The 144,179-nt window shown below is 40.1% G+C and overlaps 1 pseudogene; it reads left to right on the top strand.

The window, feature by feature from the left end:
• Positions 1-32,561: 32,561 nt before the first annotated feature.
• On the top strand, positions 32,562-129,049 carry LOC127489661 (platelet-activating factor acetylhydrolase IB subunit alpha2 pseudogene; annotated as a pseudogene).
• Positions 129,050-144,179: the final 15,130 nt, after the last annotated feature.

Raw genomic sequence — 144,179 nt, 5'->3', positions numbered from 1 at the left:
CTGCGTGGAAGCCGAGCTGCTGGAGCCGAGCCGCAGAAGCCAAGCTGCATAGTCTGCACCCGCGCTGGAAGGGGAGGTGAGACAAAAACCTCAGTAACCCGAGACATTGGTGGGAAAAGGCAGACAGAGCCTAGAGGGAACAAGGCCTGAAGCCCCACTGGGGAAAGTTCACCAGGATGACTGGAGGAGAGAAAAAAATGAATAAATAAGGGGAACCGGCACAGACATTAGCCTCTCTCTCCACTCACCTTACAAAGCCAAGCAAGACAAAGAGCAGGTGCCATTTTACGTATGTAAAGAGGCGCCCGCCATTAGGCAAGCAGAAAAACCTGACTCTGGTGGGGAGAAATAACAGGAGGTTAGGACCTACTGAAAGTGCGGAGCTAACGAACTGAGACCGTGAAAATCTGAGGTGGGACGAGAGAACTCACCGAGCACACAAACTCGGTAACCTTGGCAACGTGGTGAGAGACTGTGGAGAAATTTGAGACCACACTGAGGGCTGCATAAACTCTTTGTGTGGTCCCAGGGGTAGAGCAGAAGAATACCCACAGGGACCAGATTTCATACATCAACTACCCTCATTTCCACTCAGCTATGCAGAATTACTTCCCAACTGAGTCAAAAAAAAAAAAAAAAGAGAGAGAGAGAGCAAGAGAACAGTCTGGGTGAGTCACCTTTGGCACACCCTTAACCCGGAAGGGCCAAACAGAGCTCTCCGGCCACACCCATCACAGCCTCTAAGGATCCATCAAAAACAGACAGTCCACTTAATCTAGAGTTGTAGTATAACGAGAAAAAGCACCACAGTGAAGAAACCAAACAATATCTCCACTATGCCAAACAACAAACTCAAAAACCGAGGTAACAAGAACAAGGAAGATACTATGATGCCCCCAAATGAAAATGACACCCCAATTCAAGATTATGAAGATGATGAGATAGAAGAAATTCAAGAAGCGGATCTCAAACAATTGATAAGAACATTAAGTTCTCACAAACAAATTCTTGAACTACAGAAATCCTTAATGGACAGGATAGAAAATCTCTCTCGTGAAAATGAAATATTAAGGAGGAATCAAAATGAAACGAAACAACTAGTAGAACATGAAACTGTGACAGTGACGAGAAATCATAATGAAGTGAAGAATTCAATAGATCAAAAGACAAACACATTAGAGAGCCTTAAAAACAGAATGGGTGAAGCAGACGAGAGAATATCGGACTTAGAAGACAGAGAACAGTAAAGTATACAGTCAAACCAAAGAAAAGAAGAGGAAATTAGAAATCTAAAAAATATTGTGGGGAATCTACAGGATACTATTAAAAAACCCAACATTCGGGTTCTAGGAGTTCCTGAAGGCATGGAGAGGGAGAAAGGATTAGAAGGCCTTTTTAGTGAGATACTAGCAGAAAGTTTCCCAGGTTTGGAGAAGGACAGAGATATCCTAGTACAGGAAGCTCATAGAACCCCTAATAAACATGACCAAAAGAGATCCTCACCACGACACGTTGTAATTAAACTCACCACAGAGAAACATAAAGAAAAGATTCTAAAATGTGCAAGAGAAAAACGTCAGATTACTCTCAGAGGATCTCCAATTAGACTCACAGCTGACTTCTCATCAGAAACGCTACAAGCTAGGAGGGAATGGTGAGATATAGCCCAGGTACTAAGAGAGAAAAACTGCCAGCCCAGAATATTATATCCTGTAAAGCTCTAATTTGTGAATGAAGGTGAAATAAAGACCTTTCACATCAAACAGAAATTGAAAGAACTTGTCACCACTCGTCCAGCCCTGCAAAAGATGCTTACAGATGTGTTGCACACAGAAACACAGAAACACAGTCATCAATATGAAAGAAGGTAAAGGAAGGAAACTTCACAGCAAAAGATCACAGGAAGTTCGAAACATATATTAGAAAATATCTTTGGCAAATGGCAGGGCAAAGTTACTACTTATCAATAGTCACATTGAACGTTAATGGCCTGAACTGTCCAGTTAAAAGACACCGATTGGCTGTTTGGGTTAAGGAACAAAACCCTAGATCTATTTGCTGCTTACAAGAAACACATCTTTCCAACAAAGATATATACAGACTGAAAGTGAAAGGCTGTAAAAGATATACCATGCCAACAGAACTGAAAAAAGAGCGGGCAAAGCCATCTTAATATCAGACAATATAAACTTTAACACAAAAACTGTTGAGAGACAAAGAGGGGGACTATATAATGATTAAGGGATCAATTCAACAGGAAGATATAATGATTATCAATGTATATACACCTAATTGCAGGGCACTGGTTTATTTAAAAGATTTGTTAAGGGACTTAAAGGGAGACTTAGACCCCAATACAATAGTACTGGGGGACTTCAATACTCCACTCTCAGAAATAGACAGATCAAAAGGACAGAAGATCAACAAGGAGACAGTAGATTTAAATGACACTATAGCCCAAATGGATCTAACAGATATCTACAGAACTTTTCATCCTACACATAAAGCATTTATATTCTTCTCAGCAGTACATGAAACCTTCTCTAGGATTGACCACATAAAGGCCATAAAGCAAGTCTCAGCAAATTCAAGAGAATTAGAATCATACGATGCAGCTTGTCAGACCATAAAGGAATGAAGCTGGAAATTAGCAACTCAGGAATCCCTAGAGCATATTCAAACACATGGAGATTGAACAACATGCTCCTGAATGAACAATGGGTCATAGAAGAAATTAAAAGAGAAATCAAAAATTTTCTGGAAGTAAATGAGGATAACAGCACAACATACCAAAACTTATGGGACGCAGCAAAAGCAGTGTTAAGAGGAAAGTTTTTTTTTTTTTTTTTTTTTTTTTTTTTTTTTTTTTTTTTTTTTTTTTTTGACAGGCAGAGTGGACAGTGAGAGAGAGAGACAGAGAGAAAGATCTTCCTTTTGCCGTTGCTGTTGGTTCACCCTCCAATGGCTGCCGCGGACAGAGCGCTGCAGCCCACGCACCACGCTGATCCAATGGCAGGAGCCAGGTACTTATCCTGGTCTCCCATGCGGGTGCAGGGCCCAAGCACTTGGGCCATCCTCCACTGCACTCCCAGGCCACAGCAGAGAGCTGGCCTGGAAGAGGGGCAACTGGGACAGAATCCGGCGCCCCGACCGGGACTAGAACCCGGTGTGCTGGCACCGCAAGGCGGAGGATTAGCATAGTGAGCCGCGGCGCCGACCAAGAGGAAAGTTAATATCAATAGGTGCCTCCATCAAGAAATTGGAAAGGCACCAAATAGATGAGCTTTCAATTCATCTCAAGGATCTAGAAATTCTTCAGCAAACCAGGTCAAATCTAGTAGGAGAACAGAAATAATTAAAATCAGAGAAGAAATCAACAGGATTGAATCCAAAAAAACATTACAAAAAATCAGCCTAACGAGGAACTGGTTTTTTGAAAAAATAAACAAAATTGACACCCCATTGGCCCAACTAACTAAAAAAAGAAGAGAAAAGACCCAAATCAATAAAATCAAAGACGAAAAAGGAAACGTAACAACAGACACTACAGAAATAAAAAGAATCATCAGAAATTACTACAAGGACTTGTATGCCAGCAAACAGGGAAACCTATCAGAAATGGATAGATTCCTGGACACATGCAACCTACCTAAATTGAACCAGGAAGACATCAAAAACCTAAACAGACCCATAACTGAGACAGAAATTGAAACAGTAATAAAGGCCCTCCCAACAAAGAAAAGCCCAGGACCAGATGGATTCACTGCTGAATTCTACCAGACATTTAAAGAAGAACTAACTCCAATTCTTCTCAAACTATTCAGAACAATTGAAGAAGAGGGAATCCTCCCAAATTCTTTCTATAAAGCCAGCATCACCTTAATTCCTAAGCCGGAAAAAGATGCAGCATTGAAAGAGAATCACAGACCAATATCCCTGATGAACATAGATGCAAAAATCCTCAATAAAATTCTCGCCAATAGAATGCAACAACACATCAGAAAGATCATCCATCCAGATCAAGTGGGATTTATCCCTGGTATGCAGGGATGGTTCAATGTGCGCAAAACAATCAATGTGATACACCACATTAACAGACTGCAGAAAAAAAAACCATATGATTATCTCAATAGATGCAGAGAAAGCATTTGATAAACTACAACACCCTTTCATGATGAAAACTCTAAGCAAACTGAGTATGGAAGGAACATTCCTCAATACAATCAAAACAATTCATGAAAAACCCACAGCCAACATCCTATTGAATGGGGAAAAGTTGGAAGCATTTCCACTGATATCTGGCACCAGACAGGGATGCCCACTCTCACCACTGCTATTCAAATTAGTTCTCAAAGTTTTACACAGAGCTGTTAGGCAAGAAAAAGAAATCAAAGGGGATCCAAATTGGGAAGGAAGAACTCAAATTATCCCTCTTTGCAGATGATATGATTCTTTATTTAGGGGACCCAAAGAACTCTACTAAGTGACTATTGGAACTCATAGAAGAGTTTGGCAAAATAGCAGGATATAAAATCAATATACAAAAATCAACAGCCTTTGTATACACAGGCAATGCCATGGCTGAGGAAGAATTCTAAGATCAATCCCATTCACAATAGCTACAAAAACAATGGAATAAACTTAACCAAGGACGTTAAAGATCTCTCCAATGAAAATTACAAAACCTTAAAGAAAGAAATAGAAGAGGATACCAAAAAATGGAAAAATCTTCCATGCTCATGGATTGGAAGAATCAATGTCATCAAAATGCCCATTCTCCCTAAAGCAATTTAAACATTCAATGCAATACCAATCAAGATACCAAAGACCTTCTTCTCAGATCTGGAAAAAATGATGCTGAAATTCATATGGAGACACAGGAGACCTTGAATATCTAAAGCAACATTGTACAACAAAAACAAAGGTGGAGGCATCACAATACCAGATTTCAGGACATACTAAGGGCGATTGTTATCAAAACAGCATGGTACTGGTACAGAAACAGATGGATAGACCAATGGAACAGATAGAAACACCAGAAATCAATCCAAACATCTACAGCCAACTTATATTTGATCAAGGATCCAAAACCAATCCCTGGAGTAAGGACAGTATATTCAATAAATGGTGCTGGGAAAATTGGATTTCCACGTGCAGTATCATGAAGCAAGACCCCTACCTTTCACCTTACACAAAAATTCACTCAACATGGAATAAAGACTTAAATCTATGATCCAACACCATCAAATTATCAGAGAGCATTGGAAAAACCCTGCAAGACATAGGTACTGGCAATGACTTCTTGGAAAACACCCAGAAGCGCAGGCAGTCAAAGCCAAAATCAACTATTGGGATTGCATCAAATTGAGAAGTTTCTGTAAGACAAAAGAAACAGTCAGGAAAGTGAAGAGACAACCGACAGAATGGGAAAATATATTTGCAAACTATGCAACTGATAAAGGGTTGATAACCAGAATCTACAAAGAAATCAAGAAACTGCACAACAACAAAACAAACAACCCACTTAAGAGATGGGCCAAGGACATCAATAGACATTTTACAAAAGAGGAAATCCAAATGGCCAACAGACACATGAAAAAATGTTCAAGATCACTAGCAGTCAGGGAAATGCAAATCAAAAGCACAATGAGGTTTCACCTCACCCCAGTTAGAATGGCTTACATTCAGAAATCTACCAACAATAGATGCTGGAGAGGATGTGGGGAAAAAGGGACACTAACCCACTGTTGGTGGGAATGCAAATTGGTTAAGCCACTATGGAAGTCAGTCTGGAGATTCCTCAGAAACCTGAATATAACCCTACCATTCAACCCAGCCATGCCACTCCTTGGAATTTACCCAAAGGAAATTAAATTGGCAAACAAAAAAGCTGTCTGCACCTCAATGTTTATTGCAGCTCAATTCACAATAGCTAAGACCTGGAACCAACCCAAATGCTCATCAACAGAAGACTGAAAAAAGAAATTATGGGACATGTACTCTATAGAATACTATACAGCATTCAAAAACAATGAAACCCGGTCATTTGCAACAAGATGGAGCAATCTGGAAAACATTATGCTGAGTGAATTAAGCCAGTCCCAAAGGGACAAATATCATATGTTCTCCCTGATCCTTGACAACTAACTGAGCACCAAAGGGGAAACCTGTTGCAGTGAAATGGATACTATGAGAAACAATGTCTTGATCAGCCCTTGTCCTGACTGTTGATGTACAATGTAATACTTTATCCATTTTAGTATTTTTTTTTTGTTCTAGTACTGTTGGTTGAACTCTGTAATTAAGACTCAATTATTCTTAGGTGTTTAAATTTTAACTGAAAAGTGATCCCTTTTAAATATAAGAGTGAGAATAAGAAAGGGAGGAGATGTACAATTTGGGACATGCTCAAATGGACTTGCCCCAAATGGTGGAGTTAGAAACGTGCCAGGGGATTCCAATACAATCCCATCAAGGTGGCATGTACCAATGCCTTCTCACTAGTCCAAGTGATCAATTTCAGTTCACAATTGATCATTATGATAGGATTAAGTGTCAAAGGGATCACACAAACAAGACTAGTGTCTGCTAATACTAACTGAGAGAATCAAAAGGGAAAGAATGATCCAACATGGGAAGCACGATACACAGCAGACTCATAGAATGGCAGATGTCCTAAATAGCACTCTGGCCTCAGAATCAGCCCTTAAGGCATTCAGATATGGCTGAAGATCCCATGAGAGTATTTTAGGCATGGAAAGCCAAGACACTCTGGGGAAAAAAAAAAACTAAATGAAAGATCTCTGTGAGTGAGATCCCGGTGGAAAAAACAGGGCCATCAAAGAAGGAGGTACCTTTCTCTGAAGGGAGGAGAGAACTTCCACTTTGACTATGACCCTGTCTGAATAAGATCAAAGTCGGCGAACTCAAAAGGCTTCCAAAGCCTTGGAAACTCATGACTAGAGCATAGGGAGATTACTGATGCCATAAACAAGAGTGTCAAATTGTTAAGTCAACAACAGGAGTCACTGTGTACTTACTTCTCATGTGGGATCTGTCCTTAATGTGTTGTCCAATGTGAAGTAATGCTATAACTAGTACTGAAACAGTATTTTTACACTTTGTGTTTCTGTGTGGGTGCAAACTGATGAAATCTTTATTTAATATATACTGAATCGATCTTCCGTATATAAAGATAATTGAAAATGAATCTTGATGTGAATGGAATGGGAGAGGGAGCGGGAGATGTGAGGGGTGCAAGTGGGAGGGAGATTATGGGGGGGAGTCAATGTAATCCATAAACTGTACTTTGGAAATTTATATTTACTAATAAAAAAAGAAAAAAAAAAGAATGAATGAAAATAACAAAACTCAATAGGAAATAAACATTAGATTCAAAGATAGAAATAAAGTGAACCAAAAAAAGTTTTGTTTAATGATGTGTTTCTGGTTGCTAAGACTACTGTAACAAATTATTATAAACTAGACAGACAGCTTAAAATATTATGAACTTGGGCTGGCACTGTGGCATAGCGGGTAAGGCCATGGCCTGCAGTGCCAGCATCCCATTTGGGCTCAGGTTCGAGTCCCAGCTGCTCCACTTCCAAACCTGCTCTCTGCGATGGCCTGGGAAAGCAGTATAAGATGGACCAAGTCCTTGGGCCCTGTACCCATGTGGGAGACCCAGAAGAAGCCATCTGGAGAGTGAACCAATGAATGGAAGACACCTCTTTCTCTCTCTCTCTCTCTCTCTTTCCCTACCTTTCAAATAAATAAATAAATCTTAAAAAAACCAGTATGAATGTATTTTTTTTTACCATTCTGGAGGTCTGATGTCTAAAATCAGTTTCTCCGAGCCCAAATCCACGTGTCAGCTAGAATGCACTCTGGAGGAGGTACTGGAGGGGAAATCATTCTTCACACTGAAATCATTTGTCTGGTGACCACATCCTTCTATCCCTGCCTCTGTTGCCATATTGCCTCCTCCTCTTCTGTTTGTCAAATCCTTGCCCACCTCTCTCTGATAGGAACATTTGCGATTGGAATTAGGACCTACCAAAATAACCCAGGACCATCTCCTTATGTAGTATGAGAAAATTCAGGATCCCTGGTCTGCAGAATGAAAAATGTGCTGTTGGTGAGAATAACCCTCTTTGGATACTTAACAATAATTTAAATAAGTTCCATTGGGTTATAAAACTCTTTAGGATAATAATAATAATTAATAATATTATGATTATCAGAACTGCAAAATCTCCAACAATAATTAAAAATAATCATTTTCAAGGAAAACTGGGAAGACATGTTACTGTCAAATATTCAGTTTACAGGAAAGTCAGTTTACTCTCTTAATAATCATGTTGGATTTCTCTTTTTCTTGCATTACTTGAAATGTATATTTTGATTTGGGGCTATAAATTTAATTTTTGCCTCTTCTAGAAGAGATGTGAGTCTAGATTTTCAAATCAGACAAACACATTTTTGATGATGTCCATGTGTCAGGTAAGAAACCAAAACATAGTTATTAGCAATCGGTTGTAATCTCACATTAATTCATTCATACACACATACACAAAAAGAACCAGTTATTGAAAGTTTATTATATGGTAGGTTCTCTGCTTGGAATTGTTCAGGTAAATGTTGTAAGAGTCACATCATAGAACATCAAGGGACTCTTGGTCTAGTGGAATGTGGGAAAAGAATTAGTATGAAAGACACACAAGTCTCTAACTATAAATGAAAGTGAAACAGTTGGCTCCTGTCTGAGACCAGCATTTTCACTGAATTAACTCCATGGCAATTTACCCAAATGAAAAATGAGATTTTTGTAGTTTCCTTCCTCTCCACAATGGTTATTTCAAATGAAAATATTTTATTGCTCTGTTTTCTTTTGCCTTCACATCAGGAAAGCTCTTGATTGATCCTCAATGATGATTAATCAATGAATTCATGTAATTAGTATTTACCTGGAATTATGGGACAAAATATGTAGTTTCAGAAATGTCCACTCTCTTAAAATTAAGAAAAACAATAGACTTCATTAAAGACAGCAAATCTTGTGGCCGGTGCTGTAGTGCAGCAGGTTAATGCCGTGACTTGAAGTACCAGCATCCCATGTGGGTGCTGGTTCGAGATCAGGATGCTCCACTTCCCATTCAGCTCTCTGCTGTGGCCTGGGAAAGCAGTAGAAGATGGTCCAAGCCTTGGGCCCCTGCACCCGCGTGGGAGACTCGGAAGAAGCTCCTGGCTCCTGGCTTCAGATCAGTGCAGCTCTGGCCGTTGCGGCCAATTGGGGAGTGAACCAGCAGATGGAAGACCTCTCTCTCTCTCTCTCTCTCTCTCTGCTTCTGCTCTCTCTGTGTAACTCTTGACTTTCAAATAAATAAATCTTTAAAAAAAAGACAAATCTTTAAAAATATGTTCTAAATTTGGAAAAAAACTTTGTACTTATATTAACTAAATTTTAATGGATAAATGAAAACATATTTAATGTCAAGAAATTGTACATGCATCACTCATTTTATCAACTGCTGCTGGATAAACAGATAAATTATAAACATTAATTTTATACTGTAATAGCAAGCAACCCATGAAATGATCTCAAAAAAAAGATCAGAAAATAAGAATACAATAAATCTAATGATATGTCTTGGTATAATTTTCTAATTATTACATTATCATCCTCTCTAAAATTCATATTTTAAAATTATATTTAAAATTAAATCCTGTCTTATTGACACTGGCAAGCCAATTACCTAATATTTATGAAATGAATTAAATTGACATGAGGGATTCAAACTTGTATTTTGGAATATTTTTCAAAGAGAATTTTCATGTGAAATATTTGTTTATATTTTGAAATGATCAAAAACATGAAAGTGTAAGATCACTCTTTTGAGAATAGGAAAGTGTAGTAATGTGCCTTTTTAGTGGAAATGGAAATAGCATTGAAGATTTTATTGGGAGAAATTACACTGTGGATTTGCAGGAATGGGTTCTTCAAATAGAGTGAGTCATTCCTTCACACAGGCTTAGTCATCACCTTTGTTGTAAAGACCCCAGCATAATGCCACATCAGCGAGAATGGGCTCCACAACATGTACTACAAGGCTTCATTGTCATTTGGTTTTTCCCAAGTAAATTCCCACAAACAGAATTTAAGAAGAGATAAGAATAAACAGCATGTCTTACACCTAAACAAAGGCCTGTGTTTTTCTTCCTTTATGAGCAACAACAGTCATTTGCAACATCAGCTTTGCCTGCCTCTGGGTGAGGCCTGTCTTCCTTCATTGCATCATATTCATATCCTGTGTTTTGGAGGGAGGTGTTAAGTCCGCTGGATTGATAACTCTTCTTCATACAGTTAAAGGTGTTAAGCTACACAGCTAGCCAATGCCAGACAGGATTCAATTTCTGCAAAACCTGTGCGCTTTAAATGCTTTTTCCTTCCTAGTTTTTTTTTTTTTTTCTTTTCTTTGTTTCCCAGGTTTGCATTCATGTAGGTTGCAAGGTACAAAAAATCTCATCAAAAATAGGTATGCAATGTGCAACTGTGTGGGCACTTAATTGTACCGTAGGGCAGCTGGTGTCCACAGGGCACTGCCAGGATGAAACCAGTACTGAGCCCAGCTGTTAGGACAGTGTGTGGCATACAGAACGCGGTCTGTAAACATGACCACCGTTTTTGCTTCTACGTTCCCCCGGGGCAACAGGGGGGAGACTGAGGATCTTCCACCCGCTGACTCCCTTCTCTCCTGGGCCTGAACTCCATCTGGGCCCCTCATGCAGCTGTAAGGGCCCCAAGGACGGGAGCTTTCCCAGTTGCATTAACAGAGAACTGGAACAGAAACGGAGCAGCTGAGAATCCAGCCAGCACTCCAATACGGTATAACAGTTTCAAAAGCAGCAGCTTAACATTCTGAGCCACAACACCAATAACCTTTATTCTGATTCCATCTCTTAAGAGCTGTGTTACTTTCTCTTTTTTTAAGAGTATTTTATTTTATTTTATTTTATTTTAAAGGCAGAGTTACAGAGAGGCAGAGAGAGAGAAAGAGAGAGAGAGAGAGAGAGAGAGAGAGAGAGTCTTCTATCCGCTGGTTCACTGGTTCACTGTTGCAGCTCTGGCTGCATCAGCCAGAGCTGTGCAAACCCAAAGACAGGAGCTTCTTCCCCATCTCCCACGAGGGAGCAGGGACCCAAGGACTTGGCCATCTTCTACTGCTATTCCAGGCCATAGCAGAGAGCTGGATGGGAAGTGCAGCAGCCGGGTCTCGAACCAGCACCCAAATAGGATGCTGGCACTGAGGGCAGAGGCTTTACCTGCTATGCCGCAGCGACAGCCCCAAGAACTGTATGACTTTCAAAGGGAAATTAATCTCTCTCTGCCTTAGGACTGTAAAAAAGATTTAAATTAGCAGTATCTACTCTATAGACATAGTATTAAATGAGATAGTACCTACAAACTCGTTCACATGGTGTTTGGCATTTAGGAAGCATTGTAAAACCCCATCCCTAATTCTTTCAGCCTTAAAAAAGAAAAGAGGCCATTGAGGTCATTGGCTGTGAGTGCTTTTCTAAGCTAATAAATGCTCTTCCAAAAATTAGAATGATGTGGAGACAGGTGAAATGCCGTTTTTCCAACCAAGCAGAATTGGCTACCATTGCTGGCAGTATCACTCAGCATTCTGTTTCATACCATCCTTCTCCCTGCTTCCTGGACTAGACTAGCTGTGGGTTCAAGTAAAGTCACTGTGCATAGAATTTCACACTCTGTGCTGTCTCTACTCTTGCCTTTTGAGCATTTGATTCTCATTTATTTCAGAGAGAGAGAGAGAGAGAGAGAGAGAGAGATCCTCCATCTGTTGGTCCACCTCTCAAATTCCCATAAAAGCCAGGGCTGGAGCTCCATCTGGGTCTCCCACATGGGTGGCAGAGACCTAAACCCTGGAGCCGTCACGCGCTGCCTCCCAGGTTATGAATCTACAGGTATTTGTGTCAGAAGTAGAGTCAAGATGTGAACACTGGCACTTGTCAGTGTTTGACAAGCTCCTTAAAGGAGGACCAGTAGCCTAATGACTTAATTTACAGATTTGTGCACTAGACTAGCAGACAGCAGTGAGTTGGCTCTGTCCCTGTGCTAGATAAGGAATCAAAGGCATGCAACACCAGGAGTCTAAAACAGCAACATCCACAGAGAACAGATTAAGAAAATGTCTTGAAGAGTGAATATAGTAGGAGAGTAACTCACACATAACCTTAAGTTGAGGACAGATGATAGTGACTTTGTTAGATTTTTTTAAATTATTGAAAACAGGCCGGCGCCGCGGTTCACTAGGCTAATCCTCCGCCTAGCGGCGCCGGCACACCGGGTTCTAGTCCCGGTCGGGGCGCCGGATTCTGTCCCGGTTGCCCCTCTTCCAGGCCAGCCCTCTGCTGTGGCCAGGGAGTGCAGTGGAGGATGGCCCAGGTGCTTGGGCCCTGCACCCCATGGGAGACCAGGAAAAGCACCTGGCTCCTGGCTCCTGCCATCGGATCAGCGCGGTGCGCCGGCCGCAGCGCGCCGGCCGCGGCGGCCATTGGAGGGTGAACCAACGGCGAAGGAAGACCTTTCTCACCTGTCTCTCTCTCTCACTGTCCACTCTGCCTGTCAAAAAAAAAAAAAATAAATAAAAAAAAAATAAAAAAAAATTATTGAAAACAATTTAAAATTTTACTTTAATTGCTCTGTTAATTATTCTTGCAAGTAGAATTTAATCTGGGGCTGGCGCCGTGGCTCACTTTGTTAAACCTCCACCTGCGGCACCGGCATCCCATATGGGTGCTGGGTTCTAGTGCCGGTTGTTCCTCTTCCAGTCCAGCTCTCTGCTGTGGCCCAGGAAGGTAGTGGAGGATGGTCCAAGTGCTTGGGTCCTGCACCTGCATGGGAGACCGGGAGGAAGCGCCTGGCTCCTGGCTTCGGATGGGCATAGCTCCGGCTGTAGTGGCCATTTAGGGGGTGAACCAACGGAAGGAAGACCTTTCTCTCTGTCTCTCTCTGTCTCTGTCTCTCTCTCTCTCTCACTGTTTAACTCTATCTGTCAAATAAATTTTAAAAATCTTAAAAAAAAAGAATTTAATCTGTACTTTTTCCATATCACCATCTTTTCCATGATTCAGTGGAAGTAACTGGAGGCTATAGAAAACTTTTTGGATGTGTTCTCAATTAGAAAATCATTCTGAAAGGGTTTGCAAAACTATTCTTTGGTTTTTGTGTCTGTTAAATTACAGTTTTCATTGAATATTTCCTAATGGTAATCCCCTGCAGTCTACAACAATCCTTCATGAACTAATAACTCATTAAACCAGTGTCTTGATTCAGAATAGTACATAATTCAAAACAACTGCTATTCCCCAGACAAATAAAATTTCTAATATTATCAAACAAAATATTAGGAAATCGAAACTATCTAATTAACGCCCAATGTGTTTAGTTCCTTATATTTTTAGTTTAATGAGGTTTTACAGAGCTATTCTTTCATTTTTCTACCACAAAGATTCAAATGCTCACAGACAAATCTCTTTAATGTTTAGGACATATTTTAAAAATTTGTATATTGTATTTGCAAGCTGTCTTATATTTTCATAAAACACAACTATGTATGTACACACTCAGATATAACTATTGTTGTATAGCTAACAAGTTCTTTTGAGTTTACAAAATCTTATTAAATTTTAAGGAAATAATATGTTAATTCATTATCATCAGTGGTTTTTAATCAAGACAGTGGACACCACTATGCCATCTTTAATCAAGAATTCTATTTCACTTGCATAATGTTGACTTGCTGGCCAGAATTTTGCATACAATAGATTTAGAATAAATATTTGTTGAATATGCTAATGAATTATTTAATGACAATTTATGGTACTTTTACTATATGCAAAATGACAGATTCTCTTGAAAAGTCTGTAAGGTAGATGTCCTATGATGCATACGAATCTTAATCATAAAAAAATGTCATAAAAACAGAACACAAAGCAAATCATGGAAAATGCCAAAACAGAGTCTGCCAGAGGGTAAGGAGATTATAGGAAAGAGAAAATAATTGTGGCCCAGGGAATTGTGAAAGACCTTTCATAAAAATGGGAAATTTTAGCAAAGGCAGAAAGACAAGATATGAACGCAAGTATGGCATATATTAAACACAGATAGGAGAAAACAAGGAACATTAAAAATGAGAAAGTAATTTTCCTACTAACAAGCTGCTGCTGGGCATTTTCCGGAGTTTTACATTTTAAGTAACTCTACAAAAATGGACTTTTCATGCATGCTTTTATTCTGTCGCAATGTTTTTTTTCTACCTTAGTTTTTTTCTTCATGGTTATAGGTTGGCCTCTATCTCCATTACACAAGTTTCTTTCCTTCTCTCTAGCCTATCCTCAAACCACTCCAGGCAGCACAGGTGACAATCTTACAGCTCCTTTCCCTGATACTTCCAATTCCCTGTATAAGACAAGCATATCTGCAAATACGTGTACACATTATAGAAATTAAATCATTTTATAGTCTGTATTTTGCTTTTCACACTCAATAATTGATTCATGCTTAATTATTTATTTTACACTCAGAATGGTGTTTCATTCCATGCTACTGATCTATATTGATCTTGACATACTGTTATATATTGTTATTTCATAAACATGACCATCTACATCTTTCTGCAACTTTTTGACCTCAAAGAATTTTGTTGGCATAGTAACGAGACTCCCAAGACTGAATTTTGCTTTCCAAAGATGTTTTAACAATCTCTGCTTCTACCAGTAATGTTAATGTTTGTGCCCTAGACTCTGCCTTTTGTTAAATGCTTTTTTTTTTGTTTTTTTTGCCAGTCTTCTGTGTGGCAAAATGATGATTCATTTCTTTGAAGTTCCAGGACTGGCAGTATGTGTGTGCTATTTTGTGCATACATGCATGTTTTTGGTCCATTGTTCAATATTAATTATATTTAAGAACTGTTTATACTCTTTAAATGTTAACCCTTTATCTTTCCTGTTAGGTTTTTTGCTTTTTGTTTTTGTTTTGTTCTTATGGGGAAATACATGTTATTGGTTGCTTTGGGGTTTTCAATGTCAGTTAGAAAGCACTACCCATCTACTACATCCTTGATTATGCTTTTAGAATTTATCCCAAGCGTGATCACTTGGAACCGGCAATGTGGCGTAGTGGGTAATACCACTGCCTCCCACACCAGCATCCCATATGTGCAAGAGTTTGTGTCCCAGCTACTCCACTTCCAATCCAGCTCCCTGCTGATGGGCTGGGAAAGGCAGCAGAAGATGGCCCAGTGTTTGTGCCCCTGCTACTCACGTGGCAGCCCTGGATGAAGCTAGCTCCTGGCTTCTACCTGGCCCAGCGCTGCCTGTTGTGGCCATTTGGGGAGTGAACCAGTAGATGGAATAGTTCTCTCTCTCTCTCTCTGTCTTTCCCTATCTCTCTGTAACTCTAACTTTCAAATTAAATAAATACAGCTTTGTAAAAAAAAAAAAAAAAAAAAAAAGACTGTTCACTTTTCTTATGTATGAGCTTTCAATCTAAATTGTAATATGATGTAATTCATTAACACAATTATGTTTGCTTTCAGTTGGTGCTCAAACGTGCCGATCTCATTTATTACATAAGTCTGCTCTATACGTATTCCCTTCCCCTGCACTGTTACTATCCAAGCAGAAAGTTAGGTAGTCCAGGTCGTTATGATTACAGGCTTTGATGTCAGATAGATGGAGTGGCAACTCAGCACTTTTTTATTCTAGTTGTACAACATAGAATAAGGTGATTATCTTCTTTAACTTCAGATTCCCTCATATTGGAACAAATCCACAAATGTTTACTTCTCAGTGCTGTTATAAAATTAGATTAGGTAGCAAATTAAAAAGCTAACACATGTACTCCTACATACAAGGGCACTTGGAGAAGTTCGTGGAAAATGAAATTAAAGGGCAAATTTATTTTGATGCAAAAACATGAAGTCTTTGCATATCAGGGTTTTCAGATAGTTTATTAAAAATACATATTATTAATTAAGGATCAATTTAAAATTATTTTGCATGAAAATCAACTTACTTTATATTTCATTTTTTACAAATTTTTGAGAGTGCTCTTTTTTATATATAAAGATTTATTTATTTTACTTGGAAGTCAGAGTTATACAGAGAGAGGCAGAAAGAGAGAGAGAGAGAAAATTCTTCCATCCACTGTTTCATTCCCCAATTGGCCTCAATGCCCTGAGCTGCGCCAATCCAAAGCTAGGAGCCAGGAGCTTCTTCCAAGTCTCCCATGTGACTGCAGAGGCCCAAGGACTTGGGCTGTCTTCTACTGCTTTCCCAGGCCATAGCAGAGAGCTGGATGGGAAGCGGAGCAGCTGTGACTAGAACCACACCCTTATGGGATGCTGGCACTGCAGGCGGTGGCTTTACCCACTACACCACAGTGCCAGCCCCAAGAGTGTTCATAATAAGGGCTCACTTTGAGCCAGCTATAATCATTTTTCCTTTGTCACAATTAAACTCACTTAGTTATATATAGTAGTTTATACCAAACATTAAGATGCTGAACCCAATAAAGTAAATCTTTTATTTTAAATATCTAACTAGTGCTGACCTACCATGCAATGGGGGTTGTGTCTGTTAAATTTAGGGCAAATAATTGTGTTTTGCAAAATGCCCAGCTTTACCACAAAAAAAATATGAAACTAGATCACAACGGTTGAGTCTCCTGGCCACGTTGGTTTAAAAAGAGTTTAATTTCCTGGCATCAGAAGGTTGAGGCTGTTCCTATGCTCCCAAGATCATCCCTGTTTCTAAGACTACCTTCTTATTCCAAAAAAAATTTCCACTCTTCCTAAGGCTATCCAGATAGCCCCACTATTATGCCATTGTTCATAAACCCATCCTAATGCTGTAGTATGTGTGTATAATGTAAACCCATTATACACACACTTTGTCTTAGTAATGCATATAAAAACGTCTTTAAACACTCTCCAAGATACATTTAACTTATAAACATTGAATACTAACATTGACCAAAACATTTTTTAAGATGCTCCAAATGGGCTGGAGCCATGGCTCACTTGGCTAATCCTCTGCCTGCGGTGCCGGCACCCCGGGTTCTAGTCCCGGTTGGGGTGCCAGATTCTGTCTTGGTTGCTCCTCTTCCAGGCCAGCTCTCTGCTGTGGCCCTGGAAGGCAGTGGAGGATGGCCCAAATCCTTGGGCCCTGCACCCACATGGGAGACCAGGAGGAAGCACCTGGCTTCAGATTGGCGCAGCGCGCCAGCCGTAGCAGTCTTTTGGGGGGTGAACCAATGGAAGGAGGACCTTTCTCTCTGTCTCTCTCTCTCACTGTCTAACTCTGCCTGTAAAAAAAAAAAAATGTTCCAAATGGATGGTAATTGGCAGCTAATATTCCAATTAGCCTTCTGAAGATACTCTTTTAAAACTTAGATTATCCTTGCAATACAATAGTTAACAGTATGTGATTCTGCTTCCAGCAGCTCCTCGTTCAAGCATCTAGAACTACAGCAACTCCCCTTTCTTAGCACACTACTCAGATGCAATTTCATCAGAAAGAATCACACAACAGTCAGGTTGGGGCTTCCCCTTTGGGCTGTGAGCTCATTAACATCTTCCCTCAGCCAGCACCAGTGCACAGTTTATAGTTAAGAGGTTAAGTAAGACTTGAGGATTACAGATAGCCCAGCCAAATGACATCCCCAGGGTATGTGAACGAACTAAAATCCCAGGCTGTTGTTTCCACGGAGGCCAGAACTTGCCTTTGGACTGGACAACGATGGCCTGTCAACAGTGTCAGGAGTTTTGACATCTGTTTGCTATTCGCCCCGCAGAGTGACAGCTTTCCAGAATCTGTTTCAACCCCTAGAGCTTTGTTGTATGCTCTAAGTATGGACAAAATTTCTGGTAATTCTGAACTCTAATAGGATCCCCACTCTTGATCAAAAATGCAGATTTTCTTTTTTTTCTTTTTTGTTTATTTATTTATTTTTTGACAGGCAGAGTGGACAGTGAGAGAAAGAGACAGAGTGAAAGGTCTTCCTTTGCCGCTGGTTCACCCTCCAATGGCCGCCGCAGCCAGCGCCGGCGCACTGCGCTGATCCGATGGCAGGAGCCAGGTACTTCTCCTGGTCTCCCATGGGGTGCAGGGCCCAAGCACTTGGGCCATCCTCCACTGCACTCCCGGGCCACAGCAGAGAGCTGGCCTGGAAGAGGTGCAACCAGGACAGAATCCGGCGCCCCGACCGGGACTAGAACCCGGTGTGCCGGCGCCGCAAGGCGGAAGATTAGCCTAGTGAGCCGCGGCGCTGGCCAAAAATGCAGATTTTCTTAGGATACCTCCATGTGCAGATAGTTCTGTTTACATGCCTGAGTAACCATGGTAGAAGGTGTGAGCCCTTGTAAATGTGTCATTGGCAGAACAGCCAGGGACAGCAAAAGTAACCAGCTGATGAACTCAGAAGGCTGCTCAAGCTCTCCATGTGCTTAGTCGTGGTGAGAAAATTGTGGCTTAACCTTGGGACCCACCAAGGTTTCTTCACATCACTACCAAACAGTGTATGCTGAAATCTTAAGGTTTGGGGTACCAAATATAATTTCCTTCCGTGGAATATCGTTGAGGATTTAATAGTTTAAATCTAAGGACCTTGGTGGAATAAAAATGATTGCCCATTCATATTACTGAATCTTCATAGCTGTAATGATAGCCTGGGAGCTAATGAATATATTTTTATATTACTCCAAACTAGACAGTTACATTTCCGAAGTCACTAAATATATTTTTTGCCTTTCCTAATGTGTCCTCCAGGTGGCGCTTGAGATAAGCGCTTTCATGTGCATAATTTAAATGAGCCCAGAGAATCAGAATCCGGGACTGGGAAGAGTAAAACAAAGAAGAGGAGAAAGAAATACACTCCTCCCTTCATAGCCACGGGAGAATGGGTCCAGGACCTGCAAGGATACCAATCATGGATTCTCAAATTCGTTATATAAAATTGTATCTTTGCATCTAACTTCCTGTCCATCCTTCTGTCCACGAAAAATATTTTAAAAATATTTAGATTTTCAGTTGAACCCATGGATGCCTAACTGAAGATATAAAATGTCAACTATTTGATGACTTTAATAAATTAATCACTGTAGCAAACTGGGGCTCCACCTTACTAGAATCCTCTGAAAAACCTATAGTGAGCACCATGATGGTTGCCCAAAGGGACAGAGTGAGCAACATCTATCAGTTCAGGATTACTCCACATGGCATCAGTTCCCTGGGACCACCAGGCTTGAGCATTTTCCTGGGTCCACATCATCCATGAATTAGAGTAACAAGTGTGCGGCGCTACCTAGAAGAGGCACTGCTGGGCACACGCGGGAAGCTGGTCACAACAGCAAGAGCTGCAGTTACAGACTGGCAGAAAGCATGTGCAGTAGGGTGCAAGGTGTGTCAACCACATTGCCATGACTTTGTAAGGTTTCGTCCCAGTCTCTCTAAGGTAAGCTCTGAAAATACAGTTACCACATTGCTGCCACAACCTTGTCCTTGCATTATGCTGCATGAAATCCCTCTTTCAGGACAGCAAACTGGATAGTTAGTGACATGGGCTTAGCACTTATTTTTTGCAAATCTGGAAGTCATAGAAAACGTCAAACCTGTGTCTCAAATGTAAGCTAAATACAATGGAATATGTGAGCAGTTTTGTGACATTAGAATGAATATTCTCTCTGGACAAGAAAACCCTTGACATGAATGCTGCCTATAAGACACCCCAGAATTTAAAAAGAATAATCTTGCCCTTTCAAAATGTCTTCTGCCTGTGGTGTGTGGGGTTTATGAGTGACAGTGTGTTGGGTAGGAAATAAATATAGTTCCTCAAACTTTCATCTAATAATCAGTTTCTAGTAGCAACTTCCAATCCTCTATCATCTGACACTGGCCAGACATTCATACAATGAATAAAAAGAAAGTCAGATACACCCTGATGTTTCAGAAAAGCATAAATAATTGGCTACCCAAAATAAAAAAACAGTGAATTCTATTTCAAAAATAGATTAGGAATATTTTGGTCATGGTTCATGTCATCTACAGGAAATCAGTATTCATCATAGTCTAAATTTGTTATTTTAGAAAATTCCCAAGGTATTGGGAGCTGAAAAAAAAAAGTGGTCTCATCAAAGAAAATACCAAGAATTATTCTGGAAACAAGAATTATGCAAGTCTTCAAATGTCCACAATGTGGCCTTTACTACTTGATTTTGATTTTTCCTCTCCTTTAGTAGGCTCAAATCTATCCAACTAATTCCTGAAAAATTCAATTCTATTAAAAGGAATAATAAAAATGACAATGATAGCTTTAAATATATGCTGGGAATGGAAATTCTGGAAATCTTATTGTTTTAAGCATTATCTGCAAGATATTGTAGCATCAAAAGCTCTCAAAATGCAAAGAATTAAGATGCTTTTTGTGAATGTTTCTTAGAAAGAAGATATTTAAATCTCGTTTGGTGAAGCGGAAACCTAATATACAAGAGTTTGTATTAGATATTGTCCTATTTGACGCCCTTAAAGTAACATATTATGCTTTTGTTTATAAAGGATCAATAAATACTACACATTTTCACATGCCTTTATGGGCAATAACAATTATGGGTTTCTTAACATGATCATATTTAAATATAAGTAACTTACTGTGTGGGGACTCATGTGTATTATTAAGCCAAAACAAATGCTCTCGTTGGACTTAATGAAATCTACACTCTCAAGTGCCTGGGAAATCATTGCAAATAAGGTAACCTTAAGGAAAGCAAAGCACAATTATTGGTTTTAATTCTTAAAATAAAATTAGTCCATCTAGAAGTAATAAAGATGGTAATCCTGACATAACTTTTTTTATCAAACAACTTCTCCTGTAGACGTTAATGGAGGTGTTTTTTTTTTTACTTTTTTTTTTTTTGCAGCTTTTCTGTTGCCCTGCTATTATTTGAAACCTCATTAAATATGACCTTGATTTATGAACCTCCAGTGTTGCAATGTATGGATTCATCACTGTTCTATCTAGGATTCCTTTCAGTTAAAACTTGGAATATGATATGGAAAGATGAAAGAACAGATTTGGAAGGAGTGCATATTAGGACAAGTTCACAGGATCCTTGCAAAAGGTCATTCTTAAAAGTCTGTGAACAAATTCATGCAAATGAAACGCGCCCACTTCTGACACCTGCTGCATGAACTGCTTCCCCTCATTGCAGATGATCATTGACTAAGACATCAAACTCTCAGAGCAGAGTTGAATTTTTCTTTAAAGACATTTACATTTTCTTCCATGACTCATCCTGGTTTTAAAACTCTAGCAGATTTTTAGTTCAGGATGGCAAAATGCACTCACATCTGTATTTCCTTCATTCAAATATCCTACTGAAACACTAGACTATTTTAGATACATGCAAACATATGTATGCATATTTATATTCATGTATATGCATACATACACACAGATACATACACACTGGCACAAATACCTATGCTAAAATCTGCATTCTGCTACAAGCTTTACCATAAAACTACTCGAAGGATATATTCTATAAAAATGGAAAGCCAGGCCAATGTTCTGGTGCAGTGGGTTAAGCTGGCACCTGTGACACAGGCAACCCATTACGAGTGACATTTCAAATCCCACATGCCCCACTTCTGATCCAGCTCCTCGCTAATGCACCTAGGAAAGCAGAAGATGGCCCAAGTACTCAGCCCCTGACACATGGGAGACCCAAATGGACTTCCAGGATCTTAGCTTTAGCCTGACCCAGTCCTGAACATTGTGGTCAATTGGGTAGTGAATCTGCGGATGGAAACCCTGGCTAGCTCGCTCTCTCTCTCTCTCTCTCTCCTTCTTTCTGTAACACTGTCTTTAAAATAAATAAAATAAATCTTTAAAAAATGAGAAGACTTGAAATTTCTAAAAGGTAAAAATATATTCAAATTTGTCAAAAGCACAAAGCTGTGAGATCCATGGTCCAAAGCACTAACGAAAGGACCACTTCCTCCTCCCTCTCCCAGTGGATGCAATCTTCCCGGGGGAAGAAGGGATGCCACACCCACCACCAGCAACAAACAGGAGCCTTTAAGAAGACATTGACACAGTTATTGGGCTTCTTTTCTCCTCTCCTTGTCAGCTTTTTTTTTTTTTTTTTTTTTTTTTTTTTTTTTTTTTTTGACAGGCAGAGTTAGACAGTGCGAGAGAGAGACAGAGAGAAAGGTCTTCCTTTTGCCCTTGGTTCACCCTCCAATGGCCGCCGCGGCCGGCGCACCACACTGATCCGAAGGCAGGAGCCAGGTACTTATCCTGGTCTCCCATGGGGTGCAGGGCCCAAGCACTTGGTCCATCCTCCACTGCACTCCCTGGCCACAGCAGAGAGCTTGCCTGGAAGAGGGGCAACCGGGACAGAATCCTGTGCCCCGACCGGGACTAGAACCCCGTGTGCCGGCGCCGCAGGCGGAGGATTAGCTAGTGAGCTGCGGCGCCGGCCCAGCTATCATTTTTATACTTGATACAAAAGCCAGTGAATAAGAAAATAACAATTAAAAACATGTGAGAGTTAGTGTGAAGTCCACTGACAGGAAACACCTGAAGAATAAAAAATAAGAAAAAGAGTAACAGAAATGGAGGAAATTCAGGATTTCCCATTATGCACTTATGGAGTGCAGTGAAAAGAAAGGAGACAATTCAAAATTAAAGGTGGCTCTACATGGGAGTAAAATTTAGTAGAAAGTCCCGCCTTCTTCAAAGTGTACTCCTTAATTGGGTAAATCTGAGCCTACTACCAAGCTAGTTTGTGTCCTTTGTCCTGAGCCACTGTCTTAAACAGATTCCACATTTACTTTTGCATTCTTGGCATATGAGAAAAATATAACTATGCAACTACAAAGAAAATTCAACCAAGTAACTGAAACAAGCAAACCAATTCTCAGCAGATAAAGAAAAAAAATGGGAATAATGAAGAAAATATAAAGAACAGGAAGAGTCAAATAAACATTCTCAGAAAATCTTATTTTATAAAAAGTGCAGCTTTCCAGCCAGCATTGCAGTATGGCAGGCTAAGTTGTTGCCTGCAACGCTGGCATCACCTGTGGGTGCCAGCTGGAGTCCTGGCTGCCTCACTTTCAATCCAGCTTCTTGCAAATGAGCCTGGCAAAGCAGAAAACTATGGCCCAAATGCTTGGGATCCTGCAACCCAAGTGAGGGATTCAGATGGAGTTCCAGGCCCCTGGCCTCAGCCTGGCCCAGGCCCTGATGTGGTGGCCATTTGGGCAGTGACCCAACGGATGGAATATTCTCTCTCTCTCTTCCTCCCTCTCTCTCTCTCCTTGTAACTATGCCTTTCGAATAATTTTTTTTTTAAAAAAAGTGCAGCCTTTGAAAGGAAAATATCATAAAACAAGAATGTTTGGGTCATTAAAACTTGACTGCTGCGGGCTGGCACTGCGGTGTAGTGGGTAAAGCCACCACCTGCAGTGCGGACATCCCCTATGGGTGCCGGTTCGAGTCCCAGCTACTCCACTTCCCATGCAGCTCTCTGCTATGGCCTGGGAAAGCAGAAGATGGCCCAAGTCCTTGGACCCCTGCACCGATGTGGGAGACTCGGAAGAAAATCCTGGCTCCTGGCTTCATATTGGCACAGCTCTAGCCATTGCAGACATCTGGAGAGTGAACCAGTGGATGGAAGACCTCTTTCTCTCTCTCTCTGCCTCTGCCTCTCTGTAATTTTGACTTTCAAATAAATAAATATAAATAAATAAATAAACTTGACTACTGAAATCTTCTGTCAAGGATTGAATGTTTTGGCCCTCCAAAGTTTGTATTTTGAAATTCTAGCCCCAAATATGATGAAGGTAATAAGTGATTCCTTTGAGAGCTGACAAATTCATTAGGGTGCAGCCCCCCTCACAAAGGGAATTAATGCCCTTATAAAAGACTTAGTGAGCTCTCACTTTTTTTGTCAAGAAAGTATCTTTTTATAAAGCTGGCCCTTTCCAGACACTCCAACTATCAGTACTTTGAATTTGGACTTCTCTCTCTCTTAAAATATGACAAGTCAAGGTCTGTTATTTAAGTGATCTAGTCTATTATAATTTTTATACCAGCCCAAACAGACTAAGACAAAAATTAGGACTGAGAAGTAGAGGTGCTGCTTTAACAAATATCTAAAAAAAGTGGATGCTGCTTTGGTACTAGATAATGGGGAGAGGGACCATTGCTGTGGCGTAGCGGGTTAAAGCCCTGGGCTGAAGCACCGGCATCCATATGGGCGCTGGTTCTAATTCCTGCTGCTCCTCTTCTGATCCAGCTCTCTGCTATGGCCTGGGAAAGAAGTAGAACATGGCTCAAATCCTTGGACCCCTGGACCTGTATGGGAGACCCGGAAGAAGCTCCTGACTCTTGGTTCCTGGTTTCAGATCCACACAGCTCTGGTCATTGCAGCCATCTGGGGAGTGAACCAGCAGATGGAAGAGCTCTCTCTCTGTCTCTACCTCTCTCTGTAACTCTGACATTCAAATAAATAAAATTAATCTTAAAAAAAAAAGATAATGGGGAGAGGCTAGGAGAGGTTTGAGTTGTATCCAAAACAAGTACATTAAAGATGATTCAGATGAGGGTTCAAAAAGAAAACAAAAGAGCTGGAAGAAAAACTCAATATTTTTAAAGAATACCTAAGTAATCCTAAGAAAAATGCTGGTAAAAGTATGAATTGCAAAGGCCATTCTGATGAGGTTTGAAATGCAAATGAATATATTATTCAAAATTAAAGGAAAGGTGATTCTTGTTATAAAGTAGCAAAAGATTGAATTTTGACTGTATTCTAGTGTTTGTGGAAGGTGGAACTTTTGAGGAATAAAATTTGACCTTTAGCTAAAGAGTTTTCTAAGTGGAATGTTGAAGGTATGGCTTAGCTCCTCTTGATTGTTTATTGTAAAATCAAGAATGAATCTCATATACATAGAATTATTCAGCAAAAGGGAAGCATAACTTCATGGTCTGGAAAATTCTCAGCTTATTCATCTTGCAAATAACCAGTCAATTAAGGATAGGGCTAAGTTACTATTTGATAAGGAGATCAATAGTGATTACCCATCTTGACAGAATCTGAGTGCTGCTCTTTAAGACAATGGCAGAATGACCCCAAAAGTGATTCATAGATCAACAGAACTGCTCCTCCCATCATAGACTCAGAGTGCATGGGTTGGGGGCTTTGATCATTTAAGTTCACAGAACAGGGCTGCTTTGGCCTTGGGATTGCAATCCCATCCTAGGAGAGCCGTGGGTGCTGGGCCTCAGCCCAGCAGAGCTGACACACTCAGGCAGAGAACATTCAGGGTGGAATCCCATTAGAGCATTAGAAGGTCACTGTAGTGCCTTCATCCAGCCATGGCATGGGGCGGAGATGGTTTTGCCACCAAATGGGCCAAGAGGGCAGAATATTTGACCAAAGAGTATTATTCTTGAGCTATATATTGTACTGTTGTTTGTACTGTTGGATTTTGGACTAAATTGGCACCCACTCTGCTTTCATTGTTTAGTTTTGCAGGTATGAAGGTGGATAGTGATTTCCTCAAGATGAGTTATATCTTGAATCCTCTCATATATGATTTAGGTAATTTTTTAGGTGAAAATTTAGACTGAGCCTTTAGAGTTGATGTTGGAATGAATTAAGACTTTTGGGGAAGTTTGCATGGTGATGAAACAAGGACATAAGTCTCAGTCATTTTATGTTCTTGGTACCACTGCCTTCTTTCAAAAGACCCGTTCAATCTCACACCCTATTGTTCCCCACTCCACGCTCTGCATTCTTCCCCAGGTTTGGAAGCCAAGGGGCAAAAATTAAAGTACCTTTATGGAGAAGCTCACCTCTGCCTCCTGCTTCCTACTCCCATTGCTAACCCACCAAATAAATAAAAAAGTCCAGACTACTGGGGCCTGGGCCCTTTGCCATGTGTTCAGTCTGTGGGCTCACCGGCAGTTGGTCACCCACCTCTGCAGATATACTGTCTTTGAATAAATTCGATCTGGCTGCAAGTTTGTACCCTGTCTCCTCTCTGTTCTGTGCCCCTTTTTCTTACAGATGGAATGAATGTATTTTGCATGAGACAAGTGAATCAATTGTTGAGGACCATGGATGGTATCAAATGCATGCGTGTATATCCCCAAAATCATATGTTAAAATTATAATCCTTAATATGATTATATTAGAAGTGGATTCTCTTGGAGATGATTAATTCATGAGGATGAACTTTCACAAATGGGATTAGTATCTTTATTAACGAATCAAGAGAACTCTTCTTTTTCAAAGTAGCAGGGTACCAGAAGAAAATGATTATGAAAAAGTAAAAGGGTGCCCACCAGACACCAAATCTCCCAGGTTGTTGATCTTGCACTTCCTACCTCTAGAACTGTGAGAAATGCATGGTTTCTAATTAACCATCCCAGTATATTTTTGTTGTAGTAACCTAAATATACTAAGACATCTTCTTTACAGAAGAGTTCTCAATATTTACTTTGCTACTTTTCACTCTAGGGCAGTAGAGCTTATCTCTTGCACCCTTTCTCTGACTTAATGACTCTCTTCCAAGGGAAGAGAAAAGCAGTAACTTTATAGTAGAGAAAACTAGCACACATTACCTTACCAAGTTGATTATGAGATATAGGTGACATCATACAGAAATGCAATGTCAAGAAAGGCACATCACACATAATGCATTCTTTCTAAATTTCATAAGCACAGTCTAGTCCTAAGAAGAGCATTAGACAAACCCAGATTGTAGGACATCCTGTAACTAGCTAGGCAGTACTCTTCAACACTTTCTTATTGATAGTTGGGAAAACTGTCACAAACCAAAGGATATTGGGGAACCTAACACCAAATGCAATGCATTATACCCAAGTGACTTCTGAAGCTAGGTAGATATTAATTTTAAAATCAGGAAACTACAATTAAATTCTGGGATTTTCTTAATAGTTGCACACTATTTTTTTTTTTTTTAGGTTTGATAGATGCGCATGGTAATATAACCTGTTAACAATGAGGGAAAAGTGGGTGAGAGGTACACAAGAACATTATTTTCTTCAAATCATAACTTTTCTTCTAATCTCAAATTATTAAAATTTTTTTGTCAAATGCAACTTAATAAATTGACAAAATAATAGAAAAAAATTAAATGAGACACGAATATATTTGCAGATTTTGTGTATTTTTATAAAATCTAAAATGAAGAAAATAAATTATGATCATGAGAAAATAATCATAATTAAAAGAAAGGCACTAGGGGCTGTCACTGTGACACAGTAGGTTAATCCTCTGCCAGCAGCAACAGCATACAATATGGGCACCAGTTCCAGTCCTGGCTGCTTCTCTTCCAATCCAGCTCTCTGCCATGGCCTGGGAAAGCAGTGGAAGATGGTCCAGGTGCTTGGACCCCTGCACTCACTTGGAGAGACCTAGGGGAGGTTCCAGCCTCCTGGCTTTGGTTGGGCTCAGCTCCAGTTGTTGCTGCCATTTGGGGAGTGAACCAGCAGATGGAAGACCTTTCTGTTTCTCCCTCTCACTGTCTATAACTCTACCTCTTAGATAAATAAATAAAATCTTAAAAAAAAGAAAGGCACTGATATTCAGAATAAACGGGAAACATGAAAAGGAGGCAAACGTATAGATAGATAGTGATTGCTCGCATTTTTAAACTCAAGAATAGAGTGAAAATCATGCTAAATAAAAACAAAGACAACAACATCAATTATGAAAAGGATAGAAACCAAAAAACACTAAAGACCACATAGCATTGATTCAATCATTTTAACATTTGAATTCTATACCCAGCCAAACTCTCAATGAAGTGTCAAATTAATATAGATGAATCATGAATCTGTAGATATTCAAGTGTACATCAAGTTGAAAAATCACAGGACGTTTGTGAAAAGTTTACTTAAAAACAGCCGGAAAGTGAAGAGGCAACAAACAAAATGGGAAAGAATATTTGCAAATTATGCAACAGATAAAGGATTAATAACCAGAATCTACAAAGACATCAAGAAACTCTACAACAACAAAACAAACAACCCACTTAAGAGATGGGCCAAGGACCTAAATAGACATTTTTCAAAAGAGGAAATCCAAATGGCCAAAAGACACATGAAAATATCTTCAGGATCACTAGCCATCAGGGAAATGCAAATCAAAACCACAATGAGGTTTCACATCACCCCAGTTAGAATAGCTTACATAGATAAATCAACTAACAACAGATGCTGCTGAGGATGCGGGAAAAAAGATACACCAATCTATGGTTGGTGGGAATGCAAACTGGTAAAGCCACTATGGAAGACAGTTTGGAGATTCCTCAGAAACCTGAAGATAGCCCTACCATACAATCCAGCCATCTCACTCCTTGGAATTTACCCAAAGGAAATTAAATTGGCAAATAAAAGAGCTATCTGCACCTCCATGTTTATTGCAGCTCAATTCACAATAGCTAAGACATGGAATCAACCTAAATGCCCATCAACAGAGGACTGGATAAGGAAATTATGGGATATGTACTCTATAGAATACGATACAGCAGTAAAAAAAAATGAAATCCGGTCATTTGCAGCAAAATGGAGGAATCTGGAAAACATCATGCTGAGGGAAACGAACCAGTCCCAAAGGGACAAATATCATATGTTCTCCCTGATCAATGACAACTAACTGAGCACCTAAAAGGAAACCTGTTGAAGTGAAATGGACACTATGAGGAACAATGTCTTGATCAGCCCTTGTCCTGACTGGTGAGGAAGAACTTACTATTTTATTCCTTATAGTATTTTTGTTCTATTTAATACCATTGGTTGAACTCTTTAATTAACACACACCTATTCTTAGGCATTTAAATTTAACTGAAAAGTGATCCCTGTTAAATATAAGAGTGGGAATAAGAGAGGGAGGAGATGTACAGTTCAGCACATGCTCACTCTGACTTACCCTTAATGGTAGAGCTAGAAATGTGCCATCAGATTCCAATTCAATTCCATCAAGGTGGCATGTACCAATGTCATCTTACTTGTTAAAGTGATCAGCTTAAGTTCATAATTGATCGAAAAGATAGGATTAAGTGTCAAAGCAATTACATAAATAAGACCAATGTCTGCAAATAATAATTGATAGAATTAAAAAGGAGAGAATGATCCTACATGGGAAGCAGGATACATAGCAGACTCATAGAATGGCAAATGCCCTAACCAGCACTCTGGCCTCAGAATCAGCCCTTAAGGCATTATTTGGATCTGGCTAAAAAACCCATGAGAATTTCGCTGGCACGGAAAGCCAAGACACTGTGGCAAAAAAAAATAAATAAATAAATAAAATAAATAAATAAATAAAATTACCTAAATGAAAGATCTCTGTGAGTGAGATCCCAGAGGAAAAAAAGAGGCCATCAAAGAAGGCATTAACTTTCTCTGAAGGGAGGAGAGAACTTCCACTTTGACTATGGCATTGTATAAATAAGATAAGAGTTGGTGAACTCAAGAGGCTTCCATAGCCTTGGTAGCTCATGACAAGAGCCTCGGGTGATTACTGACATCATAAATAAGAGTGTCAATTGTTAAATCAACAACAGGAGTCACTGTGCACCTGCTCCCCATGTAGGATCTCTGTCCTTCATGTGTTGTACTATGTGAATTAGCGGTAAAACTACTACTCAAACAGTACTCTATACTTTGTGTGTCTTTGTGGGTGCAGTCAGTTGAAATCTTTACTTAGTACATACTAAGTTGATCTTCTGCATATAAAGATAAGTGAATATAAATCATGATGAAGAATGGGATGTTAGAGGGAGTGGGAGATGGGATGGTTGCAGGTGGGAGGGAGGCTATGGGGGGAAAAGCTGCTATAATCCAAAAGTTGTTCTTTGGAAATTTATATTTATTAAATAAAAGTTGAAAGAAAGACAAATGTGATACCTTGAATAAATAAATAAATAAATAAGGAACAGGAATTAAAAAAAAGAAAAGGAAAGTTTACTTAAGTGGATTCCTTTAAAAGTGAAAACAAAAGCCCAAAAAGAACAATGTTTGGCCAAGGAAACATTTCCAAAGAAAAAAGAATTACCCACACGAAGAAGAGTGAATCCATTTAATATTTTGGGAAATTCTTATGTAGGCAATGCATAGTTGGTGGCAAAGTTTCTCTTTAATTCTCTGTTACATAAGTAATCAATGACTTCTTACTGGATAAATGATGTTTTCTCAATTAAATAATGAAAAAAATTGCTTATTGATTTCAAAAATACTCTTGAATTAATTTATAGTACTCAAGACTTAATTGTACTTTCAGAACAGAATGGAAGGGTTATGAATCTTAAAAAGTGTAACATAAGAATGTAGCATGAATTACGGACTTTAAGTATTTTTCAGACTAGTTGAGTTAGCATCCTGACTAGCTTATGTGAACTGAATCTAGTTATTTAGCCTTCCCAAATTGTACTTGTTTATATATGTAGATTGAGGATTTCCTGTTTTAGGAAACACAGTGATGGAACAAAGCCTCAACCATTCTTGCTCATTGCCCAAAAGATAGATAAGCATTGGAAGGTGTTTCTTGCCCTTGAATCTCAATTCGGTCTCACACCCTATTGCCTTCATACCCACCCTGCATTGTTTTCCAGGTTCTCAAGGCCCTGTCCAGTTCCAAGAATTCACCTCTGCCTGCTGCCCCCTACTCCACCCCCACCCCTAGACTTTTTAAAATATAAAAAGGCCCGGCCTCTGGGGGTTGAGGCCTCGAGTTCCATCAGTGTGCATGTGGGCAGTTGGTCACCCACCTCTATGAATTTATTTTCTCTGAATAAATGTGGTCTGGCTGTAAATTCCTATACTGTGTCCTCTCTATTCTGCACCACTTTTCCTAACATTTATGGTGCCCCACATGAGGAGGCACCAATCTGCAACTCTTTTCCTCACATACAGAATGCATTCAGTACTTTGTTATCCAACTATCTTCATTAACTATGGACAATAAGCAGATGATGGAGAAGGGAGTAGAGAAGGAAAGAGGGGTACTGTGTTAGCTTCTTATTTTCATAGTAGAGAAAGAAAAGACATTTTAAAATCAATAAAATATTAAAAAGAAAATAATATATTATGTTTAAGCACAGGCTGGTGGGCACAGTGTAACAAATGAAAACTATTAGCTGAAGGAAAAGCTAAAATGAAAATTGATATAAATGAAACTCTTTATATTCCCCAAAAAAGACATAAATAGAATCAGTTTAAATTAAATCAAAAGGAGCTTGATGTTCAAAATTATTTTTTAAAGATTTTATTTGTTTATTTATTTGAGAGGCAGAGTTACAGACAGGGAGGGAGAAACAGAGACAAGGGTCTTCCATCTGCTGGTTCACTCCCTAAATGGCTACAATGGGCAGAGCTGAGCTGATCCTTAGTCAGGAGCCAGGCAGAGGCCTAAGCACTTGGGCCATCTTCCACTACTTTCCCAGGCCATAAGCTGAGAGTTAGATCAGAAGAGGAGCAGCCCAGGACATCAACTGGGGTCCATATTCGATGCTGGCACCATAGGCAGAGGCTTAGCTTACTAGGACACAGTATCAACATCAACCCCAATGTTCAAAATTATTTAATGGAACCTCCAGAAAGGTTGTAAAATGGTCTTGAGAGCTTTTTTGGAGGTTCTAGCAGGGAATTGCATCTAGTAGAATACTTGTGGTGAAAGAATGGTTCCCCTCTGTGGCGGAGAGCCAGACTCTGTCCAAGTCCCCAACTTCCAGAGGAGTGCATATGGAGTGGTATGGGAGCAAATGGACACTCACTCAGTGAGTCAGGTCCCTGAGTCAGTCCTAGAAATCAAGGGACTGGAAGATAATAGAGAGCCTAGAAATATATCCATGTATTTACAGTGAAATGATCTTCAACAAAGGTTCCAAGAACACACAACAAGGAAAGGACAGTTTCTTCATTAAATAGTGCAGGAAAACTGGATATTCACATGCAAAAGAATGAAATTGTACTCTTATCTCATACTATACACAAACATCTAATCAATATAGATTAAATTTTTAAATTTTGCACGATTAACCATATAGTAACTAGAAGGAAATGGGGAAAGCTTCATAACATTGGCGTTGGCAAAGATTCTTTGGCTATGACTCCAAAAGCACAAGCACCTAAAGCAAAACTAAACAAATAAAATTTCATCAATCTAAATGTTTATGCACAACAAGGAAAACATTCAACAGAGCGAAAAGGCAACCTATGTAATGAGAAAATATTTGTGAACTGTATATTTGACAAAGGGTTAGCATCCAAAATATATAAGGTGTGCAAGCAACTCAATAGGCAGGAAAAAAAGCTGAATTAAAAAATGGGCAAAGGACTTAAAAAGATGTTTATCAAAAGATACACAAATGGCCAATATGCACATAAAAATGCTTGCAAAAATGTGTTGCAAATCATAAGGGGAATGCAAATTTAATCCACCATGCGTATTCACCTCACACCTGTTTACATGACTATTATCAAAAGTTCAAGAGATAGTGTCGGTGAGGTTGTTGAGAAAAGGGAATCCTTGTACACAATTAGTGAGAATGTAAATTAGTATGGCTGTTACAGAGAATAATATGGAGGCTCCTCAAAAAATTAAAAACAGAATTCCCATGGTATCTACCAATTCTGCTTCTGGGATTATACCCAAAGGGCAAAAAATCAGCATATCAAGAAGATACCTATACTCCTGTGTTCACTGCAGCATCATTTATCAAATGCAAAATATGTAATCAACCTGTGACCATCCACAGATGAATAGATAAAGAAAACATGAGGTTAACCTGCAAGGGATTCCTATTCAACCTTTAAAATAAAGAAATCCTGTTATTCACAACAACATGCATGAACGCGGGCGACATCATGCTAAAGGAAGCATGCAAAAAACACAGAGAAACACTGCATTATTTTACTTATATGAGGGTACATGAAAAAGTTTGTGGAAAAGTGGAATTAAAAGTGTGAATTTATGTTGCTGCAAACAACATTGTTCAAATACATCCATAGAGTTTCTTTTTATACATTCAGATTTTTTTTTTTATTTTGAGAGGCAGAGAGGGACAGACGGACAGACAGAAACACCACAAGGTAGAACAAAATGTCATCTGCTGTTTCATCTTCTATATACCCACAATGCCCAAGGCTAGGCCTGGGACTGAAGCCAAGAGCCAGGAAGTTGATCCTGCTCTCCTGGTAGAAAGAACCCAATTATTTGAGTTATTACTGCTTCTTCTAGGGTCTGGATTAGCAGAAAGTGTGAGTCAGGACCCAGAGTTGGGGTTCTAATCCAAGTATTTCAATATGGGGTGGGATTATCATAATCACTAGAACCAATTTCTCCCTCACGTGCACAATTTTTGCACTTTCTATGTAGTACAAAATGATTTTTTGCACCAAAATAAGCCCATCTTTTAATTTAACTATTCAAGAGGCAGACAGACACAGAGGGAAACAGTTACAGACACAGAGAGTTTTCCTGTCTGCAGATTCACTTCCCAAATGTCCACAATGGCCAGGGCTACACCAAGCCAAAGGTGAGACTGGAAATGCTATCTAGGTCTCTCGTTTGGATGACAGGGATCCAACTCTGTGAGCTATCACAACTGCTTCTCGGAGTCTGTAGTAACAGGAAGCTAGAATCGTTAGAATCCAGATCCAGGTATGGAACCCGGGTGCTCCAACATGAAACATGTGCATCTTAGCAAGCATCTTAACTACTAGGCTACATGCCTACTGTGGGGAGCAACTCGGACTAGACTAAGTTACTGGAATTAAGACTTATTCTATGCATCTGCTCTCCCACAATATGGCGCTGGGAGAGGAGAAAACAGCTTCTACCCAGCTGCCTCCAGTTCAACCAATAAACAGCAGGACCTACTCCTGATTGGAGGAGAGCAGTGTACTCGGCGTGTGGGCAGCCGAGTTAGGATTGGCGGAGGAGGACTATAAAGGAGGAGAGAGACGGCATGCACCAGGAACATCTAAGGGGAACACCAGTGCAGCCCTCAAGAGAGCCAGCCAGCGGTGTGCCACTCCCCTGCGGAAGTGGGGAAAGTGGCCAGGGGGAACCGCCCTTCCACGGAGGTGGAAGGGACAGTAGCCAACCTGGGAAGAACCAGCAGCAAACCCGGGGAGGGCCGAGCAGACAAAAGAACAACGCAGGGTCCTGTGTCGTTCCTCCACGAAGACGGGGAGCGACATAATGGTGCCGTGACTTGGATATGAAGCCTAGGCAGGGCTTAGTGTCGTTCCTCCACGAAGAGGGGGAGCGACATAATGGTGCCGTGACTCAGATAGGAAACTTAGGCGGGAAGAAGTGGAAAAATATCGGACAGAGAGACTAGCAAACAGCCTAGGGGAAAGCCGGATGAAAAAGTTGCCGGAAGAAGCTATTGAAAGCCTAGGCATAGACTCGGATACGGACTACGGGGGGAAGCTGGGAGAAATCTCTGAGATCGAAAGCGAAAGTGAAAGCTAGAACAAACAGATTTGGATACGGACTGTGGGGAGAAGCCAGGAGAAATGAGGGAGGAATATTGTTGGAAGAAAACTTAGGGAAACATACCGGGTAGAGAAAAATGTTAGGGAAATTGAAGCCGCGGGGGGCAGGCCGAGGCGGAGACGAAAGCTACTTTGGGATTCGTCGAGTTAGCCCAGGAATAAGGGGCGAAAAGTTAAAACCAGAAGCGGAAACGTAAGCCAGGTTGGAATCCGTCAGATTAGCCTGGGGAGCAAAGGACGGGAAGCCAAATCGTGGGGCGGAAACGTGAGCTGGGTTGAATTCGCCAGATTAGCCCGGGGAACTTAGATTGAATACTAGTGGCGGAGACGTGAGCTGGGGCTGTGTGACTCGCGGAGGCTGCCGCGCGCAGAGAGAGCGTGCGGGGCACAAGTAGATAGGGAACGCTGGGCTAGTGCGAGACCGCGGAGTGTGCGCGCGAAGCCCAGCCGCGCAGAGCCGGGAAGCCGCGCAAATGAGAGAGGCGCAGGCTGAAGCGGCTCAGAGCCGGGAAGCCGCCGCGGGGCGGGTGCCGAGAAGCAGCCTCGGGGCGGGCGCCGGGAAGCCGCAGGGATAAGAGAAACAGAAGTTTTGAAGTAAAATGAGAGAAATAGGAATGCTGGTAGATAGAAGTAAAATAGGAGAGATAGGAATGCCCGGAGATAGAAAAATAGAGAAAGGCCTCCCCACAACACAGCAATGAGAGAGCTTGGATTCGGTCTGCCTGATTAGTAAGGCGGTAAGCACCAACAGGCGGCTCGACCAGAGTATGAGCTGCAGGTCACCGAAGATAGGCACGAATCAACACCAATAAGCCTCCCCACAATATGGCAATGAGAAGGCTTGGATTCGGTTTGCCTGATAGGGCTTGTAAGCACCTGCAGGCAGAGCAGAGCATGCGCTGCAGGGCACCGAACACAGGCACGCATCAGCGCCTAAAAACCTCCTCACAACATGGCAAAGAGAGGACCCAGATTCGGTTTGCCTGATTGATAGGACTTGTAAGAACCTGTGGGCAACTCTAGCAAGCAGAGCAGAGTGTGTGCCGCGGGGCACCGAAGACAGGCGCGTATCAACGCCAAAAATAAAAAGAAAGGGGGATCTGTGGGGAGCAACTTGGACTAGACTAAGTTACTGGAATTAAGACTTATTCTATGCATCTGCTCTCCCACAATATGGCGCTGGGAGAGGAGAAAACAGCTTCTACCCAGCTGCCTCCAGTTCAACCAATAAACAGCAGGACCTACTCCTGATTGGAGGAGAGCAGTGTACTCGGCGTGTGGGCAGCCGAGTTAGGATTGGCGGAGGAGGACTATAAAGGAGGAGAGAGACGGCATGCACCAGGAACATCTAAGGGGAACACCAGTGCAGCCCTCAAGAGAGCCAGCCAGCGGTGTGCCACTCCCCTGCGGAAGTGGGGAAAGTGGCCAGGGGGAACCGCCCTTCCACGGAGGTGGAAGGGACAGTAGCCAACCCGGGAAGAACCAGCAGCAAACCCGGGGAGGGCCGAGCAGACAAAAGAACAACGCAGGGTCCTGTGTCGTTCCTCCACGAAGACGGGGAGCGACACCTACCCCTTACATTCTTCTTTTATTTCCACTTTTCCATGACCTTTCTGAAGAACCTTTGCATGTGGAATATAAAAAAGTCAAGCTCATAGACACAGAGGGTAAAATGATGTTCACCAGAACTGGGGACTTGGTAAGATATTGGTCAAAAGACACACAGTTTCTGATAGACAGTAGGAGTAAGTTCAAGAGATCTATTGTACATCATGATGATTATTGTCAATAACAACGCATTATGTTCTTGAAAATTGCTCAGATTATAAATTTTCTTACCACCAAAACTAGTTAAGTGTATCATGCACAATAAATATATATATATAATTTTATTTGCAATTAAAATGAAAAGTAAAAATAAGGGCCTGTGATGTGGCACAACAAATTAATCCACTATTTGAGTTGCCTGCAACCCAAGTGTCTCCTGTTCGAGTCCAATTGCTCTGTTTCTGATCCAGCTCACTGATAATGTGCTTGTGAAAGCAGAGAAACATGTCTGTCCAAATACTTGAGCCCCTGCCACCCACAAGGGAGACCCAGATGAAGCACCTGGTTTTACCCTTACTGACCTAACCTGACTCTCTGTACCTCTGCGTTTCAAATAAACAAATAAATCCTCAAAAGAAAGATCAATGAAAATATTCACTGCATGAAGTTATAATAAGATGTCCTAAAAGGACAATGTTAAATACTGTATACGCTGCATCAAAAAAATATTTTATAAGATACAATAAACTGAACTGAAAAATGTATACATCACAGAACTCCAAAATCCAGCCATGCGATGGGAATATAGTTTGTGACTGGTTATGTTTTCATGTTTATCCTGTTCTTGATTTTTCTGTTAACTTAGAAGTTACAGAGAATGTAGTTGAGTGAGTAAAGCCCAAATACAAACGATTTTTATTAGTGGAATAAAAAGTTGCAATCGTGTTACAGTTAATATTTCTCATCTTGACTCCATAATCTGTCTCCAAACTCTCCTCAAACTTATTTCTTGTTTCCTTCTTGAAAGAGATAATGGATTATCCATTCATCCATTTTATTAATACTGAACATTGTAAAGTTCACAATAAACCTAAAGTCTAAAGAAAAAAAATTGATATGAAAAAGTACTAATTAAATAAAATATTCTTTAAGTAAAGTAAATAGAGAACAAGGAGTGCCTTAGTTCCTGCGGATCCCAGAAAAGCTCCATAGGGGACAAAAACTTGAGTTAAATTTCAAGAACAAGAAGAAACTCACGAGTTCATTTTAGAACAGCAATGTTTCCAACATTTGGAATTGCATTGTTAGTATTTGCTCACTTCCTCTAGCCAGTAAGAGAAAGAATTAGGATTAGAATCCAGTTCATCCGTACCCAGCGTGAATCACTGCCTGTGACCATCTGCAGGTTGCATAGTCAGATATTTAGAAACAAAGCGGAGAGAGATCATCATAATTAGAGTTGGGCACAATGACATTTTTTCAACACTATTCAATAGGTAATAATGACGATGGCATTGCTAAGAAACTGGCAAACACTCGAATCTTCATTTACAAAATTGGATGAGATAATGAGGAGCACTATGACCTCATCACATGCTTTCGCCAACAGCCCCATTTTATTCTACTGATCATATTGAGCAAAAGCCGTGTTGCAAACTGAATCAGTTCCAGGACTTAAATCTGCTGTTCATTTTTAATAAGGGTCACATATAAATCACCTGCTCTATGCAGTGAGGAGGTGGTCTCTGTGTTACCTTATTTCACTTCTAGGGGTGAAAACCAAGCCTAGTGTTAGCCCATAGCTTCCAAATAGAAGCCTATAAACCCAGATGCATCTTCAGGACCAACACGGTGCTCCTTAATCACTCTACTCATTACTGCTTTGGAGCACACCCCTGGCAAGACAGACTGCATAGGGTGGATTCTGTTTTGAGTAACTGACACTGTGTAAACTTGTTCATCCCCAGATAAGCCTTGAGATATGACATCTCAATATCAGATGTAAACACTTTCATTAGGTAGAAGTCATGTCCAATATGAAAATGTTTATAAGCCTATTTTACCTATTTTATGGGGCTATACAAACAAAATAGCATGCTTTCTCAACTCTAAGAATTAAATGTCAATTTTAGATATGCTTTAAGGGCATAGAGTACCTTCCTAATAAGAGCAAATCACTCATATATTTTTAATTAATATTTTTATACAAATATTTTTGTGCATGTGTATAAATGTCTATTGAATGACAGACGTTCTATCACACAAATCATAGAGTGATGAATTATATAGTTCCCCTGAGTAGCTCTCCAATCAGTAAGGGAGAAAAAGAAGTAAATAGATAACTACAAAGTGTCAGGCAGGATTTGACCTGAAGGGACCTCAGATTTAGGAAGAGGCACCTCCAGAATAGGACAGCTATCACAATACCCATCATGGACCAGTGCAACTCAGTATTTATGCCTCCCCTTGCCCCTGCAGGCCTCAGAATCTCAATCCGGCTTTGATGGATGGGGTTTCTGTTTGCTTGTGTCCTTTCTCTGGCTTTGGCTCTTGATTGAATTGTGTTTCTGGCTTTGTAGATTCACTGCATTGTCTTCTTGTTCACAGCTTGTCTCTGTGCTCCAAGTCCCTCAGCCAATTAAAAATGATCGCATTGTAATTGACATTCAGCTGGGCCTTACTGTGAATGGATAGGATAGACAGGAGGAATCTGATGCAGGGAATTACTAGGAAAGGCAAGATTTGGTGCATATTAGACAGGGCTGTGTGTGTTCGCATGTGTGCATGTGTTGGTGGGGGAAAGCTCAGAATAAAAAATGAGAGAGGAAAGCACCCTAGAACTGAATAAACTTCTAATTTAAGAGATTTCCTTAGTAACAGTGACACAAAATAGATCCTATAGGTAAGTTGTGTTGAAATAAAAATGTATTTTATGGAAGTAAATACATGAGTAAATGTTAGCATAGGTACCTAGTTTCTGCAATTATCAGTTTATCTAAAACAAGTATAGAGATCGTTATAAACATTTACCTTATAAAATTGAAAATGAGTTCCATTTTTCTGATTCCTGAAATGAACTTAATAAGGAAATTTACTCCACCAGTTTTTAAAGTAGATCCAATCTGGATTTCTATTGAGAGAGATTTCTCCTTATTAAGGTTCAAACATTTGGGGCTCATGCTGTGGCATAACAAGTAAAGCCACTGCCTGTGGTGCTGGCATCACATATGTGCACTGGTTTGAGTCCTGACTGCTCCATTTCCAGTCCAGCTCTCTGCCATGGCCTGGGAAAGCAGTAGAAGATGGCCAAGTCCTCCGGTTCCTGCACCCTCGTGGAAGACCCGGAAGAAGCTCCTGGCTCCTGGCTTTGGATCAGCCCAGCTCTGGCCATGGCGGCCAATTGGGGATTGAACCAGCTCGCTCAGGGCTGAAGCTGTGGCTCAGTGGGTTAATGCCCTGGCCTGAAGCACCGGCATCCCATATGGGCACCGGTTCAAGTCCCGGCTGCTCCCCTTCTGATCCAGCTCTCTGCTATGGCCTGGGATAGCAGTAGAGGATGGTGCAAGTCCTTGGGCCCCTGCACCCGTGTGGGAGACCCGGAAGAAGCTCCTGGCTCCTGGCTTCAGATCGGCGCAGTGCCGGCCGTTGCAGCCAATTGGGGAGTGAACCATCGGATGGAAGACCTCTCTCTCTGTCTCTCTGCGCCTCTTCTCTCTCTGTGTAACTCTGACTTTCAAATAAATAAATCTTTAAAAAGGCTCAATCATTCACTCAGTAAATAATTTTTAACATCTACTCTGTCCAGAAAGAGTAAATAAATGTTAGCACTAAGCAAGCATTAAATATATCAAGTATCAAAACATGCTATTAAGGCCAGGTAAATGGAGGACCTGACAGGGTGGAGAGTGTGCAGTTACACTAGTCAGAGAAACCCTCTTGAATAAGGTGACCAGAGGACATAGAACAAATTAAGTTAGAAAGGAAGCTAGGTGGATGTCTTTAGAACAAGGAGAGAAAATTCCTTTACAGAATTATGTAGATATAACAAAAAGAATAGCAAGCAACCTGGAGTAGTAGGAACTGCCACCACCAACTCCCCCCCACACTCTGCCACACACACACACACACACACACACACACACAAGCACAAAGTTGAGAGGGAGCTTTCCAAGCAAAGTTTTGAGGTGGCCTTATTCAGGGAAAGGAGTTCCAGACAGAAGGAATGGAAAGAGCTGCTTTCTTAAAGAAAACTTCCTTGAGGAGGGGAAATGTAGACTGGACAACTAAGGATGACTAATAATGAATGGACCTGAGTGCTAAAGATCACTCCACAGGCAGTTATAGGGTTGAGCATAGCTACTGATCTTAACCATCCCAGTTTATCTATTGATAAAATGGGTACATTTGCAGTGTCTCTCTCAAGTGTTTTTGGGAGGATTACATGAGTTTAGCCACTGTTTAAATTCATTTTTTGAATTTTTATTTATCTCTCTTGTTAAGATTTATTTATTTTACTTGAAAGTCAGAGTTACACACACACACACACACACACAGAGAGAGAGAGAGAGGCAGAGAGAGAAAGAGAGAGGTCTTCCATTCACTGGTTCACTCCTCAATTGGTCGCAATGGCTGGAGCTGCACTGATTCGAAGCCAGGAGCCAGGGGCTTCTTCCGGGTCACCCATGTGGATGCAGGGGCCCAAGGACATGGCCATCTTCCACTGCTTTCCTAGGCCATAGCACCCATATGGGATGCTGGCACTGCAGGAGGGAGCTTTAACCTGCTACACCATAGTGCCAGCCCCTATTTATTATCTTTCAAATTACTTGAAGTGCAGAGACAGAGACAGAGATCTTTGATCTGTAGGTTTAGTCTCCAAATGCCTGTAACAGCCAGGACTGGGCCAGACTGAAACTAGGACCTGCAACCCATCCTGAGTCTCCCAAGTAGGTGGCAGAGACCCAAGTACCTTAGCCATTACCTGCCACCACTCAGATTCAAGCCAGATCAGAAGTGGAGTCAGAACATGCAATAGGCACCCTGATAAGGGATGCAGATGTCTTAACCACTGAGCCAAATGCCTTCTCTAATCTTTCTATTAATATTCTTGTAGGATGTTGGGGTTAGTTAAAACAAACCTTGAATGTTTCTACAGAGGAGGCAGGGAGCAGAAGAGAAAGGCCACATGTAGTACATTTAAGAATAGAATAGTCCTCCCTTTTCCATGATTTCACTTTCTGTTGACCACGGATAAGGGGGAACGACCTATGGATCCTTCTCAACACAAAGCGTGAGTCAAGTGAAGTTAGCTATTGTGAAAAAGAAAGGCAGAGTAACCACAATTATGTAACTTGTATTGCAGTGTTTTGCTATAATTGTCTTATTTTAATATTGGTTCTTGTTAATCTCCAACTGTGCCTAATTGATACATTTGACTTTATCTGAAGAATGTTTGTATGGGGAGAGGCATAATGCATGCAGGGCTCAGTACCATCTGAGGTTTCGGGCATCCCCACAAGGGTCTTGCAGTGTTTGTCGCATGGACAATGGCAGGCTGCTGTATTTTCCAGGAGAGAAGAGAACTAAGGTTAGCTGTATAGGGGAGGTGATGTATACAGGCACAGAGAGATATGGGGTCAAGAAAGGTTTTGTTTGCTGGAGATGAGAAATGTGATGGCATGTCAATAACCTAGTGGGAGAGATTTAGTAAATGGGACATGTTCAATTTTAAAAGAGAGACAATGATCGCCTAAAGACGTGCATGGAGGATAAGAGTAGCTCCAAGTACCTTGCAAAGAAAGCAAGTCATCCTCACAGGATCCAGTGGGAAGAGGATACTACAGGTGTAGGCTGGACCTCTGGTTACCAACACTTATTTCTCTTCCCCTGGGGAATCAATCAAACTAATGTAGACTGTCTCTAGCTTAAAGGATCTTTACTCTGATTCTGCAGCGTCTTGAGAGCAAAGTGAGTCCCCATCTAGATGACTACCAACTCTAGGCTCTTTGTGGCCTGCTTGTGACCCTGTCTCCTCTGTAAGCCCACTGTCAGTCCCTAGTTTCAAGACACTCCTCTGAATACTCCAAATGCAGAAACCACTCCCACTCTTCCTCGGGACACTTGGATACCTGCAGCCTTGCAAATCTCATCTACAGTCAGCAGTGCTTTGAGAGTCAATGTTGGTCCCAACAACTTCCTATCCAGTTGTTGCTTTCTAAGGTGGGCCCCTCAGAGTAGCAGCAGGGCTGGACACCTTCATAAACGTACACATTCTCAAGCCTCAGCCCAGAGCTGGTGATTCAGAAACTCCGAAGGAGGACAACACTTTGTGTTCTAAGAAGCCCTCTAGGAGACCCAGCTATGTTCTAGGAAGAGACTATGTATCAGGAAAATAAAGCAAACAAAGATGTCCACTTCCACATTACTGCCACTTTGAGCCTTAGAAACACTCAGAACAAAATGCATACCCATACAGACTTATAATAAAAAAAAGTTGAAAACTGAGAAAATTAGACAAGATTTTAAAGGTTGGTCAGGGTCCCTTCACTCAAAGACAACAATGTTAACCTTTTGTTCTTTTGCTTCCAAACATGCCAGTGTGTCCCTCTTTATCAGGCTTGTGGCTGAGGCTGGCTACACTGGAGAACTGAAGGCACTTACCATATTGGAATTAACTCGAAGCTTCAGAACCCATTCATATTTTTGTTTAGCAAAATGCACTTTGCTTACAGCTTGCTTTTCTGGAAGATGCATATCTCTCTGTGGCCAGACCTATGCTATTTCCCTGATTTCTATGGGCATCCACAAATTATTTATGCAGTCAATAAGCATCTTATAAGTAACTACTCATTCAGACTGAATTGATGTTTGTGCTAACTAGAAAAGAATGTTGATTCCGGCACTTTGTTACCTTTGCACCTTATAAATAGAAGGGATTTAGTAAAGAAGCAGGGATGCTGGGGACTCCCTGAAGCTTTTTGAAAGAGAGGAATGAAGGGAAGGGAACCCAGAGCCAGCAGCTAATTAGCAAAGCCACTGCCAAGTCAGGCACTCCTGGGCCTGGCTGGCAGGTGGGGGTGGAGTGGGTGGGGCCTTGCAAACCTGTTCCTTATTTGCCATCTCACTCATTGATGGATTCTCCTCAATGCATTTTCCCTTACATTCTTCTACCTCTCGTGGTGCTTACTTCAACTTTTCCTCTATCCTCTTTCCTTCTCTTCTATTTCTCTTGTTCTCTCCCTTATTCTACCAAAACCATTTTATCTCTTCAATATAGAAAACATAGTCAATATCTGCATCATATTTATTTTTTGCATTAACAAAAAACGCTCTATTTTGCATTAACATCTTTGTTCCTTTTACCCTCCTGTAGGGAAAGGCGGCATCCTTTTAGTTTGGTAAGATTTTTCTACAAACCCTTTAGAATGTTCATAAAGAAAGATGCAGTCAGTTTTCTTTTACATTAGTGATTTTGCCAAGTAAGATTTAGAAAACACTAACAAAGAACAGACAAAAAAGCATCTTTTTCATAAAGGCATAGAATAAATCAGTTCTCACAACTACTGCTTAAGCAAAATGCATTTTTAAAACTGTGTGTCTATATTTAAACATGCTAACACCCACTCACCTGAGGCAGGGAAGGGAACATACAGTAAAATGGTCTTAAGTGGAGCAAAAGAAAACATTTCCTGCCACACATTTTGCAATACTCTCCAACAATAGGCAAACACTTACGCATGCTTTAAACCCTGTTAATTACTCAATGTGAACCAAATGCAAGAGGTTTTATCACAGTTGCTTGTTGATTCATCTTTTCTGTCTTTTTCTGTGGTTTTAGAGACTTCCTGATAATCTTTAATTTTTCACTAGTTTAATAATAGCATATTTTTATCTAAATTTGTTTACTTTTAAAAGACACTTGTTTTTTTAAAAAGATTTTATTTATTTATTTAAAAGTCAGAGTTACACAGAGAGAGGAGAGGCAGGGACAGAGGCAGAGAGAGAGGTCTTCCACTCGATGGTTCACTCCCCAGATGGCCGTAACGGCCTGAGCTGTGCCAATCCGGAGCCAGGAGCCAGGAGCTTCTTCCTGGTCTCCCACATGGGTGCAGGGACCCAAGGACTTGGGCCATCCTCCACTGTTTTCTAGGCCATAGCAGAGAGCTAGACAGGAAGTGGAGCAGCTGGATCTTGAACCGGCACCCATATGGCATGTGGACACTTCAGGCCAGGGCATTAACCCACTGTGCCACAGTGCCGGCCCCAATACATTTGTTTTTAAAATATAAAATTATATTTATAGTATGCCTATTTTATAATATATACTCCCACATTTTTAAAGATTTATTTACTTAATTGAAAGATAGAGTTACATAGAGGCAGAGAGAGAGGATGAGGGAAAGAGAGAGGATGAGGGAGAGAGAGAGAGAGAGAGAGAGAGATTCTTCCATCTGCTGATTTACTCCCCAAGTGGCTGCAACAGCTGGAGCCAGCCTGTTCTGAAGCCAGGAGCCAGGAGCTTCCTCTGGGTCTCCCATGTGGGTGCAAGTGCCCATGTACTTGGGCCATCTTCTACTGCTTTTCTAGGCCGTAGCAGAGAGCTAGATCGGAAGTGGAGCAGTTGGGACTCAAACGAGTGCCTATATGGCATACCAGCTACACCACAGTGCCAGCCGCACTTCCACTTCTTATAGTTCAAACACAAAACACTATATAGCATTTGATAGGTAAAGGATTTTTTTAAATACATGATTATATTTATGTTTTGTATTGAATTAACTTGTATATTAACATATACCATGGAATATATTTATATTACTTGTAGTTTAAAGACAAGATACTATTTGGCATTTGGTGAGTAAGGTAAATTTTATTAACTAGGCTCCCTCCTGCTGCTTTTGCATTCAGATACTCCTTGACTTACAGTGGAGATCCTTTTGAGTGAGCCCATTGGAAGTTGAAAATGTATCTAATACACTTAACTTGCAAGACACCATTGCTTAGCTTAGCCTACCTTATACATGTTCAGAGCACTTACATCACTTTATAGTTGGGCAAAATCATCTAAAACAAAGTATACTTTAAGGAAAATGTTGAATATCTTATGTAATTTATGAGATACTGCACAGAAAGTGAGTAAGAACGGTTGCATGGCTTTCACACCATCAGAAATCAAAACCTTGTGAAGTCAAACCATGGCAAGCCAGGGGACATCTGTTTGTTTTCCTCCTCTTCTAAGATAAAATTCCCTAAAATCAAACCTAATCACATTCACCTGATATCAATAAAATGCCACGGACATTAGTTTCAGAAGTTTTACGAATTCATAGTGTCACATTGAGTGTTTTCATGTATTCAATTCAGCCTGAGCAGTCAAAGCCGCATGTGGTCTGCCTTGTTAGTATCCTGTATTATTACTTTGCCCTCTGGTCCCAGATCTTGTGAATCAAGTTCAATGTCTTACTTTTGGCTGTCAGCCTATCATTTACTTACCAGGGATATAACAGGGAATGGCAAACAGAGGCCTATGGCCAACCTTCCACACATACTTTAATAGTTCCTAGTTTGTGGTCCTGCCAGAATTGTATTCAATGCTAGTGCTGCATTATTTTTTAATATGTTTAAAATTGTCATATTGTTTATACATAAGATTATAACAACTTGTTGCAAACATACTTTGTTGGTGCTACAACTTGGTGATACTAACATAAAAATGTGTCACAAAAATATTCCTATAATACATCTGCATGTCCCAGAGTGTATGTTTGTATTTGTGAGCACGAGTTGGGGGACAGACACAACACTGGAGCCTCAAATCAATTCATAAGGAATTCAATGATCTGGCAGTAAATCGGGACACTCAGGGGAGCTATTTTGTAGAGGTACTTAAGATCACACATTTAGTACTTAATACAACTGCCTTACCTAGAGGTTGATATAGTTAGTATTTTCACAGCAATATCTGTCTGTCAGTTCTATGAGCTCATTTAATTAGTAAGTCAAAACCATAAAAAATTGGGACCCAGGGGAGCAATGGCTAATTTGTTTTGTTATCTTTATTCCTCAAACAATTCTAGTGTTTGTATTTTATTAGATGATTATGAGATAAGCAAATAAACAACTTTTTGTTTATAAAATTGAATCATAACTTCACTCCTAATAATTATAGAAATGTGTGTGTATCTGTGTGGGTGTGTAAATCATACTGTTTATTCTTGATATCAAAATAGAATTCTGAGAGTAGTTATTTTACATAGCAGTTTCGATGCATGAGACTCCCTTCCATCTGCCTGGGGTTGACCCTGGTTCTAGGTCCTGACTCCAGTTCCTGCTAATGCAGAACATGGGAGGCAGTGGTGTCAGCTCAGCTGGTCAGGTTCCTACCACCCGTGTGGGAGACCTGGGAGATTCCGGATTCTGTGCTCTATATTCAGCCCACCCTCAGTCACTGTGGCCATTTGAGGAGTGGATCAGTGCATGGGATCTCTCTCTCTCTCTTTCTTTGTACTTTTAAAATAAGTCAAAATAAATTGATAGGTTTTTTTAAATTTTAATATTCTTATATGGCAAAGAAAGGTTAAATGACCAGCAAGTTTGTAAGAATAGATGCTGCGGCTAACCAGAAAGAATTTCCTCTTGTCAAATAATAATTACTAATGTAAGTGTCTTTTTAATTAGAAGAAAGCTTATTTGTTTATTTGAAATGAGTGCAAGGCCCTGCACCGTGGATCACTTGGTTGATCCTCTGCCTGCGGCGCTGGCATCCCATAAGGGCGCCGGGTTCTAGTCCCGGTTGCTCCTCTTCCAGTCCAGCTCTCTGCTGTGGCCCGGGAGTGCAGTGGAGGATGGCCCAAGTGCTTGGGCCCCTGCACCCGCATGGGAGACCAGGAGAAAGCACCTGGCTCCTGGCTTCAGATCGGCGTAGTTCTGGCCATGGTGGCCATTTGGGGGTGAACCAATGGAAGGAAGACTTTCTCTCTGTCTCTCTCTCTCTCGTCTAACTCTGTCAAAAAAGAAAAAAAAAAAAAGAAATGAGTGGGAGAGAGGGAAATAGAAAAAGAGATCTTCAGTCTGCTGGTTTGTTCCCCAAATGCCAGCAACAGAGAAACAGGACTTGAATCCAGGCCATCCAACATGGGATGTGTGTGTCCCAAGCAGTGACTTAACCCACAGTGGCATAAGACCCACCCCCAGTTTTTTAACATTTTCTTTAATAGTTCTTAACAAAGCATTTATAGGATGGTGCATGGGTGAAATTTCTACATTATGCTTATGTTGGAAATAGAGGAAATAAATTATGAACATAGTATTCCCATTTCTGGTGGTACCAGCTACTCTCTTGGATGAATACCTGGTAATGCCTGAGATCCTTAGCTGATTTTTCTAAATTATGGTTACAAGAAGTCACTAATTGAATGGTCCCAAAGAATGAGAAAGAGAACCATTTTTAAAGATGTTTTTTTATTTATCTGAAAGGCATAAATACTGAGAGAGAGAGAGAGAGAGAGAGAAATCTTCCATCTGCTTGTTCACTCTCCAAAGGGTTGCAATGGCTGAACTGAGCCAACCCAAAGCCATGAGCCAGGAGCTTCTTCCAGGTCTCCCACATGGGAGCAGGGGCCCAAGCACTTGAGCCATCTTCCATTGCTTTCTGAGGTGCATTAACAGGGAGCTGGAACAGAAGTAGAGCAGCTGGGACTTGAACCGGTGCCCATATGAGATGCTGACCTTGAAGGTGGAAGCTTTAAACTTCGCCACAGTGCCAGCTGCTGAAGCATCATTTTTGAAATTTAATTTCAAATATTGAGATGGCATATTACAAACCCTTTGATTATGGCCACTGGTTGTTTATTTTTCATGTGTTTTCATAAAATAAATGTGAATGAACCTGTAATATGACTGAGTTAATAGGCAGAGAGAGCTCTTCATTCTCATATCAGCAAATCCCAAATTTGGCCTATCATCTATTTCCATTTGACTATGGAATTTCTATTTACTCCAGCTGTTTCACACCATGACGGGCAGGCTCCAAAATGTCAGCTGGTTCACAATGTAACTGTGATAAACATGGGAGCATAGAGGGCCCCAGTACAGATCTACCATAGGTAGCTTTACGTAGGTTTCTGAAGAATCACTTCCTAATTCTTTTGCAAAACCCCCCAAAATGGCTTATATCTTTCTTGAACTATCTATTGATTAGATAGCCCATAAAAAGGGTAAAAAATAGACTAAGAACATCTTCTTGATTGACGTAAAAATCAAAATTTTCAAAAAGTAAATAATGCAAATAAGTTGATTATTCACTTCACCTCCACTCAGGGTAAACAAGGTGCTGTAGCTTTTATAGGTTCAAAGGCGATGCAGTGGCAGTGGGCAATGATTTTCAATGTGGCTAAATAAAGCTGAAGAGACTGATGTGTGACCTTTACTTTCCAAATCAAGTGCATGTGTAATCTGCCCACGTTAATGCCCGCATCCATATTCAGGAGAGACATTGACTGCCCTTGGCCCTGGCCCTGGGCCTAGGTGATTCTATGAATACTGAGCCAGCGATCCACACAGGCTCTCAGGCAGACAGCTCCCAAGAGCTGCTCTGGGCTTCCCCGGTAAAATCGCAATCTGTGAACTCACTTTGAAACCGTTTTCCATCGTCGCCTCCTGCAAATCATCATGGCCCCCAGGTTTGGACAGTGGGATTTCAAGCAATGTGCTTTTGTTCTCTTTGAATTGACAATGCCTTGCAAATACTTATCAAGTATCCACTGCCTCTATTGTGTTCTCAGAAATAATGTGACAATAAGCAGTGCTACTAACTTATGACATCCCTTTTCTTTAGGAATGATTGAATGATTCCCACACATTTTAAACTCCAAATAAGGAGGTGGGGAAGGGGTCTGAAAAAAGAAAGACAACCCACGTACAGATTTCACCTCACTAACGACTTAATTGGCATCACCCCTGGGGTGAAATGTTGTAACACCCTACAACCCTTTATGACAGGAAGTAAAAATTCCATATCCAATTGGAGCTACAGGGATAATTTAGGGAGGCAGAATGCAATTATCCAATTAGGAATTTAGCCAGAACAGAAAGGTTAATCCCCCTTAGTCCTTTCAAAAGAACCCATGGGATCGTTAATGACGACAAGGGGTCAGGACCCGTGTTTTACAACTCAAGCCAAAAAATTATTCAGACTTCACTCTCCCTTGCTGAACAACGGTGAGGCTCAAATCCACCAAACTTCAGGAGAAATCTTCCCCAAATGGGAGCTTTCTAGCCGTTGCAGAGTTCCTGTATTCTCTACTCTAGGTTTTGAAACCACAATGTCAAAGTTGTTTCAGCTTCAAAAGCAAGTTGAGGATTTGGCTAACAATGATTCTGTGGCGTGGGATGCTTTCCTGCACATTCGAGAGAGAATGGTTGGACTTGGATGCTGACTCAGAGGTTTGGAATGCGCCATTGATGCCTGGCTGGGTTCCAGCTTTGGGCTTAGAATCTGCCAACTTGGCAGGCTGGGGAATTTGCTATGGCAATTTTTCAAAATGTGAAGAATCAGTCCAAGGAGAGATTGTTTCTACATTTTAACTACCAGGACAAGTGACAGGGTCCTCTCTAACAAACAGTCTGGCCCAAGACAGAAAGAGAGGTTGTACTCAAAGGAGAACTGACGGCGTATTTGCAAGAACCTCTTGTACTAGTAATATACCTTTTGGGCATTCATTCCAAAGTTCCGGCCAAAGGAAATATGAATTACAAATTTCAGTCTGGGAGGCAAAGAATACAGACCTGCCGGATGCAACAACAAATGGTACCTTGCAGGTCTTCCTAGCAGACATACACTTGTGTCACAGATATTTAGAAGTGAAGCAATTTTTCTTTGGATGCCAGCCAATGTGGGATCATTAAACAGAGCTTTTTTGGATATTCAAGTCTAATATGTTTAGTGGAAAAAGTGTTAGTGGTGGGGGCGGGGGTAAGAGCTCTCAGCCAGAAAGCAAGTTTATCTTTGTTATTTTATTCTTTTAAAATATTTCTGCCTTTAATTCTCTTAAATTTCAACTGATACAGATATATAGGAAACTTTTAGAATATCCCTGAATATTACTTGAGTTTCTACAAATTCCAATTTGTCCCAATGCCCTATGGAATAATTTTCCTATGAGAATTAAGAAGATATTTTCTAAAAATGGAGGAGGTAATACCCAAAACAGAAATTAGAGGCTTTGATTAGGTAGAAATTAACACAATCAGTAGATGGCTTTGTGACTAATGGGTAAAACCGCTGCCTATGACACCTGCAGCCCATATGGGAGCTAGTTTGTGTCCCAGCTGCTCTATGTCCAGTCCAGCTCCCTGCTAATGGCCTGAGAAAAGAAGCAGAAAATGGCCCATGTGTTTGGACCCCTGATTCCTATGTGAGAGACCTGGATGAAGCTCTTGGCTCCTGCCTTTGGTCTGACTCAGCCCTGGTCATTGCAGCCATCTGGGGAGTAAACCAATGGATGGAAGATAGTCTCTTTCTCTCTCTCTTTCTCCCTTACCCTCTCTGTCTCCCTCTCCCTCTCCCTCCGTAACTCTGCCCTTCAAATAAATAAGCCTATGTTTAAAAAAAGAAAAGAAATTAACACAACGATACTAGTGCATAATTCAATTAGGTTTTAGCATCATTATTTACACATCAAATTGTAACTGATACTGTATTTATATTAGAAAACGCTTCAGACTCTGATTTAAAAAAATTTTTAAACATTTTAACAGTATAAAGTAAGTCATATGTAAATTTTATTCAATGTGTAGATGTTGTTTATTTTAGCCTTTTATTAATTTTTTCAAAAAATAAACATTTTCTCTATTGGTATTTGAAAATATCTAAATAATACTTTCTCAAGAAAATAAAGAAATATTCAACATATATGGGGATGGAAATTTCTGCTCCTTCTACACTGTTGCATGTTGTATGGTAAAGTTTACATGGAAAGTAAATGATAACAATTATTAAATGAATCATATACAATAAATAGCATGTGATGTTCATTAGAATTGGTTTCATTAGAGTCCTTTGGTTTTCTCTTAAATTATTGAATTTTGCAAGGCCTAATGATTTCTCAAAAATTAAAAATCTAAAACCGACGTACATATGATGTACAATTTATACATTTTCTGCTTTTGAAAGTAAATCTTAAGAAGAAAAAAAAATTAGACCATAGTGTTAACTACTTTTAAAGCAATGTTTATTCCACTCTACTGTTTTCAAGAAGATGATCGGCTAAACCTGATTTCGGAACAAATGTTTGCTGGTTTTTCAATTACGCTGAACAACAGTAGGAAAAGTTTTTCTAAGAATAGAAGTAGCTGGGATGTTCATGTTGTGTACTTTAAAATGCAGATTTACTATTACTCAGATTTGGTGAGGCCAAGAGGTCAAGAGGTGACTGCCACTGCAGATACAGTGCGTTGCTCACAGTTCCTAAGAAGAAGAGCTAGGCCAGACCATGCAGGGTCATACAGAGAAGCCCCAGGAGAAAGTGAGCACAAAGCGTGGGCAAGAGCTTTACTATGATTGCTGTGGGAAAGAATGGATAAAAGCAAGGCAAGCAGGCAAAAGATTGGCTGCTTTGAATAATTTCAGCAGGCTCTGGGATACAGGTTAATTATAGCTGTCCAGTACCTGGACCAGTTGTGTTTTGGTGGAAGAATATTGGTCCAGACAAGGGGAGCCAATATAGAAGGTGCCTCAAGTGTAGACTCTGGACTGCTTAGTGTCCATTTAAAAGGTGCACTAACAGGTGAGTCATTTAGTATCTCTAGGAATGGGCTGGCCCTGAGAGGGACAAATTGTCCACGGCTAGCTGGGTTCCAGATGTCAAGGAACAGAAATGCAGAAAATAAAAAGGCATGATTTAGACAATATACTGTTCACTTAATTTTAAGTCAGTATGGCAACATGAAAAGTATTTCAGACTTTCTATAAGCACTTATTCTCTTTAATGTGTACCCACTTTCTGTTTCCGTCACCATAACCATAACATCTGCTTATAAACATGCAGTAACCCGTTCATCATAATCTACTTCCTGGGCCAAACACTATTATCTCCTATGGACTGGAGAGACCCCCAAACCAAATTCCACATTTACTTATTTTCAGCTAGGAGGTCTTGCGTAATTCACTCCTCCAAGCCACATTTTCCTCATTTTTTTTTAATTTATTTTTTTTGACAGGCAGAGTTAGACAGTGAGAGAGAGAGAGACAGAGAGAAAGGTCTTCCTTTCTGTTGGTTCACCCCCTAAATGGCCACTCCGGCTGGTGCGCTACGCTGATCCGAAGCCACGAGACAGGTGCTTCTCCTGGTCTCCCATGTGGCTGCAGGGCCCAAGCACTTGGGCCATCCTCCACTGTACTCCCAGGCCACAGCAGAGAGCTGGACTGGAAGAGGAGCAACTGGGACAGAATCTGGCGCCCCGACCGGGACTAGAACCCCGGGTGCCAGTGCTGCAGGCAGAGGATTAGCCTAGTGAGCTGCGGTGCCGGAATATTTTCCTCATTTTTAAAATCAAGGATTCTTTAACTCTAACTTTGACTATTAAATTTGAAAATACCTATAAAGGGCCGGAGTTCAGAAGGTCCTCATTCAATGGAAACCCTCACTCTACTTTGATTTACAAGTTTAACCTCCACCTAATAAGAAAAGAACCAGCTAATACTATTTCTTTTTAACTTATCAAGGCTGTACCTTTATTTTCCCTAGAATAGTAATCATTTTATAGTAAAATCTTACTTTTTTTTTCTATTAAGGGAACTAGCTTAAAAGAGGCATGGCTTTTTTAATTTTAATTTTAATTTTAATTTTAATTTTAATTACTTTTTAACAGATTCCATGTGCTTGTAGATACTATTCTAAGAACATAATAATATTCCCTTCCTCCCTCCCTCCCTCTCTCTCTCTCCCACCACATAGCTTACTTAACACAAGCACCACTCTCTGTTGATTGATTATATATCGCTACAGAAGTTGAGCATCCAGAAGCCTTGGATTAACGCAGAAAAGACCTCTGGGCATTGAGAGCAAGGGGAGTGTGTGAGGAACTGGAAGGAAATGGACTGAGAAGTTAGGGGAATGTACAGTGATTGTGTAGGGCTTTCCTGGAAGAGAGAGCCACGTTGTCCAATCGTTCATGAGCTATAACGTCCAGGCTTGGCCATCCAACCCCAAAGAGCATTAATTCCTCAACTGTAAAAATGGAACTCATAGTGTCTGCCTCTTAGTGATAAAACATTTAGCATAGCTTGTGGCAGAGAGCAAGTGTTGCATATACGGTATTATTGTGGCTATTAAGTCACTTTTGAAGAGATTTACATTATACAGAAAGGTTGAATTTCTACTTGGAGGATATAAAACAATATTCAGAAAATTTTGCTTGAGGGTTCTAAATATTTATAGCAGAACACCATTTTTGCCCTTATCATTATTGCTGTCATAGAACGTATTACTGCTCATAGAACGGCCAGAACACACTCATTAGTGTACTCACTTTAAACTAGAATGTATTTTCCCACTCCACTTTTAATGACATTTTCTCTTTTGCAAGATTTACTAGATTCAAGTACCTTTGCATGATTGCTTTCCATTTATGAAGACCATCATGTAGTTCATTCTGCTTTCCAGGTAATTAGACAAATCGTCTGATAACTTGTCCTGTGAAAACAACCCCCCACTCCTGCTGCTGTATCTCAGGCATCACTATCAATGAGTTTATCAACTTGTCAGCTCAAGATTTCAATGATTTAATTCATATCCCTTTTCAAAGTTGCAGAGACATGGCATGTAATGAAGTTCAAGGGTAAAACGCTGTAACTTCTTTATAGATATTTATCCAATTAAATAGGGTTGGTCAACAAAGGTGTGAAACCCCCTGGAAAGCAACACATTTTTGATTGTCTTAGATATAATTATATCTGTATATTATAAATAAAAAAGTGTGTGCTAGAAAGCATGGTTTCACAAGTTTAGAAGGTTAAATGTGATTTCCTTTTCTACTTCCTTCTTTAATTAAAGAATGCAATTTCCACGTGGAAGACAGATACAATTATGTCTTTCAGAAAAGGGATACGTGGAAGATCTCATTCTCCACTGTTGCGTTTAAAGTTACAATACTCAGCTTCTTAATTAGTTTTCTCAACATCCCATACTCTTCCCAGTGCTAGACTGATCCATATTGGGTTTCAGCATTTCCTCACAGGTCACCTCCAGGCTCCTGCTGTATAAACTCTCAGTTCTTTTATAGAAAGAGGAGCCCCCGCTGTAACTCCATTTCTCAAGTTTCTCTGAGAATCTCAATATCTCTGAGAATTTTTCTAGAAAGAAAAATCATCAGTTAACTCTTCTCTTAAACATCTATAATATTGGGAAATAGGACCTTCCATAGTTTGAGATAAATATTTGGCTTCTCTGATGCTCTAGTAAAACACATGGCTAAATCTAATAAAAGATAGAGCCATCCAAACTTCTTATTAAAATTAATCACATCATTCAAGGATTTTTTTCCAGATAACAGTGTTTCTTTAAGATACAATTTCTCAACCAAACTGTGAAGAATAATCTAGTGAATGCCCAGTGATGATATTTGTTAAAATTCTCCTGCCCCTTCAATTTTGTTGACTCTACAAGTTAAGTTTACCACAAGACAGAGCTTGGCCGAAATTGTAAAAAGTATGTTACACAGTGGAAGTGACTGAGTCCCAGGAACTGTCCCGTGCAAGCAGGCATTGACCTATTGCTCGTGGCAATAGAGAATCCCTAATCACTCCTCCATTTCATTGCTGAACGAGGTCTGGGATGTCTCACCTTCCCCTATGCCCTTCCCTCCAGCTTTCTTAATTGCATGCAGTTCGGAAGTTTTCAGTTCTTCATTTTAAATAAACAAAAACTATCTATGGATGCAGGGAACAGGCCAAGGTCTAAGGCAGTCTAACATTAGCAATGGCAGGCCTGAAGGAAATAAAGAAAAATGGAAAAGAAAACTGTATATTTCCTGACACCCTTAGAACTCTGCAGTTGGCAGTGTCCATGGTACCAGGTCTGTGACAAGTGGCATTTGTCAGTGAAGTCAATGTTGATCATGAGTCTCCTTGCTCTCCCTTCCTCTGGTGGAATGATGCTGAAAATCACAAGCTGAGCTAATGCAGAAACTAATGAAATTTTGAAAATAAGACTGTTACAGAAAAATACTTCATTAATTTATATGAATGAAAAATAAACATTTGGGGCTAGCACTGTGGCATAGTAGTTAAAGCCTCCACTTTTTAAGCCAACATCCCATATGGGCACTGGTTTGAATCCCGGCTGCTCTACTTCCAATCCAGCTCCCTGCTAATGCACCTGGGAAAGCAGTGAAAGATGGCCAAAGTGCTTGAGCCCCTACACCCACGTGGGAGACCTGGAAGAAGCTCCTTGCTCCTGGGTTTGGTATAGCCTAGCTCTGGCCACTGTGGCCATTTGGGGAGTGAACCAAGGAATGGGAGACCTCTCTCTCTGTCTCTCTCTCTCTCTGTCTGTGGCTCTGCCTCTCAAATAAATAAATAAATTTGAAAAAGAAAAGAAAGGGAAGGGAAGGGAGGGGAGGGGAGGGGAGGCGAGGGGAGGGGAGGGGAGAGAAGGGAAATACAACTTTGTTAAGACTCTGCAAAGCGGAGGGGAGTATTGTTTATTTTCCCAGAGGCCCAGTCACTGAAACTGATATGAAGCCTCATGCTCAGTCACCCTTAGTGGAGATGAGGTATACATATCTCCCATCAATCTGCCGTCACAGAATGTTCTGGATACCTTTGTCTGCCAGAACACATCTTTATAATTTCACTTCAAATGCACAAAGATTATCCACTTGCCTGCTAATGGTCTGGGAAATCAACCGAACATGGCCCAGGTGCTTGGCCCCTGCCATCCACTTGGGAGACCCAGATGAAGCTTCTGGCTCCTGGCTTTGGCCTCTCCCAGCACTGGCTGTTATGGACATCTAGGGATTGAACCAGCAGTTGTAAGATCTGTCTCTCAGTCACTCCCCTTACCGCTCTCTCTCTGTAGCTCTTAGTTTCAAATCAATCAATCAATAAATCTTAAATATATGTGTGTGTGTGTATATATAGATAGATAAATAGATAGATAGATAGATAGATAGATAAGCCAAAGCCTTGTTCCTGAACAGAGGATGTAAGCTCTAGCTCTTTACTAAATAGAAAGAAGAGAGAAAGAAGAAATCTGGCCTCTCCATTCTAATGGCAAAATGCACCTCGGGTTTCCAAACACACCAAATATATACTGATGTTAATCACCTACAACTACATGAGAGAAAGGTTTTAGTCACACACTCTGGAGAGTACTCCTTCCCTAATATCTGGCAGAATTAACAACAAAAGCCATCTGCATACAACTGTTTCTGTTAGCAAATGTTTAACTGTGGAGTCAAATCCTTTCATAAATATGAGACAACTCTAATTATTCATACCTCTTATAAACGTTTTGTTTTAAAAATTTATTTATTTATTTGAAAGAGTCACAGAAAGAGAGGGAAAGATGAGAGATAGAAAGAGAGAGAGGGCCGGCACCGTGGGTCAACAGGCTAATCCTCCGCCTGCGGCACCGGCACCCTGGGTTCTAGTCCCGGTTGGGGTGCTGGATTCTGTCCCGGTTGCCCCTCTTCCAGGCCAGCTCTCTGCTATGGCCAGGGAGTGCAGTGGAGGATGGCCCAGGTGCTTGGGCCCTGCACCCCACGGGAGACCAGGAGGAAGCACCTGGCTCCTGCCTTCGGATCAGTGCGGTGCGCTGGTTGCAGCGGCCACTGGGGGATGAACCAACAGAAAAGGAAGACCTTTCTCTCTGTCTCTCTCACTGTCCATTCTGCCTGTCAAAAGAGAGAGAGAGAGAGAGAGAGAGAGAGAGAGAGAGAGAGAGAGAGAGAAAGAGCCAGCACTGCGGCTCAGCAGGTTAACGCCCTGGCTGAAGCACTGGCATCCCATATGGGCGCCAGTTCTAGTCCTGGCTGCTCCTCTTCTGATCCAGCTCTCTGCTGTGGCCTGGGAAAGCCCTGCACCGGCATGGGAGACCCGTGAGAAGCTCCTGGCTCCTGGCTTCGGATTGGCGCAGCTCCAGCCATTGTGGCCAATTGGGGAGTGAACCATCAGATGGAAGACTTCTCTCTCTCTGTCTCTCTCTCTGCCTCTCCTCTCCTCTGACTTTCAAATAAATAAATAAATCTTTTTTTAAAAAAATAGAGAGAGAGAGAGAGAGGGAGAGAGAGAGCTCTTCCACCCACTGGTTCACTCCCCAGAATTGAATTCAATGGCTAGACCAGGGCCAGGCCAAAGCAGGAGCCAGGAGCTTCTTCCAGGTCTCCTGTGTGGATGGCAGGGTCCCAAGCACTTGGGCTGTCTTCTGCTGTGTTCCCAGGCTATTAGCAAGGAGCTGGATCAGAAGTGGAGCAGAAGGGACTTGAACCTGCACCCATATATGGAGCTGGTGTTATAGCAGGTGTCCTTACCCCCTGTACCTACTGGCCTCCTTATGTCCAGTTTGAAAAGCTGACTTTGACTGTGTTTATTTCAGATAAATTTTCTAATTCAGTGCTATAAAGTTATGCAAATATCATCTAGTAACCTTTTTTTTAATGCCTGAAGGGTTAAGATGTCCTGTTTTCGATGGTTAATGTTACTTATTTGTATTTTCTAGTTTTTATTGCAAGGAGATTATCAATGTTTGACACCTATGAATCTCTATGATATGATAGTTGTCTACTTTATTAAATTCTATTCTTAATGATAATTTTTATTTTATTTTTTGTGAGTTTCAACTGTTCTTCTAAATTCTCAACATGGATGCCTTCAGCTTTTCTATTTTCATAGATAAATTTTGTATTTCATAGATAAATTTTTAATTTTATAATATATATTTTACCTTTTATTATATATTATACTCTATAATATATTTTATAATATATATTTTATAATATATTTTATATTCATTGATAAATTTTATGTTTCATAGATAAATTTTATATTTCATAGATATATTTTCATAGATAAATATGACAAAAGCTGCATCAGAAATTTGATAATTTTTTGGTATTATTTAGTTCTAAGTATTTTGTAATTTCCATGTGAAATTTCATCTCTCATTTTTGCCTAATTTCCAAACATTTGGAATTTTCTAGGTTTCTTTGTGTTAATTTTCAGAGAGAGAGAGAGAGAGAGAGAGAGAGAGAGATCTCCTATCCGCTGGTTCACTCCCCAAGTGGCTGCAACAGCCGGGCTGCGCCGATCTGAAGCCAGAAGCCAGGAGTTTCTTCCCTGTCTCGCAGGCAGGTACAGGGGCCCAAGGACTTGGGCCATCTTCTGCTTTCCCAGGCCATGACAGAGTGCTGAATCAGAAGTGGAGCAACCAGGACTTGAACTGGCACCCATATGAGATGCTGACACTGAAGGCAGCGGCTTTACCCGCTACACCACAGTTCTGGCCCTCTGTTGATTTTTTCAATATGAAGACTATAACTTGTATTATATCAACCTTGGAAATTTGTTTATTTTGTATTGTAGTCTGACAATACCTTTGTAAAGATTCTGTGGATTCACTGTAATTTGAAGACATAATTTTATATATATTAATCAGGTCATTTCTTGAAGTCATGTTATTTGCAACTCTTTGCACATATATTAAAAAATTCTTATTATGGTTGCAGTTCAGTTTGTTTTATATCTGTAATTTTTTGTCTTATATCTGTGTATTTTGAAGCTGGGTTAATTAAGCACAAGCAAATTTTAAATTCTTATATTTTTCTGGTAAATTGAAATATTTTTGTGAATAAATGCCCCTTTATATCTCTTATAATATATTGTGCATTCATTCAAGTACACTTTAACTTAAGTGAATAACTAAATTTCCTTTTAGTGATTGTATAGTCCAATTCTTCCAATTAATTTATGATGTTCACAAAGATTCACAGAAGTTGATTCTATTTATCTTCTTTCTTTTTAGTGTATAATCTGCCAATCTTTCTGTTTATTTCTACTGAAATTTTTAGATGTTTTACTTAATGGAATCACTCATATATCTGACAGATAATCAGCATTTACATTTTTGATTTCTATTTCTATCCCCCTGATTACCTGGTCTTTTTTTTTTTTTCATTTTATCGCACTTTCTGAATTAGTAGAGTATTGTATTATTTCATATCCTTTTTTATTAGTTTAGTAGTACTGTTAGTTGGCACATGTACCATCTCTTAATAGTTAATCTTCCTGGAGTTTGATTTCAATATGATTTGTTGCTTATTAAAGTCTCCCACATATCTGAAGTTTTTCCACTTTTATAAAAAGCAAGAGTCCTTACAGATTTTAATTTTAAGTAACCACCTCCTGATATATATATATATATACATAATGTTGCATATTATGATAATGTTGATATTGTTATTGTTTACAACAGTTTTTTTTCACTTAGATTAACCCATTAACTGCTATTCTTTCCACTTTCCTGGGCTTTTATGTAGGGTCATCTTTATTTCTGAAGATTACTTTTAGTGACAGTGTTTGCGAAAAATCTTTCCCACTTTGGTCTAAAAAAATTTGTTCAATGTGTTTTTTTATTTTTAATATTCTTTATTGATGAATATGGACTTCCAACATGGAATTTAATTTCCTTCAGCATGAAAAAGGTATAGTTTTATCAGGATGATTTTTCTGTTGCTACAATAGGGGTGATCTCTCATATTTTTTTCTGCTGTAGTTTTTTCTTTATCTTTGATTTTCATCAATTTTGGTTTTATATATCTACTTAGGATTCCCTTTGCATTGCTTTGCTTTATAATGTTTTATTAGTCTGAAGCTTGAGGGTTCTTCAAACTACTCAGTCAGTATAATCTCAAATTCTTCTTATGCCCCATTCTCACCTTTTTCTGTAACCCAATTTAAATGTGCATAATAATCTCTCCAGGGGCCTTTGCTGTGGCATATTAGGTTAAGCTTCTGCCTGCGGTGTTAGCATCCGATATGGGCACTTGCTTGTGTCCTGGTTGCTCCTCTTCTGATCCAGCTCCCTGCTAATGCCTGTGGGAAAGCATCAGAGGATGGTCACCCACGTGGAAGACCCAGAAGAAGCTCCTGGCTCCTGGCTTCGAATTGGCCCAGCTCCTCTACATTGTAGCCATTTGAGGGATGAACCAGCAGATGGAAGACCTTTTTCTCTGTCTCTCCCTCTATCTGTCTGTAACACTGCCTCACAAATAAATAAAAATCTTTTTCAAAAGAGAATTTCTCCAAACTTAAATTATTCACTTTTTAAATTTTTGTGTTTTTATTAATTATTCTGAGTATATTTTTTTCTGACATCTCTCAACTAGCTAAATCTTTCTTTACTTTTGTCAATTTGCTGTACTACATGTATACTGGGTTTGTAATTTTGGTTATTCTATTTTTAGTTCTAGAATTTCGATCTTCTTAAAATTTACACTCTGACAGCATTTTTTGGTGTGTTTCTTTAATTATTTTTACATAGTAGATTTAGTTATTTCAAGAGTCTGACTGTATTTCATATGACTGATCTGTGTGAGAAGTCCGAAAATTTCTCTTTTACTTTAAGTCATATTTTCTCTTATGTATGGTGATTTTTTATTATTATTGAGGGCAGGACACAGTTGCAATGATTTGTAGAGCTGACTTGAGGTTTTGCAGCATGCTGTCTTTCTCCAGAAATGGCTGATGGCTGCTTATGAGAGATACCAAGGACAGGGTCAATCACAAGCTCAGATGCCATCAGCCCAGGTGGAGACTGAGGTGACTGGTAGTCAGAATTCCCTTGTGTGTGGAGACCACACACCTTTTGGGTTAGTCTTCTTCCTTGAAACCAGCACTTTGTGGTTCCACCAGAAACTTAGGGTGCTTACAGAACCACCGAGCTCTGGCAGACATTTTTTCCTTCAGTTCTTTCACTTTGCTTAAAAGCATCCTCAGTTTTCAGTGACCACTTTTCATCTTGACAGCTGTCTGGAAAGCGTAGGCAGCCCTAGTGCAAGGCTGGACTCTTGGTCTCCTTCATGTCTTGGAGCTTGACCATGAACTTGATATTCTTTTGATGGCTTCAAACCTATTTCTAAATATTGATTAACAAAACTACTTGCCCTTAGCGACTAGTTTTGTTGGAGGCTATTTATCCTGCCATCCCTGCCAGCAGAAATTAAGGCTTATATTTAGTTTCTTACTTCTGGCTAAATGCTTCCACTTCTATCTCCATCTTGTCTATGCCTACTATCTAGCAGCTTACTCCTTTCTGCCCCAAGCTGACACAGTTATGTAAAAAATCATTTTAGAAGTCTTTCCAATAAATAGAATAAATAGAATAAAATAAAAAATTACATCAAGGCATTGATGCATCAAAACATCTTATGGAGTGAATTTTGGAACTTGAATGGAAGCAATATCATGGCTCTATATAGAAATTATTTTCTAAGATTTATTTTATTTATTTGAAAGATAGATTTACAGAGAGAGCTAGAGCCTGAAAGAGAGAGAGAGGTCTTCCATCCACTGGTTCACTCCCCAAATGGCTGCAATGGCTGGAACTGCACTGATCCAAAGCCAGAAGCCAGGAACTTCTTTCGGGTCTCCACATGGGTGCAGGTTCCCAAGGACTTGGACCATCTTCCACTGCTTTCCTAGGCCACAGCAGAGAGCTGAATCAGAAGTGGAGCAGCTGGGACTCGAACCGGCACCCATATGGGATGCCGGCACTGCAGACCAGGGCTTTGACCTGCTGCACTACAGCACCAGCACCAGAAATTATTTTGAAATATTATTTTTGATATCTCTGTTTCTAAAAGTTCTTTTACCTTATTAGTATCAAAACTTTGTTTTCTGGCCAAAAATTCTCCTAGTAACTCCCATTCCAGCGTGTTCACTCTACTAACATACACTGCAGGTGACCACTTTATAAACACTGCAGAATTTTGTAGGTATTTGTCCCTGAAACTACATTGTATCTTAGAAATTCTATATTTTTAGATATGTATCCTGCATACGCCCTTCTCATGAAAGGATTCTGTTAAAACTATGATATTCTAAGAACACTGCTGTATATTTTTTTTCATTAAGAAACCAAATCTCTAAGAACAGAAACATTTAGATTCTATCTTATATTTAATCACCATACACATCCTTTATCATGTGCAATGAGAAAAGTGTATGTTATTAAGGCAGGGATCATTAAAAGTTTCGAATATAAGAATGTTCATGAGAGAATTAGGCCTTTCTTTGTTGCCACACAAAATTTAATACCAAGTACATATTTGCAATTGGCAACAGGAAGCAATTTCCTAATTTTATAGTGAGACAGAAAGATGCAAAGTGGGTTCCTAGGCCTTCCCAGGGAGATGACATCTTACTGCAGTCACACTGAATTGAGGAAGAACATAATAGTGCTCCCAACAATCTCCTCTAAATATTCATAAAATAAAGTGTTCAATGGTTAAACTTCAATGATAATTTTAAGAAAAAATATTGAACATGAGAAATCCATGGTATCTGTGTAAAGCAAAAAGAATAATAAGCATTATTGAGTTCTTACTCAATACAGGCTTTCTGTATATACTTTGCATAATTATCATATTTAATCTTCACTATAATCTCAGTAAGTCCACACCAGTATACAGAAACATAAAATGTCCTCAGGACTCAGTTAAGAAAGCAGATTAAGCAAAACTCCACACTCAATGCAGGAAGAGTATTGTAGCAATGGCTTTTTGGATTTGCTTTGTGTCTAATTAACTTACTTGGATGAAGATAATTTACCTTTTGTCTATGCCTTACTCATATCCTTTCTTTCCTGCTCAGTAGGGCTGATTTGCCAGACTCCCTTGAAAGCTGCCTTCTATCGATGATCCCTAAGAGACACTAATGAAATAGTACGGGGAAAGAGGAGACTTTCTTATCTCTTTATCTTTCTCCTCTTGTAGATCCTCTGGAAGTGGCTCCATCCCACCATGAGTGGGTCTCAGTGAGGCTTGATCCCCTTACCGCTGTCAGTAATGGTTGGGTAGATTTTCTTCAATGAGTCCAGATAAGCCCTGGCAGTCCCCATTCTGTTGGCCCATGCTGTCCTGGGTGGTGAATCACCAATCATATTGATTCTCCTTCAAGATCCAAGCATTTCTGGACATTTTTATACTGTGTACCAGTCTCAATTGAGCCAACTCTGCTCACCAGTTTCTGAGAATACCATATACTCCATGCTGTCATCATTCTCTTAGACATTCTGCTGTTAGAGATCTCTGCATTATCACAGCATGAGCAATTTATTTACCAAAGAAAGAAAAAATTTACAACTTAAGACCACTGCTGAACTGCGCCACAGCTCACTAGGCTAATCCTCTGCCTGCGGCACCGGCACACCGGGTTCTAGTCCTGGTTGGGGCGCCGGATTCTGTCCCAGTTGCTCCTCTTCTAGTCCAGCTCACTGCTGTGGCAGAGCCAGCTCTGCAGGCACCCAAGCACATCACCACAAATACTGTAATTCTGATGTAGATTACAACCCTTTGAGTGAATGAGTGGCCCCTTTGTGCAGACCGTATCCTTATTCTTAATGGGATGGAGCCTGGAAAATGAACTGGAATGGAGACCTAGTTACGATCTGATGTGGCCATCATGTTTTTGGGTTCTTACCAAAGGCAACACCCTTGTCCCGATCCCCATGATTTTAAAGGTGATTTTTAGGTGACTGAGAATGGGAAACACTTTGAAGCTGGATAAATTGGGCCTAAAACGAAGCTCCAGCTGATGATAATGAAATAAGCTGAGTGTGTTTGTTTATCTTTTGTCTCAAAGAAAATAAAAGGATTAATAGAGTTAACTAATATATTAGAGTCCTTCAGAGAAATAGAATCAATAGGAAACACACACACATGTAGAAGAGTACTTCTAAATCTTAGTAGAGAACTTGCATTTTTAAAAGGAGAAGTTTATTTTGGTGCAAAAATCCAAAATTCATGTGTTATATTTTCATAACATACATTTCCCATGAACTGTCTAAAGTCTCTCTCAGAGCAAGCGAGACAGTAATTTATTTTAGGAGATAGACTAACACATTTGTGGGTGCCAGTGAGGACAAAATCATCGGGAAAGGCTGGAAGCCTAATGTAGACTTTTAGTTCAAGTTCAAAGATTGTCTCCCGGCAAGACTCTTGCTTGGGGAGGTTCATCTTCTTCTCTTAAGGCCTTCAACTGATTGAATGAAGCCCAACATCACATTGGTGAATAATCTCTGTTACTCAAATTCTACTGCTCAGGTTTTATTTATTTTTATTTTTATTTTTTATTTTTTTTTTATTTTTTTTGACAGGCAGAGTGGACAGTGAGAGAGAGAGAGAGAGAGAGAGAGAAAGGTCTTCCTTTGCCGTTGGTTCACCCTCCAATGGCTGCTGTGGTGGGCGCACTGCAGCCGGCACACCGCTCTGATCCGAAGGCAGGAGCCAGGTGTTTCTCCTGGTCTCCCATGGGGTGCAGGGCCCAAGCACTTGGGCCATCCTCCACTGCACTCCCGGGCCATAGCAGAGAGCTAGCCTGGAAGAGGGGCAACCGGGACAGAATCTGGCACCCAACCAGGACTAGAACCCGGTGGGCCAGCGCCACAAGGCGGAGGATTAGCCTATTGAGCCACAGCGCCGGCCCTGCTCAGGTTTTTAATCTTGTCTAAAAAGTTTGTGGGAGGCTGGCACTGTGGCGTAATGGATAAAGCTGCCTCTGGCAGTGTCGACATCCTATATGGGCACCGGTTCGAGTCCCAGTGGCTCTACTTCCAATCCAGCTCTCTGCTATGGCCTGGAAAAGCAGTAGAAGATGGCTCTACTTCTTGAGCCCCTGCACCCACGTGGGAGACCTGGAAGAAGCTCCTGGCTCCTGGCTTCAGATTGGAACAGTTCTGGCTATTGTGGCCAACTGGGGAGTGAACCAGTAGATCGAAGACCTCTCTCTCTCTCTCTCTACATCCCCTTCTCTCTTTGTGAAACTATGATTTTCAAATAAATAAATAAATCTTAAAAAAAAAAATGATGCAGTCACCGTCACATCTAGAAAGTTTTGACTAAATCTCCTATTATGGTCTGACAAAATCTACATGTAAGTTCAACAATTAAATCAATGAGCTTTTTCTGCACCACAGACCACCAACAAATATACAAGTGTACTTCAAGAAGTTCATGGAAAATATAATTAAAATATGATTATTTTGCTGCAAAAATATTGAAATCTATGCATAATTTTTCAAAAAATGCATTTTTTCAAACTTTTTAAAGACCCTTCCTAGTACCGCAAAACAGCAAGCATGTGGGCAGTCGGAGCGAGTTCAGAAGGAGTGACTCTAATCTTGGCCAAGTTCACAGATGATTCTGAAGGCAGACATTGAAGTGTATCCTCCTTATGCTGTGTGGTCTCCCATTACTTAGCAGATTAGCCCATACCTGTTCATATGGCAGCCAGGCAGGGTTCTGAGAAACAAAGAGCAGAAGCATAGAGCTACTGCTGAGGCCTAAGAACCCTGGTCACAACTGATTGAACATCTCACAACCTATTGGCCATTGCAACTGGAAAGGAAAGCCATGATGCAACATGAGGAAATAGACTACTTCTTGATTTTAAAAATAGTGACATGATGAGGCCGGTGCTCTGGCGCAGTGGGTTAAAGCCCCAGCCTGTAGTGCTGGCATCCCATATGGGCAGGAGTCCCAGCTTCTCCTCTTCTGATCCAGCTCTCTGCTATGGCCTGGGAAAGCAGTGGAAAATGGCCCAAATCCTTGGGCCCCTTAGCCCACATGGGAGACCTGGAAGAAGCTCCTGGCTCCTGGCTTCGGATCAGCTTAGCTCTGGCCATTGCAGTCATTTGAGGAGTGAACCAGCAGAATGGAAGCTCTCTCTCTCTCTCTCTCTCTCTCTCTCTACCTCTCTTGGCAACTCTGTCTTTCAAATAAATAAAGTAATTCTTTAAAAAAATACTGAAAGGATGAAGGGGTTGGACATGGGATGGCAGAACAGACTCTGGGAAAGTTTATATCTTATCAGCAATTGAAAACTTAGCTTTAAACGATGAAAAGCTTTATGGAGAGTCTCTTCTTCATGAGTCTTCATACCAAATACTAAGTGCGTTTGTGGTGCTTGGATAGGCCAATAACATATTCATGATTTGTAAAAACATAGAAAAGAACAGAGAGACAGTGAGGGAAAGAGTGAGAGCCAGAGCAAAGAAGGAAGAAGGGAACCGAGGGATGGGATGGCAGTGGTGGTGGTGGTGGTGGTGGGGAGCAACAGGGAAGAACCAGAAACATTAACAAGCCAGAGTTACATGTTTATTCAAGATCATCTCAAGGATGTTTAATTAGAAATCTAAAAACCCAGAAGCATTGCTTTTTAATTACAGAAAATCTAGGGAAGAATTGCTCCATGGGTGTACAAGATCACAAAGGGCAATTTCTCTCCTGCATGTCTTTTCAAAGGGCAAAACCATTTGTGCACATGGCTGACGATTTTCCCTGTTGAATTTTATGCAAATATTTACCCTGAATTTAGGTACAAAGAAGACCTTACGAGGCAGTTGATTTTATGAAGTCCACTTCCTAACCTCCCTGCACCTACCTCCTCAAATTTAGATCTGCTGTCTTTATTTTCCACACCAGGAGACTTGGGAGGAGCAGGAAAACATAACCAAAGAATTAAATGCTTTGGGAGTAGACAAGGTGATCACTCACTAAAGAAGTCCCAAGGGGCTCACTCACTCATTCGCTAACTATACAGATTTTATCTGCTTCCAAGAAATTCAGCAATAAGATTTTCTAGATGCAGAGTGTTCAAGATTGTACAAGCAATATTGTGAGACTTGGCACCCCGGATACATAACATTCTCTGAGCAGTGCAGGGAGGCAATGGTTAAAGCTTTTAGTGAGGCAGACTGTGTGTGGCCAGGTTGCAAACCTGCCATGGAGGAGTATCATTGTTGGCTCGCAGCAATGCATCCCTATATGAGGCCACCTAAAAGGCCAATCCATCACCTCCAACTGGTGTGTGCTACGCTGCACAGGTGGGCAGTGTGCAGGATTCCATCAGTCCCTGCACTTTGTGCTCTGCACAGCTTATATTCCTCTCCAAGCTAAATTTATGACCTTTCTGTCAACTGCTTCTTTAATGCATGAGGCTAAATATCAGGAGCATGATTCCAACACTCAAGTGCTTAGAGTGCCTTCCACTACTAGGAAGCAGGGGTGTGCTGACAGTGGGCATGGCACACTATAATTTTAAGAGTAGCAGACCATGCGTCAAGTACCTACCTTCTGAGGAGCTGGCATGCTTCATTCCACTTTCCCTTCTTCTATGAAAAAGAAAAGTATGATGTGTCAGATCCCGAGAGAAATGAGACATGTAATACGAGTTGTATTTTTATGATCAACTTTTCCATTTTCATTTTTATGGGAATCCTTTCATTAACCAAGTGTTACAGAATTTTGTAACTCTGTAATCAAGAGTGTTAAAAGGGTTACTATTCATGAGCTGTAAAGCTTAAAATTCCTGACTTTGCAAGCTTTAGGAAAAATATCTGTGTCTCACAGTAGGAACAGTATTGGCAGTCCCCCCAGTCCAGACTGTAGATGGAGGGATACATGACACAGACCCACACACACAATGTGTGCAATCTTAAGATTATGTAAGAGTCTTGTGGAGGTCACTATTCCTCCATGATTTTAGATCCAGTCACCTTGTGGACTTCTGTGGTCAGAAGTTTGTTTTTTTCCCCAAGATCTATTTTTTTTATATTTATTTGAAAGTCAAGTCAACAGGGGGTGTGGGGAGGCACAGAAACACACACACACACACAGATAGGGCAATGTCTGCGATAGCCAGGTATGGGCCAGGCTGAAGTTGGCAGCCAGGAATTCCATTCAGGTCTCCCATGTGGGTGGCAGGAGCCCAAGCACTTGGGCTATCTTTTGTTGTTTTCCCAGGTGCATTAGCAGGAATCTGGATTGTAAGAAGAATATCTGGGACTTGAATCAGAGGCCAGTAGGGGATGTCAGTATTTGCAACATGTTGCACCACAACATTGGCGCCATACTGCCAGAAGTCTTTGCACAAAGTGCTTCCCACAGCCACAGCTGCTGGCCCATGGCAGGTATGGGTGTCTGCTTGATAGTTGCACATTGCATGCATCTCATGGCTCCCACAGCAGGGACCACCATCTAATTGCCCAGTCTCTGTTTCATTTATTGTTCTGAAACCAGCTTCCCCTTCAGTTACCTTCCCTTGAGGCACCAAACCAAAGGCTTTGCTGTGTTCCTGTTTAGTGGGGGTCCCCTGTGAAAACCATTTTTTATGTTCTCACTCTGCCTCTCACTGGATGGACTTGGAACTAATTGTGGTCATGATTAGAAAATCCCAACCTTCACCTCCTCTCTTCCTCTGTGTAAGCTTTCAAAACTCTGCTTGAATTCATCTTCAGTGGGAAAATGTTAAACCAAGCAAAGCGGTGAAAAGACAGAGACTCCCAAAATGTAGCTCATGGACATACTCAGTGTTCATTGATGGCTCAAGTTAAGATTGCAAATACCTTTACACACATTTATAAATAACTCACAATTTCTGTCAGCACCCTATTTCAAAAGGTGTGACTTTTTTTAATAAAAAGCTCTATGATCAGATAGATTTGGAACATTTTCTCTATAAATGATCTATTGGGGTTTCACAGTACACAACACATACTTAGGGCACAGAGAACTGCTGCATAAAGAAACTCATTTTATTTCACTAAACCATCTTTTAAAAATTTGTTTGAGGGGTAGGAGTTGCGTTGCATGAGGTTAAGCCACTACATGGGACACTTTGCAAGCCATATGATAGTACCTGATTTTGAGCAGTTCTGTTCCCCATCTAGCTTCCTGTTAATGTGCATCCCAGAGAGCAGCAGATGATGGCTCAAATTCTTTGATCTTTGCCACCCTGTGGAAGACCCAGATTGATTTCCTAGCTTCAGCCTGCCCCAGCACTGTCTCTTGTGAGCATCTGAAGAGAGACCCACAGGGCTATCATTGTGGTGTAGTGGATAAAGCTGCTACCTGCAGTACAGGCATCCCAAATGGGCACCGTTTCAGGTCCCTGCTGCTCCACTTCTGATCCAGCTCTCTGCTATTGGCCTGGGAAAGCAGTAGAAGATGGCCCAAGTCGTTGGGCCCCTACACTTATGTGGGAGACCTAGATGAAGCTCCTGACTTTGCATTGGCCCAATTCTGGCACTTGAAGCCATTTGGGGAGTGAACCAGCAGATGGAAGACCTCTCTGTCTCTCCCTCTGTAGTTCTGCCTCTCAAATAAATAAATAAAATTTGGAAAGAAAGAAAGAAAGAAAAAAAGAAAGAAAGAAAGAAAGAAAGAATCACTCTGACTCCTATCCTATCTCTTTTTTTGCTTTCAAATAAATAAACATCTAAAAACATATTTGATAAATTCTTGAGTTACTACTACTGCATGGAACAGAATTTAGCAGACAGTTCCTTACCAATCTAGACCAGTTTTGTTAACAAAATCCACTGGATAGCTATGCTGGTGCAGTGGCCCATGCTGTTTCTTTATAAATTAACATCAGACCACTGTGAGGCCCTAGATGCAAAAGCAGGCAGATGCTGGAGGCAAGCTCTGGAAGGAATTGTACACAGCCAAAGAGACTGGGTCTCCTACCAAGGGCATCCCCTGCCATGATTGGAGTGTGTGTGTGTGGGCGGGGGTGGGGGGGTGGGGTGGGTTAAGCCTGCAAGATCTACCACTTTAAAGAAAAAGCATCATGGACTAGTTTTTGGTGAATATGATTTTCAAGTGTTGGCAAATAGATTAGATTTTTTTAAAGAGAAAGGAAGGCATTTTACAGGCAGGCACCACTTCCCCTACACCAAGTTAAATAGATAAGTAAACAAAATTTAAAAAAATTAAAAAGCACTTTGGGGTTGAATTGAATGCATGGATTACCATGTTACAGTCTCAAAATGGGTCCACAGTTGGGCATCCAGAGGAACAAGAGGAGAGAGCAAAGAAAATTAAAGCTGTGCCTTAAATTCTTCCCGCTTTTAACTGCTGTATGCAGCCTACTTATCGAAGTCAACAACATAGTGCTTGTCATTATTTTATTACACGCAGGAGTTTATAATTTATCCCCAGTGAAAGGGGGAATTATGAGGTAGGTGTTCACAGGCACTTTAACGCTCACGTGGAATGTGTTTTATGCTGTGAAAGTCATATAATCAATGCTTTAGGCTACACTCCCTCTGGGGTGTTAGAGATTAATTTTGTTGGGACTATAATTAAAAATAGAATTTAGTGATAGGGTTGGCAATCACGTTCTTATTTTAAAAGGCTGAACCCTAATACATTATCAGCAAGCATAAAAAGGATATTATTTTAGAGAACTCTACAATTTAAGGGATGTTTCGATATTGGTTTTAGTCAGTAGGGGAATTATTTAAGGTCCCAACAGAAAATGCACATCAAAGGCAATTACCTCTCTGTGGTCCAGTTGGAGATATTTGGCCATATTTCTACTGTGGATAGCTGGTTTCCACTTTGCCATCCAGTTCTGTATTTTGCCCCCAGATAATACTGCTCGTATATATACTTACGAGGAAGTTCTAAAACTTCCGGAAAAGGAGATTAATAGGTATGTTTGTTCTCATGCAAACATACTTGAAAATCGTGCATTTTTTTTCATTATACACATTTTTATGAAAATGCAGGAACTTCAAAGAGTTGAGGAAATGTATATCATAAAAAATTGTGCATGCATTCCAAATATTTTACATTCTTTATTACTACAAAGAGAACACGTTTAAGTAGTTAATAGATACAATCCTATGAATATAATGATAGAGGCCCATGCTGTGGCTTAGTAGGTGAAGCATCCACCTGCGGCTCTGGCATTCCATATGGACACAGGTTCGAGCCCTGGGTGCTCTACTTCCCATCCAGCTCTCTGCTGGTTCCCTGGGAAACCAGTAGAAGGAGACCCAAGTGCTTGGACCCCTGTGCCCACATGGGAGACCCAGAAGAGAAGCTCCTGGCTCATGGCTTTGGGTCGGTTCAACTCCGGACATTGCAGCCATTTGGGGAGTAAACCAGTGGATGGAAGACCCTCCCCTCTCTGCTTTTGCCTCTCTGTAACTCTTACACATCAATAAATAAATCTTCATTTTAAAAAAGGATATAATGATACTTACCTTCCTTCCTCTCCCTCTCTCTTTCTTGTTTTTTAAACTTTGGTGAAAATAACATATTTTTTAAATTTACTTTATAGTCAAAAGTTTACTGCTCCACTAAATAGAGCTCAACAAGTAGAAATACTACTGTTCAGCAAGAATATAGGCAAGGACTATAAACAATAATTAGATTTGCAACAAAATGGGTGCAACTGGAGATAATTATGCTTAGAGATATAAGCCAGACCCAAATGGACAATATCGTGGATTTTTTCTGATCAGTGGTAGTTAATATATAGAGAGAGTTGAAATATTTTTAAGTATATGAGTGGAATTTACATCTTTGAGTCAAAAATTTTTGAACTAAAATAAGCTTACCTTTTAATTACATTTTTCCACAAACTTTTTAAACCACCATAGTGGACATATACATACAGGTACACACATTTACATGCATATAAACATATACATGTATACATACTATATGTATACATGACAATTATATATCACACATAATACATGCATCCTATAAAATAATAGTATTTGATGTTAACCTGCGTTATACAAATATCAAACCGTAGAACTCATGCTTAGGCCAAAATAATATTTGAGACTATTTGTCATTTTTTACTAGTTTATGATTTATAATAAACTATGATAGCCTATGGAATGTATCAATTTTTTACCAATTACACTTCCACAGGAAGTTGAAGAAAAATGCCATCCTTCAGATAAAACAACTTGTATTAATGTAGCTCATTTTATTTTAGAGACTATTTCTAGTTGGCTTATGAATATCTGATTTTATGGAAGATATATATCTCACAAGCTAACTATAATTTTATTTTTCATAAATTGTGTCATAATTTTGAAACTGAGAGGTGAACTTTAAAGAAGTACTCTCCTTTTAAGATGGATCAATCCATTTTGAATATACCTGATTTAAGAATCTGTGCTTTATGAAATGAATTTGTTCAAGTGGAGCACACATATATTATATAAAATCTTGAACTATGCTATTGTCATTTTTGTCATTGATGTGATTCTCCAGTTAATTCCATTTTCCTCACGATTTAAGAAAAGTTATTTTTTTAAACAGCATAAATGATGAACTTTCCCTGTCGTGCAGAGAATAAAGACTTTTGTTTTGTTTTTGTTTATGTTTTGCCTTCCTTCTAGAAGACATCAAAGAAGCAGTGTGGTGAGAAGAGAGAGTGGCTGGCACAGTTTGGAAAGGATGGGAAGAGGCAGATTTTTGGCAGAACCGAATGTGTTAATCTGCAGTGAAATTAGTGATTTAAAAAAGTATTTCTCAGCTGCACATCTGAAAAAAAAATTTATGGGTCTAATTTTCCTTTGGAAATTTAAAACGTTAGAAACCCATAAGATATAATTATCCCAGTTTCTCCACCCCACACTCACCATGCCCACAGAAAGGGAGTGGGAATTATGTATGGATGTAGCTGGGATGACTACTGCAAAGAATTTAGAAACATTTCAATAAACATACTTGCAAATATTTTCGGTATTTTAAAAAAGTAGGACACATATGTTAAACTCAAGTGAAGAGGGCCTAAAAGGGAATCTCCAAGTGCACAGTTTGCTTCTATATTTGTGTGAACCATTTGGTTAAGTATTTTACAAAATATCTACACTTTATTTTCCAGTCCTTCTGGAATTTTCAAAATACTGTATATCCTACAATAGACTTCTCAACATATGTGTAAGCTGTAGTGTGAAAATAATTGTGGAAATAATTCGAGATCTATATAATTCCACAACCTACTTGCCTTGAATTGGCTGCATGTGTTTTTCATGTAAGTATGCATAGAAAATGCTGAAGTGTTTCACACAAAACTCGTTTAGATCTAAAAGCATCGCTGTGATTGGCGAGGCTATGCCAACCCTAAGGAAATTAGCAAAGATAACATTTAATAAAATCAACCCAGAGAGCTCTTACTTTGTCAGATTTCTTTCCAAAACTTAAAAGTTTGGGTAAAATTTAGAGATGTTTAGTTCAAACAATTATCCCTTAAGATATCTGATCATAGGAAATGCTCTGGATGTGGGAGTTTTCCCCAGAATTCCTTATTTTGTGGCCTTTCTAGAAAATCAGAAAGATTGCTAAGTAGTGACTCTTGTCTGTTGCATCCTCTGTTAGAAAATGTCTCTACCAGGTTCTGGGATCACCTTCTACCTCTGTTCTTAAAAGTCCCTGGGAAGTTTTAAAATAGCCAAGGCTTTTCTTTAACCTTCTCTTCCTTAAATCTCCTCTCCCTCCAGCTTTTCTTTCCTCATTGAAGAGGTTATAAAAATCATAAAAGAAAAAAAAAAAAAAACTAGCGCTCAGCAGAACTCTACACATGTGGGTGCGAAATAAATACTTTTGATGATGATGAATGCTGGCAAACCTCCATGGAAGAAAGACCTTACACAAAAGATGTTATAATTATTATGTTTAAATGATTATGCTGTAATTATTATGTTAAAAATCTCCATGCTCTCAGAGCTGCTTGGCAATGGCAGGGCGCTGACATCCCCATTAAACCTGCTCTACTGCTAAGGCATTTGCCACCTTTATTTGCCACCTTTGCACAGGATGCAAATGCGGTGGTGTGGCCAAGCCTGAGCAGACCTGAGCAATGGTGGTGGGAACTTCCTGGAGGGCTGTGCTTGCTTCTGCTCCCTTTCCAACCCCAGGAGGCTTCCAGCTGCCAAAGGACCACATCTTCTGATTCTGCTCCATGGCTTTATTTTTTTCCCGACCTCCTGCTATAAAGATGTCAGCAAGTTAATTCACACTGATTTAAACAAGTCTCAAAAAGTTGATAAAAGTCGAATAAATGAGGAGGAGGTTTTGCTGTTGGAAGAGAATTTCCCTGAGTAAAGTCTGCATTCTGGGCCACTTATCCAGAAATTTCCAAGAAATCAGAGATGCTCACATCTGCTGTTAAGTATCATATCCTATATTATTTCATTTTTAAAATTTTGCTTTACTGGACCCTATATTGCTTCCAAGACTAAGACTAACAGACAGCCTGGATGACTTTCAGACATGTCCTAAACATTCTCAGACTTCTCCAGAATTGTAGCCAAGCTAAGCCTGAGTTCAGCCAGGCTTTCAGATCTAAGTGAAGCAACAAACATTTGAGAATGAATGGCCTTCTCTCTGTAGACCTGCAGGGGGATTTCTAACAGGTGTCTGCATGAGGATGCTTGACACTTTCCAGGTAACAATATAGTGTCATTCATTCCTTCAAATGGAAAATCACTAGTGCACTTAATGTTTATTGATGGTAATAAGGTTTTGAAACCTATGGACCAGTTTAGAAAAATATGCATGCATGGCCTGTATTTCTGACCTCTGCCAGGATAGTGTACTAGTGGGCACACAGATTCCTGGTCACGGCTTCAAGCACGGTGTAGAATCTCCCTTGAGCATGCACAGAGCCCATCATATCTCCTGGCACACAGAAGAGGCATAAATCACGGTAATTATTATTACCAATGATCATCTTTAGTTGCACCAAATGTACAAATCTCTTCCTGGGAAATAGAAGAAAAGTAGGATGAGTGTAGGGTAGGATGGAAGGTAGTATAGTAACCTGTGGAGAGGACTTTTACTGATTATATTCCAACAGGAGGTGATGGTACAAGAGCAAAACGACAAGTTCACAAACCAAAGTCGAAGGACTGGGGATTAATTGAAATCCTCAAGTGGTGCATGGTAAGTGACTGCCTATTTAGAGCCAACAGATAGGTTTCCGTGAGGTTAAGGAAGCGAAAAATCCCATACGAAGCTAGTGAGATGTTAAATTCTAATTAGAAGTGTTAATTAAAAAAAAATTCCAATTTCATCAGTGAGAGTGCTTTTGTTGTTCCGATTCTCTTTGCTACAGTGAATCCTAAGTATCCCGACTCACTTTGTTCCAATGTTATTTACCACGTCTATAGGGTGGAGAAAAGTCTACTTCGGCCCTAAGAGCATGGAGCATTCAAGCTCTCTCCTGGGCTGCAGATAGAGGAATATCTGCATTGTCACGGAAAATTCCTATTTTCAGGAATTTATACTCACACACAGAAATTCATTTTGGATCAAAGTTTAGCAAACTAAGCATTGAATCAGAGGAAGAAAAAGTATTTATGAGATTTTTCTTCATGGGATCATTTAACAGATATTTTCTGCTTTTTATGCCATCAAAAAAACCTAGTGTTTTTCCAAAGTGTTGGTTTTTGTATTATGCAAAAATGAAGTGATAATATCATCTAATATGACATTTTACAGACCATTAGCCAATAAGAATTAAGCCCTTTGAATGAGCATACAAATATTAGCTACCTGAAACTATCATTCAAATTAAACAATCAATTAAATGTAATATTTAGCAGATTTCTAAATAACATGCAAGGCACATTTATATATTTTTACTTTAATTGTCATAATCAACATGCTCCATGTTACTTAATGTAACCTTTAATGTTTTTGCTTATGCTTTCTATTTGTGCTTAAATAATTTCAAATTTTGCAATCAACATTACAGAAGAAATTATTATGTAACAATTAACAGGTGTTTCAATTACAAACTTTGAGGATGAAAAGGCCTATTTAGTAAAATAACATTATAATTGTTTTAAATAGAGTATTTGCAGAAAATACATATATTTCTCTTTAACGACATAATTTTTCAAGAATCAAAAAATCATTTCATACATTTTTTTGTGTGCCTCTTCCACTGCTAATATAAAAGCAAAAGATATGGTTAAAAGAATCATGGTATATTGAATGCTTGAAAACCACCATTTCTTAGGTACAATTCTTTGAAACCACATTGCCATGTGATGATGTTTAATTTTCAAATTATTAACAAAAAATAAGAACTAGGTATCATTTGTTGGAGTTCTTGATTGTTACTTTCAAGCATGCTCCTAAAGTATGCCTTGAATTTTTTGTAGGAGATAAGACCCTCTCATTTTTTCATGTTAACTCATATTTAAGAGCCTGCTAAGTAAAATCATGTCTTCTACTTTTTTTAAGATTTATTTATTTATTTGAAAATCAGAGTTACACAGAGAAGGAAAGGCAGAGAGAGAGAGGTTTTCCAGCTACTAGTTTACTCTCCAATTGGCCACAGTAGCCAAAGTTGCACCTATCCGAATCCAGGAGCCAGGAGCTTCTTTTAGGTCTCCCATGTAGGTGCAGGGGCCCAGGGACTTGGGCCATAGCAGAGAGCTGGATCGGAAGTGGAGCAGCCGGGAGTTCAATCAGTGCTCATAAGGGATGCAGGCATGGCAGGTGGCGGCTTTATCTGCTATGCCACAGCGCTGGCCCCTGTCTTCTACTTTATCAACTATTCCAAGACAAAGACAAAGGTAGATGCTTCCATTCTTGTACTCTACATCAAAATATAACTGTTTTAAATTCCATTTTTCTGTAAAGTATCAGAAAAAGGCCTAATTTAGATTCCTTTTGATTTTGTAGGAAGTGGAATTTCCAAAGACTTTAGGGAAGATCCGGGACTCCCTAGGCTCGCAGTTGAGGCCAACGCTGTGGCATAGTGGGCTAAGCCTCTACCTGTACTCATGTGGGAGACCTCAAAGAAGCTCCTGGCTCCTGACTGAATTGACTCAGCTCTGGCCATTGCAGCCATCTGGGGAGTGAACCAGCAGATGGAAGACCTTTCTCCGTCTCTCCATCTCTGTCTGTAACTCTACCTGTCAAATAAATAAATAAAATCTTACAACAAAAGAATGCCTATTTTTTTGAAAAAAAGAATATCTCAATGCATGTCACATATCATAAAGTCTGTAAGGCAAAAGATACGATTTCATTCTTTTCTGTTTACTTTTATTGGTCATTAGGCATTATTTTTAAAGCGTGTTTTGAAAGTCTTTGGGGTTTGCAAACTGTTGATATGTTCCTTTAGTCAAGATTAAAATCAGCATCATTTTAATAGTGTCTTGCAGTAAAGAAAGAATCCATTGCTTTTGATAAGAAGACATGGGTTTTGACAGGTGTTGGAACAGGTTAATATAGATACTATAAAAGGCTATGAAATGATGAGCTCACTGGTTTTGCTTTCACAATGGTAAACGGGGGGAACTGGGAGAGGGAAGAAGAAAAAAGAGAAAAGAGTCAGGAATTTTAAAATGCCAGAAGGCTAGAATCTGCAAATGCAGTGAACATTCTTGTAGAAAAACAATCTGAAAACAATGATGATGCTAATGACCTGCATATTCTATCTTCTTCAGGCATCATCACAACTTACTAGACCCCTGGAAGTTTCCTATGTGTGAGGATCTGAGAGTGGCGCTCAGAAGGGCCAGTTCACTGTTTAAATGGACATAGTACAGAATCGGGCATTCAGGGACTCTAAGCTCTCAGGCACTCAGCAAGGGAGGGCAGCTCTGTTGACATGAGGCCCTCACACATTGACCGGAATCTAGAGCTTACCATGGACGAGTAGGACTCCAGCGAATATTGCTTGCCTATTAATAAGTAAAAATCTTCATCTTCAGAGCATATTTCTCAATGGGCAAAAATGACTAAGGCAATTTCACAAGCATCTCATATATTGATAACATCCCAGCATTTTACAAAGCATTGTATATGTGTACACACCCCCCACCCCCACACACACATAAAGACAAAACACCTAACGCTGGTATCCCTAGTTAGATTTGTAATTGGCGTGTTTAACATAATAAGCACCGGCTTATTACCTGATCCCATCTTAGAAGGATTTCCCATCATGTAATTTGGTCAAATCACATCTAGACAAATTCTTCAAAATAGAGAATAACATCAAGTCAAGAACACAGGGAAGAGCAATTATCTGTAACAAACCAGTAAATTACATTCTAAAGTACTGTCAGTGGGCTACATATAACTTCATTTTATTCTCATAGGGAGACTCTGGTGGGAATCAGAAGTATTACACATTGAAGTTAAGAATCTAAAGCAGAAGGCCGGCGCCGCGGCTCACTAAGCTAATCCTCCACCTTGCGGCGCTGGCACACCAGGTTCTAGTCCCGGTCGGGGCGCCGGATTCTGTCCTGGTTGCCCCTCTTCCAGGCCAGCTCTCTGCTGTGGCCAGGGAGTGCAGTGGAGGATGGCCTGAGTACTTGGACCCTGCATCCCATGGGAGACCAGGATAAGTACCTGGCTTCTGCCATCAGATCAGCACGGTGCACGCTGGCCGCGGCAGCCATTGGAGGGTGAACCAACGGCAAAGGAAGACCTTTCTCTCTGTCTCTGTCTCTCACTGTCCACTCTGCCTGTCAAAAAAAAAAAAAAAAAAAAAAAAAAAGAATCTAAAGCAGAGAGAATTTAAACAACTTGTCCAATATCACACCCCTAGTAAGTGGTGAAGCTGGGATATAAATGCAAATAGGGGGCCAGCACTGAGGCCTAGTGGATAAAGCTACTGCCTAGTATGCCAGCATCCCATATGGGTAATATGAACTCCTATTCGAGTCCCAGCTGTTCCATTTCTAATCCACTTTCCTGCTAATGGCCTGGGAAAAGCAATGGAAGATGGGCCACGTATTTAGGCCCTTGCCATCCAGGTAGAAAACCCGGATGAAACTGAGCTATATCATTGAGACCATCTGAGGAGTGAACCAGTAGATGGAAGACTCTTTTTCTCTTTCCCCCTCTCTCTAACTCTGACTTTCATATAAATAAATAAATATCTAAGAATCTAAATTATGTTCAGATCTCACTTTCTTAACCATAATAATAACCATAAAGTCTACAAAAGCATGCTATTTAAGAAATCATTTAAAAATCTAGACATGTTATTCCAGAAAATAAAGGACTTCAGAAGAAATAAAGGGAAAGAGAATAATAGTTTAAAAAAAAGAAACTAACTACCTTCTGAGACATATTGAAAATCAGACCTTTGGGACAGGCACAGGATCAACATTTTACTACTGCTATGATGCTCAAATTTTGTAATAGCTTTAATATTTAAACTCTAACAGGTCTTAACTATCTCAAACCCTAAAAAAAGGGAAAGATATGTAAGTTTTAGGAAATAATTTTCAAGAATTCTTTTAAAGAACTCTTCCTAACATACAGCATAAATTTAAAGGGTTGTATTATCATCAAAAATCTAAAAAATTGGAGTCCTCTTATACATTTGCTCTCCTGTGTGCTCAAAATGTGCATGGTCCTGGGAGTCCCTGCAGTTCTGGACAACTTACAGCATCACTGGGCATCCAGGACTGGGTCTGGTGGGCTTCGACGTGTTGGCTAAGTTGACACTGTCTTAGGAGTCTCCAGCCACTCTTTGACCTTGCAGGACACCTGTTTTTGGAGCTTTACTTATCAACCCACTGAATATAAAACCAGCAAAATCAAAACACCTAGAAAATCAGACTTTATTGCTTCCAACTTCCTTCTCTGAGTTCCCCTGCTCTCGAAGGGAGATAATCCATTTTCTATTTTGACTACCACAGTTTCAGACCCTCCTTCCTCATCTCCCATGAAAACGGAGTGTTGTGATAGAGGCTTATGTCCAATACAGACATCAACATCTCAGGTTAATTTCAAGAGAAGGCACTGCCTTTCTTGTGGACAGTTATAGTTTATAAGTTATATTACGTAGCATTAGAATGAATGAGTATATTTTCTTTCTAAGATGACTCAAGAATATGTAAATTAGTGATAAAGTTATTTTAAACAGGGATTTCTTAAAGTGTTATCTGTGTGTTTACACATGCATACAAAAGCAATGTGTTGGTTTACCAGCTATGATATAGAATATGTATAGATTGAGTTCAATTATCATTTTAATACAAGGTTTAGCTGTCAAAATAGGTGTTTATTTCATTTTTCTAATTTTTATGTATTTATTTAACTTATTTGAAAGAAAGATAGATGGAGAGAGAGAGAGAGAGAGAGAGAGAGAGAGAGAGAGACGATACTATAGTCTCCTCTTCCACTCTCCAAATGTCGGCAGTGGTCAAGGCCAGATCAGGCCAAAGGCAGGAGCTAGGAATTCCACCCAGGTCTCCCACAAGGTTTGCAGGGATGCAATCATTTCAGCCATCATCACCTGTTGCCTCCCAGCTGTATAATAATGGGAAGCTGGAATTGGAAGAACCAATATTTGGATATAAGTACTTCACCACGAGATGAAAGCATCCCAAGTGACAACTCGTAGACCAGTGCTTATTCTAAAAGCAGATGTTTAGATAAGCTAATGAGAAGAGTCTTCAAAGAATTGATAGAAAATGCACAATCTGAAAAAAATTAGGCACATATGTAAAAAGTTTTGTAACAAGATAAACTTAATTTTAATTTTATGTTTCTATAAGTTTTTAAAATCAGTGGAAATGATTAAGAATGAAATACTAAGATTTCTGATGATGTTGTAGCCAGGAGTCTACATCATCAGTGACATAATCATGAGGAACACTAGGATAGCACAATAAGAAGCCATGTTAAACTCCATAAATTTCACTAGAAGCAGTGAAACATGGTGGATTGAACACATTCATTTACAATGGCTGCTTTCTCAAAATTGCATAAAGCATGAAAAAAGATACAAGCCAACAGATCCACTGATAGCAATAGTTTAAACATTTCAACAATGAAATACCAAATGGAAAAGAGAAAACTATTGAATGTTGAAAAGCAGACTGTGACTAACTAGAAAATTCCAGTTCACGTTGTAGAAACTGAGAACTTGGATATCAGGAATTACAGAAGAGATCCTGAGGACCTCATACATACACAATTATAAAGTAAGCAGACATCTAGTCTTCTTCCCCAGGGTAGCAAGTCACCAACAGGAATTGGGGAGCTAATTTTCTAAAGAAATTCAGTTGAAGAATCTTTGGATATGGATACCAAAGAGAACAGGAAGTAGAGGGTGGAGTAAGGCTCAGCATGAAAATAAAAGAGATGGGCTGGCACTGCGGCTCACTAGGCTAATCCTCCGCCTGTGGCTCTGGCACCCTGAGTTCTATTCCCGGTCAGGGCACTGGATTCTGTCCCGGTTGCCCCTCTTCCAGGCCAGTTCTCTGCTGTGGTCCGGGAGTGCAATGGAGGATGGCCCAAGTGCTTGGGCCCTGCACCCGCATGGGAGACCAGGAGAAGCACCTGGCTCCTGCCTTCGGATCAACGCGGTGCGCAGCGGCCATTGGGGAGTGAACCAACGGCAAAGGAAGACCTTTCTCTCTGTCTCTCTCTCACTGTCCACTCTGCCTGTCAAATAAAAAAAAAGAGATGAAGGAGTCTCTTTAAAAAATATTTATTTAGTTATTTTAAAGGCAGAGTCACAGGGAGAGAGAGGGAGGGAGAGAGAGATCTTGCATCAGCTGGTTCACATGACCACAAGTGTTAGGGCCGGGTCAAGCCAAAGCCAGGAGCTTCATCCAGGTAGTCCACAAGGGTGGCATGGGTCCAAGCACTTAGGCTATCTTATGCTGCTTTCCCAGATGCATTAGCAGGGAGCTGTATTGGAAGTGAAGAAGCCAGGGCTTGGACACACACTCTGATATGGGATGCCAACTTTGCCCATGGTAGTTTAACACACTGTGCTACAATAATTACCCACTCCGTCATTACTTTAACACTTCATTTCCAAACATGCATAACTAGCCCAGGAACTTTGAACAAGTCTCTAAACTGAAAGGTAAAACTAAGAGTGAACGTTAGAAAGAAAGGTAAATGTAAACCAGGAAAAAAAAAATAGACAATGCCTTGAAAAATCTCAGTATTCTCAGAGTAATAGGGGAAGAAATTTCACTGATGCTATATGAACAGCAGGTTATAAGCAGGGATTTGGAATAAACCCATGAGAATAAATACGACAAATTTTGAAAAGCAGGCAGGTGGTTTGAAAATTAATACAATTAGATATTACAAAAAGCAGAATGAAAAATAAATATGGATAATTGGGATGATACATTAGAACACAAGGAAAAAATTCTGATGGTGTTTCACAGAGCCCAGAGAAACCAAATGGAAAAGTCTGTGAAGAATTAAATCAAGAATATTTCACAGTACACATGTTTTTGAGTTGAAAGCACCCACTGAGTTTTAGTCTCATGAAATAAAAATACATTCACTAAGGCAATGCTTAGAGTAAAATTCAAGAATCTACAAAGGGCACAACAGCAAAAAAATTCTAAAACCTCTTAAAAAATCGCTGTGTACAAAGAACCATAACGACTCTGAATTCAATAGCAACTCGAGAAGATATAACATCAGCTAAAGCATCTTCAATATTTTGAGGGAAAATAAATTTCACCTTATGAGTATAATTTTGGCAATAGCCAAACTACTAATGAGTTGAGAGGGTATAATACCTTTTGAGACTACATAATGCAAAATAAAAAACAGTACTGTAGATGCTTTCTTGCCCTCCATTAGAACAGTGCTTGGAAAAAAAAATAGGAAAGTTTGAAATCTGCTGAACACAACAGAGAGGGGGAAAGGTCTTCCAGAATGCAAACAAAGGGAAGTGCTAAGAGTATGTGTCAGGCCAAGAGATTGGACAGAACAGTTTGAAGCAGGTGGAAAGAAAGCTCTACAAGGATGTTTTCCAGGTCATTGTGTTTTTAAACCATGAGGCTTGGGAAAGGAGATAATTATTACATGGATATGGAATAAAAATTTGAAGAGTTTTATGGATTCACAGAATTTGTGCAAATTCATTATCTGTGTAGTGAAAATACATGCAAATTAAAAATGTGGGCTTTGTTCAATACAGGAAAAGCAAACCCTTGCAAGAATATGTAATAAGAGAATATTACTTGGCTCAACACTGAAAATACTTACCTAGTTCAAAGCTGAATTTTGAATTAAATGGAACTTTTGCTGTACACACTTCAGAGGCTAAGAAGAAATGGATAGTATTATATAACTCCTTCTCCATTACTTTACATTAAAAGATTCATCCCCTTTCCATATCAGAAAAAAAGAAATACTTGACCAGATCATGTGACCACATCTCTATTTCATACTAATATAACATATACGTGTATCAGTTTCAAACATTTTTTGAGAAAGTTTGTATTTATTGTTAACAGGCTATATTGAGCTAAATACCGTGAATAACAATATTATGTTACTTGAGAAATAATGTTTAAAGCACACAAACATGCAGGATTTTCTATTGATATCCATAAACATAAAATATTTTAATGTATGCAGACAGCCGTAAGAATATTATATCAACGCTACAGGAAAATGACAAAGAGCAATTCACCAGCAATGAGATTCTGGGTGCACCCAGCAACCTGCAGTTGAAACCAGTTTCCTCAGGTGTTTCTGATCCTTGGAGCCGCTTTTGTGTACCTTGAATTTATGCCAAGGTAATACCATGAGGTGGTTTTAAAAATTTTTCCCAGTGAAGCCTTCCGGGTTGATGTATGCAGAAAATGATTCATAGGTCGTTCGCAGACTTTATGTGTAGAAGGAACAACTTTCTTTTAGAGGCATTTCCTTATACTTATCCTTTTGGAAGTCCATATGCTAGTTTTCTGTGCACTGACACAGACTTTTGAAATATTTCTGCAGCTGGTATTTCAATGTCTGGCATTTCAGTTGCTGTGAATTCACTCACCAGATCATTTATAACACTTTAAAATGAGGCCAGTACCCACACCAAGCTTTGGAAAAACTCACAACTAAATAACCATAATAAAAAAATACTATCCTACATTTAATCTCCACTTCTCCTCTGCCTCCTCTCTCTAAACTAAGTCCCCAGACAGAGACAGATCAGAATGTTCAAGTCAATGCTGAAGCCTTGATCAATTTCTAGTAAGTTTATGAATCGAAATCATTATCACATTTTGGGTTGCTCCTTATTCTATACTGTAATAGGTCGGTTAATTTTATTACCCAGTGCTGTGACTTTCACTGCAAGTGACAGAATCTCAGCTTTGACCAGCTTAAGCAAAAAGGGGAGACGATAGAAAGTTTTACACTAATTTCGTAGAAACTAAAAGCAGGAATTTTGTGTGAAAGCAAGAAAGACTGGGAACAGGGATCCTAATACTTCTGTGTCCATTCTCTTCTGTCTGTGCACTATTTTGTCTTCATTCAGAGACAATTACTTTGGCTTTTTTATTTCTTACAGAATTGTTTTTCACTTCTTTTTTTGTGTGGCCAAACTCATAGGAGAAAAATATCTCAATTTTGCTTGGCATTTTTTATCAGGATAGAGGAAACGATTTTCTTATTCATCTTTATTTTATCTGTAGTGATCTGTAAATCCTCTCTTTATTTACTAAGTCTATTTTCTTCAAGAGGAATATTCAAAATTTTAATTCCTTTCTAAGTGTTCTTTATATTTTTAGAATATTAACTTCTTTCCTGTAGTACACATTCCCAGCTTAGAAACTGCATTTGTCTCTAGCCTTTTTAAAATTTTCATCTGTTTTCTTTCATTTCAGTTACTAGACAGAGAGACAGTGAGGGATGGAGAGAGAGAATTTCCATCTTCCAGTTCATTTACCAAATACCCACAACAGCCAAGACTGGGCCAGGCTGAAGCCAGCAGCTTGGAACTCAGTTCAGGTTCCAATTGGGTGGCAGGTATGCAAGTATTTGAGCCTTCATCTGCTGCCTTCCTGGGTATACATTAGCAGGAAGCTGGATAAGAAACAGAATAGCCAGAACTCAAGCCAAATACTCCGATATGGGATACATTTAACCACCCTGCCACATGCCCAATGTATGCCTCTAACTTTGTATGTAATTTGATATAAATAAAATCTTCAATGTTGCCATTTTTTTCACTTGCTAAATTTTATATCATGTCCACAAAGCTGTTTAATCATTATGTAGGTGTTATTCTATATTGTATTCTAATAATTCTAGGACTTTAAAAATATGTAAATCTTAGATGTATTTGAAACTTGTAAGGTATGAGGTATAGCTAGCACTCTTTATATTGTTATTTTGCTACTTGTTTCTATAATTTTGTTGAAAACTTTAGACAAGGAGAAGGCAACTTTAACATATTCAGACACACAAACACACAGAATTCAATCTGAAGTGGAAGATTAAAGAACTACTCCAGTGTCAGTTGAGGCAGTATAGCAGGTTAAGCTGCTTCCTATGACGCCAGCAACATGTATGAGCACTGAATCCAGTCCTAGATGCTCCACTTTTGGTCTAGAATTCCTGCCTATGCACCTGAGAAAGCAGTAAAAGATAACACATGTTTTTGGGTCTCTGCCACTCATCTAGGAGATCTGGACAGAGTTCCAGGCTCCCAACTTTGGCCTGATCCATCCTCAGCCCTTGCCACCGTTTGCGAAGTGAAACAGGGTATGGAAGATTCTCTCTCTCCCTCCCTCCCTCTGTTACTTTAACATTTTAATAACATAATCTTTTTTCAAAACTGTAACAACCCCAAACATAGTAGCATCAAGTACATATTAATCAAACTCTTGTGGGTCGGAGATTTGGAAGAAGTTCAGCTGGTTGGTTGAGGTTCAGCTGGTTGGTTGATTATTTTATTGCCAGCATGAGCCTGTGGAGTTGGCACTGGAGGACCAAATTCCATGATTCCTTCTCTCTCATTTGCCTGCTGCTTCTTTGTTTCTTGCCCTTATTTCCTGTGGGAAAAAAAAAATGATATCTATCCTCCAGAGTGCTTTCTCACCATACCACAGTCACAAGATAGAGGCAACACTCCAAGTGATTGGAAAAGAGCTGGCTGAAAGGCCAATTAAGGGTTAAATCCAGAACTGGCACAATGCGATTTCCACTGTAGTTTACTGGCCAAAGCATTAAAAGAACCCACACTGCCTCCTCATTCCTCCTGATTCAAGGAGGGAAGGCAATAGGTACATTTTCTTCTGGAGTAGTGGCCCTATCCCATCACTGAAAGGTGCTATGGAATATTTTTGTGGCAGCCATATTGGGAAAATACCTTTGAGCTCACAAGCACAACTAGACACATACACTTAATTCTTAATTCCTTATATTAAGGAATATAGTATGTGATACCTGCATTTAATTTTAGGTATTTAGTTAGAATGATTGCCATGGAGGGGTGCGGCAGTGTGGCATAGTAGGCTAAGCCGCCACCTGCAGTGCCAGCATCCCATATGGGCACCAGTTCATGTCCTGGCTGCTCTTCTTCCGATCCAGCTCTCTGCTTGGGCTCCTGCACTCACAAGGGAAACCCAGAAGAAGCATCTAGCTCCTGGCTTTGGATCAGCTCAGTTCCAGCCATTGTGGCCATTTGGGGAGTGAGTCAGTGGATGGAAGACCTTTCTCTCTGTCTCTCCCTCTCTTTGTCTGTGGCTCTACCTCTCAAATAAATAAATAAAATATTTTTTTAAAAAATAGATATTAGGTGCCTGTTATGTGAAACTAGATGCCAAAATGTACTGGGTGAGAATAATAAATGTCACAGAGCAGAGCTTTCCTATAGTTCATGGATTTTTATGATGTCCTTCAATAAAATTTTTATTCCTGCACTGAGGTAAAATAATGCTCATATCAACGTGTTTGTATTCCTGTAAAAACAAAAATATTCTTATAAAATAAATGAGTCATATAATCTTGATTGTTACTGTTGAGAATTGTCTCTACCTTCACTTTTAAACTTTAAAATACATAGTGTTCATTTCACTTTAACAGGTTTCCTTTTTGACTTGGTCAGTCCTCAACCTGACTGTTGATGAGCAACTTGATGTGTTATCCCTCTTAGTATTTTTTTTGTTTGTTCTACTTAATACTTTTGGTTGAATACTGTAATCAATACACAATTCTTAAGTGCTGAAACTTAACTGACAAGTGATCACTGTTAAATATAAGAGTGGGAATAAGAGAGGGAAGAGATGTGCAATTTGGGACATGCTCAAGCTGACTTACCTCAAATGGTAGAGTTAGAAACATACCAGGGGATTCCAATTCAATCCCATCAAGGTGGCATGTACCAATGCCATCTCACTAGTCCCAGTGATCAATTTCTGTTCACAATTGATCATAATGATAGGACTAAGAACCAAAGGGATCACATAAACAAGAATAGTGTCTGCAAATACTAGCTGATAGAATCAAAAAGGGAGAGAATGATCCAACATGGGAAGTGAGATACACAGCAGACCCATAGAATGGCAGATGTCCTAAACAGCACTCTGGCCTCAGAATCAGCCCTTAAGGCATGTGGATCCAGCTGAAAAGCCCATGAGACTATTTCAGGCATGGAAAGCCAAGACGCTCTGGGGGAAAAAAAAAAAAACTAAATGAAAGATCTCCGCGAGTGAGATCCCAGTGGAAAGAACGGGTCATCAAAGAAGGAGGTACCTTTCTCTGAAGGGAGGAAAGAACTTCCACTTTGACCATGGCCTTGTCTAAATATGATCAGTCAGTGAACTCAGGGGGCTTCCATAGCCTTGGCAGCTCATGACAAGAGCCTAGGGTGATTACTGATGCCATAAACAAGAGTGTCAATTTGTTAAGTCAACAACAGGAGTCACTGCACACTTACTCCTCATGTAGGATCTTTGTCCTTAGTGGCTGTACATTGAGATTTAATGCTATAACTAGTACTCAAACAGTATTTTTCACTTTATGTTTCTGTGTGGGAGCAAACTGTTGAAGTCTTTACTTACTGTATGCTAAACTGATCTTCTGTATATAAAGAGAAATGAAAATGAATCTTGGTGTGAATGGAAGGAGAGAGGGAGTGGGAAAGGGGAGGGTTGCGGGTGGGAGGGACGTTATGGGGGGGAAGCCATTGTAATCCATAAGCTGTATTTTGGAAATCTATATTCATTAAATAAAAGTTTAAAAAAAAAAGCATTCTTTCAAAAAAAAAAAAAATACAACTTGCTCTCCGAGGATTGTGGTTTTTGTTTGTTGGTTGGTTTGTTTGTTTTTGGCCAGGCAGAGTTAGACAGTGAGAACGAGAGACAGAGAGAGACTTATATAGACAGTGAGAGAGAGAGACAAAGGTCTTCTTTCCGTTGGCTCACCCCCACAAATGACCGTTAAGGCCAGCGCGCTGGGCCGATCTGAAGCCAGGAGCCAGGTGCTTCCTCCTGGTCTCCCATGCGGGTGCAGGGCCCAAGCACTTGGGCCATCCTCCACTGCACTCCTGGTCCACAGCAGAGAGCTGGACTGGAAGAGGAGCAACCGAGACAGAATCCAGAGCCCCAACTGGGACTAGATCCTGGGGTGCTGGCGCTGCAGGCGGAGGATTAGCCTAGTGAGCCAAGGCGCCAGCCACCAAGGATTGTTTTAAAAACTATTACGGAGTTCATAATTTTAGCACCAATGTAAGCTTATCTCTTAATTCCATTTACCTGCGAGTTTCTGAGGTCTCTTTATGTATGAGACTATTTCGCAATCAATCACTGAATCATTCATAGCTTGAGTGGAAAGGAGAAGGCACGTTCAAAGACAGTTCTATGAATTGAATGTTTATAAACATGTAATCAGAGTGAAAGAAAGCAACAAATGATGGTGAAAGATCTAGGCAGTATGGACATGGGGAAAACATCACCACCGGTAAGCCTGAGCAAGCTGTAAAGAAAAAATAAATCCATAGAAAACGTGAGCCATGGACAAGGGCTGCTTTTAGGAGCGTAACCCTGCCTGAAGCTCCAATCAGAACCTCAGCAAAGGGCACAAGGAGGTTCTCTGCTATCCCTTCCTTCTGGTACATTAGTCTCATGCCAGTAACTCTTGATTGTAATCGCAGACACGAGCCAGAAGACTAGGTTGCCCAGATGACATGATGGATACACAATAATCACAGGCATAAGTCATGAGGACCATGAGATCAGGGGAAGTCAACTCTTAAATAATTGTAGTGGAACAAGAACAGACAGCTGGTTGTTCACTCATTTAATAGTTGAGTCTACATCATTTCAGGATGGACCTCAATATGTCAATTCTTGTTTGAGAAAGATACGTTTGGAAATATTAGAAACAAGCCGTGGCCGGCGCCGCGGCTCACTAGGCTAATCCTCAGCTTTGCGGCGCCGGCACACCGAGTTCTAGTCCCGTTCGGGGCGCCGGAATCTGTCCCGGTTGCCCCTCTTCCAGGCCAGCCCTCTGCTGTGGCCAGGGAGTGCAGTGGAGGATGGCCCAGGTGCTTGGGCCCTGCACCCCATGGGAGACCAGGAAAAGCACCTGGCTCCTGGCTCCTGCCATCGGGTCAGCGCGGTGCGCCGGCCGCAGCGCGCGGGCCGCGGCGGCCATTGGAGGGTGAACCAATGGCAAAAGGAAGACCTTTCTCTCTGTCTCTCTCTCTCACTGTCCACTCCGCCTGTAAAAAAAAAAAAAAAAAAAGAAACAAGCCATTCTATTTCTCAATGAATTACTAGGACTTTTTTCTAAACATTATAATTAAATTCTTTATCAGAGCATTCACATCAACCTCAACATTCATGTGATTATCTGTTTTCCTTATTGACTAACTATTCTGCCAATATGCTTTTTCAGACTCTGTACTTAGAAAGTTTGGGGCCCGTGCAGTGGCACAGTAGCTTAGTCCTCTGCCTGCGGTGCTGGCATCCCATGTGGGCGCCAATTCAAGTCCTAGCTGCTCCTCTTCTTATTCAGCTCTCTGCTATGGCCTGGGAAAGCAGTGGAGGATGACCCAAGCACTTGGGCCCCTGCACTCACGTGGGAGACCTGGAACAAGCTCCTTCCTCTTGGCTTTAGATTGACCCAGCTGCCGGCTGTTGTGGCCATTTGGAGAGTGAACCAGGAGATGGAAGACCTTTCTCTCTGTCTCTCACTCTTTCTGTCTTTAGCTCTACCTCTCAAATAAATAAATAGACTCTTTATTAAAAAAAAAAAGTCTCGGCTGGTGCCATGGCTCAGTTGGCTAATCCTCCACCTGTGGTGCCGGCACCCTGGGTTCTAGTCCCAGTTGGGGCGCTGGGTACTAGTCCCAGTTGCTCCTCTTCCAGTCCAGCTCTCTGCTGTAGCCCGGGAGGGCAGCAAAGGATGGCCCAAGTGCTTGGGCCCTGCACCTGCATGGGAGACCAGGAGGAAGTACCCGGCTCCTGGCTTCGGATTGGCGCAGCACCAGCCGTTGTGGCCATTTGGGGAGTGAACCAATGGAAGGAAGACCTTTCTCTATGTCTCTCTCTCACACTGTCTATAACTCTCTCTCTGTCCATCTCTCTCTCACTGTCTATCTCTTCCTGGTAAAAAATAAAAAAAAAAAAGTCTCATGTAACAAGTGCATGATATCAGAATTTGTAGAACTCATACCTTATTTTGTGCTTGCGAACTACTTAAACTCTCCTGATCTCAGCATCCTTTGGTGAGAAATGAAGTGACACTATTCTTTTAAGTTTTAATTTATTTATTTTATCTATTTGAAAGACAGAGACAGACATGGAGAGAGATCTCTCATTTGTCCGTTCATTCTTTAAATGCCTATAACCATCAGAGCTAGGCCAGACAAGGCCAGAATCTGGGAACTCTGTCTATATTTCCCACATGGGTGACAGGTACCCATGCATTTGAGCCATAACCTACTGCTTCCCAGGGTGCACGAATTGGGAAGATGGAATCGGAGCAGGGCCAGCACTGAACTCAGGCACTCTGATACGGGACACTATGCCAAATATCCGCACAGTCCAGTTCCAATGTTGTTTTGTTTCTCCAGGATATATGGACATAAGGAGAGTGCAGTGTACTAATATCTGGATACCTTGGATACCTCTCATTTAACGTGTGGATATTTGGTCTCTACATACATTCTAGACATTTATCTTTTTTTTTTTTTTTTTTGACAGGCAGAGTGGACAGTGAGAGAGAGAGAGAGAGAGAGAGAGAGAGAAAGGTCTTCCTTTTGCTGTTGGTTCATCCTCCAATGGCCGCTGCGGCTGGCGCGCTGCGGCCGGCGCACCGCGCTGATCCGATGGCAGGAGCCAGGTACTTATCCTGGTCTCCCATGGGGTGCAGGGCCCAAGCACTTGGGCCATCCTCCACTGCACTCTCGGGCCACAGCAGAGAGCTGGCCTGGAAGAGGGGCAACCGGGACAGAATCCAGCGCCCCGACCAGGACTAGAACCCGATGTGCCAGCACCGCAAAGCGGAGGATTAGCCTAGTGAGCTGCGGCGCCGACTCAACATTTATCTTTTACACACGTTCCAAACACCTGTCTGCATTCCTGTTAGTAATTCGTCTCTGAAAATTTCCATTTGTTTACCCAGAAAATAAGGGAAAGAAAGTTGATATTATTGTCTATCATTTTCAGATATGTATTTATGAAAATCTCTATGTATGTATATAAACACACACATATGGCTTATTTAACTACTCTACAGTATCTATTTTTGTATTAACTACACATTTAGTTTTTAAGGGCTAAAGTTATAACCACTTCCTAGCATTGCATTCAATTTTAAAAGGGACTCTGGGACTCATAAAACTCTTAGATATGGCAAATAGTGAAGTTTCTATGCATGAATTATTACTGTGGGGATTTTAGAATACGCACATATAAGTTGCATTTTTCTCTGTTTTTATATTTATACTGATTCTTTGTCAACAAAAATGTATTTTTTAAATTCCTCTCATTAAGCATTGAAACAGCCTGCTTTCTTACCTGGTTTTCCCATGTGCTGACACCATCTCAAGGTGCCTCATATTTGCGGTGTTCCAGACTCTCATAAGCAGAAAAAGGCAGATTTAATTGCATAGATGTTAATTTTAATTTTTGATGTGTTTAACCAACACATCAGTTCCTAGTCTATCTTTCTCAGATTCAGTAATTACATTATCTATTCATTTGTTCAATTCCTACCTCCTCAATACCTTCAATGAAAAGCGCAGTGTGAACATTACTGTTATTTTGATAACAAGAATCTTTTAAACAAGCATTATATTCATACCTAGAACGTATTTTGGATTTTTTATAAATATATATTATGAGCGGGTTCACTTGATCTAAATTTAATCTTGTTTCAAATTTTTGCTATGTGAAACCTGGAAACAAGGAAAGTTCATCTTGTAAGTGAAAAGAACAGCACTGATGTTCCAATTGCTTCTCTCCCACTGTTAGGGAAATAGAGTTGGGGATCTACTTTTCTGCCTCTGATTGGTGTGAGTAACAGAAAGCATGGAATTATTTAGCATGTCGAACCTTAATGGTGCAGTTCAGGATTTATCATGTAAATGCTATCTTAAAATAGTATATTTTAAAATGGTTTGGTTTAAAAGGTGAAAAAAACTTTACAAGTATTTGTTTAAAAATACAATTCTTTGCCTTAGTCATAGTGGAGTTTTAAACTTTCTTTTTAAAAGGTGCGAGTTAAAATATTACACAATAGAATTTCATTTCCATCTGTTTTATCAGGAATGCAAAACGAAGAAGCGTAATATGGATTAACCTTTTGTCTTTTCTAGGGCATCTGTAACACAGGCTTGCTATAACAAAGGGCCTTCAAAGTGCGTGCTCACAAACCACAGAAATTTATTTCTCATGGATCTGGACAATGAAAATCCAGAATCAAGATACCCAGATTCATGCTGGTGCAGTGGCTCACTTGGTTAATCCTCCACCTGTGGCGCCGGCATCCCATATAGACGCCAGGTTCTAGTCCCAGTTGCTCCTCGTCCAGTCCAGCTCTCTGCTGTGGCCCCGGAGGGCAGTGGAGGATGGCCCAAGTGCTTGGGCTCTGCACCCACGTCAGAGACCAGGAGGAAGCACCTGGCTTCAAATCAGCACAGCGCTGGCTGTAGCGGCCATTTGGGGAGTGAACCAATAGAAGGAAGACCTTTCTCTCTGTCTCTCTCTCTCTCACTGTATATATATCTACCTGTCAAATAAAAAACAAAAACAAAAACAAAAAGGATGCCCAGATTCTGTGTCTTGTAAGGGCCTTTTTCCTGGTTCATGAATTCATTTTTTCTGCTTAGGTGCTCATATGGTAGAAGGAGACAAGGCATACAGTTTTTATAGTTCTTACATAAGACCTAGCATAGTTCTTATATAAGAATTAGGGTAGTTCTTATAAAAGAACTAATTCTAATTCTATCTTGATACAATCTTCTCATTTCTTTGTGACTGGGTTTCATAATGTGCATTTGGAGGAGGCATAGCATTCAGACTATAGCAGCAATATTATCAACTGCCCAATTTTCAAGAGGTTCCAGTCAACATTATATTGTCTCCTTTCCCTTCATTCAGTAACCCAATAGAATCCATGTGCCACTAGTCTCTAGGATATTTCCAGAAACTACACGTACAGGTGTTCCTCAAGTTATAATCTGATTATATTACAATAAACCCACTGAAACTTGCAAATATTTTACGTACAAGATGCTTGAAATGCTGCTATCCTGTTGTACCTCCTGGCTGAGTGAGACAGCACTTTGTCCTGTCTCTTAGTTGCTCTTCTAATGGTGAGGGTTCTGTAGGGAGCTGCAGCTGCCACTACCCAGTGTGGCAATGGAGTTTCCTACAACACAGCCCTGGCCCAGGGAAAGAGTCACATTCAAAATTCTAAGTGTGGTGTCCACTTAATGTGAATCACTTTCTCACCTTTGCAAAGTCGAAAAATCATAACTTGGGGATCATCTGTAGTTGCCTTTGTAGCATGGGTTGTGTTTTTTCTGCATTTGACTCTGATAGAAATGCTGAGCAGTGTACTAGGTTGCTTTTTAACGTTAAACAACAGTTGTTTAATTCTGGTAACAAAGAAGATGGAAGCTTTGATTACCCCTGTTTCACAGATAATGAAACTGAGACTCTGGAAACTAAGTGACTTGTGCAAGGGTAGAACCTGACTTGATTCAGGCCATCCAACTCCAGCAGCAGAGCTCTTGGCAAGACTCGGAATTAGTGTAATTATTATTTATTATTCTCTGTCATTTATATTATCACCTTGTTTTCTTTCTCCCATTGGAAAGGTGAATAGCAGAGTATTTCATGATGTTTGTTAAATAATTAAATTATATTTATTTTGGTGCAGAAAAATATTGAAATCCATGCAGTTTTTTAATGATAAGCATTTTATTCAAAGTTTCTGATGATCCCCTATGTAAATTTGCTTTCCTTTTCTGTCACTTTTTTTATTTCTTCTTTGTTTATTACATACACGATCTTCAATCAGGCAGAAAGTAGGAATCATTCTTCTGATGTCTCAGTAGCATTCTATTGTGTGTATGTGTACATTTCCTTTAACTCGTCACCAGTTGATGGACATCTGGGTTGACTGCATATCTTAGCTACTGTAAACTGAATTGCTGTATGTGTAGGTCTATCACTTTATTTTATTACTTCATGGTATAACTTAGGAAAAGCTTTTAAAATGCTAATAAGATGCAACTAGCCGAGTCAAGGTTATGCTGCTTCTCCTTGAGGTTAGGACATACTAGATCTTTCTTGGTGCCCCATTTTCTATAGCATCACATGTCCAGGCCACCTGTTCTTTTCTTTCTAACTTTTATTTAATAAATATAAATCTCCAAAGTACAACTTTTGGATTATAGCGGGTTTTCCCCCCAAAACTTCCTTCCTACCCACAACCATCCCATCTTTACTCCCTCTCCTATCCCATTCTTCATCAATATTATTTTTAATTAGCTTTATATACAGATGATCAACTTAGTATGTACTAAGTAAAGATTTCAACAGACTGCACCCACAAAGACACACAAAGTATAGAGTACTGTTTGAGTAGTAGTTTTACCGCTAATTCTCATAGTACAACACATTAAGGGCAGAGTCCTACATGGGAAGCAGGTTCACAGTGATTTAACAATTGACACTCTTATTTATGAATTCAGTAATCACCTGAGGCTCTTGTCATGAGCTGCCAAGGCTATGGAAGCCTCTTGAGTTCACCAACTCTGATCTTATTTATACAATGCCATAGTCAAAGTGGAAGTTCTCTCCTCCCTTCAGAGAAAGTTAATGCCTTTTTTGATGGCCTGTTCTTTCTGCTGGGATTTCACTCACAGAGATATTTCATTTAGGTCATTTTTTTTGCCAGAGTGTCTTGGATTTCCATGCCTGTGAAACTCTCATGGGGTTTTTGGCCAGATCCGAATGCCTTAAGGGCTGATTCTGAGGCCAGAGTGCTGTTTCAGGCATTTGCCATTATATGAGTCTGCTGTGTATCCTGCTTCCCATGTAGGATCATTCTTTTTAAATTCTGCTCTAAGTTACCTTCATTCTGAATTCTATCTTTGCTTCTATAATTGTCCCTGTGATAAACTTTTAGTCACATGTTTTCTTGAAGCAATTAATTCTGTCAAGAAGCTGAAAGAAAACATAGCATTTGATGATTACTTTCACCAGAATGCATATCAGAGAGATGTGGATTTGAAGTTGAGAACTAGAACTTTGATTTGTGAAACAAAAAACAAACATATCCCCAAATCTACTTTTGCCAAGAGGTGGTGTTCAATCTGGCTTTTAATGAATTTTTGAACTGAAATATCAACCCTTCCAAAGGAAGCCATATTGAATTCTACAAGATTAAAATTAATGTAATCATACTACTGTGTCAAGTATCTAGCAGGAAGAAGAGAATGCAGAAGACTCTATTTCGGTGTAAATTAAGGCAACCTCAAATGTCAATCTAGACTTTGCAGGACCAAAAATATGCAAGAGGAATGCTGAAACAAAGAAGCAGGTAGTGGGAGAGGGGACGTGGGATTGTAGAGTCAAACATAGGCCTACACCCAGAAACAACGAATCTGGAATTGTTTAATGGCTGAAATTCAGATTTCAAGACTGAACTGTTGTAGGAATATATTTAAAGCCTCAAATTGAAGTGTATAGAATAGTTAAGGGGAGGGGGAGGAAGTAGTGGATCTTGGTAATAAACTATGAGATATGTAGCACTTCAATGTTACCCAATGAAAGTTGATCACCCACAGCAAGCCAAGGTATATGGGATCACAACATCACATGGTTTCTAGAGGATAAGAAAAAATGTTACAATAAAAATCCAGCTAGTAGCTTTGAATGCAAATGATAAAGATATGGACATGAATGGAGGCTGGGGAGACAATAGGAAGGGTGCCTTAGTCCATCTTCTGTTGCCATAACAGAAGACTACAGACTGAGAAATTTAGCTGGGGAAGTTGACAAGACCAATACCAACTTGTTTCATTTGATGAGACCAATAGTGCTGCACCGTCATATGGTAGATGATATTGTATGGTGAGACAGAGGAAGTATGCCTGCATCTTCTCATAAAGCCTCTAATGTCATCATGAGGGCTCCACACTCGTGAAGAACCCTAATGGTCTCTCAAATGACCCATCACAAATACCACCAGTCTATGGATTTCAGAATCAAGTGTATTTTTCCCCTCTTCTTTGAAAAATGATTCATTAGTAAGACCTAAATCAGGTACATATCAAAATGTTACATAAATATATGACTTCCCAAAGAAGCCTTGTAAGATTAGGTTAAGATGCCCTAACATACCACTTTGTAAATTCAGAAACAAACGCTGAACCAAGTCATGTGCCATTGCTGAAAGGCAAGTCATGGATTATAAAAAGAATGCTTCACAAAACTAAAACAAGTCGGGGAACACTTAAGAAACACTAGCCTCTACACACTGGAAACCACCAGCCTAGAAATAGGTTGGTGATGCACCTGTGAGTCTCTAAGGACAAATTGAGGCTTTCCCTTCACAACTTGTGCATCTCTTCTACTCAGTTAAAATACAGGGAGGATGCTTGGACATTCTGAGACAGAATGAATTTTTTCCCTTGCTTCCGGAAGGTTGGATGCTGCACTGGTTTTACTTGCTCCTCTCTATGATACCCTCTCTCAGGGATTAAGTTTCCAGCACATGGACTTTTGGAAGACACATTGAAACCCTAGCACAGGGTATTTATAAGATGATGCCTTGCAGTAAGCTGTAAGACTTTGGGCAGGAGTTTGAGGATAATAAGAAAGAGCACAAGACACTAGTGATTGATGGAGTTGGGGTGATCTTCATGGGCACCAGTGGTCTGGAAATCAGAATGCCAACAAATCCATTGTAGATGCAGAGTTACATGACTAGGGCCTCTGTCTCATAATCCTGATGATGCGGGAAGGAGAGTGAGGTAGACCCAACAAATGGCTGAAATGTGGCTCAGGCCTGGGCTCTGCCTTTTGTGGCTGTGAGACCTTGAGACCAGTCTCTTGATTCCTTTCCTATAAAATGAGAATGCTCCCAGAAGCTGTTAGGAGAAACAGAAAAAGAGTGCATGTTTCTGTACTTAAAATAGTGACTCAAATATAAATGCATCAGCAGATATGTGCCATTATTGTTACCCAGAATAGCTTGAGGGAAGCTTAGCACACTCACAATTGAATGTTGGAAGTGGAGGCAGCTGATTAGCAGAAGTCAGAATTACTGGGAAAAACACAAGAGAGAAGGGGTAAGATAGGTATTTAGAAGGTACAACAAATTGGACATAGGCTAGGGTCCTATGTGATTATTTGTGATTAATGCATTAAGAACTTTACATTGACCACTTTTTTTTTCTTTTTTAGGAATAGGGATGCTACATGAAGAGTCTATAAAATCTTCACATAAAATGCATATTATGAAAAAATTCTGCACAAATTTCAAGATTCTTTGCATCAAAACGAACTTACCATTTAATTTTCCACAAACTTTTGAACTATCCCTGTATAATACTTTCTGGTTGTTGAAGTTATTTAATGTAACTCCCTATGTTCTCCTCCCAGACACTTAGCAAAGCCTGATAGCCACACAAAAGACTTCCAGGTATGTGTGTGTGTATGTGCGCTTGTGTGCATGTGTGTAATATAAGAGAGTGACTCCACATTTGGGTTGATGGGATAAAATGGAAAAAGGGCACACCAGAGAGCAAAAAAGGAAAAAAAAAACTAATTTATCCCAGTCAGTAGCATAGAGACAGCAGTGATTTTGAGATTCTAAAACCCTAGAGAATGTGCAGGGGATCTAAAACAGGCATTATGTATCAACAATATTTAGATATGAAAACACAAGCAAGGACAGTGTAGCTAATAAATGGGCTATAATTGACTAAACAAATATTTATTAAGAGCATCCTCTATGACAGATATTTTGTTAATCTTGGTAATAAAAATATATGTAAATGGATTTTGTATTTAATGCTTTACCATGCATGAGGGAGATAGACAAAAACATTGGGAATACAATGTGATACAACCAGATGAAAGATGATTTTAGTGTGCCTAATGAAGCCAAAGTTGATTTGCCAGACCAGAAGATCAAAAGGCTTGATCTGTTACCTGACACATGCCTGTGAATCTCTAGATGAGGGAGAGAGCAAACGCATATTCCAGGTAGAATCAAAGGGGTGATTGAGAATTTGTCATGCTATAAGAGGCAAAAGATGAAGACACGGTGGAAAGCAGTCATGGTAAGAAGAGCAGGAAATCCTCAGATGGTAAAGGGTCTCTTATGCATGATAAGGAATTTACTACCACTTTCTCTGGTACAAGCAGTCGTGCAAGAGTGCGGGTCTGGACAGTGTCTGAATTGGCTGCTGGAGGCGCTGCTGTTCTAGGAGACGGGGCTTGCATTGCTAAGGAAACTCTGAGGCATGCTGTAAAATGTTGTTTCAGAGTCTTTTTTTTTTTTTTTTTTTGACAGTCAGAGTGGACAGTGAGAGAAAGAGACAGAGAGAAAGGTCTTCCTTTTCCATTGGTTCACCCCCTCAATGGCCGCTGCGGCTGGCACACTGCAGCCGCCACACCGCGCTGATCCGAAGCCAGGAGCCAGGTGCCTCTCCTTGGTCTCCCATGTGGGTGCAGGGCCCAAGCACTTGGGCCATCCTCCACTGCACTCCCGGGCCACAGCAGAGAGCTGGACTGGAAGAGGAGCAAGTGGGACAGAATCCGACGCCCCGACCGGGACTAGAACCCCGGAGTGCCGGTGCCACAGGTGGAGGATTAGCCTATTGAGCCAGGGCACCAGCCTCAGACTCTGGAGTCTTGCTGTGCTACAGACTTCTAGTTCCATCCCAACCTCCCAGTGGATACTTTCTAGGAATAGAGCTTGAGATTATGCTCCCTTGGCAAGTGTGGCAATTATTTTTCATGCAGGACAAAAGTTTGAGGATAATGATCTTGGGATGATTCCATGAGCAACTCTGTTACCGTCACTAACCAGGCTGTCAGGAGAGAGAGGAGGAAAAGGAGTGGAGGCAAGACACAGGGACTATCATTATGTTCTTAGAATTGTTCCTACAAATCCCATCGAATCTGTCAAAACTATTTAAAAATTAAAAATTAAAAACAAAGAATAACAAAAAAAGTTCAGGAAGTAGCGTGGTAAGATTTGTCTCTTTGAATGTTCACTATAAGATTAAAATGATGCAATTTTGGAGGTGGGGAAGGGGAATAGGTAACAGGAATTGACCATGGGATTTTGAATAAGGACATTTCTGTGGTTGCTTCAATATACAAGATATTCCCTTTATTATTAGTCCATACTATGTGTCTCCAGAACAGAGATAAAGTTTGCTAATATACATCATTTTTAAAATATTTCAAAATTCATCTTGTTTATTGTTAATTGACTTATTTATGGTTCTGTTCATTTCAAAGCCTATAAAATATAATTCAGGAAGGATCTGTCATCATTCTCCTGAGACGTATATAATCCTGGAGTCAATGACGAGCTCTGCTTGTTAAGGTAAAATAATAGATAGACACTTAGTCTAGCAGTTAAGATGCTCATTAAGATGCTTTCATCCCACACCAGTTTCTGAGTTTGATTCTCAGCTCTAGCTCATGATTCTGGTTTCCTGCAAACACAGAACCTGAAAGGCAACAGTGACAGCTCAAGTGGTTGGATTCCTGCCACCTACATGTGAGACCTGAATTAAGATCCTGGCTTCCAACTTGGGCCCAGTCTAGTCCTGGCAGTTTGGATATTTAAAGTAACAGCAGACAGAAGATTCTCTCTCTTTGTCTTTCACAATAGATGGTGAAGTATTTACTTTAAAAATACTATGCTCAGGGCTGCACAGTGGTGCAGCTGGGAAAGCCGCTGCCTGTAGTCCCGGCATCCCATATGGGTGCCGATTGGAGACCCAGCTGCTCCACTTCCAACCCAACTCTTTGCTTGTGGCCTGGGAAAGCAGTAGAAGATGGCCCAAGTCCTTGGACCCCTGCACCCATGTGGGAGACCCAAAGGAAGCTCCTGGCTCCTGGTTTCAGATCAATGCAGCTCCAGCTGTTGTGGCCAATTGGGGAGTGAACCAGTGGATGGAAGTCCTCTCTCTCTCTCTCTCTCTCTACCTCTCCTTCTTTCTGTGTAACTCTGCCTTTCAAATAAATAAATAAATAAATAAATAAAATGTTACACTCATGTGTAATAGTGACCTACATTTAGTGAGCTACTGCGAATCATGCCTTAAGGAATAATGAGATAGTAGTTGACAGTAGCTCTTACTGTATTTAATTTCCATATACTAATAAACCTCAGTATTTTTATAAAGATATACTTATTAATCTAACAGGTTATAATAATAAATATCATAAAAAGAAACTAAAGAATCAACAATGATTATAAAGTCAATATTTAAATAACGAGTGGATGATTTTGACATTTTTGCATACTTGGTAGGAAAATAATCTCTGAGAAAACCAAGGTATTTTCATAAAACCCCTATTTCTAAAACTAGGACTTCAGAATTTTTTTTATAATTTTTTTTATTTGACAGATAGAGTTAGACAGTGAGAGAAAGAGAGAGACAGAGAGAAAGGTCTTCCTTCCATTGGTTCACTCCCCAAGTGTCTACAACGGCTGGAGCTGTACCCATCCGAAGCCAGGAGCCAGGTGCTTCCTTCTGGTCTCCCATGTGAGTGCAGGGGCCCAAGCACTTGTGCCATCCTCCACTGCACTCCTGGGCTACAGCAGAGAGCTGGACTGGAAGAGGAGCAACCAGGACTAGAACCCGGCGCCCATATGGGATTCAGCAGACGGAGGATCAACCAAGTGAGCCACAGTGCTGGCCCCCAGAAATCTTAAGTACATGTCAGTCAATAAGTGCCAGGCAGCCATAGAATGCAGTCACCTCTGGGGACACAAACTGACCACTAGGGACTACAGTCCAAATCACAGCACAGTTTGAATGTCTACAATCAGGACACAAATCCTGAGATTTTGCAGTGAAAGGTTGGAGAGGAAAATAACCTTCCCCATACAGGTGAATCCCAAAGAGTGACAGCTTCAGTGGGTAACTTACATAGAAAGGGAGCCCACACCCACAGGGAAACTGCATGTATGAAAGAGGAAAAATTCCTTACTTGAGAAAGAATGGGCTTTTCAGTAACTGGAGATTGGATAATTAGCTTTGCCTTTTGAAAATAAAAATAAAATTAAAATAGCTTCCTCATCACATACTATACTCCAAAGTAAATTAAAGATGGAGTAAACCAAATGGAGAAATTTAACTTGTAAATATTAAAAGAAACATGAAATAGTTTTATAGTGACATAAGTAGGGCTTTTAACAATAAGACACAAAGTAAAATATTGAATGTATATTGAATAATTCAATCCCATTAAGGTTAAAAAAATACTTGTTATCACCAAAATGTGAACACTACTATAAAACTGAGAAACAGTGTCTGTATCACATAGCCTATGGAAATGTCATTAGTTTAGTGATCAGAATATATAGAAAAAAGGGAGGGCATGCTTTTGACTCAGTGATTAAGATGCCACATGCCATGGCTGAAACCCGACTGGAGGGTCTGAGTTCAAGTTGTGGCTGTGCTCCTGGTTTCCAGCCAGGGAGGCAACGGGTGAAGGCTCAAGTACTTGGGCCCCTGCCACATACACGGGAGACCCTGACTGAGTTCCCAGCTCCTAACTTAGGCCTGTTATGAGCATTTGTAGAGTGAACCAGAGGATGGGAGATTCTCTCTCTCTTTCTCTCTGTGTGTGCAGGTGTGTGTCTCAGTGAATATCAAATTAAATAAACAAACATTATAAGAAATCATTTTAAAAACTCTTAAAATTCAGTAAGAAAAATTCCTGGCATAAAATAGATGGCACAAGAATAGTCATTTCATGGAACTGGAAACAAAAATGGTGATGGAACATGTGACAATAACATTATTCTTACCATTAATGAATTCATATTAAAAACAGATTGAGGTATTTTACATTAACTAGTGGACAGAAACTGCAGAATTGAATAATACAGCACTTCTTTCCTTATCTGCAGGGCATACATCATAAGATCCCCCCAGTGGATGCTTGAAACTGAGGTTAGTACTGAAGTCTATGTATACCACGTTTCATTCTTACTAGATCTTAGCAGCTTGTGCATACATTATTTCTTCTTTCTTCATTGAGAACATTCACTTTTCACTCAAAGGCCGAACTGTACAACTTCCCTGTTGTGTATCTGAATTTCCAGCAACACCACTTTCGCCTTTGGGGGCCATTCACTGTGATACTGTAATATCCATGACCTACCCCTCTTGGTTCCCACTGTCTTGGGTTTCAGCTGCAATATTTCTTCCTTCCAGAAGTCTCTTTATGTACAAAGATCATGTCATACCCTGGGGTGTACTTAATTGGTCTTCTGTCCTTTTCCTACATATCATCTCTCAGTTACGATTATCTGATAACTGAAGTCAAGTGACTAATGAGAATCTATTTTATACAGCCTGGATGCACTTACCAGAGGGCAGACTCAGGCTCTGGATGAGATGGAACAGGAAGGCTCAAGATTTCATCTCACTACTCAGAAATGCATACACGTTACAACTTAACAAATTGTTTATTTCTAGGAATTTTCATTGGATGTGTTTGAATCATTGTTGCATGTTGGTAACTGAAATCTATGCAAAGTGGAACAGGAGATAAAGGGAAACTTTTAAACCAAACTCCGTAAAGCACACGCAAAAACAATTTTTAAAGAATAAGTATTTATTTATTTGTCTGAAAGACAGAGTTACAGAGAGAGAGAGCAAGAGCGAGAGCGAGAGAGATCTCATCCACAGGTTCACTCCCCAAATAACTTCAACGGCTAGGGTTGGGGGAGGCAAAAGCTAGGAGTCTGGAAGCTCATCCAGGTCTCCCAAGTGGGCGGCAGGGACCCAAGCACTAGGGCCATCATCCACTGTCTTCCCAGGAGCATCAGTAGGGGGCTGGATCAGAAATGGAGCAGCTGGTACTCCAACTGGCACTCATATGGGATGCCGAAACTGAAGGCAGAGGCTTAACCTGCTGTTCTACAACACTGCCCCAGATAGAAACAGAAACTATTCAGAGCTGGAGAAGAGGTTCTTTGGTACAAGCACCATGAAAACTGCAGTGTTTCCCAGTATAGTTGAACACACATAAACCCTATGATCATGCAGGTCCATTCTTAGGTGAGGTGCACTACAGAAAGCCTATTTAAACCCAGTTGAACAATATTAATGCAGTTTTGTTGCCTTTTCATCCATTTAACCACTATTTTCATGCTATAATTTTTAGTTCTCAGAAAACATAATTTAAAATTCAATTTTCTTTATTATTTTAATGACCTTTAAAAATTGCTTTGAGAAAAACCCTTGAATTTTGATCACATTAGTTTTGGTTTAACCATGTGCCATGTTCTGCATTTGTAAAAATTATTTACATTATTCATATCATCTGTTTTTCCAAAACAAATTTATTCTCTTGCCTCTTTCCCTATTGAAGGGGATTTTGAGAAGAGAAAAAATCCTGAAAATTCATGATCATTTCTTCATTATGAAGATTTCACAATTTTCACAGAAATGTCAAAAATCATGTCATTGTAATCAAATTATCATATGAGTGCTGACAAATATTATACCCGATATTTGGGAATGAAAGTTTGTAGTTAAATGTCATTTTAAGGAATTTTGCAAGCAGAGTAAAATATGCTGCTGCTGCACTTTTATTGAACAACCAGTATTAGCCCTCATTTCATAATATTTACCTTGGAGATCTAAGTCACAATATTTTCTTGAGTGAGATACCATTGTTAAACACACGGTAATGAGAAGTGTTGACATTTTATTGAAAATCACTATATATTGCTAATCTGCTATGAACATTGCTATGGCAGTGGAGAAAAATCTGTCAAAATGTGTTGAACTCTGTTGTGGTGCTGAAAAAGAATAACTCCTCTCAGTTCTTGGTCTTGTTTAATTGTCATTTCTATTTAATAAAAAACAAAACAAAACAAAAAACAGGTTACCCGTTTACTCCACGGCCCTCTCCTGCTGGATTCCTGTCCTTGTAGAAATTCAGCAGGAATGTTGCTTTTTTCCCAAAGCGTTCTTTTGTCCAGAATTAAAAGCCAGGCTTCTGAGAAGTACTTCCTTGCTTATCTGTCCTTTCCCACATGGTACCTCACATAGATGTGATTATCTGTCTACTCTTCCCGTAGCCTACTTTCTATAACTAAGTTTGGGGCCCAATTGTGTAACTTTGTTTCTATTTATTCTTAAATGACTATAAATACGTGTATGCATTTGTGTGTGTTTCTGTGGGTATTTAACTTGCAATGTTACCTATGGGAAATTGAGATAACCATTGAAAATCCCAGTTTACATTTCTTTCTAAGACTTGAGGAATTGAATAAGATAAGCAAAGATCTCATAAAAGTTAAATCTATTAACTATGTTTATAAAATTTCATTTTATCTGAAAGGCAGAGAGAGAGAGAGAGAGAGGGATAGAGAAAACTGCAATGTATTGTTCATTTCCCAAATGTCCTCAACAGAAAGGCTTGGGCTAGACCGAACTCAGGAGCCCAGAATTCATCTGGGTCTCCCACAAGGGCGGCAGGGACTCAAGTACCTGAACCTCATCTGATGCCCTCTGTGTGCACACTGTGAAGAAGCTGAATGGAAGCAGGCTAAATAGGAATCAAATGAGGCACTCTAACATGAAATGTGTGTGTCCCAAGCAGTGTCTTCACTGCTATTCCAAACACCTGCCTGAATTTTTCAGTTTGCTCATTCTACGCAGACTTAAAGAAATTGGAAGCCTTAAGTAAATTGTTCATTTAGCAAGCACAGGTGGATTATATCACATTTGTGAATAGTTGTTCATATTTAATAAACCGATAAAGCTATTCACTCACCTGTGCATTTCACTGTGTACAAGAACCATACTTGCCCTTAGATTTTGTGTGCAGTTGAGAAAGGGACAAAAAGCTGCACAGATGCCTTCAACTTTGTCAACTGAAATGTCTTACTTGCTAAGAGCTGACGGAGCGCTTTATTCAAAAGTAATGCTTTCGCTTTCTGCTGAAGCCATAATGAGTTCTATTAAGGATTTATAATGCAGGTTCAGAACAGGAAGACTTTGAAATTGCCAAAGAAGAAGCAGGATGGCATTAAAAATAAACAGGAATTGGCATTTGGCCTGCTGGATAAGACCTCACTTTCCACGTTAGAGTGCCTAGGTTCAGTTCTTGGCTCTAACTCTTAACTTTAGCATCCTGCCAAGCAGACCACAAGAGGCAGCAGTGTGGCTCAAGTGCTTGGGTTCCTACAACCTATATGGGAGCACTAGATTGAGTTCCCAGCTGCCAGCGTTGGCCCAACCCAATCTTGGCTACTGTGGGCTTTTAGGGAGTAAATCAGGGGAAGGACTCCCTCTCCCTTCCTCTCTCTCTCATCTCTCGCTCCTGTGTGTGTGTGTTTCAGTCTTTCTGTCTCTTAAATAAATAAATCAAACAATTTTTAAAAATAAAAGAAGTAGCATTGTCAAAGCAAGCAGAAATTGGTTTGGATAATGACTAGTAGGCCAGTTGGAGTAGCCAGGGATGAGACTATCAAACTGACCAGAACTTTAATGGGGAGGTCAGATCATTTCGTTTCAGATCTGCTGCCTTATGTGGTGGGTGTCGGCAGTTTATGAAGAAAGAAGGAGAGTTTTCAGTTTTCACATCCACACCACACTCCCTGTTCCATGACACACATTCCCCACTGGGCAGGATTGCCCTTAAGTCATACTAAATGTAGTGTGCTCTGTCTTTCTGGTCTAAGTTAATGACAAGGACAACTAACACAGGTGCATGCAGTTGTTATTGTCAAATTCTCTTACTTTGTATTCCACACAGTAAAAATGATTGAGTTATATGCAAGTGTCAGGAAGAAGAGAACTATAAATATTAAAATGTAAACACAAACAAAAACCACCAGCGGAAAACGACAATTCAAGAAGTTCACTGTCACCTGGAAGAAAGAGCTGTGTGAATAGGATCATAGCACAGATAATAGCCATTAGAAACCCAACAAAATTATGATTCAACCATGCCTTGAAAAGTGATTTGTGATTTAATCTCTAAAACCTGTTACAATGTGAGCTTTCATTTTTTAAAAAAAAAACAAAGGTTTTATGTGAAAGGCAGCAAGAGGGAAGGAGGGAGGGAGGGAAGGAGAAAGAAAGAGAGAGAGAGAGAGAGAGAGAGAGAGAGAACTCCTATTTCACTGATTTCATTCAAACAGCCTGTAACAGCCAGGGCTATTGTGGAACTAAATATAGGAGCCTGGAACTCAATCCAGGTCTCCCCCATGGATGACACAGACCTACATACTTGGGAATCAAATGCTACCCCCATGGTGCACGTTAGCAGGAAGCTAGAATTGGAAGCAGAGCCAGAACTCAAACCCAGATACTCCAATACGGGGTACAGATAAACTGCTGTGCCATTTTCATTTTATAAAAATCTAGAGAAAACAAACTTTGGCTCAGAATTGATGTTTACTTAAATTAAATAAAAAAGATAAATAAAACCTACTAGATTTAAATGTTATGTCATTTATGAATAAATGAGTGAGATTTATTTAATTTTTAAGGGAGAGTTTTTTAGAGAAAATTTTTATTTTATGTTGGATTAATTTTACATAATTGAACACATTGCACTGTTTTCCATTTCATTGAGCTTTTCTCCATTCAACCATTCTATAAACATACTGAATTTCCACCGGGTGCACAATGAACCATTTTTATCCTAGATTTAATGAAACAGTGTATACACTTTACATGTGTAAGACTATTGTGGATTTAATATGGAATATTATGCAGAATTTTAGTAATATGCCTTTAAATATTGGAAAAAATCCAAAGCTCTTCTAATTATTGATATATTCACATAAAAGCACTTGGGAAAAGGATTATGGCCTCCTTTGCTTTACAAATACATGTCTCCATAGGATTCAAAATAGTACTACTAATAAGAAACCACTACTGAACATTGCATATTAGTGTTCTTAGAAGTTTTCATATTCAGACACACTGTATACTCAAGTCTTCTTTAAAGAAGTTTCCATTATTAACAGTATTTTACCAATAAAGAAAGTAGAGCTATAAGCATTTAGTTAGCTTGCCTCATGTAACAGATAATCAGTGGCTGAGTTGTGCTAAAATCCTGGCTCTTCTGAATTGAGGCAGTTCTACAGACTCTGCTGCACCTGCTCACAGAAGTATTTACAGTTTACTCCTTGTTCCAACACATCTCCCACTGAAAGAGGTATTTATTAAATCCCTAATATGTGGCCCCCTTGGTGCTAAGCCTGTCAAAAAAAAATACTCAGCGCACCCCTTCCAGGCAGCCCTTCCAAGTGCAGTGTGCTAAGTTCTGTATGCTCCACAGCTGTATGTTTTGATTCCCCAAACAAAAGGTCAGCTCCTTAAATCTCTAGTTCTGACTTTGTGCCTCTGTCTATTAACTCAGAAGATACAGTAAGTGAAAATCTATAAATGCCACAATATGTTTCTAGTTTTTGCTTGTGTTTATTTTATTACTATTTTTAATGACAACGCAGACTTCTAATTTACTGTGCATCTTAAAGTGACCCTTGCATATCTTTTGACCTAGGTCTTAATACACACATAGGCGCATACACATACACACAAGGGTACTTCAGAAAGTTCATGGAAAATGAATTAAAAGCTAAATTTATTTTGGTGCAAATTTTTTTTTGAAATCCATTCGTCTTGAATGAATTTTTTGAATTACCGTAAGTATAGACTGAAAGTTATTTTTCTTGGGAAAAGACAAATAAGAACAACTGGAAATGTGGTCAACTGCAGTTAGAAATCTTCCTTTTTTTTTTCTTCCTAACAAGATACTACTCAAAATGCAAGTGTGTCTGTAACCTCAGAGATTAATAATTTTTTTCTTTGATTGTTTGTTGTGGTTGCTTTTATTCAAGTAATGAAAACAGAACAAAGCTGCTTGTGTTCAAACAGCAATGATTCTGTAGTCTTTACAGATATTGTCTGAATCTAATTGGATTTTAATGAAATGATATTTCCTTTGTGATAAGTACATAAAAATTATGTTTTTAATTAACATCACAAGGTATAAGCCATAGATACCAAGTTTCGAAGGAAGCAATATTACTTTAATGTTTTCTTCATTTAAAAAAAGAAGTCATAACAACTTGATAGGAAACGTGAATAAATTAAATGGACAATGATTCGTGCTTGAGGCTTCTCATCCTAGGAGTTTTGCCAGATTGGCAATATCTATTTATTTTTACATTTAAGACTTCGTTGGTTGGTTAGTTTTGTTTTGAAAAACATTCTAAAGGGTTTTTTTTTTTTTTTTATTCTGTTTTGACAGTGTTTGCTTAGAATTGAAAATAAACTAAGTTCGGTTCACATTGTAATAATCCTCTGAAGTAATGTTCATTACATATGTATTGAATCCTAAAAATAAGAAAGCACAACTAATTTTTAATACAGGGAAGTATGTTTTGAAATGTAGCCTATTTTTCACATGCAAATGTTTTGTATTTGACTTAGAAAGAGCATATTTGAATCTCAGGAAATTAATGTGAGGAGCAAATGATATTTAGTAGAGTCAAGAGTAACAGGAAAACATATTTCTTGTCTGTATAGTTTCAAAAGTGGCATGAAAAATCTCTGGGAAGGAAAATAAAGAACAAATTTTATCAACTCAGGGCCGGCGCTGTGACGCAGTGGGTTAATGCCCTGGCCTGAAGCGCTGGCATCCCATATGGGCGCAGGTTCAAGTCCTGGCTGCTCCACTTCCAATCCAGCTCTCTGCAGTGGCCTGGGAAAGCAGTAGAAGATGGCCCAAGTCCTTTGGCCCTGCACCCACATGGGAGACCCGGAAGGAGCTCCTGGCTCCTGGCTTTGGATCAGTGGAGCTCCGGCCGTTGCAGCCAATTGGGGAGTGAACCATCAGATGGAAGATTTCTCTCTCTCCTCTCTCTGTTTAACTCTGACTTTCAAAAAAATAAACAAATCTTAAAAAAAAAAAATTTTGTCAAATCAGTTCAATCAGTCCTATTGACCTGTGGATTCAGATAGATTATTCTATTTCTGTTAGTTATTAATCAATTTCCATAACCTTCCAGTGACTTATATTAGTGATCCAAGCATTTAGTTTTCTACTCATTAGCAAACTGATCATGCTACTTTATTTAATAATTAATAGTTGATTATTTTACTTACTTATTTTCCTTATTTATTCAAAAGGCAGAGCCATAGAGAGAAAGAGAGAGACATAGAGACAGAGAGACAGACGGATGTTTCATTTGTTGGTTCACTCCCAAAACAGCCTCAATAGTCAGAGCCAATGCAGGCTGACCCAGAATTCCATGCAGATCTCATTGGCATGTGGCAGGGGCCCAAGCACCTGGGTCATGTTCTGCTGCCTTTCCAGGTTCATTAACAACAAGCCATTATAAGAAGCAGAGCAGCACTCTGATATGGAATGCTGGTGTGGCAAGTGATGGCTTAACCCACTGGACCACAACACTGGCCCCAAAATGTGGTTTTCATAAAGGGGGAAAATATCAATAGATATTCAATAGAAAATTTCCAGTAACAATGAAAGATTCTCATTGCCTGCTCTGAACAGTAATCCCCAAGGATGTCATTCTTACTGCTCTCATGGATTAGTCTTGCTTTCTGTGGAACTTCCTGTAAACGTAATACATAAAATACAGTTTTCGTGTCTAACATTTCTCACTTAACATCACATCTTTGCAATCCATGTTTCAGTAGTTATTTTTCATGCTGCGTAGGATTCTGCTCTATGAACATACCATCATCAGTTTACTCACTGTACTTTTGAAAAATTGTAGAGTGTTCCGAGTTTTTGACTATCACGAAAAGAATTGCTTATTTTAAAAATAAGTATTTATTTACCCGAGGGGCAGAGAGAAGGGAGAAGAGAAATTCCATCTACTGATTAATTCCCCAAATGCCACATCGCCAGGAGTCAATCCAGATTTCCCACAGGAGTGACAGGATCCAATTATTTCAGCCAACAGAGTTACAACCAGAGTTTACATTAACAGAAAACTAGAGTCAGGAGCAAGACCTGGGAATCCAACCCAGACACTTGTAAGTGGGATGCATTTATCTTAGTCATTAGGGGAACCATCCACCTTTAGAGTTTCTAATTTTAATGTTAAATCATTTAATGTCTATTTATTTATTTGAAAGGCTGAGAGGGGGAGGGGAAGACAGGGAGAGAAGGAGAGATCAAGACATATTTCAGGGCCTTCTCTTCGGCCCTGGGCTCTTGCCAGGAGGGGGCTTGCTGTAGCCCTGTACCTCCAGGGCACGTGGTCTTCCAGTCACATGCCCTAGGCTTCCTGGCCTAGATACGCCTCCATGTGGCTGGTTCCTGGTGCTCAGTATGAACCCATATTTGCCTCTCTCTCTTAAATAAAGCTCTCACTGTCCTGTGCATCTTTCTCACTAAATAAAAGCTTAAAATGCAAAAAACAAAAGACATATTTCAGGGGCTAGTACGGTAGTGTAACGGGTAAAGCCTGAGTGCCAGCATCCCATATGGGCACAGACTTGAGTCCTAGCTGTTCTAATTCCTATCCAGCTCTCTGCTACGGCCTTGGAAAGCAGTAGATTTCCCAAGTGCTTGGGCCCCTGCACCCGTATGGGAGACCAGGTAGAAGCACCTGGCTTCTGGCTTCGGATCCGCGCAGCTCCAGCCGTTGCGGCCATCTGGGGAGTGAACCAACTCTCTGTCTCTCGCTCTCACTGTCAGTAACTCTACCACTCAAATAAATAAACAAAATCTTTAGAAAAAATAAAATCTTTAAAAAAAAAGAAGTAGAAATAAAAGGAGAAGAAAGGATAAGAGGAGGACCAGAAAGACGGGAGAAGCAGCCGTTGGAACTCCATGAGCTAAGGTAACAGTTAGTGTGGTTCTCTATTGAAAATGCAGAAGGGTGTTTTGAGATTGTGAACTCAGCCTTGGGTACATTCATGTAGGTGGGGCAGAAACACAATCTATGAAGTTAAAACTCAGGAAGCATTAGCTAAAGTGACAACAGCAAACCTGCCTGACTGGCAAATGGAAACTCTTTCTGGAAGAAAGTAATTCTGAATTAGGCCCTTGGAATTCTTATAGAATTATAGCAAATGAACCAATAATTTTAAAATTTGTGATAATAATGCCAAGCCTACAAGAGAATAATTGACCAGAAGTCAGAATCAGGAAAAAAATGACATTAACAGATAAACCTGGGGAAATTAGATGTTGAAATTGCCTAACGTAAAAGATAAAATAACTCAGTGTAAAATGTACAAACTGTGGAGCCATTTCAGTATACTTTAATATGTGTATCAAAGCTACACATTTAAAAAGAAATGTAAGTACAATGCGTACAAATATATTTCTTGTTGGGATGCAAAATGGCTTAACCACTTTAGAACACAGCTTAATAATGTTTAGGGTTTAAGTATAGAACTATCTTATGACCCAGACATTCAATTTATCAGTTTTCATTTTTAAAGACTTACTTATCTGAAAAGCAAAGTTACAGAGAGAGAAAAAAAGGAGAGACAGAGAAAGAGAGAGAGAGAGAGAGAGAGAGAGAGCTTCCATCCTCTGGTGCACTCCCCCAGTGGCCACAACAGCCAGATTAGGCCAGGGTGAAGGCAGGTGCATGGAACTCCATCTGGGTCTCCCCCATGGGTGGCAGGGACCCAAATACTTGGGGCATTTTCTACTGCTTTCCCAGGTGCATTAAGCAGTGAACAGGATTGGAAGTGAAGCCTCCAGACTCCAAATGGTGCCCATTTAAAATGCCAGCTTTGCAGGCTGCTGTTTAATCCACTGCGCATAAACACCAGATCCTATTTCTCGGTCATCACCACTGTGAAATGAAAATTCAGTAGACACGAAGTACTCCATGTAGATGGGCATAAGACTTCATAAAGTTGATAAAAATAGGAAGCAGTGAAATTATTATCAACTAATGCATGGAGAAAACAATAGTTCATCCCCCCCACTGGGACATTGCTCAAAAAAAAAAATAGGAGAAAAAACAGTTAGTAATTCAACAAGATGAATTAATCTCAAAAGCATTACTCTAAGTCAAAAAAAATTCCCTCAAAAGTCTACATATCAGATAAGTCTATGATATGATTCCATATGGAAAGTTAGGAAAGGCAAAATTATGGAGACACAAAACAGATAGATACAGCTATAGGCTAGAGTTTGGAGGGAGGTAGACACTACAAAAAATAATAAGGAAAATTTCTTCAGGAACTACAAAAATACTCTTATATTGCAATAGTGGTTATATGACTATATACATTGATTACAGCTCACGGAACTTAGCAACTTGGGGCAGGCATTCTAAGAAAATGGATTAGGGTTAGGCCATCCCTTGGGACTCTTGCATCTCATTTTGGGATTATCTGGCTGCTCCACTTCCTGTCCAACTTCCTGCTATGCATGCTTGGGAGGTATCCCATAATGCCCCAAATACTTGGATGGAGTGCAGGGCTCCTGGCTTTGGCCTTGCAAGTCCTATGTGTTGCAGGCATTTGGGAAGTGAATCTGTGGATGGAACATTCCTCTTTCCTTCTGTCTTTCTCTGTTACTCTGCCTTTCCAATAAATAGACATTAAAAAACTGAATAGTGCAATGAGTAAATTTTATTGTCAGAAACTCTGCATTATTAACTTAAAAATTAAAAAAAAATCACAGGCAAAATCTCTCTGAGACGGTAGTTCTCCAAAGAAAGCAATGAGGACAAGAATGTTTATATACCATAACGAGTTTAAAAATATCTCAGGAATGCCATTTATACATCTCTTATTTATTTACTTTTATTAATTTGAAGAGAATAAATTTCAAGTCATTCATAGATACAATTCTAAGAATACAGTGATAGTTCTCTCTCTCTTCCCCTCCCTCCTTTCTTCTTTCTTTTCTCTTTTTTAATTGTTGTGATACCATATTTTTAATTTACTTCATAATTACAGGATCAATGATGCACTAAATAAAGAATTCAATATAGACAAGGACTATAAACAATAATCAAATCTCAAGATGTCAATTTCACTTACATACATTAAATTTTTTGTAGTCTATATATTGGCTACCACTTATCTTAAAATGAAATACTATAGATTTTAACATTATGAAACAGGAAATATATATATACATACATATATATATATATATATATATATAACACTAGTAATAGATTTAACTAAACCACTTGATACTTTTCAATATGCATTCAGGTAGAAAACACTTATCCTTATGGAACAGAAGAAAATATTCTTGATAAAATATTTTATTAAAAGTTAAAACTAAAATAAATAAAATAATATGCAAACATGACTACACATGTGAAAACATTAACAATAACTCTCTTTAATAAAAACCACAGTGAAATTTTACTTCACCCGGGTTAGAATGTCTATTATCAAAAAATAATAAATTCTGGTGATGACATGGGCAAAAAGATACCTTGATCCTCATCTGCTGGGAATGTAAACTAGTATAGCCTTTGTAGAAGACTGTATGGAGATTCATCAGAAATCTGAAAATACATCTATCATATGACCAGACATCCCACTCCTGGAATTTACCCAAAAGAAATGAAAACAGCATATGGAAGAGTTATCTGTATTTTATGTTTATTGCAGTTCAATTCACAATAGCTAAGATATGGAATCAAGCCATGACTGGATATCAGTTGATGACTAGACAAAGAAAATGTGGTATATTAAATTATGGAATACTACTAAGCCATCAAAAAGAATTAAATCCTGTCTTTCACAACAGAATGGATGAAACTGGGAACCACTGTACTTAGTGAAGTGAGCCAGTTCCAAAAAAACAAATACCATATATTTTCCCTGATCTGTGGTAACTAATAAAGTACAAAAATGCAATGTATATGAGTAAAATTGACATTTTGAGAATCAATGATTGTTTACAGTCCTTGTCTCTACTGTTGAGCTCCAGTGTTTTTTTTTCTTCTTACTATTTGTTGAATAATTTACTTAGGATTATATAATTTACTTAGGATTACCATTTGTTGAATAATTTATTTAGGATTATTAAGATTATAATCTTAGGATTATAAAATAAACTAGAAGCATATCATTGTCAAAATTAAAAGAAATAATAAGTAAAGAAGGAGGATGTGGTTTGGGAACTTGGGTTAGAAGGAGGGTAGGGTGGGAAAATATCACTATGTCTTAAATCTATATATATGAAATATATGAAATGTGTTCATTTTATATAATTAGTAATTTCTAAAAATAAATCTATGGAAACAAAAATGAGTAAAAATATTAAGAGAATGAAAAGACAAGTCACAGACTGAGAAAAGTATTTTCAAAAAAATATGTCTGATAAAAGACATAGGTGGCAAATAAGCCTATGGAAAGATACTCCATATGGTACATCATCAGGGGAATAAATTCTGACAACAGCAGGAAGCCATTCTATACCTATTAGAATGGTCAATATCTAAACATGGCCAACACCAAGCTAGTGAAGGTGAGGCGCAACAGCACCCCTCACTTGTTCACTTATTGCTGGTGGAATGACAATGGCTCCAGCACTTGGGGAGAGAGTTTGGTAGTTTTTTATATAGCTAAGCATAATCTGATCATGGAATGCAACACTGCTCCCTAGCTAGTAGTCAGAGAGTTGAAATGTATGTGCTCACAAAAACCTGCACACGGATGTTTTTAGGGCTTTTTTTCTGTAAAAAAAAAAAAAAGCATCATAGCTATATATTAATTACCATACAAAAATTACTTCTGCAACTTATTTCTTCAGAAATGTGAAAATAGGTATACTATGTCAAACTTGAAAAACAAAGATAATTAGGGAATATATTCAATTAATTGGGAGATTCTTCTGTTTATGAATGTCAATCAAATCCAATAACCTTAAGTAAACTTTCATGACATTTTTTATAAATATGCCAATGAAAACAGACCTTTACATCATTCATCTTCCCTGTTAAATAAGCAGCCTGTAAAGAAGGTTTTATCTGTTACCAGTTTGGGCAGCTAGGTATTTACGGAGGACATAGAGTGAGATAACTACATACGGTCCGAGGCATTTTGGCCAATGTCTTCACAAATTAAGTTCATTAGCTTCAAGCGTGACTTTAATAACCTCTTAAGAGTTGAACATACAGAAGACTAAGTTTTATATGGCTGTTACCCCAAGTAAAATTTTAGTCTGTAATGAATACTTATTTCTTTCTTGGAAATATTTTAGAAAGCCGAAGAAGTGGCATTTCTTGTACATATTGTTTTCAAAGGGAAAGAGAGTTATAAAAAATGAAAAATAGCTCTGGTCAATAAAGCATCCTCAAAGCTATGAAATACTGTAAGCAAATCTTTTCTCCAAAGTATTCATAAGCCTGGCGGATGCACATAATTAGAACTGTGTAGTGAAATACTTCCTTGTCTGGTGAACAGTAGCAACACCTAGCAATAAACACTTTTGTTTAATCAGATAACATAGTGCAGAGAGCAAGAACCCATGTCAAGCATAGATTTTCAAATGAAAATACACCTGTTTGGAAAATAGATGTTGAGGCAAAGGAACATACTGAAGGAATGCTGCTGTCATGTCAGAACGTAAGAGATGATGTTATCACACAGCGTGTCAGGAAATAGAAAGTTAAAAGAATGTCTTCACTAACAGAGTGGGAATACGTGATTGTAGATTTATAATAAACATTTGTTGCATGTATTGTAGACAAGTGCAATACCAGGAAAACTTTAAACCGGGACATACTTTCTCTTCATGAGAACATTCTCAATCTGCATTACATGCATGTTGTGAATTTAGAAAATGGCTTTGTGGTATATTTAGAGTCCTCATGCATGCATTCTGATTTTCAGAGTCCCTGAAACTTGTCAGCTTATCATCCATGGTTTTCCATTGCCAGATTCAACTTGTCCTATTTGTTCTGCTTCTCACTGTCCCCCTGGAATTAGCTTTTATTCTTCAGTTCCTAAGTTGGCTGTTCTGCTTGGTGCCTAGCCCAGAGTTTTAAAATATTGTTCTAATTTCTGATCTGACTTTGCCTTCAAGGCCTCAATCAAGATGTTTTTAGAGATTTATTAATGGTCCTGCACCTTGTTGCCTACATAGTTTGGGTACAACGTGAGCTTATATGTTGGAAGGTTAGTTCACAGTGTGATGGTGGTGAGAGATGGTGGAATGTATAAGAAATGAGCTCTAGTGGAAGGTTGCAAGATTAGATCCTTGCTTTCATGCCGGCTTCATATCTCACCATGTGACTCTCTTCCTTATGTACTCCTGCTATCAACTAAGGAGTCCTCACTTTAGAAGAGCAGGTGTAGGTTCCATGCCTTTAAACCTCTAAGCAACCTCTTTTTTGATAAGTTATCCAGCCTCGGACATTACATTATAGTAACAGAAAACAGATAAGCACCCTGCCTTTTTGCACTGACTTTGAATGTCCCTCCTACATGTAAAATATATTGTCTACCATTCACAATGAATCATTCCAGACACTGGAGAGATAGCCATAGCCCAAAAAGATAGAACTCCTTTCTTCAGAGGAATTAGTAAAGGTAACAGTAAACACAAAACCAAAAAATAGCCACGTCTATCAGTTGAGCATGGAGCAAAATGCAGCAGGAGAAGAGGATCAACGTGGACTGGAGAGAGAGCTGCTGTTGTACTGGGATATGGAAGGCATGTGCCCAGAGCCTTGAGGCAGAAGAGCTTTCTAGGCACTGAATGAGCATGTGGGAGAGAACTTGGCCAGGTAATTCTTGTGGAGGGAGGGAAGAGAAGCAGGGAGGAGACCTGGTCTAAGGTGTGAGAAGCTCTGCCACACAGGGACTTTTATTTTTTTAAATATTTATGTATTTATTTGAAAGTCCAGAGTTACACAGAGAGATGAGAGGCAGAGAGAGAGAGAGAGACAGGTCTTCCATCCACTAATGGCCAGAGCTCCGTCGATCTGAAGCCAGGAGCCAGGAGCTTCTTCCAGGTCTTCCAAGTGGGTGCAGGGGCCCAAGGACCTGGGCCATCTTCCAGTGCTTTCCTAGGCTGTAGCAGAGAGCTGGATCTGAAGTGGAGCAGCCAGGACTTGAACCGGTGCCCATGTAGGATGCTGGCACTTCAAGCCAGGGCATTAACCCAATTGGCCCTCACACTGGGTCTTTCAAGCCATTGCTTGTTCTTCGGATAGGATGAAAATTCAGTCTCAGACTTTGAAAACTGCTTATGGAGTTTCTCCTAATTTAATGTACCTTATCTACCTCTAATATTTTGAAATCTTCACCAGCCAGGACTGATTTATTTTTGTTTATGAATGGAACACTGTGGATCCATGATCTACAATGAATCTGTGAGATGACCTGAAGGAATCATAAATGACAAATCAAGACTTAATAACATGTTTGACATCTCAGAAATTCACACCATAATAAGTTGTAGTTTTCAACTATTAAATTTGCTAGGATACTTTTGCCAGAGGTTTCCTATATGTGAATAAATGGTAAACAATGAAAAAAATTTATACCATCCTTATAAGGAAAGTACATAATGATACAATGATACAACATTTCAAAGAGTTTTTTTTTTTTTTTTAGATGAAGCAATATGCAGTCCTGGGGCTGCTCCACTTCCTATCCAGTTCTCTGCTATGGCCTGGGAAAGCAGTAGAAGATGGTCCAAGTCCTTGGGTCTCTGCACCCATGTGGGAGACCCAGAGGAAGCTCTTGTCTCATGGCTTCTGATCAGTGCAGCTCCGGCCATTGTGGCCAACTGGGGAGTGAACCAGCAGATGGAAGAACTCTCTCTCTCTCTCTGCCTCTCCTTCTCTCTCTGTGTGTAACTCTGTCTTGCAAATAAATAAATAAATATTTAAAAAATAAATAAAAATTACTCATAATTTTTTTTTAGAATTCTATTTTCTCTAAATCTGTTCTAGGGATAAAGTGTAGTCTAGGGTTTATGGGTCAAGATTATTAATTATGGCTGGTGCCGCGGCTCACTAGGCTAATCCTCCGCCTTGCGGCACCAGCACACCGGGTTCTAGTCCCGGTCGGGGTGCCGGATTCTGTCCCGGTTGCCCCTCTTCCAGGCCAGCTCTCTGCTGTGGCCCGGGAATGCAGTGGAGGATGGCCCAAGTGCTTGGGCCCTGCACCCCATGGGAGACCAGGAGAAGTACCTGGCTCCTGCCATCGGATCAGCACGGTGCGCCGGCTGCAGCGGCCATTGGAGGGTGAACCAACGGCAAAAGGAAGACCTTTCTCTCTGTCTCTCTCTCTCTCACTGTCCACTCTGCCTGTTAAAAAAAAAAAGATTATTAATTCTGAGTATTTAAAGAAAATCTTTAAAATTCTATTTTTATCTATTTATTTATTTTTATGATTTTATTTTATTTATTTGAAAGACAGAGTTACAGAGAGAGGTAGACACAGAGAGAGAGGTCTTCCATCTGCTGGTTCACTTCCCAAATGGTCACAAAGGCCAGCACTGGGCCAGGATGATGCCAGGGCCCATGTGGGTGGCAGGGGCCCAGGGACTTGGGCCATCACTTGCTACTTTCTCAGGCACATTAGCAGGGAGCTAGATAGTAAGTGGAGGATCCAGAACTCAAACAAGCATCCACATGGGATGCTGGCATTGCTGGCAGTGGCTTGACAGTTCTGAGAAGATAACCATGCTTCCCTTTCTTACTTTTTTCCTTCCTCAATCCCCTTGCTCCTTTTCTTTAATTTTTACAGGAGATACTTTCAATCTTCTCTATAATCACAGGCTTAATTCAGCACTATGATATTCAACAAGTAAGAAGTAGGAAGAGAACAGTTGCACATTATTATAACAAAGGACTGAAAATAGTAATCAAATCACAAGCTGTCTATTTCACTCTGATACATTTTTTGTATTCTATTTTAATTGTCACATATCAGAGAACACATGATATTTGTCTTTTTGGGACTGGCTTATTTCCCTAGCATATAAGTTTCTAGTTGCATCCATTTTCTAGCTAACGACAGGATTTCATCATTTTTTATGGCAGAATAGTATTTCATAGTGTATATATACCAGTCATCACTGGACTTTATCCAGTCATCAGTTGATGGACATCTGGGTTGATTCTGTATCTTAGCTACTGTGAATTGAACTGCAGTATAGATCACTCTTTCATGTGCTGATTTCATTTTGTTTGAGTAAATTCCCAGGAGTGAGATGACTAGATCATATGATATATCAATATTCAGATTTTGGAGGAATCTCCATATTGTCTTCCATAATGACTTGTCCTAGTTTGCATTCCCATCAATGGTATATTAAGGTATCTTTTCATATCCTCGCCAGCATTTATTGTTTGTTCATTTCTGGATGATAAACATTCTAAATGGGGTGAAGCAAAAACTCACTGTGTTTTTCATTTGCTTTTCCCTGATGGCTAATGATCCTGGGCATCTTTTCTTGTGTGCGCTGGCAATTTGAATTTCATTCTTTGAAAAATACTTGTTCATGTTCTTTGCCCATTTAACTCAATAGTTTGTTTCTTCATTGTTGAATTTTCTTGAGGTCTTTATAGATCCTGGTTATTAATGCTTTATCTGTTGCATAATTTGCAAATATTTTCTCCCATTCTGTCAGTTGCCTCTTCAATTTATTGAGTGTTTTCTTTGCAGTATAGAAGCTTCTTCGATCGATGTAATCCCACTTTCTATTTTTGCCTTTATCCTCTGTGCTTGAGGAGTGTTTTCCAAAAAGTCTTTGTCTATGGCAATGTCTTTCAGTTTCCCTGATGTTTTCCTCTAATAATTTGAAGTGAGCAGTTTGTAGATTTATATCCTTGATCATTGTGAGTTGATTTTTTATATAAGTTACAAGATAGGGGTCTTGTTTCGTACTTCTGCATGTGTAGATCCAATTTTCCTAGCACCACTTTTTGAAGGGACTACATGGAGACAATATTTTTGACTATTTAAGCAAATATAAATGGGGTACTCCCTTATTGATTTGGATATATAAGGATAAAATTTATTAGTCCAATTTCATTTGATTATACTCTTTGAATTTTAAAATAACTCTGTCATTAAATAATCTATTTCAAGGAAATTATTAGAATTAATAAACAAACAAAATCAGACTTTATAGGTAACTATAAAAGTTGTGCTGTGTTCTGGAATATCTTGCCATTTCTTGCTGTTCTGTAAAAATATTCATAATATTCTTAGAGAAGTAGCAGAGCAGTCACTGAGCTTCCAAAAACAAAAACATAGAAGATGGCGAGTGGCTTATTTTCTCAGAGTCTCTTTTCTCTCTACCAGAGATGGATTTTAACCACTTTATTTGACACCTCCATCCCCAGTTCCAGGATGTATTTAACCATGGCGGTCACCCCATTCCTTCTTCTAGAGCGGTACAAGTAAAGTGATCTCATGATCTGCATCTAGAATCACAGTTTCCCTGACAAGGAGATACAGTGCTACGCTTCACACCTTACAACTTCTACTTCTTTACCTTGCACTGGAATTGCTGTGAATGCAGAATAGTTGCGATGGCCAATGAGAGTAATTCTACAACTGGGAGAATACGGGCTAACAACTGAGGAAGGCAGCTGGTGACGTATGTTTTGACTCTCCGTTGGAAGAACTGTTAGAGGAAAGGGGTGGTAATCTAGCAGCCCCTGGAGAGATTCTCAACAGAGGCAGGAGCAGACAAGCCTAGTGAACCCTACCCTAGATGGTTACTGTAATCTCGCATTTTTATGGGCACACACACTGAGGCAGAGCATTGCTAGCACAGGCAGCAGCTGTCTCAGGAGGCTCTTTGGAGGAGAATTGCTCATCACCCCAACTGGCTACACACCATGGAGGAAACTGCCCTCTGCTAATTGCCACAAGTGCTGAAACAAGACTTTGGTTCTGCACAGGTGCTGAGTGAATGTAATTTCCTTGTAGAGTGTCTAAGCCGTAATTGGATATTTGTAATGCTTCTGTTGGCGATGGTGTCCATGTTGCCACTGCTGAGACTCATGATGAGTTAGGCACAATCTCGGTAGGAACCAGAGCACACGGAATAACTCCACAATCCAGAGAGTTCACCACTATGCTGATAGTTATAACATGGTCCATTTTTTCTCCCCCTACTGAGTAGAAGCTGTTAGAAAGAAATTAGAAAGCCTATAACCATAATGGAATATAAGAGGTCACAAGGGTAAGAGGAAACTTAGACCTAAAAAAAAAAAATAAGAAAAAGAAAGAAAGTAGAGAGTCATTGGGGAAAGTTTTGTTAGGATTGGGTTCTTAGCTTGAATTTATTTTTGTTGAAGAAGCACATCCCTAGGAGAAAGTCTGGAGTAGTTTCTACAGGTGTCTCTTGTGTATTATGAGAACAGGTGTGGAACCTGAGGAGTCCCTGACCTCAGAGACCGGCTGCAATAACCCATATGGTGGGCTTGGTGAAAGGAATTGGCTGAACAAAACTCGCATGCTAGCTCAGGAGACACAAAGGGGCACATGACTCCCCCAGGAAGCCCACTTGTCAAAAGGATGGAGTAGGTTACAAGTTCTTAATGCCTAAACAGCCTCACAGGCTTATACAAAAAAGAGGGAGAGAAGGCAAAGGGAACATGTCCAAACAGGGGTGAAATGGCATTCATAGGGAATTTGAGATGCTGGGAATCCAGCCCTTTCCCCCTGCTAATTTGGGGTATTTTAATAAGCTATAAATGAGGAAATTAAAACTTTCCTAACTCCAAGAAAAATAAAACCTCTGTTCCGTGGCTTACTTCACACCTGCAGAGCGTAGCTGTCTGAAGCTCTGGATGTGCAGCCAAAAGTTCTCTCATGTTAGCCTAGGAGAGTCCGGGCACACAGATTTGTCTTGATGTGATTTCACATTTAAAAAGCCAATTCCTTAAGACAAACTGCAGGGACTAGGTATTGTTGTTTTTCTCACTAGGAGCATATGTCACTTGTCCCAGAACTCTTCTTTGGTTTTGGGAAAGAGTGACACGGAGAAAGAGTACCAATGAGCTTAAAAATTATTTAAACTTTGAGGAAGTATGGGCTTTCCCATTGCTGTGGCTTTTTGTTTTGTTTTTTTGTTTTGTTTTGTTTTAGCAATCTTTAGGCTGTTAGAGGCTCAAATTCCATTTTATTAAAGAGATAATACTCAACAAGGGCACTTCCAAGCAAATATCGCCTCACTGTTGGCCAAAGCATGGACTTCTCAGTCCAGCAACACTACATGTAAATTAGCCACAACTAATGGCACTTGGTAACCCCACTGTAGATGGCAATCAGTCGTAAAGTGGTTGCCAGTGGCATGTACTTGGACTCCCTGTTGCTGCTCTTTCATGGAAGCCAGGAGACTGTGAGTCAGAGAGAGATGATGTTAAGCTTTCCATCTGTGGCCACATTTGTTAAAATGAATCAAAACCACCTTCCATTATGGCTCCAAGGGTGCTGTGCCATTTAAGTATGAATCACACACTAACAGATTGGCCATACTATATGAAAGAATAAGTTTTCTCTGCTTTGAAAGGCAAAAGCTCTGTTTCACACCAGATTCACCCCACTTCTAAAGCACTTTGGGGCCAGCTATGTGTTTAATACCTGTGACTCTAGATGCCAGTGTTGGAAGCTCAGTGCCATGAACTTGAATCTGTTTTGGAACAGATGGTTGTCAGTCACAGCTGCTTATGCCTTCAGTACTGCTAATCAATAATTGCAAGACATGTATCTCTGGGGTTTGAAAGAACTGTGTCCCTGTATACTCCAGTGATATCCTTTAAGGAATTCTTTTTACTGAGAGCCATACAAGCACTCAGGGGGGAAAATACCATTCTTAAAAAGACTAGTGAGAGAAACTTAATATGGGTTCTAATCAGTTTGAATCAGGGCAGCTGTTCTGAATCCCCGCTTCAAGGCAAAGCCCATAAGAAAAACAATTCTCCACTTTCTTCTACACTCTCCTTCCAAAAAATACATTTTTACACCCACAATTTATAACCCCCTTCCAAACCATTTAATTAATGTCTTAATCTATTATTCAGTAACCAAATGATTACACATATTATTTATTGTTATATTTATAATCCTTTTGTGGTCTCAGTGTTTTCTTGACCTTTTCCCTGATTGTATTAGTCTCATAGGGTTGGCATAACAACGTGCCACAAACTGAATGGCTTAAAAATAACAACCACAAAAAAAGAACTATCTCACAGCTCTGGAGGTTAGGAATCTGAAGTCAAAGTGTGAATAGACCATGCTTCCTCTGGAAGGTCTAGGAACAATCTCTCCCTGTGGCTCCAGGCTTTTCTCCTCTATCAGCAATCTCTGCCCCTCTCTTCACATAGATTTTCTCTCTATACATCTCTATGTGTCCTCTGTTTTCTTATAAAAACACTGGGCATTGGGTTATTGGACTTAGATTCCAGCGTTATCCAGTGTGACTTCATCTTTTCTTATTTAATTACACCTGCAAAAACCATATTTCCAATAAATTTACATACCGAAATTCTAGGTGAACCTAAATTTTTGTGGGGCATTATTCAATCCGCTACAGGAGGAATTACGAAATTTGGACATTTATCTGATTTGTTATTGGCAAACATATGGTGAGATAAAGTTGATTCCTTGTGGCTTTAATATTTCATTGTTGCCAGAAGCTCCAAATCAAAAGATGTCAAAAGTTCGTAATGAGAAACTTAAATGCAACTGGGGAGAAATTTAAGTCCACCAGTTCCACTCCTCCTTGTTCATGTGAAATGGTGTTGAAAAAGTCTGAATGATTGTGAAATATATTATTTCTTCAAGCTATTAAATTCTGTTCCAATATATGCCCAGTGGAGACCAGCCATAAGAGTAACATTGATGAAATCTGCTTGGCCTATTGACTTCATGACAAAGGGATGTATGTTGTGGACATGTACACACAAGAACATACACACACACACACACTCAAGCTAATAGAAGCCTAGTTGATATTTATGTTTCTTGCACTACTCAGTTAAAACCAAGAACAGTAGCTTCCAGGAATGGGTTTCCTTCTACCTTAGTAACCAAATTGGTGAAGCCAAACCATGGATCATAAACATGAAAATGTCTCCAACCTATGTCACTGTTGTGGTTCATCTTACATTGGATCAAGTTCTGATAAAGAAAGGAGGACTTGGGAAATGTTCAAAGTAAGTCCAAAGATAGAAAGCACAGATAGAAAGGAAGAAATATGGAGAGAAACAGTGTTAAAAATGGGCAGATATTTAACCCTGTGGTAAAGACACCCATCCCCTTTGGAGTGCCTGAGTTTGATGCCTGGTCCAAGTCCCGACTGCAGCTTCTTGCTGAGGAAGGAAGCAGCAGTCGTTCAAGTAATTTTATTCCTGCCACCCACTTAGGAGACATAGGTTGAGTTCCTGGCTCCCAGCTTTACCCGAGTCCCATCCCAGCCATAGCATATATTTGAGGAGTGAATAAGTGTATGGGAGCTCCCTCTCTCTCTCTCTCTCTGCTTGTCTATCTCTTAAATAAATATTTTTTAATTTTTAATTATTTATTTGAGAGGTAGAGTTACAGAGAGAGGGACAGACAGTGACAAAGGTCCTCCATCTGCTGGTTCACTGCACAGATGGATGCAACAGCTGGAGCTACACCCATCCAAAGCCAGGAGCCAGGAGCTTCTTCCTGGTCTCTCACATAGGGGCACGGGCCCAAGCACTTGGGCCATCTTCCATTGCTTTCCCAGGCCATAGCAGAGAGCTGGATTAAAAGAGGAGCAGCTGAAACTCGAACCAGCATCCCATGTGATTCTGTGGCTACATGTGGAGGCTTAACCTAGTAACCAAAGCTCTGGCCTCAGTAAATAAATATTTTTTTAAAAAAATGCTTAAATCATTAACATAAACAGAATTTTAGTTGAAATAGTTAATATACCATATTATCATATAATTTAAAAAAGTATCATTAGATGAGTAGAATTTTATGTGCAAATCATAGTAATTGATGCTTGCAACACAATCACTGGATGCCAGGTATTATTCTTGGCAACACACACCTCTCTGTCTCTCTCATTTAATTCTCATAACAACCTGTGATCTAATTTATATATGCGGACACTGAAGTAAAGAGTTTAATCATTTTCCCCGGGACGCTAAGCAGGTCGGTCTTCTCTGTTTTTTTCAGCCCAGATTCGGACCTCTCTCTAATTACAAACTTCTGATGAGAAGCACTGAAACATGCTATACTCAGTACATGGCCAGCAGGCACACATTATACAAGTACTTTGGGAAACAGTTTGGTATTCCCTAGCAATACTTTTTTAAAGATTTATTTATTTTATTTGAAAGTCGGAGTTACACACACAGAGAGAGGCAGAGAGAGAGAGAGAGGTCTTCCATCTGCTGGTTTGCTCCCCAATTGGCCACAATGGCCAGAGCTGAGCCCATCCGAAGGCAGGAGTCAAGAGCCTCCTCTCCAGGTCTTCCACGTGGCTGGAGGGGCCCAAGGGCTTGGGCCATCTTCTACTGCTTTCCCAGGCCACAGCAGAGAGCTGGATTGGAAGTGGAGCAGCCAGAACTTGTACAGGCACCCATATGGGATGCTACGCCAGCTACACCACAGCACCAGACCCTCTTCAATGTTAAACATAGACAAATCCCCTATGACCCAACAATCTCACTCACAGGAATATCCTCCAGAAAAAAAAAATAAAAACTGTATGTACATTGCATTGGCAAAACAGCACCTAAGTCGCAACAACTCACATGTTCACCAACTGTAAATAATTAATCAAAGTGTGATTTGTTCTCATGGAATAATTCTAGACAGCAGTGAAAAAAAATAAATTGTATCTACACACATGAGAATGGATGAAATAATAGGCTGAGCAAAAACAGGTTGTGGAAGCTTTGTAAAGATCAAATAGGAGCCACATTTAATAATATATTTTTAGAGACAATTGCATTGCTAAAACTATTTTAAGAACACAGTTGGGAGGTAAAACAAACTTCAGGAATTAGTTATGTTGAAGTGGGAAGGCAAGTGGTGAAATTGGGAAGAAAATGGAAGTGTCATTAACTTTATTTTGAGCTGAAAGAGTGGGCTCTTGGGTATTCTCGATACTTTTCTCATTCTTTCATATCACTATGTTTTGAATATGGTTTGCTCCCTGTGAAATTCATATTGAAATTCTACCCCCCTTGGCCGGCACTGCGGCTCACTTGGCTCATCCTCCACCTGCGGCGCTGGCACCCCAGGTTCTAGTCCCAGCTGGGGCACCGGATTCTGTCCTGGTTGCTCCTCTTCCAGTCCAGCTCTCTGCTGTGGCCCGGGAAAGGCAGTGGAGGATGGCCCAAGTGCTTGGGCCCTGCACCCGAATGGAAGACCAGGAGGAAGCACCTGGCTCCTGGCTTCAGATCGGCGCAGCGTGCTGGCCATAGCTGCCATTTGTGGGGTGAACCAATGGAAGGAGGACCTTTCTCTCTGTCTCTCTCTCTCTCACTGTCTAACTCTGCCTGTCAAAAAAAAAAAAAAAAGAAAAGAAAAGAAAAGAAATTTTACCCCACTTAAGAGATATTAAGAGGTGAATGGGACCAGTGGGATCTCTAAGAGGGGATTAAGGCTCTGTCATCATAAATGGATAATCTATTCATTCAGTTAATGCATTGGCAGGTTAACTGGCTATCTCAGTAGAGTAGGTTTACTATAAAGGCCTACTTGGCTAGGTCCTTTGCATGCTTCCTATGTCTTGCCATGTGATACTCTGAGCCATTAAGTCATTGCAAGAGAGAAGGTTATCACCAGATATTGCCCTCTACTTTGAACAGAACCACAAACTAAACTAAATCTCATTTCCTTTTAACTTCCTCTGCTGTTGTCATTAGCAACAGAAAATTGACCAATATTTTATATATAGTATACGTAAGTATTTATGTATTATATATATACATATAGTATGTATGTGCATGTATGTGTGTAGAAAGGGTTAATCCCGATTGTTTTAATAAGAACACAATGCATAACAGATAGTGGAGTAAAAGTGACAGTGAATGGACTGAGGTGTTGAGGGCAAAACTATTCAGGCTGAGAGCATAGCTAAGACAGGAATGAGTAGGGTAGATAAGTATTTCAGGAATGAATTATGGAGTGGTGCATGCTAATTTTTTTTCCCGGCTGTTCAAATTTCAAATTATATGTTCAATACAGAAGAACTCCAGAATATTCAGTTCTGACTTCAATCTTTTGAGAACAAAATGTTCTAATCCACAAGGGGAGAAAAGGAACTATAAATGCAAATGGAACGAACTAGAACAGATCAAAATTTAAATTATCCATGGATAAGAATGTGAATATAACATCTACAAGAAAATTATGTGGGCTACATTTTTGACTATAAAGTTAGTAAAAACTGGTAAATTCAAGTGATAATTGCAATTTGTAAAGTTGAAGTTCTTTATAGACAGTAAGTAAAAATCTCATAAGGAAAGATAATGCATCTTGTAGCTTTTATTCAAGACTACGTGGAACAAACAAGGGTCAAACACACCAGACGCTCTTTGAGAATTAATTTCAGCCTATTTTCCCAGATAATTTAAAAAGAAAATTCAGTAAATATGAATCCATTATTTAATTTTTATCTGATGATGCTGAAGTCATCTCAAAAACTTATACCTCTCAATTTTTTTTTCTCTTGAATGCTGCTGATACTGGAGTACAGGGAGGGACTGAGACAGTGACAGAGGCACTACCTACAGATAGCACAGCTGCTTGGGGTCAGCACAGACCTTCCACCTGAGCTTAGAATGAGCCAAGATCAAACTTAGCAGCTATTCCACATGCAGCAGAAGATATTCAAGGAGATACCAGATGGCAGTCTTAGTGCAACAGATTTGTCCTGGGCTGTGAAGACAAAGAGCCTGATGTACCACTCATGGGAGACTCCACGGTGCACTTAGCAGCAGTGCGAGATATGGAGACAACTTTTTCCCCACTTCTTGCACTGAACTTTGGAATTAGAGGAGACACAAGATCGTTGGTGGAAACTAGAGAATGGAAATGTGGAGAATATTACATTCGAAGTCACTGTTGTCTGGATGGCAATAAAAAATATGAAAATTCATCAGAAGAGGTTTCAAGTGGGATCATGGACACTGTGCAACTTACCAATGCGATGCACACACAGGTCAAAATCACAGTATTGGGTTTGTTCCCTCGAGGTGGGAAGCCCAACAGAAGAATGCCAAGGAGAAGCCACTTCTCCAGGTTTCTCTTCTAAGCATTCCAATATGCAGCTGCTAGATACAGACAGGGACTTCCTACGCTGGGAGGGTACCATCTCCTGCCACACATGCTTCATTCCCTGCAACTCACAGGAGGAACATATGCATAGAGTGGCAAACCCTTCCATGCACACACCATGCAGTTGTTGAAATGAACATCTGAGTAAGGAAAGGCATATAACTATGATTGCCTGACTGGCTGCCATCAGTGTAAAAAGCAGAGGTCCCTGAGATCAGTTATGTCACCTGCACTACAGAATCCTTCTCTTTCGTAAGGTACTTTGTACTGTAGAATGTTCCTGGTGTTAACATTCAGTGTCTGAAGGGGAAGGAGGGATTTAAATTGGTTCTGAACCTAGAGGATTAGTTTGACACAGGTGAAAAATTAACCAAGGATTTTTGATATTCATTTGAAACCAGAAGGGAACTTTAGTTGTACATGTGACACTTTTTTTTCCCTGAGGACAACAGCAAGCCTAAATACTGAACAATATGAAGATTTTTCCCCTTTTTACTCCTATGGATTATGTCATATATCATAATTATCAATGCCACATCTACTTGGCTTTAAAACAGATGCGTTCTTTTTCCAGGTTTTAAGATTCATAATTTAGCTTTTTGTATTCCCAGTATTTTCTCTTTTTTAACTTTTATTTAATGAATATAAATTTCCAAAGTACAGCGTATGGATTACAATGGCTTCCCCCCCTATAACTTCCCTCCCACCCGCAACCCTCCCCTTTCCTGCTCCCTCTCCCCTTCCATTCACATCAAGATTCATTTTCAATTCTCTTTACATACAGAAGATCAGTTTAGCATATATTAAGATTTCAACAGTTTGCACCGACATAGAAACACAAAGTGAAAAATACTGTTTGAGTACTAGTTATAGCATTAAATCACAATGTACAGCACATTAAGAACAGAGATCCTACATGAGGAGTAAGTGCACAGTGACTCCTGTCGTTGACTTAACAATTTGACACTCTTGTTTATGGCATCAGTAATCACCCTAGGCTCTTGTCCTGAGTTGCCAAGGCTATGGAAGCCTTTTGAGTTCACCGACTCTGATCATATTTAGACAAGGTCGTAGTCAGAGTGGAAGTTCTCTCCTCCCTTCAGAGAAAGGTACCTCCTTCTTTGATGACCTATTCTTTCCACTGGGATCTCACTCACAGAGATCTTTCATTTAGTATTTTCTTAACATAAACCATCACATTAAACACATTAATCATTCAAATGTGGGAGATGGTATAATTACAGGTGAGTTTGTTCCCATCTCTTAATCTTTCTTCTGACTGGAACAAAGCCTGATTTTCACTGCTACTCTGGGGAGGGTATCACTTTTATCGTGTTGAATATCATGTCTACAATAGACCCACCCAGACCTTCCCTCTCATCCCCACAAGACGTTCTGGTACTACAATACTACTACAATTGAAAAACATTAGCATTTTTTAATTATAAACTTCCATTGAATATTTTATCCTCCAATAGCAAATTATCTACCCTTTTCTCTATATGTAATTCTCTTAGTAACGGATTTATGATTAAATATAAAAATATTTGGAATATTACAATTAAGTTATCTCCTTGTTTTATTTGATATATTATTTCTGTTGTGTGTTCACTTCAGGAATACTTAGGTAGTTAATGATTTCCATCCATGAAGTACATATCTAATGATTTTCACTGCATGATTCCCTGCTAAATTTCTACTACTCTGAATTTCTTTTACTTAAGAAGCACCTAAGTCTCACAACCATGTTATCGTGTAAGATATTATCTCCACTTTACAGGTGTACAAACTGAGGCTCACATAGGTAGTATAGACAACTGCTCTCGGGGACCAGAGGGAGTAATTCACAAAACATGTCCAATCCCATCTTTCCAAAACCTTTTCCCCTTTTAGAGTCTATTTTTTTTTTTTTTTTTTGACAGGCAGAGTTAGACAGTGAGAGAGAGAGACAGAGAGAAAGGTCTTCCCTCGTTGGTTCACACCCCATATGGTCGCCAAGGCCAGTGCGCTGCACCGATCCGAAACCAGGAGCCAGGTGCTTCCTCTTGGTCTCCCATGCGGGTGCAGGGCCCAAGCACTTGGGCCATCCTCCACCACACTCCCTGACCACAGCAGAGAACTGGACTGGAAGAGGAGCAACCGGGACAGAACAGGCGCCCCAACCGGGACTAGAACCCGATGTGCTGGCTCCGAAGGTGGAGGATTAGCCTAGTGAGCCGCAGCACCAGTCTGGAGTCTATTTTTTTTTTTTTTTAATTCTAAACTATGTTGAGGTAATGTACAAGTGTTTAAAAAAAGGTTTATTGGCCAGTGCTGTGGCTCACTTGGTTAATCCTCCTCCTGCGGCGCCGGCATCCCATATGGGTGCCAGTTCTAGTCCTGGTTGCTCCTCTTCCAGTCCAGCTCTCTGCTGTGGCCCGGGAGTGCAGTGGAGGATGGCCCAAGTGCTTGGGCCCTGCACCCGAATGGGAGACCAGGAGGAAGCACCTGGCTCCTGGCTTCAGATTGGCACAGCTCCGGCAGTGGCGGCCATTTGGGGTGTGAACCAGTGGAAGGAAGACCTTTCTCTCTGTCTCTCTCTCTCTCACTGTCTGTAACTCTACCTGTTAAAAAAAAAAAAAAAAGTTTATTACTATTTGCTCTTACACACAGTAATAACTTTGAGTTTATGTATCTTAGCACTTAATTTAACTTCAGAATTTATTGTTGATTGAACATTAAGATTTTACCAACCCCTATTACATTCTGAAGTTTTCGTAGTTTTTGACATGAGAAAAAGCCCCTGTTACTGGAGGTGATAAGCTCAGGGAATTTTCTGGCTGAACATTTGGGCTGTTTCTTGGCATGCTGAAAAGATACATGGCATCTTTTGGACTCATGACCATTTGGCATTGCACTAAAATTGATATATCTGGAGATCAATATTCTAATGGCACCTAGGGTAGGATTGATAGATTTAGCAAATAAATACAGAGTGCCCAATTGAATTTGAATTTAGGACAATGAATTGATTATTTTTTATTGCAAGGATATCACATTTAATATTTGAGATAGTATTGGACTATATTATTCACTGTTGACCCGAAATTCTATCTTGGGGCAGGCATTTGATTTGGCATTTAAAACACCACTTTTGATGCCCACATCCTGCACTAGAATGCCTGGATTCACGCCCCGGCTCTGATCCAGCGTCCTGCTAATGTGCCTCCTGGGAGACAGAAGGTGATGGCACAATATTTGGGTGCATGCCACTCATATGGGAGACACGGATTGAATTCCCAGCTTCCGGCTTCAGCCTAGCCAAGCTCTGGATATTTCAGGCTTTGGGGAATGAACCAGTGGATGGGAGATCTCCGTGTGTCTGCCTCTCTCTCTCTCTCCTGCTCTCTCTCTCTCTCTGTGTGTGTGTGTGTGTGTGTGTGTGTATGTATCTCTGTGTGTATAGCTCTACCTTTCAGATCAAATAAGCAAATAAATAAATGGGAGTCTATTTTAACTGACTGTCCAATATTTTATTAGATAAACCTATCCCTAAAGCACTGTTTCCTGAATCAGTGTAGGGAAACATAATTATAGATTAGTAGACATCTTTTGAAAACTACCCTGGGAAAACATTTTTTTAACAGACATGATATTCTTCCAAATTCTTAGGTGAAATGCTCTGATTCTACTTGGTCAGGGGCAGGGGAACTATCCTGTTTCACAGCTTCATGGCAACCAAACTCTTGATGAGTGGTTATTGGCCAAAGGCTGTGCTAGAGAGATTGGGAGGAGGCCAAATGGAAACTTAATGAATCCTTCAATGAAGGAGAGGTTAGGGGAAAGCAATTGGCAAGGTGTTCTTCTGACCCATGGAGGAAAGGTGTAACATGAAACTGAAATATCTTTTCTTTAAGCCTCTTGCCATTGGAGTTTCCTGCTTTTAATTTTGTATTTTTTAAAAGAGCTACCTTGGCTAACATATTTTGTGGGGGGTGGGGAGGGACAGGGAATTCTCTGCAGTTTTCTATTGTTATATAGTCCTGGAGGCTTTATAAATGAATATTTTGAAAGTAAGCAAACGATTTTCTTAAGGCTGATAATATTAATGATATATCATCACATTGAACAAATTCATAGCCTTCCATTGCATATATCACAGTAAGGCAACTCAGCCCCAGTTGCAGTATTTCCAGTCCAAACTGCAAAGTGTTAATATAATATACCTCTAAAGATTTTTGCAGAAACAGGTAATGTCACGTAATTTATCATGTACTAAATAAAATCATGCTTATGGGACTGATGTAGAGAAGAAAGGATGTTTATAATTGTCATTGAATATTTGTTCTCCCACATATAAAGGAATTAATAGGTCAGCAAATGCAAGAAATATCTGTTTGAAAAAGAAGGCAAGCTTCCCTTGAATTACTTGGCCACTGCTCAATAATGCAGACATTTCAATTGTTCAGTCTGGATTGTGAAACAAATATTTTATTGAGGTCAGTGGAGTGGGTGGTATGACACAGATATTTTACTCTGCTCATTTGATATTCTGCTGGAAACTAGTGAAAGTAATTAAGAGGAAAGACACTTCATTTTTTTAAATGAAGCCTTTAATAGCTTAATGTGGAGATATATTTTTATAAGTAAAAGTGATACACTGAAAAAGTTTCCATTTTTAAAAATTAGGTAGTATTTGGGCCTAAAAGGTATTCTATAGAAGTGAAATTGACATTCTGAGATGAGATGACTTTGAGCAGCACTTATCTCGACTGTTGAGGAACAGTTGTTTTTTTTTTTTTTTAATTCATACTATTTGTTGAACTCTTTACTTAGTATAAATTTAGCCTTACATGCATAGAGTTAATTGAAAATAGATCTTGGTAAAAAATAAGAATGGGAATAGGAGAGGGAGGTGGAAGAACAGTGGGAGTGGGGGTGAGGGGGCAGGTTGTATTTATGAAATGCATGATATTTGTATACCTTAAATAAAAGTCTCTGGCAGAAAGGAAAAATATAAAAGCTTGAAATAAATAAATAAATAAATAAATAAATAAAAAAGAAGCTGCATGAATGAGATCACTAGGTTTGTTGTATCATATGTGTTTCTCTTAGCTCTCCTTTTCTGGTTTTTCCTCTGACCCTAATAAGTCCATCAGGTAGAGCCTGGTCAGTGTTGGGCTTCATTTTCTGGCACCTAGTAAGTCTTCAGTGTGTTGCCTGAGAGAGTAAGATCTCTTTAAGTATTTATTGAATGAATGAATATATGAGTTATTAATGAAATCAATTATATGCTGATTGTGCTCCTTTGCCAATACATGTGGTCTTTTCCAGACTAAACCATGTTGAGTTGAAAAGTAACAAGAGGATCCACTATTAGGTATAGCAGTTAAAATGTCACCAGGGATATCCACATTCCATATCAGAGTGCTGGGTTTGAGTTCCAGCTACACCATCAATTAAACTCCCTTCTGTTGTATACAGTGGGAGCCAGTAGGTGATGGCTTAAGTACCTAGATCTCTGCCAGCCACTTGGGAGACCCAGATTGAATTCCTGGTTCCTGACATCAGCTTAGCCTGACTTTGATTGTTTCAGGCACTTGGGGAGTGAAACTGTTAATGGGAGATTGCTCTCTCTCTCTTCCCTTAAAATACACAACCTTTTTAAGAAAAGCAACCAGATAAATGACAAAAGGTCCTGTGTGAGTAATCCAGGTTGTTGGTGAAATATACTTCTGTGTTTTCCAATCTTGAAATAAAAATATTCCCGGAGTGAAAAATTAATAATATTTTTTTGATTATTTCTCTTATTTCATGATGTTGGTACACTAACACTAGATATATAGAGATGATAACAGAAATATAGGTGATAGATGCATAGATAGATAGATAGATGATAGATTTAAAAAAAAAAAAAAAAGATCTCTTCAGGGCCGGCGTCGTGAATCTTCCACCTGTGGCGCCAGCATCCCATGTGGCTGCCGGTTCTAGTCCCAGTTGCTCCTCTTCCAGTCCAGCTCTCTGCTGTGGCCTGGGATAGCAGTGGAGGTGGCCCATCTGCTTGGGGCCCTGCGCCCGCATGGGAGACCAGGAAAAAGCACCTGGCTCCTGGCTTTAGATCAGCACAGCTCTGACCATGGTGGACATTTGAGGACTGAACCAACGGAAGGAAGACCTTTCTGTCTCTCTCTCTCTCTCTCTCTCTCTCACTGTCTGTAACTCTTCCAGTCAAATAAATAAATAAAATCTTCAAAAAAATAAAAAGACCTCTTCTGTACATACAGTATTTGGGTTTATAATTTTTTCCTGAGATCTAGCTTATATGATTGTTTGCTACACTATAGTTGAACATTTAATTATTAAAATGTGTTCATATTTACATTAGGGACCCCAGTCCTGTTCAAACACAAAGATCATATCTCACACCTGGACTTTTTTTTTTTTTTTTTGACAGGCAGAGTGGACAGTGAGAGAGAGAGACAGAGAGAAAGGTCTTCCTTTGCCGTTGGTTCACCCTCCAATGGCCACCGCGGCTGGCACGCTGCGGCCGGCGCACCGCGCTGATCCGATGGCAGGAGCCAGGTATTTCTCCTGGTCTCCCATGGGGTGCAGGGCCCAAGCACTTGGGCCATCCTCCACTGCACTCCCTGGCCACAGCAGAGAGCTGGCCTGGAAGAGGGGCAACCGGGACAGAATCCGGTGCCCCGACCGGGACTAGAACCCAGTGTGCTGGCGCCACAAGGCGGAGGATTAGCCTAGTGAGCCGCGGCGCCGGCCCTGGACTTCTATTTATTAGAGAAATTTTACTATTCCTCCATTCTTGAATCACATTTTTTCCCTTACCTTCTGAGACATAACCTTCTCTTGCTTCTTCTTGCATATAATTAGCTACTCTTCCTGGGTCTTTTTTGCTTAATCCTTTTTCTCTTCCCCAAGTCTCAATATTAGAATTCTCTAGGATTCAGTATTTAGAAATCTTTGGGTTTCAAATGACATTACTCCCTCAGTCAGTGTTTACCAAACTTTCAGTCAGGAGGAACGTTAATTTCTCAACTTTGTTTTTCAGAGAATCCCTAGGCCAAAAATATTTTTCTGTTTCATTTGTTAAGCAGTTAAGGTATAAATGACCTACTACATACGTATGTCCTGTGATAGGCTAAGTAACAGTCTCCAAAGATATTCCTATTTAAATCCCTAGAATCTATTAATATGTTGCCTTATATGGCAAAAGAAACTTTAAATCTGTATTTATTTTAAAGATCTTGAGCTACATCACCTGGATCAGCCACTGGAATCACAGAGTCCCTTGAAAGAGGGAAGAGAGGAGACAGAAAGTAACGAGATGATGAAAGCTGACAGAGGGTTGAAGATGCTAGTTATGTGCTAGTTATGAAGTGCTGTGCTAGTTATGAAGACAGAGGAAGGGGCTGAGAGCCATGGAATGCATGGGATGCAGCTCCAGACATGGGAAAGACAATGCCATGTATTTTCCTGGGGCTGGCACGGTGGCTTAACGGATAAAGCCACCACCTGCAGCACTAACATCACATATGGGTGCCTGATCCAATCTCTGCTATGGCGTGCAAACACAGTGGATAATGGCCCAAGTGTTAGGGCCCCTACATCCAAGTGGGAGACCAGGAGTTAAGTTCTGCACCTGGCTTTGTCTTGGCTGTTGCAGCCATTTGGGGTGAACCAGCAAACAGATGACCTCTCTCTCTGCCTCTGCCTCTGCTTCTCCCTCTCTGTGACTCTTTCAAATAAATAAATCTTTCTTAAGAAAAAAAAAAGAAATATATTCTGCCCTGGTGACTCTGGAAGAAGTGTGAGCCTACCACCATCTTGGTTTTTAACCCAACTAAACTACTTTGGACTGGTGACCTCCAAAACTATAAGAATAATTTTATCTGATTCAAAGTCACCAAAGTTGTGAAAATTTGTTATCATACCACAGGAAACTAATACATGCCTTAATATTTTCTCAGACATAGGTCAAATATAAAAATAGAATTGAGGGCCGGCGCCGTGGCTCAATAGGCTAATCCTCCACCTTGCGGCGCCGGCACACCGGGTTCTAGTCCCGGTCGGGGCGCCGGATCCTGTCCCGGTTGCCCCTCTTCCAGGCCAGCTCTCTGCTATGGCCAGGGAGTGCAGTGGAGGATGGCCCAGGTGCTTGGGCCCTGCACCCCATGGGAGACCAGGAAAAGCACCTGGATCCTGGCTCCTGCCATCGGATCAGCACGGTGCGCCGGCTGCAGCGGCGGCCATTGGGGGGTGAACCAACGGCAAAAGGAAGACCTTTCTCTCTCTGTCTCTCTCTCACTGTCCACTCTGCCTGTCAAAAATTAAAAAAAAAAAATAGAATTGAAAGAAAAATATAATATTTAAGTTTTGTCACTAATATAGTTCATGTACTTTTTGGTCATTGTACAATGTCCCATATTCCAAATTCTTTTTTTTAACTTTTATTTAATGAATATAAATTTCCAAAGTACGATTTATGGATTACAATGGCTTCCCCCCCATACCGTCCCTCCCACCCACAACCCTCCCCTTTCCCACTCCCTCTCCCCTTCCATTCACATCAAGATTCATTTTCAATTATCTTAATATACAGAAGATCAGCTTAGTATACATTAAGTAAGGATTTCAACAGTTTGCTCCCACACAGAAACATAAAGTGAAAAATAATAGATGATTTTTTTTTAATGATGATGAAATCAGATCAGAACTATTGTCATGTTTAATCCCAGTGAGAGTCAAGTTGGGAGTTGATAATTTCTTTTTTTTTTTTTTTTTTTTTTACAGAGGATCAGTTTAGTATGCATTAAGTAAAGATTTCAACAGTTTGCACCCCCATAGAAACACAAAGTGAAATATATTGTTTGAGTACTCGTTATAGCATTAAATCTCAATGTACAGCACATTAAGGACAGAGATCCTACATGAGGAGTAAGTGCACAGTGACTCCTGTTGTTGACTTTACCAATTGACACTCCTGTTTATGGCATCAGTAATCTCCCTATGCTCCAGTCATGAGTTTCCAAGGCTATGGAAGCCCTCTGAGTTCTCCGATTCTTATCTTGTTTAGACAAGGTCATAGTCAAAGTGGAGGTTCTCTCCTCCCTTCAGAGAAAGGTACCTCCTTCTTTGAAGACCTGTTCTTTCCACTGGGATCTCACTCACAGAGATCTTTTGCCAGAGTGTCTTGGCTTTCCATGCCTGAAATTCTCTCATGGGCTTTTCAGCTGGATCCGAATGCCTTTAGGGCTGATTCTGAGGCCAGAGTGCTATTTAGGACATCTGCCATTCTATGAGTCTGCTGAGTATCTCATTTCCCATGTTGGATCACTCTCCCCTTTATTTATTCTATCGGTTAGTGTTAGCAGGTACTAGACTTGTTTATGTGCTCCCTTTGACTCTTAGTCCTTTCATTATGATCAATTGTGAACTGAAATTGATCACTTGGAATAGTGAGATGGCATTGGTACATGCCACCTTGATGGGATTGAATTGGAATCCCCTGGTATGTTTCTAACTCTACCATTTGGGGCAAGTCAGCTTGAGCATGTCCCAAATTATACATCTCTTCCCTCTCCTATTCCCACTCTTATGTTTAACAAGGATCACATTTCAGTTAAATTTCAACACTTAAGAATAACTGGGTATTAATTACAGAATTAAACCAGTCATATTAAGCAGAACAGACAAAAAAACTACTAAGAGGGATAATGTATTAAGTTGTTCATTAACAGTCAGGGCTATGCTGATCAAGTCACCGTTTCCCATAGTGTCCATTTCACTTCAACAGGTTTCCTTTTTGGTGTTCAGTCAGTTGTCACCGATCAGGGAGAACATATGGTATTTGTCCCTTTGGGACTGGCTTAATTCACTCAGCATGATGTGTTCCAGATTCCTCCATTTTGTTGCAAATGACTGGATTTCGTTGTTTCTTACTGCGGTATAGTATTCTGAAGAGTACATATCCCATAATTTCTTTATCCAGTCTACCGTTGATGGGCATTTAGGTTGGTTCCAGGTCTTAGCTATTGTGAATTGAGCTGCAATAAACATTAGGCTGCAGACCGCTTTTTTGTTTGCCAATTTAAATTCCTTTGGGTAAATTCCAAGGAGTGGGATGGCTGGGTCGAACGGTAGGGTTATCTTCAGGTTTCTGAGGAATCTCCAGACTGACTTCCATAGTGGCTTGACCAGTTTGCATTCCCACAACAGTGGGTTAGTGTCCCTTTTTCCCCACATCCTCGCCAGCATCTGTTGTTGGTAGATTTCTGCATGTGAGCCATTCTAACCGGGGTGAGGAGAAACATTGTGGTTTTGATTTGCATTTCCCTGATTGCTAATGACCTTGAACATGGTCACTTTCACCCTGACTTCCTACTCTATCTTGATTTTCATGCAGTGCTCACATTTTTTTCTTATTTTTAATCATAGTTCATAAAATATGATGTCACTCAAAGGGATGTGGCCAGAACAATTTTGGAAACATCAGCCTTCTTCATAGTTCAAATATTGTTCGTCCCTTAGATGTCAAATGTTAGCATTTCTCCCTCAAAAACTTAATACATTCAGCAACACTCCTCTCACCCGTTTTGATATCAGTGTCCTTGATGATTAAATCTGGCCCTTATTTTTAAAATTCATCTATACAGATGCTCAATTTTTCATTTCCAACAGTAATCACTCCTTTAAACTCTTAGCTTATAAATACAACAACCTACCTACTGTCTCAACTTGGATATCTAAACAGCATCTTGAATTGAAAACACTTTTAGTCATTAGGGTGTGTAATTAGTCTAGTGATTAAGATGCTTGCATTTCCTATTGGAGAGCCTGGGTTCGATTCCTGGCTCCTGCTCCTGACTCTAGCTTCCTGCATATGCAGATCCCTGGGAGGCAGTAATGATGGCTCAAGTAGATGAGTTCCTGCCACCATGTGGGAGGTCTGGACTGAGCTCCTGGCTCTCAGCTTCAGCAAAAACCTGTCCTGATCATTGTAAGCATTTCTGGAGTGGACAGAGCAGTAGATAGACGAGCTGTGTGTAGGGGGGTGGGGATGTACCTCTCCATAAAGAAAGAAAATCCTCCAATCTGTTCTTTTTGCTCTGACCCCATACCCCATAAGCTTCCTCCCTAGAACTCCCACCAAATATTTCTCATCTCAATCAATGGGAAAGCCATTCTTCAAATATCTTTGGCAAAAGCTTGAGCTTTTCTCTGCTGCCTCTTTTTCTTTCCTTCCTTCATCCCACCTATCTGTGAAACCTGTATATGAGGGCCACAGCAGCCCAAGCTCTGGTGTCTCCTCTGGAGCTCTACCAATGCTTCTCTTGATACCTCCATGCCCAGAATGAGCCCTTTGCCCAAAACATCCCATGATTTTTCTTCTCAAAGGTCAATGATTTGGGCTAACACATGGAATACACACAAAGGCCTTCCCATGGACTACAACTGTGGTTCTCAAATGCAGTAATTTTGCTTTCCAGAGGACATCTGGTGAAGATTGGAGGTGGTTCTGGTTGTCATAGTGAGGAGAGAGGCATTGTCACCTAATCAGCAGAGGCTAGGAATCATTCTAATTACCTTCCAAGGCACAAGGTAGCTTGTCTCAACAAAGCACTATCTCGTGCAATATCAAAAGCACTGAGGAGAATAAACTCTGGGCTATGTGGGCCAGTATGGTCTGATCCACCCCCAGCTTTCCATTACTGTGTGCTTCAGCCATAGGGACTCTTCTTTCATCCAACATGCTGAACCCCCCCCCCCCACCTCAGGATGTCACCTTTGTCTTTTCCCTTCCCCAGAACACTCTTACCTCAGGGATACATATTGTATTTTCTTTGACGTGCTCAGATGTGACTCCTCAGAAAAGATACCCCTAGGCCGGCGCCGCGGCTCACTAGGCTAATCCTCCGCCTAGCGGCGCCGGCACACTGGGTTCTAGTCCCGGTCGGGGCGCCGGATTCTGTCCCGGTTGCCCCTCTTCCAGGCCAGCCCTCTGCTGTGGCCAGGGAGTGCAGTGGAGGATGGCCCAGGTGCTTGGGCCCTGCACCCCATGGGAGACCAGGAAAAGCACCTGGCTCCTGGCTCCTGCCATCGGATCAGCGCAGTGCGCCGGCCGCAGCGCGCCGGCGGCGGCGGCCATTGGAGGGTGAACCAACGGCAATGGAAGACCTTTCTCTCTCTCTCACTGTCCACTCTGCCTGTCAAAAAAAAAAAAAAAAAAAGAAAAGAAAAGAAAAGAAAAGAAAAGAAAAGAAAAGATACCCTGATCTCTCTGCTCAAAGGTCCTGGCAAGGGAGAACTTCCTGCAGAAGAAATCTGTTCACATGAGGAACTGAGAGATTTCAGAGTAAATTGCACCCAAAAGGAGGAGCATAAATATTACTCAAAGCATTATGAGAGGATTCAATTTATTCTAAAGCCAGGATTGGCTTGTACTGGTCCACTTGGGCTGTCATAAACCACAGACATTTATTTCTCGATTCTGAAGGCTGGTGATCCAAGACCAAGTTACTAGTAGTTTAATTCTTGACATGAGATCTGTACCTGGTTTGTGTTCTCACAGAGGGAAAAAGAGTGAGAGCCAAGTGGGTAGGTGGGGGTGGATACAGAGAAAGATCTTCTTATTGTAAGTATACTAATCTCATCATAGGGGCCTCCACCCAAAGGACCTCATCTAAATTTAGTCCTCTTTCAAAAGTCCCACATCCAAAAGCCATCACATTGAAGGTTATAGCATCAATACAGGACATTTGGGGGACATTAATATCCAATTCATATCAGAGTCTTTAAGATTTATCTTTAAGATTTTACGGGGCCAGCACTGTGGTGTAGCAGGTAAAGATGCCACCTGCAGTGCTGGCATCCCATATGGGTGCTAGATCAAGTCCCGGCTTCTCCACTCCCCAGCTCTCTGTTATGGCCTGGGAAAGCAGTGGAAGATGGCCCAAGACTTGGGCCTCTGCACCTGCGTGGGAGACTCAGAAGAAGCTTCTGGCTCCTGGTTTCAGATTGGCACAGCTCCAACCGTTGTGACCTCGGGAGTGAATCAGCAGATGGAAGACCTCTCTCTCCTCTCTCTCTCTCTCTCTCTCTGCCTCTCCCCTCTCTGTGTAACTCTTTGAAATAAATAAACAAATCGTAAAAAAATGAAAAATAAGATTTGACACTGGACTTACTAATGATTGATAATTTGTGCTTTTGTGTATGTGTGTATGTAGAAAGAGTCTGTAAATTATGGAACAATTATGGAGTTACCGTGAGGTATGCTATTAGGAGCTATGCATAAAATCATTATGAAAACAACTGCATTACAACATATATGTCATCTATGTTTTCTGCATTTTATTGATAATGTAGTTAATTTTGCTGAAGAAGGACCAAGAAACACGCAATTGTCTATAACTTTTTTTTTGACAGGCAGAGTTAGACAGTGAGAGAGAGAGAGAGACAGAGAGAAAGGTCTTCCTTTTTTCGTTGGTCCACCCCACAAGTGGCCGCTATGGCTGGCGAGTTGTGGCCAGCGCACTGCACAAATCCGAAGCCAGGAGCCAGGTGCTTCCTCCTGGTCTCCCATGTGGGTGCAGGGTCCAAGCACTTGGGCCATCCTCCACTGCACTCCCGGGCCACAGCAGAGAGCTGGACTGGAAGAGGAGCAACCTGGGGTGCTGGCGCTGCAGGCGGAGGAATAGCCTAGTGAGCCATGGCGCCAGCCTGTCTATATAACTTTTAAAACTATTTTTATAAGAAAAATAAAGTCCTATTCAGTGCTCAAAAGCAACAATCTTACTCTTTCCTCAATGATTTCCAGGGGAATTTTGTCTTTCATTTATAAACTTTAGTCATGTCTTAAGAAAAGAAAAAATATATATACATAGAAAATCAGGGAAATACTGCAAAGAGACATGAAAAGTTTTTGAAACAAATTTAAATGTAGGCCCTACAGTCAATTAGACCTGCATTTGAAATCTATCTCTCCTGGCTACCAGTTGGAGGATATGTGATTGTGGTCAAGTGACTCAGTTTACTCACTTGTAAAATGAGCTTATTAATAGCATTTAGCTCCTAAGACCATATGGGGGGCTGGTGCCGCGGCTCAATAGGCTAATCCTCCACCTTGCGGCGCCGGCACACACAGCTCTTTGCTGTGGCCAGGGAATGCAGTGGAGGATGGCCCACGTGCTTGGGCCCTGCACCCCATGGGAGACCAGGAGAAGCACCTGGCTCCTGGCTCCTGCCTTCAGATAGGCAGCGTGCGGGCTGTGGCGGCCATTGGAGGGTGAACCAACGGCAAAAGGAAGACCTTTCTCTCTGTTTCTCTCTCTCACTGTCCACTCTGCCTGTCAAAAAAAAAAAAAAAAATATGGGGAGGAAGCAACTTGACGAGTCAAACAGTTTACAATAAAGGCTTCAGTGGTCAAGGAGGAGCACATATCCTGGTTTCTGACAGAGTCCCTGTTTCTATGTTTCCCAGCTATCCTAGAGCACCTTTTTCATTCACAAAAAAAGAAATGTTTGGCAGATAAATGATGTTTATAAATTACATGATGTACACACTGTTCCTGTAACACCCCTCCCCTTACCCCTTCTCCTCATCCTCTGTAGAAAACTCCAGATTAACTCTTTTTCACAAAGACAACAGAAGACCAAGTAAGCAAGTACATTTTGCATTGCTACATGCACCAGGTACGTAATGGAACGCCTGGGCATCACCAGAATCTATCAGGTAGGTAGGATCCGCATGCAGTACAGAAGGGAGCACAGAGCAGAAGGGAGAACCAAGGAGACTCAGACCTAAGTGCTGAGGACTCGGGAGAAAGAACTTGGTTGAGTGGTGAAGGGTGCAAATGCTCCTTGGGAGGTGAGTGCTTCAAAAAGTTCACAGAAAACATGGAATTAAATTTTTTTTTTATTTTGGTGCAAAAAACTTGAGGAGTCTTCAAAAAAGTTCATGTAATCTGTGTCTTGCAAAAATTCTGTATGGATTTCAAAATTTCTTGCACCTAAATAAATGTATTTAAAAATCATTTTTATATGAACTTTTTTAAGTTACCCTCATAGACAGGGCTGGCAGAATAGTGAGAAAATCGTGGAGGGAAATCATAGTGACTACTCAATTCACTCTCTGTGAGATAGAATTTTGCAAAACTACCCAACAATTATTTATTGATTTATTGGCCAAGTAGAGAGGAACACTGCCTCCTTATGATTTATTAAAAATATTCACTTTTCTGTTAAGAAATGAGACCTAAAATGGAAGAA

Source organism: Oryctolagus cuniculus, chromosome 2 (genome assembly GCF_964237555.1).
Source record: "Oryctolagus cuniculus chromosome 2, mOryCun1.1, whole genome shotgun sequence".
Classification (NCBI taxonomy): domain Eukaryota; kingdom Metazoa; phylum Chordata; class Mammalia; order Lagomorpha; family Leporidae; genus Oryctolagus; species Oryctolagus cuniculus.
This window is presented reverse-complemented; position numbering and strand designations above follow the sequence as displayed.